We start from the raw sequence: 122,399 nt of genomic DNA on the forward strand, positions 1-122,399 counted from the left end.
ACATGCTATAAAACCTTTCCCAAAGACAAATGGAGTATGTTCCTTTTTTTGAGACAATGTCCAGTTTGTGTTGATGACAAAGACAAGAACAAACAGCCTCAGGAGCTTAGCTCGCCCATGGTTTGTTTACCTAGCACCAACTGAATGCCTTTATGTATACTGTATGGCACTGTGTATGGTTTATTGGAAAGACAATGACAGTAAGTCTTTTTCCTCCAGCGCCCTAAATTCACAGCCCCTGGGATGATTATTAATGTAATAATTAAACATTTATTGCCAACAGCACCTGCTGTCTCTCTCTCTCCTCTGGACCCCCGGGGACCCCATCACAGAGAGGGAGAGCAGGAGGGGGAGGGAGGGAGGGACACAGGAGGAGCCAGAGGGAGGGGTTGGAGAGCGGAGAGCAGCAAATCCGAAGGGGTCACCGTCACATCGCTGGATTCTTTCACACCAGCGAGAGGCTGTTCAGTGCGAAGCGGCAGACAGGGTGTGAAGTTATGTGATCCCACAACAAAAGGAACAAGGAGGACGGAACAATCCGATGCTGGGAAGGAAGCAGAGAGCATCACAGTGAGGGGGGGCCCAAACCCACTCTGACATCCGCAGTCAGCCAATCAGCTGAACTTTGACGTCCTTTTCATCTACTTTTTTTTATCGAAATAGATCATCTTTATCGTCAAAATGCATATTATTTTTAGTTTGTATTAGTCATTTTGAATCAACTCGGGATCAAGAGGACATCTGTTTGACTCTTAGTGAGGAGTATATATGCATTTGACAGACTGCGATCTTTAAAAGGACAGACAGACAGAGAGGCACGCTGAGACCCTCAGGGGACCGTGAGGGTCCCTCTGTGCGGCAAAGATGTTGCGCTACCTGATCAAGACCCTGCTGCAGATGAACCTGTTCACCGACACCATGCGGAACCCGTCCAACGGCACCGATGCGTTTTATAACAGCACCATGCCCTCCTTCAACGGCTCACTGCTCGACTGGGGCAACTTCAGCGGCTTCAACGGTAAGCGCAGGGACTCCACTCTCACACCCCCCACCCATCACTTAACCTCCCTTTGGTTTGCCTCTGCTCCCTCTTCCCCAAAGCAGAGCACTTAAAGGGTTTCTTGAGAAAACACCTTTGTTTGAGGTGTGTTTTTGCGATGGTGATGTGGAGTGTGAGATGAATAGATAAATCTTTGAAAATCAGACGAGGGAAAGCTGAGATCTGCTGCTCTCACACCAGATATCACATGTATAACGAGTGTGTAAGAACTCCTAGAAACAGCTCATAACCATAAGGTTAATAGAGTAAAACAATTGCTGATTTCACTATAAGGATAATTGATGTTTTTGTTCAAGGTAATCCATCCATTTATTTGGATACAGCAATCTACAGCATGACTTGTGTCCTTGTGCAAGGGGAATAAATAATCGCCTCATTATAAGTCTTCCTGTCAAAAACCTGTCCATTAGATGTTAGAAGCACGCTGGGATCAGACGCAGGCACAGTTTTTTGTGGGCTGTGAGAGAAAGGGACAGAGACGCCGTCATCCAATAACACGCTCAGTTGTGCCCGCTCGCTATGCTGCTAAATGAAGCCGTCTGCTGTGAGGCACGACGCACCGGAGCTGTCACATCTCCTCAACTTTTGGCACGGGCTCTTTGTCACTGATGGAGCTCACAGCAGCTCGTCCCTGCTGTTCTCCATGAGAAATTCCAGAAAGTTTTCCCGGTTTTATATGGTGTTTGTACTCCGTGCTTATTAACGCTGTAACGAGCAGTTCTGCTCGTGCGTGTGTGTGTGTGTGTGTGTGTGTGTGTGTATGTGTGCGGGTGCAGGAGAGTTAAGTCAACACATCACCTTGATGTCTGCTTTAATGAGCACCAGAGCTTTGTCTTCATGTCAGTGCATACCATTGTGCATTTAGCGACACACACACACACACACACACATTCACATGCACGTACACACGCACACACACACACACACACACACACACACACACATGTGCACATGCGTGCATGCACACACACTTGTGCTCATGCACGCACACATGACACACACACAGAATTGTCAGGTGTATCTGCTTTTGCTTATTTTCTTCCCTCCCTCCTTCTCTCCTTCCTTTTCTCTCTCTCTCTCTGCCTTGCTGTCTTCCTACTCCGCTTTCCTCACTCTCCTTCTCTTTATTTCTTTCCTTCCCCTTCCCAACTTCATTTCCTCTGTTATTTTTCTAGTTATTTCTCTCTCTGTCTTTTCCTCCTCTCCCTTCCTCCGTCTCTTCTTTCCTTCCTCTTCATCCTTACTCTTTTCTATTTGAATTCTGAGCCATTTTCTAAAATATCCAGCTGCTTCCCAGCTTGTGTGCATCGACTGGTTGGAGCCAGTGGCAGGGTCATTGAGTGTGTGCGTGCATGTAGGGAGTCAGTGTGCATTTGTCTTTTGATGAGTGGTCATGGGTGTGAAGGGTAGATGTGCTGATAACCAGCCTGCAGCAGCAGTGGTGCTGTGTGAGTTTATAGCTTATTTCAGTGTTCTCACTCTTGTATTTCTTTCTCCTTGCATCCCTCCTCTCATCCACAAGCTCTAATAGAGTGTAGATTGAGCGTGGTGTCGACTGTGAGGATCTATAGCGGCCGGATGATGAACTAAGCATGAGAGGCGAGGAGGAACAATGAATCTATCTGGTTTCAAATGGTCTCTCACGTGAGCTGCCCACAAACTGTATCTCCTCCCTATCTTAAAGCGCCATTTGCACATTCTGGGAGTGTAAACTAAGACGGGGTGGACGTAATAGTTCTACTAATCAGTGATCAATGAGACAAAGTATCTGTTGTTAACCAGTGTGAAGGAAATGGATTGATCGCATGGAGAGAATACACTGATATCTAACTTTCCAGATGCTGCAGAAATCAATACCAGTTTCTTTATATAGTATCTGACTATTTCACATCTTTGTTATTTTTTCTCAGATTTGAATTGATGCACCGCTTTTTTTCTCATAATTGAGATGTATTTCACCAACCATTATGTGCTGATTCATCAGTGTGTATATTTAAGTTTGTATGTGGGGGGTGCCGGTCAAGCCGTGGGCATCCAGGCGAGAAGCTCAATAGCAGGGCAGTGGGTGGACAGCTTGTGTGGGTCGACCTGGAGCTCAGAGGGAGGCTCAATGGGAAAATCAATGTGGCCCGATAACCAATTTGTGAAATAATGGACAATTTACTCAAACAAAGCACTATAGTGGACTGCTGGGCCACGGCAGGTTTATCTATTAGTTCTCTTACACCTTCTCTCTTCCTGTATCGAACCCTCTCTGTTCTCTCTGTTTTATCTAGTGATAAGGGGGTGTGGAGGTATTGCGTTTAGGGATAAGAGAGGTATGGATGCATTGCATTCAGGGCAGAGGGGGTTATATAGTTATCACATTAGGGATAAGGGGGGGTACGGGGGGGTTGCGTTTAGGGATCAGAGCGGTATGGGAGTATTGTGTTTAGGATTAAGGGTGCAGTGGCGGCTGGTCCATAGAGGGCAATGGGGCATGGCCCCACCTTGAGCCCCCCAAAAATAAAAACATTATAATGATTTTTAATTATATTAAAAATACTTTTTAGAAGTAGTCAATATGTCTCTTTGTGTTTTTTGAAACATGAAATATACCCAGTATTATTTGTAAATTAAGATATCTGCACAAAATATGTGCTTTTCTTGCACGTCCTCTCCGCATGTCTCAGCTAGGCTCGGGTCGTGACCCGATGAGGCGGGTCTAAAAAGCAGTTTAGCCAATCACTGATTAAAGTTAATGAGTGATATATCATTTCAGAGTCCTAAAATACATTCAGTTTTGGGCTCTATGTTGAGATGCTACACCGGTAGGTTTAGCTAGCTAGTTAGCTACGTGCTAATGCCGTGTTTGGAAGTAAAGGCTGGTTGACCGCAGTGATAACTCTGTCACGTCGCCGTGTTAAAGTTAACTCTGCTATCCAGCTGCGACGCACACGGGACTATGGCGAGCACACACAACCAGGACGTGAAAACAATTCATTGTGTGTCGTTTTGTGGGGCTTTTATAATCCATGTCTTTTTTCCCATTGAATTATACTGGGATGTTTACTGAAACTGATTGGGTGGCCCTACCAAAAAAAAATCCACCAGCCACCACTGTAAGATCCATTGCATTTAGGGATGGGGTGGATAATGATCCCATTTAGGTTTAAGGGGGGTACTGAGGTATTGCCCCAGTGGAGTCTAAGCTGAAGGAGGCTGCGTCTAAGGGAGTCAAACCCGATGACGATGGTCTTAAATACTTATGAAAGTCATATAGAAACCATTCATGCAGTTAAAAGAACAAAGATCTCTTCTCTCACACATCCAATTGTGGATGCAACATCTGACTGCATAATCAATATGTGGACCTGGGGGAACAGGTGCACTTGTCAGAAAAAGAGATATTTGGCTCGTCAACAGATTTTAATGGGAGCGCACATGCGTCATGCAAAAAGAGGAGCATGGACAACTTTTCTCTCTGCTGTGTAAACGCCCGGATTAGACTGGCTACTGTAAATTAATGAAATTGTTTACAATAATCAGGCCGGACATATAATTGGTATCATATCATTTCATATTGCTGTTAATGTAGGGGGAATATTTCGATAAATTAGATGCCAAAAGCCCAAATTTGAAGTGTATATAAGTGCATTTAGATACATCGTCTTTGCATTGAAGCAGCTGGAGATGTTGATTTGTGCTACTTTTCTGTGTTGTTGTGTGTGTATGTAGTGTAAATGATGGCCTCTAATGCAGCCATTTGTCCCATCGCAGGGGTCAAGTAGTCTCCCCTTTGCTCTCTTCACCATAGATCTGCCAGGAAATCATTAACGGTGAATATGTGTGTTCAATTATATTTTCCTGCTAATTACTACTAAATATTAATATATGCAAATCCCATAAAAGCAGCCTATACCCCCCTTGACGGATTTGTATTTGCGCAGAAGAAAGCAGAGCTGCCCGTAGAATCGGAATCGGTGCAAATCAGTATTTTATCATGCAGTCAAGCCTGCTCTACAGAAGGAAGGCTAGCACCAGGGTGCCCCGAAGCCCACCAGAAGCTCTGAGAGGAAGGTTTAGCTTTCATTACTTCCCCGTGTAGGGTGCGTGGTGCCGACTGTCAATTTGGAGCTGTGTGAATCCAGCCAGTACCTGCATAAAGCATGATGTAAACCTGGAGAAGTGGGTGCCTAGAGCAGGAGACGGAACAATAATGGTTACTACGGTTCAGACTGCTTCCCACTAGATCTACTCCATCCCTGCTGCTGTATTGCTTATTTATTCACTGAATTACCAGCTAGTAGAGATGCATTATTAATGTAGATTTCCAGGGAGCACTTGCAAAGCCAAACATCTTTGTTCATAGCAGAAGCCAAGAGATGGGAACCACTGGTTGTCTCCTCTCGTCCTCACTTTAGTCTGATTTCGCTAACACCAAAAGCCAGCCACGTGCACGGCCTTAACCCTGTACAGTGAGGTGGTGAATGCTCAAACCCAACCGAAATGCACACTAATTCAGAGTCACCAGGTACTCAGGCACAAACGCCGCCTCCTGTGAAAGTGTGACCTTGAGGCGGCGATCCGTCCGGATCATTAGATGTGGCCACTGGATTCATGTGTGAATCAATGGTGAGGAGTTCAAATTTATGCCATTGATCAAAGACGTGTTAACGTGTGAATCCATAAACATACTACAAAAGGTTATTCTTCATTGATTGTTGTGATGGCGGCGACTGTGGCGTCGCAACTGTCAGTCAGCGGATTGGCGTCTCTAGCGTCCATGTCAAAGTGTCCTGGGGCAATAAGACACTTGCTGTCCCAACATTGCTTCCATAGCTGTGACTACACTGTGTGAATGGTGTCAATGTTGGTGGCTGATGGGCAGGTGGCGCTGTGTGTCGTAGCTCCTGTTATCAGTGTGTGAATGGGTGAATCAAAGTACCTGTGTGCAGGTATGATAGCAGTGTTAAAGAGCTTTGAGTGGTATGTAGAATAGAAAAGAGAAATTCAAGTACAGTCTATTTAACATGGTGGAGGATTTCTCAGAAGATTAACTTTTTATTTAGTAATTTTTGTAAATGTCTACAAAGGGGAGCACTTCAAGTTCAACAATCAGACAATCAATGGCGTTCATCCTCATAACGTTTTTGAAGTGTTCACCAGATGTGTTATTCAGAATAAAGCTTGACTGATGTTGCACAGCTGTTATTTTACCACAGTATAAAACACTTTATTTGTTTGTTTGTGGTTTTCCGCTAAATAAATAACTGTCTTACCCACTTCACCGACTTCTTGTCTTTCTCCTCCCATTCTTTGCCCCTTTACCTCCTCCCCCCTTCAAGTAGCCTCCTTGGTTTCTTTCAGTTGAGGATGAATAACGTCAGGCGGTCCACGAGCGGCACAGTGAAGACAGTAATCCAATGATCCTTGGATCATCTCCACGTAGCTGCTATCATCTGGAGCCGCTCCATCACCGTTTCCACCAGACATCTCTGATGGGTTTATCAACCACAATTAAAATATGAAGCCCTGATTTGTAGCTCTAGCATGTTCCTCAGTTGAACCATTGTCCCCCATGTACCGTCATTGACCCATTTGAAATTCTGTTTCTGGAGATTGTAAAAGTTCCCGCATGCTGTGTGCACTTGGATTTTCTCCAAAACTATATTTTATTGCCACTTTATCATGGAAATAAAGGTACAGCACTAGAAATAAACTTTATTCTACTTTAGTTCCAAGCAACAAGAAGAAAAGAGAGACCTATTATGTGTGTACCTTTTCCTACAGTGCATTGCACACTTGCTCCCCCCCCCCCATTATCCATACTATGCAGAGTTATGTACATAACAGAGTAGGGATGGAAATTAGGCAGCATCTGTGATGGAATCGATTACCGGGGGGAGAAGGAGGGGGGAGAGAGACGCACGCGAGATGCTGCTTCCTAAGTAGCAGATAGTTGTATAACAGCTTCTTTGGGCTACTTCCCCCCCACACAACAACCTTTGCTGCTAAGCGCAGACAGATTGCATTGTGATGAAGCTGTAAGATTGGAGCTTACATTTAGCCATACGGTGCGGTACGGGGTCAGGGATTTCTGTCATGGATTTGCAAAAATAAAAAAAGTAATGTTTGGATCAGGGGGGACGGCAACTCCCTAGAATTCTAAGTCAGAGGGGCCCACTGTTTGTGGGAGGGAGAGCTGTGCTAAGCCTGTGGAGATGGGAGTGTGATAATGCAGCTTTGTTCCTGAATGACAGATGGTACGCAGAGAAGCTGACGGGACCTCTGAGCTTTAAAGGTTGGAAAATCAACATTCCGTTTATTTCCTCGTTCTCCTACAGCATCTTTTATTACCACTGCAGGTCCGATCTACAAATGACCTGTCAGGAGCTCCATATTATGAGATTTAATAAAGTTCTCAAGTGTGGGAAAATATATTGAAAAAGTTTCTGGTGGGCTGGATGTGAATATAAAATACAAATACTATTATATTACCAATGCAATAATTTCATTTTAAGTCCAATTTGCAAAAATCAGTGCTTTAAAAAAATGCAAAAGAACATCCACATCCACATTACAGAGGCAGGGAGGATAGAGGCCTGGTCCCACCAGTAATTTGAATGGAGAAATAAATGCATTTGGGTGAACAAATAGTTGTGTTGAGTTCACATTTTATTGACCAATTCACATCGTTAACATTTGAAGAAACAGAGACCTGGAGAGTAGAAAACATCTTTGTTGTCTCCTCCATATGAATGTTACTGCACCCCTTAAAGTAAAGGTCTGCAGGAAGCACCGAAAGTTTTCTCAATGTATTTCAATGATGAAAATATTAACAATGAATATTGATTATTATTGTCCTTTCTAACACTAGAACCAGTGGTTGCTGTATTCGGTCCTATAAATAAAAACAATGGGATGCTACTAGTACACACTGCATTAGACTCTTCACTCTAAAGCCGCACGTCCTTCCACAAACTTATTTCCCCTCTCCATAGTGACAGTAAGCCTCTGTCTTATGATGCAGCTCTTATCACAGTAGTAGACAAAATGTGTTACCATAACAACATAAAGAGTTTAAATTAAATGAAAACTACTGCATTCTCTAAAGGGGTCAAATTAACAAACGTCACTTTTTCAAACATAGTACTGTTGTCTCACACTGGGTGACTTGAATGTTCTTTGGAAATGAATGCCTTGGTGCAGGGGGTCATTCAATTACTTCAAATGGAAAATTCCCATGAATTCTGCTTTTTTTTCTAGCACAAAGAGGATTTTTTTGGTGTAGCCAATACATTTCCTAACGTCTTAAAGACATTAACATGCACAACACTTTAATCAATTCCATCAATGGAATCACACTATGCACGCTTGCACACTGCAAACACACAAGCTTTTCCCCTCAATCAGCGGCTCCCATAAAGCCCCCCGCACCTTCTACTCTCAACAACTCCGGCTTGAGTCTATTAACGAGGCCGGCTGCTCACGCACAAGGAGGAGGTCAGGCCAAATGAGGGGTTAAGTGTGCTCATGACTCGCGGGTCACCGAGAGAGGTCGTGACCCTTGATCCATCTACAACCCGCCCCCGTAACCCATCTTCATCTTCACTGAGTACGATGAGTTATTCCAATCAGTGCCATTAGTGATGAGGTGGTGTCACAGGTGTTGCATCACAATTATAGACTACTAGTAGGAAATGTTTAAGGTGGGAAATGTTTTTTTTATTATGTAAATTGATATTAGCATCTCATGGCATCTGTTCTTGTGCTTGTTTTGTTGGTGCAGTAAAATGATACTTGAGTGAACTGATTGTTATAATCTCCTCGATACACACACACAAACAAATTGCATAGGCCTACCTAAACATGTCAATGTCAATATAGAACATACACACAAGTGAAATCACAAAAGCCATATGTGTAAGCATGACAAATCTCTTCCTCAGTGTTGTTCTCTCTCTGAGGCACACACACACACACACACACACACACACACACACACACACAGCGACAGTAATACAGCAATCTCCAGAATCCATTTCACATCACAATCCCACTTCCAATTATTTTCTGAATCCATTGGTAGAAAAGAAACATACAATGACAACCCAGCAGTGTTCACACAATTGGCCATGCATGCCTATGAATACTAAAGCATAAAAGCACTGGGATACTGTGCACTATACCATATGTTCTCCCTCTCACTTGGAAAATAATGTTTCTCTGCATGCTAATTTATGGCTGATCATGCATCGGCGTGAGTGTTATGCAGTATTTTAGTATATGATCAAAATGAGTCATACCGTTTGCTTTCAATTGGCAAGCCCAACAGCTGGTACTTGGCAAAGTTCTAGAAAGCACTAACGAATGTAGTCCATCTTTTGACCAGCTGTGCTGAATGAACCAGGAGCACTTTGTCTGTTTTATTCTAATGCACACTTAAAAAAAACATACCTGCACACAAACTCATCATTGTAAACTAAAGTCTCGTGCTGCGTTGAAAAAATAAACTTCGTTATTGGTTAACCAGGATGCACCTGTGAAAAAAAAAAATGGAACCAATTAGATCATCTCAGCAATCAAAAGTTGAACTCTATCAACGCAATTCCGTTATTCTCTCCGGTGTAAACAGAAACAGAAAGGCATTGTTTAAAAAAACTGTTGAAGCAAGCAAGCAACTGCCAAATTTGAATTTGAATCCTCTATTTTTGGTTTACATTAGAATGGACCTCAGTGGTCCAACAGAGGGAGCCATGAAGTCATGCCCCTCTGCAGGAGTCGTGTTTTTCATTTGTGAAGTCACATGACACCATTGAATATGAAAGTACTTGAAAGTGTTTCATTAATGAGATTTTCTTTGCAGACTTGATCACAGTTTTCATTTCCCATTTCCCTTTATTCCCCTTGTTTCCTCCTGCCCCCCCTTTGCATCTAATTGTAGACGCCCTGGCTGACTCTCCTTGGAAATGAGACCATTGATTTCAGCGGCACTACAGTGAACAAATGAGGGCTAAATCACCAGCATAAAAATACTGCTCTTCTAATAGCAGTGTTAAAAAAGATCCATAAATGGACTCGCTCCATACCAGACGAATGCAGAAATTATACCCAGCATGCCGCAGCAATAAACCCATCCATGGTGTGATTTGTTCATTATTATTTGATGCATGATCTCAATTTATGCCTCAGTGTATCTTTCATGCAATGTGCCAATAATGATTCATTAGCTAGATTGTGTGTGTGTGTGTGTGTGTGTGTAGCTGACCAGGAAATGACTGAAAAAACACTAATTAATCAAGTCAACCTGTGACCCACATGACCCCCCTACGACGGTCATACACACGCGCACACACACACACACACACTGACTGACTCACACTAGGCAAACTAAAGTGTAAGTGAATTTACTTGAGAAATATTCTTGTCTTTGTCTGTTTCTCCTCATCTGTCTCCGAATGACAAGCATGGAGTGATCAGTACTGAAGTTCACTTTTAATTGCTGTGGTATAAATGTAATTATGTACTAAGAGTAATATCTGCAGGATATTGTAATTTTGACATTTATGAAAACGTTGCCTGCATTGGCCAAGGCCACATTCAGTCAAATTGGAAAGGCTAACTTTTGCCTAATTAAAGTGACTGTAGCCTCACAGTCACTTTAATTAGCTTCAGGAACGTCCACAAACATGTGTGAAGAAACTCCATCGCATGCACGCTACAGACGGCATCATGTAGATAAACCTGGAGCACTTCTATACTATCTTCCATGTGATTTGAATGCACCACTGACTCAGATACATCCGTTTCCCTGGTAAAGGCTTGGGCTGTATATTAGAAGAGACACACAGTGAGTGGTGTGAGTGGATCTTTATTTACAGCAGCACGAAGGGATCAACCGTGTCTCCCCGTGGAATGCCACTGTGGACTGTCCACACTCACAACCGGGGGACTGCAGAACCAGGGTTTAAATACTGACGTGGATCTGGTGTGTCAGTCAGCAGGGTAATCTGCTGGATTTTGTGCAGCTGTGGCCTCCATCACGGGCGTGGCCATGGGAGGCATCTGGGGGCCGGCAGGGGAGAACGCTGCACGTGGAATATCAAATCAGGGGATTGACACACACACACGAGGGGAGGGGATCAGGGGAAACAGAGGTGAATCGGACAGGCATCCTGACAAAGATATTGTAAAATATTCAGTGGCTGAAATGTTTGTTCCCCCTGCAGATGCTTTGTCCTGGCTCCCTAAAACAAAACAGAATGTGTAGTTACTTTGTCCTAGAACCAAACAAAAGGGCAGCATGACAGACGTATATCTGAGAGCAGTTTGTTTGCATGTTGCATGTCGTATCCAACTCATGGCCCAGCTCATTGACTTATCCAAATCCAATCTGGCAAGAGTTGCTGACTTTGCCGACAGAGTCATCCCACTCTGAGGAGTCAATGGCATAGAGGTCTACCTTCCTTCAGCTCCAGCAGACACTGTGACCAGGAGAGCCGATGGGAAGCTTTGACACATTGCTTCAAAGCCTCCAAATCTATTTTGAATGCTAGATGGCTGTGGAGGAGACGCTGAGGGGGGGAGGGGGGGGGGACAGTGGGTGATGACATTTGAAGACTATGTCAAACATGAACAGATGAAGAGTGAACAGAGTGATTTTGCGGCGCAGGGTTGTATTTCACAGAGTGGGGGGTGGGGGGTAAACACAGCATCATATGGGAGCAGGTGAGGGTGGAGGAGCAGAGGAGGACCAGCTGCACCGTCAGGCTACATTGTAGATTGGAGCTACGTAGCCAATTCTCTGAAGGGGCGAAAGCCCCGATGACTCCAATTTCAACCCGCAAGATTACTTCTCAGAAGGAGGGGGGGATCTTTAGAGGAAACACAGGGTTTCTCTTTGGCTTTATGAAGGTACCTGAGTAGTTTCAATGGAGGCAGGGACACGTAAAACCATCAGGGGAAATATTTAATTTGATACCTAGTTAAAAATATAAATAAAGGGTAGATGTTGCTATTTTTTAAATGACATACTCCCCAGAATCAGCATTCTTACAGCAAGTTTGATTTACACATTGCTATCTGCATTACATGGAGAAAAAAAAGGGATTCATTATCAATAACAAATGATTCTTTCAATCTGAGCAAGACATCATTATAAAAACAATTGATTCATGCACTTGCAGACTTTTGTGGATTGTAATCCAAATGTCACATTACAATATATTCTGAATAATAATTGCAATCAACTCCACAGATGATGCTCTTTTTTAAGTTAAGTTTTAAAGGCAAATAGAGAAAGCAGGTAGCAGAATCAATAGGAAGATGCACCGGACTTCATCAGTCGGAGATGTTTATGAAGATATTTCTTAAGCCACCCCCCCCCCGGTCAGGCTGTGGTGTCGATCACAAGAGATATTTAACTTGGAGCCTGACCATGACAGTTCTGAAATGTTATCAGTAAAATCAAACCCAAACAACTCCTCACAGATTATGGTTTACATAGAAAAGTAAACTTTGTTTAACCTTTTAGTCCTTTTCGGTAAAGTGGCGTGCTCTTTCTACTTGAAATTGGACGCAATGTAATATATCTGGCTGTATTCAATCTGTATCACAGCCCCCGTGCTGTGACTCCGATAGTGAGTGCACACTCTGGGCCGTGCATCCAGTAACCCGTACATGAAGAGAACCTCTGAAGGACGGCTACACACATCATCATCACAGAGAGGGAACCACACAGCCAGGATATGGATCGCGACAGCAGAACACAGCGACGACTCGCAGTGAGTGAAAAAGTGAGGAGGGGGGGGTCGGCAACAGGGCAACACGGGAGACTGACATTTTCGGGTACTTTAATAAGTGTATTGAGATTGGCAGCTCTGCACACCGCTCAGCAGCCTGATTACCATAAAGCTATTTATTAGGCTGATTTCCCAGGCTGAGAGCAACAGAGACCGGGGAGAGGAGTGGAAGAGGGGGGGGGGGGGGGACGCCATGAGGGAAGGCTGGCGGAAGGTTAAGGGCAAGTCGCCATGGAAACAAAGCGGGAACGTAGCGGGAAGTGGTTGAGAGTAGAAGACGTCCATTTTACAGGTGGAGGGGGGATGGAACAAGGGGTTAGAGGTCAAACCATCAGTTCCACTGGGCAGACTACCAAATCAGTGCAGGGACTCTGCGTTATAAAAGCAGATTAACAGTGCTCCATGAAAGGTAAATCAGCAGCGACAGGTGGAGCTCACAACGCCGCAGTCGAGCTCACGTTTCACATGCAATTAGCCTCATTAGCGCAGCTTCACTTACACAAACATGACTGTAATCCATGAGCACCCTGTTAAACGCATCAACACTTCATTAGCACTAATCAGGGTCTCGCTGCTGCCCACAGCCAGCGGGGGCCACTGACACATCGCCTGTCCACGCTGCTCTAAATACTGCTCACATAATGCAGAGGCACAGTGCTAAATGTGTGTGTGTGTGTGTGTGTGACAGCTCTTCTTTGCAGTGCAGCTATCATACTCCCCCAGAATTCTGTATGCACTGACATAAATGTAAATAAGTTGTTGCTGAGCAAAATTGTACACAGTCACAGAGTGAGCGGGGTGGAACTCACAGGAAGCCTCTGACTACTGCAGTCCGTGCATATGTTAACACGTGCACTTGCTGCATGCTGTTTCTATCCCTCATTACAGCTGGATCACTCCCTCCGGGACCACCAACATGTCACTCACTCATTGAGGAAGCAGCCTACAGGAATAGAGTTTGAGATAGATGGTTGATTTTTTCACTTAAGTCCATTAAATCAGCTCGTAGCGTTCAAGGTTAGACGGATGAGGACACTTACAGATATATCTTCATAGACAGCTCATTAGATTCTCTTATTAGAGCATTATTACACCCTCACATAGCAACGGTGCACCATAATCCCTACGTTGCATAATAATCATTATTATCATTACACTCATTCATTGTGCTCAGCCCAGGAAGCGATGATGAGGCTCACATTGGGCGTGCAGGTATGACGAGTACAGAAAAATAAGATATAAGTAATAATTAAAGTTGTTTTTCACTTATAATGATCAATCACATATTGTTTTGTGTGTGCTACTGCATCATTGTTAAATGTAATTATCATGCTATTATACCTCTACCACTTCATTCATACATTCCTGTGGGTTATTTTGAATATAAAAAAGATGAAAGAGCTGTGACTGAGTGATGGGTCAGAAAGCGGCCGACTAAAGAGCAGCTCACTGTTTACAGTTCTGCGGCCCTCGAGTCCTTTTTAGGCTTATAACTTATTTATAATAATCTGTGCCTCTGGACCTTTGAGGGAAGCGCGTTGCTGAAGCAGCTGCCCTCCTGGCCGGGGTTCGCAGCAGGTCACCATTAGTGTGCCAGGAGGTCAAGTTTGTTAGAATTATTCCTGGAGTACAGACAAAGGTTTTTGAAGACTGTGATTTTTGACAACATGGTATGATTTGGAGTCAAACCTGACAAGTTGCATTGGACAAAACCATCCAACAATACAGATAAAAACAGAGTCCTTTTTTTAATACATAATAAAATATATTTCAAGGATGCTATGAGACCACTATGTATCCGTACCAGTAATTAAAAAGCAGACTCCTGGCTACGATTCACTCATGTGTTGGTGTGATGTCATACTGTCTCTTACCTTTTAACATCGATGTCTGTTGTTCAGACCTCTGCTAAAGCCTTGCATTATCTCACTATGTTAATAAAGGGAAAATATTATATCAATATAACATATCCTGTCATAGTCAATGTTACGGCCAGTTTATCAGAAACAAACGGAACAGACCACATGACCTCGTGATGAAGTGGATGCAACAGGTGACGGTGGCAGAATGAGACAAACAGCCGGGGGAGGCTCACCTCACCCTCCTGAGGTCGTGACAGCAGTGATGTCACCGTCTGATGTCACGACTCGACCTTGAGCTGCGGCTGTGGTCACCCTGACGGGACGGGGCTGCTACACAAAGCCTGTGAGGTGGGTGTGAAGCGCGAGTCACCTCCAATCTACATAAGCACAACCGATGGCCGGCGGCCTGCTTCGTTCGCAGCAAACTGCAGATTGACTGACTTTGAGAATTATATGCAAAAAAGTTATTAGCAAACAGCGCTGTGGTTTTTAGGCACGACATTGTTCAAACAGATAGAAATGTTGTTGCTCTGAAAACAGAAGCATCCAGGTGGTAGCATGAAGGCTGCGCTCATTACAATTTTGGATGTAATTATATTCAAATAGAATTTATTAATTTGCTCATTATTTGATAAACTGCCTCCCTTCTGTCCCAATCTGCAGTTTCAAATAAGCAAGTGATAACATAATTTAATAAGAATGATCCTTATGCCTCTGTCAAGGTTAACTTACTTCAACCCAGCTCATTTGTTGCTTCTTAATAATAATAAAATAAAGATCAGGCTTAGCTCTCTATTAAACGTGTTGAGAGAGCAACACAGAGCTTTGATTTGCTCACATGATGCGTACATCGTGGTAGTGTGAGAACACAGAAAGAAGGAAGAGAAGATCATGCATAAGGAGAGAGGAGAGGAGAAGGAGTCTCCTTCGATTAGTAACTGCCCCCCTAGGCCCATTGACAGAGAGAGTGTGAGGGAGGCAGCAGAGGAGGGGAGGTTGTGCCCCCCCCTCCCACCGCTCACTTCTGCCCTCCCTTTATACCTGGAGCTTTGTGTTTGAAAGCGCTTTGGCAGTCCAAAAAGCCCACGCACATGAAAGCAAATGTCAGGGGGCAGAGGTGTGACGGAGCTCAACCGAAGCCGTCTGACTGTGAGACAACAAATCCACCTGGAGAACAGAGGTACATCCACACCACTGCCTTTCCATTTGAACACACCTATGTGTTTTCATATAGCAGCCATGCTACCTCTGGGTTTGGAGACCATGTTGGTTTGATGACTCTGAGATGGAGCTGGCTTCTTTGGAGAAATACCTGCTGTTGAGAACCTCTGGGAAAGAAAGTCCATTTAGTGGTGAGCAATACCAGTATAATATATTTTAACCCTCAAGACAAACAGACCAGTGATATGTACTCACACAAAGTCACACAGCGTGACTCATAGTTGTATGGCTCCCTCTAGTGGCATCAGAGGAAAACTCAGCCTCCTCACACCAGCAGCTAAACGGTCCCCCAAGTAATGAAGTGCTCATATTTCTACTTTACTTATTGATTTTCAGTAATACATTGTTCACTCAAAGAAAAATCAATCAAACCTGTATGGAGAATGACCTTTTTCCGTTTCTGCAAATGACCTCTGCTTCTTAGCTCAAACGCATTCATCCCTTCGTCGACAGCTTCTTACTTGTTTGACCATTTAATAGTTGAATATCCATCTGTTTAAGTCAGCGCTGATGAGGTACCTCCTGAATGTAAAGTCAGCAGAGGGGAAGAGGTGCATTGAGACTTTTACCCAGCCCGACCATCCTGTCTCTGCAGTACCTGCATTCGGCAGCAGATGTCAGCAGAGAGCTGCTGCACCGCAGCGGGATGCTGCTGCCTCGGGCTCCACTTCAACGATAAGAGATGGAGGATGGGACACAGTCATGATGCAGTTTTACTTCCAATGTTACAAATACAATAAAAAGTGATGTACTGTTCCAGACTGACACAGACACTCATCTGGAGTCTACAGGGTTTTCACAGCTGTCAGAATTCTCACGTGAGGGAAGTAGTCATTTTAAAAGGCGACCAGTGGTTGGGTGTAGGATGCAGGATGCAGGATGCAGGAAGGAAGGATCCAATCCTTCCTTCCATCTCCTTCTTCAACATCCTCACCTATCGTCGGTCTCCACTTCAACACAGAGCAGCTTAACGGAAGTCCTCCCCTTCTGCTATTGTCTGTTTGAGCTTCCACTAATGCAACTCATTCTATAGCAGCCCCCATCTATATATGGTTGGGAGGAATCTTATCACTAGACACTTCCTGTTTGTTACTTGGAGGTTAACACAAAATGAATGACTCGCCGATTCAGTGTGGAACATACTGTAGTCTGTACTTCTCAAGAAAAAAGGAAAAAATGAGAATCTAAAAATTCTTGGCCTTTCATTTTCTAAAGCCATATATGACCAATCAACTTGTTAATACATCTGTGTTCATAACACAGTATTAATGGCGCACCACATAAAGGTGAACATTCAGCAGCTACTTCCCTACAACCTTAGTTTTTGGCTGCATATGTTGAGCAAATACTAAATGAAAAAAAAAATATGAATCCATATAAATAACTTGCACGTGGGTAGTGTTAAATCTTGGTGTTAGAGATGATTTTTATTACCAACCAAACAGATTGTGTGGCGCAACGAAGAATGTTGTGTTCATGTTTGACCACCAGAGGGGGACAGAGACCTGTAATGCACATGTCATCGGCACACAGTCTGTATGGCTCCAATTGATCTGCTTCAAGTGGCTGAAATCTTTTAAAGCTCCTGGAATTTGAATGTTTTACACCTTCACAGTTTCCTCATGAACGTGTGGATTGTTGTGTTTTGTTTGGGTCATTGCTCCCCTACAGGCTAGTCCCACCCTCATATACGGACCTTCATCCATCACTCTCCCTGGCTCTCTGACGCGCCCACTACTCATCACTCATGGATATGTGTGTTTTGGGGCACTCAACACTGCGTACATGAAGCATAATGGCAGCAGATTGAGCGTAGCCTTGACTGGGAGACTCCTGGTTTCTCTGCTTCTTTGAGTCCTCTTTGTATTTCATAGATGTGTGTTCCTTCTGGCAATGTGGCTGTGATTGAAAAACAAAGCCAAACAAAGAGACTTAACAATTTAGACACGTAACATTCTGAGTTCCAGTTCCCAAAGGGTGGAGGAAAATGTTCCTGAACCTCTCAGGGCTGTTTCCAGGGATCCGTCGTTAGACCAAACCAAGTTCTCTCACTCTTCAGCCCGGAGAGCTCCTGGAGAGCTTAGAAACACTCGTAAAGTTTGGGTTCAATCACTTTTCCTGCTGCATCCTGACAGATGAAGAGCACATGTTCATACAGCAGCAGAAACACCGCTGAGCCCAAACGAGTCCTTTTAAACACTCGACCAGACAGTTCCTCGGTGGGAGGATTAAAGGAGAAAACCAACAGCTGGGGGGGGGGGGGGGGGGTTTCACCATGTAGACTCTCCAGGAGACAGGAAGTGTGGCAGACCTGAGACAAGTGACATGTTGTTGGCTCCGTACATTGCTCTGTAACGAGGGACGCTGGTATCCGATGTGCTGGTAATTTGCTTCGGGCGAGCAACATCTGGCATCCATGAGCAGCTGGGGGGGCATCCCCCTTCCTCAACCTCAGTCAATCAATTAGCTCCACAGAATCTGCCCCCACCCCACAGCCGTCCCACTTGCAGGTCTTTTACCTTTCTAAGTATAGAATCTGGGCCCTGAGCGGTTTGGCCCCCACCATGCATTGATTCTCCTCTGCCATTGATCTGTGTGCGATTGTGTGGGCTTGTGTTTTAGACTATGTGTGTGTGTGTGTGTGTGTGTTTGTTCAGTAAATGCATTGTGTGCTTCCGGGCCATCAGTCTTTAAAAGGTTCTTATTCTGGCAATGTTTTAAATGTGAACCTCTCAACAATCACTGCCTACTCTGCCTAAAACATGCAGTAGCGAGCTCGTATCTCCTCCTGTTTATTTATTATTTATGACATTTAGGAGCATAGGTTCAGTAGCACCATGTGCAGGTCAGGGTACCTTAATGAAATAGTAACGCAGCATGGGAGAAAGGGAGCGGTTCCTCGTGGCAGGTCGTGGCTATCGAGTAGGATAAGCTTGACACTTTTTTCCCTTCCCACAATCCTCATCACAATCATGTCAAGAAGGCGATCGATGCCGAGGCGATATAGTTCTCATCACGTATGCTGCTGATTTATGGCTGCTGTTCCTCTGCAGAACCCCCCCTCCCCAGTGAACAGCAGCTCATGCTTATAGGGGGCCAGGGTTCATGTGTTGCTGCTTGGTGTCAATCAAATGGTAAGAATAGTAACTTATATTCATACATATTACAGAGTTTACCAATGATATGACAGACAGAGCAAAGTGAACCTGAAGGCAACATAACGGGACAAAGTCCAACATCAGCAAGTCTAATCCATTCATTACTAAATGAATGATTAGATTAAATAAGAGCCGTAAACAGGAAGTAACACTATGAAGACAAAGGGCAGCATGCGTACGTACATCACAGCACCCATGGATTGATTAACAATAGAAAGATGGAACAAAAGCCTAAATAGCAGCAGTACTATGCAGTGACATTGTTCACTTTGACCCAATGAAAATAAAATAGAAGTCATGTGGATTGTTCTGCCTACCTTTATGGTCATTAAGCTTTGACAGTGGAGCTAAATGGAAATAATGAAGTTGATTGTTAAGTAAGATATGAATTGGTCCCACACCGACCTGTAAGCCCTAGCGGCTCACTAATGGAATGAAGCAGACCTTTTCATCGTGGTCAGCAGGTCTGATAAAGCACTGGGGGAAATGTTTGTTTGGACATTGCTCTTGGCATTTGATAAGGGATGGTAGGTTTAAACTGGGCGCTTCATAACCTGATTACCTGGAGTTTGTCTTCAGAATCCTTACAGCACAGACTTAAAGTGTAAATTTCAGATCACGATTATCACTTACAACCATCATCAAGCATTGTGTCGAGACGAGGAGAATCATCTCCAGCTCCCTGATTCGTCAATTGAATGTTGCTAATTGCAAATGAATTTGTCATTGTCTCTTCGGTAGTGATAGCCAGTTTTCTCTATAATTTGATTAGTGTTTTTGCAGTAATTGAGACAAATTGGACCTTCCCTTTGGACAATTAGATTATTCCAATCTGTCAAACCAGTAGGGGATCCTTTGATTGTTGACTCTCTTCCCAAGACGTAGTCTTCCCCATGAGCTGCCATGGCTCCTGGTAATATGGATGAAGAGAGGTTGTTAATAAGATATCACCTCATGATCAGCTGCTTTCCCAGCTCTTTATTATAAGAGAAAGTCAGATTAACCGACTTTATTTGATCATAGAGCCGATTAATCAGAGAATGTCCCAAAAAAAGACATTTCACCAGCACAAATGAAGAAATCTAGGCCTGAAAACAGTAGACTGCAAAACCAATGGGGGACATCATTATGCTATGGTCCACTTGTTATATACAGCCTCTGTGCTGCGCTGGCTCTGAGTTTCTGTAAATCGTCAGACTACAGCTCAAAGGCACTCGGGTTTGGGTCAGAAGGCATTGAGTAGACAGCAGACCGAGGACAGCCTCAGAGTCCACATTGGTGGACCCTGTCCCTGGGTCTCTCTGCAGGAAGCAGCCTGACCTCTGAGGAAATGCTGCTCTCAGCTTCAGATGAGCAGCTAAAGTGTAACATGGTTGCAGTGCTCATGTAGCTGCTAGCAGACATATGACGGACAGGCGACTGACTGACAGGGACGTTGATGCTCAATCCACATAAACAGCATCATTTCTGAACTACTGAGCTTTTCCCCTTCAAACCAGTTAAGCTCTCATTGTCCTAGCAGTGTGTATCTTTGTTCTGGCAGAACACACAATGCACAATCTGAAGACAATGTTATCTACAGTATGATGATCATTATCAAGTCATTATGATCATCTTTTCATGCTGCATTAAGTACAAGTTACTCTCAGTCTTAGAGTAACCCATAATCACATTACAATTATTTACAGCAGTATTTACGATGCATTATTGCAGTCATGCAGTTGGACAATTATACAAAAAACTATAATTATAATGTACAGTAGTCTGAGCAAAAAAATGTAGAGCCAGCAATTATGAAATATTTTGATACCTGACCTTACAAAGCAATACAAAATTTCCAGGAACTAGAATTATACAGCGCTATCAGCAGTTTATATGTTGATGATGAATTAAAGATATGGCTGTGATATATATTGACTACATGAACACTGTGTAATAATATCACCAGTTTTACTGAATCACCAAGTGAAACGAGTCCAAACATTTCTCCAGACTCATGATCTGTCTGCATCTGTCCAACAAGTCATCAGCTTGCTGCTCTGACTTCAGCCTACAGTACAGATCGGGGCCTTAAGAGCACTTAAGGCACTTAAGGTATATAAACTTTTCCAGCTGTTTATTCTTCCCACTGGTTTCAACTGCACCCTGCATTTCAAATCCCGTCCCCTCATCTGGAGTCTACAGGGTTTTCACAGCTGTCAGAATTCTCACGTGAGGGAAGTAGTCATTTTAAAAGGCGACCAGTGGTTGGGTGTAGGATGCAGGATGCAGGATGCAGGAAGGACAGGATGCAATCCTTCCTTCCATCTCCTTCTTCAACATCCTCACCTATCGTCGGTCTCCACTTCAACACAGAGCAGGGTAACGGAAGTCCTCCCCTTCTGCTTTTGTCTGTTTGAGCTTCCACTAATGCAACTCATTCTATAGCAGCCCCCATCTATATATGGTTGGGAGGAATCTCATCACAAGACACTTCCTGTTTGTTACTTGGAGGTTAACACAAAATGAATGACTCGCCGATTCAGTGTGGGACATACTGTAGTCTGTACTTCTCAAGAAAAAAGGAAAAAATGAGAATCTAGAAATGTTTGTCCTGCAAACACAGAGGTGGTATATACTATATACTACTGTATATCGGGTGTGGGTGCACAAATAAATCTGGGCTGATCACAGAAGAGAGACAGCGCGCTGAAATATTAACCAAGCGCCATCGGAACACCAGCCAAAGCCTATAAAATGGAGAATCTATTACGGGGAAGGCCGGAGTTGTCTGTGGAATTGGATTCAGTAACGGGGGGGGGGGCGTGATACTCGCTCACCGGATTTATTGAGAACTCATCGCATGGCAAAATTGAGAAGCCGTTCGATCAGTGGCTGCGAGAACGCAACCTTCCTAAGAAGCTGCATTTGATCAACTTCTTTTCCCCTGTTCCTGATGGCAGACACACTTCCTCAATTACATTTCTCACAATGCCTCTCTACTATTACTATAATTAGTATTATCGTGATGATTCATAAGAGCTTTTTGCTTTCTTTTACCACCACGGCTCGTTCATCCAGTGTTTTCTGGTAAATTAATAAATTAATCCAAAAAGTCTTTATAGTAAAAGCTATGAGAGTGCCTCAAAGTTGTGTAATGTGGGTTTGATAGCTATAGGACTGGGGGATGTGTGACCACAGCGGTGCATCGATCACAATGCTGAGGCAGATGTGATTCTAATCTTCTTTATTGAGTATTGTTGTGGGTTCGGTTGTGTAGTAATTCTGTCTTTGTGTGAGCCCACACATAAATTTACTCTAAAGCTCTGGTGATATCCTGCCTACCGGCTCTCTCTGACCCACCGGCTGAAGCAGCAAAAACCGGCACATGCATTACAGGCAGTGTTGGGAAAGTTCACTTTCCACATGAACTAGTTCAAAGTTCAGTTCACAAATTTTAAAATGAACTAGTTCAGTTCATAGTTCAAACTTTAATATTTCAACTAAGTTCACAGTTTCAACTAGTTCAGTTCTTTTTTTCCATATTTTGCTTCAAGCTATTATTTTTCAACATTATTGCCACAGCCCAGAACCACAGACAGCAATTATTTGATCAGTTTTAACACTGAAGCTATGCATCAGATTTTATCTTCATATCCAATTTTGAATCCTTATCCAACCAGGGTTACATTAGCATTGAGGGGACATTGTTGCTTTAATGTTGCTGTCCATTCACTCCACACTAGCAGCAGCTGCAGCGTTCACCCCTACAGTACATTCTCAAACACATGCTGCTTCAATGGTCTTTTTTAAATAAGGAATTATTATTATTAAAAACACGACAGTTATCATTAAGGTGCAAATGTTTGCAAAGAAAGGTCAGATTCCTCCTTCATAAAACTCATTTAAATTATTATACGCCGCCTCTTTGCTACACGCAGCTGTCCTCCATGCATTTCTTTTTGTTGATGACGCATGCGCGGTGCGACGCTGGAGGCTGGTGTTGCCAGATTTGGTGTTTTTTCCGCTACTTATTAAGACGCGTTCACCGTGTGTTTTCTATAGAAATCTGGCAACCTATTTGAACGATGTTAACCTGAAAGAACGCGCCGTTCAGACACCAGAATGAACGAGTTCACAGTGACGTTCATCGGGCATTAATACAGTACGTTCAGTTCACATTCACCCCAAAATATGAACGAGTTCATGAACTATCGTTCAATGAACGCGTTCAGGCACAACACTGATTACAGGCGCACCCACAACGAGGGCTCAGATTCTTTCAGTCCCAATAACACCTAGTACGCATGTCAACAAAAGATGTTAACTTCTTCTAAATGTAAATGAAGCCTCTCCAACACCACACAGGAAGTGTCCTTTAATGTCTTGATTTCTAAGACCCTTCCAGTAAATGGCAGCACCTTCAGCTCCTTCCCCCACACAGAGATAAGGTATCCTCTTCTCATCTCTTCAACCACAGCCAGCAACCCCCTCCCCCCCCTGCCCCCTGCCCCCAATGCCTGTAGAAGTCCCCACCCACAGGTACTGGCGACGCAGCTCTCGCGAGAGCACACCCCGGGTGCTGAAGTCGGTCTTGTAAAGTTAGATTGGATGGAGAGATGGAAGCTGAAGGAGAGAGGCTGAGAGGGGCTACTGTACAGCACAATTTTGGGCCACACGGCTGGAATCCATTTTCTCCTTCAGCGACTGCAAGCTGGCACATGGACACGGCCCCCGGTGGGATGTGGAAGGATTCATAGATCCCCACAACGTTACAAGTCCCCCCCCCCGTACTGGTGTTCATACCGTCGGCTGATGGTGGATTCGGGAATCCTACCTTCTCACCACATCATTACCTTTTCTGTGTAATAAAATACAGATGAACATTTAGAGAAGGGTCAGCAAGTAAATTGGTGGGGCAACACTTACTATGCAATAACACATATAGAATTATATTACATTTCTAAATGACTCAGTCCACTAAGAGTTTACTCTGACTGTTGAACCCGTTGCCTCTATCTACATAGACATACATATGTTAATCATCATCATCATCATCATCATATCTACTTTTTGGCATTTATTATACAGTATATAGCTGTATGAAGTAGGACATCCTTTGGTGTCTCAATACACTACAAAAAAGAAAGAAAATAATTACAATAAAATCATTTTTGTCAATCAATAAACACTGTAACAAGGCAGCAGGTGTCACGTAGATCGGAAGATGCAAAATAAGTCTTAAGTAAGTTGGTTTTAGAAAGAATGTTTTAATGCTGCATATGCATGAACACAAGAATATGAATATAAGAATATGATTGAGAAGTTTTGCATCCCAATGAGCAGCTGGATTCTTTTGCTGCTGGAATCAGCATCTTTGGTAGAAGTTAACATCTGTGGTCTCACAGTAGTGAAACAAGGATGCAGCATGAACGCTTACTTTGTGTCAGGATATAAACCAGTTCATTTGTCTGCCCTTTGAGTAAATGTTTTAATGGCTTGATGCCAGCTGAAAGAACCACTGCAGCCCATCAAATCATTTTGCTTGATTGTGAAACAGAAAGGTTTATGTGGGTTTGTCTGTTATTTTGTAGACAACAAGAAAATGCAGGCAAACCAATGGCAGGAAGGAGATCAAACACAATCCCAGTTCAGATGTGATTTACAATGGCTCCCATCGCTTGGACCACACCCGTCCTCTAACTGTGGCTTCATTCTGGTCTCAGCAACCCACCTGTAAGGTTTGTTGCTTTTACGGCTGGAACAGACAGTCAAACGTCCTCAGCAGGTGTCTCCATGGTCACGTGCTGATTCACAGTGTGAGAACAGGACCAGTGGCCAACCAACTGTTCTCCTGCGAGGATGAAACGCTGTTGGAGAGATGAGAGGCTGCTCGTATCCTGGCGGCAAACTCAGATAAATGAGTCCGAAAATCGTATCGATCCAAAGAACAAACAATTTATTTGTTCATCTGCTGCTCAACCAGCTGATACATTTGTTCATACATTTGCACAGTGGTTTCTCTCAGCATGGAAACATATGGACATAAATACATGTTTTAACGTACTTATCTTGCTTGTTTATTTTGATCTTATTTTACTTGATCTTATTTTATATGAGGCAGCAGATCAACAAAACCCATTTAGTTTGGTTCATCTTCTGTGTATCTAACATCCATATTGTTGATTGTCTGCTTCAGTTCATTTAATGAATACAAAAATAGACCAAAATCAATTATCTGTCTGCACACACCGCATTGGAATAGCCATTAAAAAGGCTTGTTATTAAATAAGTAAAACGTCCTTAACAATGTCAGTCAGATAAAGATAGAAAATTAAACTGCCCATTCTGAGACAGTATGTATAATGTATTCTTCTACATGGACCACAATGACTTATTCTAAATGATCACTGCTCTTGCAAGTGGAGCATGTTGAATATGCAACAAGAGGGATGTAGGTACCAGCACCAGGTCCAGTTGCTTGTGTGGATGCATACTGCCCCTGGCCAATAGGATTTGGAGGAAATGACAGTCATGTAAATGGCGAGTAGGACTCAAATGTAGAGTGTGAACAAAACAAAAAAACGACTTTATTAAAGACATACAGACTCCTCATTCAATGACACAACAAAGAACAAAAGACAAAAGACACACAGGGCTTAAATACACTGGGAAGGTGCAGGTGATTGGACACAGGTGGAAATGACAGACAATCGCAGGGGATGACAGGACAAGGCAGGAAGTGAAGCTGACCCAGGGACACAAGAGGCAGGAAGCTACAGATAAAACAGGAAACAAAGCCAAATTGTGACAGAAAAATTGTGAATTCCGTCCTAAACCACGATCAGTTATATTTCATTCCAAAAGGGCTCTGATGCCTAAATGTAACCACACAGTCTTTAGAATGTCCCAGTTCTGTGCTCCCTACAGCAACCTTCCAGCAGGACCACCTGATACCTTTGGTTGAGGTCAAATGAGGAGCCCTTACTTTACTGAGTACAAAGCAACTATACTGGACTTCTTCTATTAGTTTTCCAAAAAAAGGTGCTTGGAAATAGAAAATTCCCTGAGCACAGTGTTTATGACTATAAGTGTAAACATGGAACAAAGTTGAGCAAACACATGTTCAAATCACGCAGTGACAAGTTATATAAATTTGCATATTGGCCCTTTAAAGCCTTTGAGTTTTTGCACTTATGCATTATTAAGAGTGACGCGGCACACGCTGCATCTGAATGACAATGGTCAGGCCATGTGTTGGGCCATCTGGCCGGGCGGCGTGATGCTTTGACTTCTTTAAATCAAATGATAGGCCTCGTCTGCGAGGCCTGACATGTATTATATTCAGCACGGACCAGTGCAAACAGGGGTCACCCTCTGTCATCCCTCCCCACTCTGAACCGTCCCTTTCACTAGCACTGCTCTTATTTCGGCCTTGCTGTCTGGGTCTCGGTTGTGGCTTGGCAGGGGCCACTTTGCCTTTATTTCCATTTACGTCAGCAAATGGATTGGAAGTGCATTGGACCTAACAGACCTTAACAACTTTCATTTTCACTAAGCAGATGACAAATGGACAAATTGGGTCAGATTGTTTCAGTTGTGTCAAAAGCAACCCCGTTTGTTCAAAAAATATCTGTTTAGGTGGGAGTTTTCTCCATTTTGTTTCCACTGTAAACTTACTGGGACATGTGACTGAATAAATTTCGTATTTAAATACGATCAATGTACACAGTTACAGTATTGGACCCTAAGGGATATGATAATTGATGTAATTCAATATCATTTCTAAGCCTCAATGAGGCATGCATTCAACATTTAATTACAACACCAATGTGGAGTTTGAAACTCCTTTTAATTGCACCGTTTTATGCTTCATGGTCATGTTGGACCTGGTCACACTGGAAATGTACTGGTAACATAGTATTTAAGCAAAGAGAAGGTCTGAATTTGGTTGCTGCACATGTGAGATATAATAAAAGGGAATAGAGCCATAGAAAATACACTGTCTCATTGATGTTTAAAACGGCTGTTTTTTGGCCTTCACCAAAAATGGCAAATCATGATAAAAAGTGTAATAACTACCTACTTATCTAGACAATTCTTTCTGTGGTGATAACGGGGAGCACCTGAGAGTGATTGTTCTGTTCTGATGTTTACTGGGTAAATAACTAGAGATACCAGGCTAAAACCCCAGCTAAGTGATGGCCCAGTTTGTGGACAGTAGTCCTACAAGGTTTCATGTTGATGGAGTGTGGATTACTACTCTAGGACAGGCTTTTGAAAAGGCCTCACAGCGCAGAAACTAGTAGTCAGAATCTGGATTCTGTCTGTGGTTGACTGATCTGCCCCTTTCAACCACTTTTCTGAATCTTCTAATGCCATTGGATACGTCTAAACCCACGTGGAAAAGATCGACAGCTTCCTTAGCCACTCAGAAGCCAAACCCCTACCCAGACCCCTAAAGCCTGCGTGGAAAGCGTTGGCATACAATGGGGAATGTTCATTCAAAACGACAAAGGTGCACATTAAAAGGAGTGAATGAAAAATATGATTGATTGACTGATGAATTGGATCACCTGTTTTCAGCGGCTTCATTCCCCTTCACGCACCTCTCGATCTTGTAGTATGGAAACAAATTGTTAGATGGTAACACATGCAAAGTTATGACTTGTTGCTTGTTTATTTATGCAGCCGGACATTTAGGTATGGTGTGCCACTATACCGTAATGTCATTACAATTAGCCTCCCATGTGACATGTGGTCTCCAAGCATAAGAGTCATGCTGCTGCACAGTCAAGGCGGCTTGACCAACAGATAATCCTGATCTATGTGTTTAGAGGAGGGGAGCAGATGTGAAATGGAAATGAGATAATCACAGCACAGTGACACATTTCATCCTGACAAGGGTTTGAAGATTGACTTCATTTTCTCTGGCGCTGTGCCATCCGGGTTTGCCTGGATGGATTCTGTTGTTCATACATTACTTCTGATTGGCTGTAATCTCAACTCGAGCATTACAGCAGTGTGTGATCAATGGAGCTCCTAACAGTCTCTTTGAGGTTTGTGCACAGGAAATGCAAACATAGAGGGGGGCGAAGGTGTCTCGGAGAACAACAGAGAGCAGCAGACCATGGACGCTGCTGTTGGTTAGTAGTTGATTGGAGCATTAGAAGAAGTTAAATGCTGCTCCTGTTTTTTGGGGGGAAGGTTCCACCTTTACACTTTAAATAGAGAAGAAGGAATATATGCAAAGTAGCAGCTTTGGCCAACACACAAATGCGGTCCAAAAAAGGGGAGGGACAGAATTGAATAAATCACACCGAACCCATTCATTTTTAATGTATTCTCTTTTAGAGCACAATCCTCCAAACATTCATCTGTTGTAATTAGTTTGTGTAAGTTAGAGGTTCTGTTACTACTGTTATCTTCCCTCCATCTGCTGCTTGAAGAAAATGGCGGAGAATGGCTGTTACTTGGCTACCAGGCACACTGAATTGAAATGAACCACAGCGCCTCAGCCATAAAGGCACAGAGCTCCCCTGTAGGCTCTGATTGGGGCTTGTTGGAAGGACCCTGAGGGGTTAATGCCTTTTGCATAGGATGGTCACAGGAAAAGTGAGGGAAGGTGGAGGCTTTTTGAGAGGACTGCTCATCAGCTGGCCCTGCAGAAACACACACACACACACAGGTCCCACACAAACATGAAGTGCACCTAAAGCGGACTGAAGCTAAATGAATGTGTTAGATGTATCATATATGGGCGAGTTTTGGGTCTTTAAAGAGTATGAGGTTGAATTCCTACATTCCTACAATTCTTTATTTTTTACTAAAGCAATAAGGTACGAGAGGCTGTACTTCATGGTCCAATAATGTAACAGTTGGAGGGTGTAGTTAGGCCCTCCGTGCACGGACCACTCTGCATCTACGTTTGCAGTCGTTCTTCTGCCGCGTGGACACCTGCGACTTATAGACCGGTTCGGCTTATATATGTACATATATTTTATATGTATTCTAAATTTAGGTGGTGCGGCTTATATTCAGATGCGCTATATAGTCCAAAATGTACGGTAATTCATATTCACAAACAACCCAAGTGTGCACATCAGTCTTAAAAGAAATAACAAATATCTTACATTTAATAATGTATGGTGAATGTGAATTATTGAAGGAAGGCAACAAGCACATTCTCTCGAAGGTGGTTGGAACTTCACATTGATGCAGTTACATCAAGAATACTTACAGATGAGGAATTTTCTTGAAAATAAAAAGGTCCTCCATACGTTGCCACAAAGGCGAACACAATGTACAGTAGACATGCTACATGAGCACTCATCTATGCACATTTTGGCAAAGTTAACAGAACATTTCTATTTAAATGAAATTGTTGACGAGAGCTATTATCTTCCTGCAATAGTCAGATCCAATAGTTGGACCTGCAGTCAGGTAACGGCTAATTTGTTATTCATGAAAAACCACTCGTATAAAGCCGCCCTGATGCTGCAGCAGCGGCTAAATTGCCCAATTACACTAATGGAAGACCATCCCTTTGTTCACAGCAGCCATATTGGCGCTGGTACGGGTGAGGGCGGTTGGAGATGTGTGGGAGGCGAAAAAGTAAAGAAAACAAACGTCCATGACAGAGACGCACACGGCAATTTTATTGATGTCTGTGCTGAAAGAAGGCCTCCATTAAGCCTCAGAAGGGTGTTTTAGATTGGACTCAATTACTGTTTGTGTTTGAAGTGCTGGCAGAGACGGTGGTTCCGGGGTTTGAATGAAGTGCAGAATGTCACCAACGCGGCTGGAGAGGGCTAATGAAGCTAGCAGGGGTTAGAATCTCCATCAGCAAGCCCCTGGGCTGAGTCAGGTGAAAGTGGAGGAAATCATGTGGAATAGGCAGCAGCGCTCTCTGGGTCAACCGCACAGTTCTTTTTCACTTCCAAATGTGTTCCCCCCTTTTTGCTGTGGGTTTAAAGAAGACCTCTGCTGCATGCTGTCTGGTGTTCCCCTCTTGCAGATGACAAAGAGCATTTTGCAGATATTAGCATGGTAATGGCTGGAGAGGGGCTCCACAGGCGGATGACCACTGGCTTTTAGTCGCTGTCGGGGGAGAAGCAAATGAAAAGCTCCCTGCTGGGCCTTGAAGTGAAGAACGGTGTATGTGAGCCTCTGCTGTGAGGTCTACAGAGAGAGAAAAATCCCTTTATTATCGTTACATTTAAAGAAAGGTATATTGTTAGAGAAGGTATCCATATTAGAAAATGTTTGATTGTACCTCTTTTCATTTATAATTGATTGTTTTAAAATGCATGTGGATCTTATTTAGGTCTTGATTTCAAAAGTGGAACATTTGAATTAAATTGAACTAATTCTTTTCCGGCTCGCAGCCCTTTGATGGATGAGCCTACAGCTTAAGCTAATGGTGGTTACAGCGCTGATAGACATAATAGATACATTCTCTCTAATGGCCACCAGCAGGAAACTCCTCTGGTTGATAGAAGCCGATGAGAAAAATACTTCTCTGTCAACATATTCCCTCAGCAAATATTCTAAACATGAGTTTATGGTAGCAATATCTAGTTTTGAGTCTTCTTCAATACAGAACGAAGTCAATTCAGTAAATGATGGTGCATTTCGAGCCCCTCAGACGAGCAGGTGTTGATTTACGCCGTGACTGCGTTTTCATTTTGAACTGTAAAACTTGTCGCTTGTTGACGACGACTAAAATGTCAACCTCAAGGCTTCCGAACAACACTCCACCAGCTAATGGGGAAGTACGTGACTACAGCTTAAATACAGTCAATGGTCCTGATGGCATTTTCAACTGGATAATAGTTGTATGCCGATCAAATAATCCAATGAATATCACATAGAACTACATCAAAACCTGCAGCAAAGTGCCACAGTTCTCTAGGCAGTGTCTACTTCAACCCTCATTCCCGTATTCACAGTGCACTGCATGTGTGCACCGTTTGACCTATACATGCGCTCTGACATTCTGATTCCGTTTGCCATGTGAGAGCTACAGCCGACAGAGGCGTGCGAAACAAAGGGACGAGTCATCAAGCAGGCTGTGAATCAGTTGACAGAAATGTTTCATGAATGCGAAAAAACACACACACACACACACACACACAGACACAGACACGCCACTTAAAGTTTCCTCACAAGCTGCCACCAATCCTCTGGTATCTAAATAAAGAAATCACAATTCCACACACTTGCCACGATGCCTAATTGGCAAGCGTAGCGACGAGGCTTGTGTGACAACTGTTCAGGTCATTAACATTCCCTGCTCGTATTGGCTTGGTATCGTCCCAGAGCCGTGGTGGCCATCCACAGCAGGCGCTGTGCAGTCCAGGCTTCTGCCTTTATGACTATTGCCGCACACCACGCATGAAATCCAATTAAGGCAATGAAATCCAATCAAGGCGGCTACATCTGGATATGCTAATTTCAAACCGTTTTGCAGCTCGATCTAATTCATTCCCAATGGTCATTTCTTGACATGCCGCTGGCATGTTACCTTAGTCTCCCCCCTCCCCCGAGGACATCTTTGTGGAAAGTAATTTGGCTTGGCTTTGGGTTTATTTTCAATTACATACAATTAAAACCTGTTTTTGTTTATTGAGTAACATAAATGTAATGGCGTGCAGTCTGACATATGGCAGCTTTGTTGCATGTGCTGACATGCATGACGACAATGACAAGAAGAAAATAATTTGCATATATCACGCAGAAAAATCTAATACCATGAGATTACTTTTAGCGCTACTCTTTTTGTTAAGCAGGTGGATTTTTCTGCATGTGCATAGTTAGTGTGGTGTGTGATCCTTTCATCATACACATGATGATGAAAATAGATTCTGTCAACATGTGGACACATACCGCACACAACCCATAAAGAATACAGCTGGTCCATATCCAAAAATGTATTTATTTTTTCTAGTCCAAAATCACAAACTATAAATTTGCCTCAGAGGGCATCACACAGTCGGCACACATGAAACATCCTCTGTCCCAAAACCCTCACATCTGCACAGGAACAACTCTACGGAAAAAGAAAAAACCCTTTGATGGGGAGAAAAAGGGGAGAAAACCTCTCTAGATGTAATGTGTACTGAATGATTATGATGTGCAATACGTTCAATGCATATGATTTTTTTTCATTCAAAAGAAATATTTTAAAAACTTTGGCGTGTTGAAGAGAAATTTCTCAGCCAAATTACAGCAAGGCTTTTCAAACAGATGTTTTAGGATCACACAGCCACACTTTTTAAAAAGTCCTCTTGAAATACAGTGTCACACACTGACTCACGGAATGTGGCAGGTAGAGAGTGAATGTAAGGTTTTACCTTTAAAACCAAGGTTATCAAACGTTGGAGCGTGAGCCTCAGCAAAGTCAGCGGTCAAAGCAGAATGGCTGTGTGTGTGTGTGTGTGTGTGGCAGGGTACAACTAAAAGAAGGGGATTTAGTTGGGATGTCAGGTGTAGAAAAAGGACAGACAAGCAGCATGTGGAGCAGCTTCCTTGGCCTGGGAGGACCAGGTGAGCTCAGCTAAGTCAACGCCCCTCCTCAGTCGGCTGAGAGGCTGCTGCCTTTAATCCGCCTTCAGGGATGTGGGGGGGGGGTTGTCACAGCTGGAATCAATTAGCTTTGTGGTTGCTTTTACTGATGTAGATGTTACATCAACTTTTCACTTTCATTGGCGTATGCTGCTGTTGATATTTTATTGGTGCCTTAGGAGACCTGCAGGAGACAGACAGACAGACAGACAGCAAAAGAATGAATGCATTAATTCCTTCTCCCATGGCTGCTGACCCACAAGGTCATCTGCTCGCTTTTCATCAACAGCAAAGCGGCTCAACGAGCTGAGGCTCATTGAAACTGAAGAGATTTCCACCGTGTCCTCACACAAATTCAACCGGGGAAGCCATGACTCTTTGTCGCGTGACCTCGGTGCACATTGTTACCTGCGGGAATGGAGGCAGACAGGTTTGGCTTGGCAGACAAACAAGAGCTTTGCATTCATTTATCTGCTCCCGTGTGCCTGCGACAAGGCTGACACATGAGGGTGTTATGAGCTGTGTGTGTGTGTGTGTGTGTTTTATGTGAGCCGTCTCTCACTCGCGCTGAAGGACAGACACAATCAATAGCACCAATCAATGTAGCATGAAGGCTGGAGGGAGGACAGTTCCTGAGGTATTTCTGTCGGCTGCGCCTCACACACACTGACACACACTTACAGTAACGTATCCCAGGGTTCATAGCGACTCAGCTGGGGGGGTCTGCGCTCACAAGCGGCTGTTCTTCACGCGTCTATGTGTCTTTCATGTGTCTACCTGTGTGCGCTCAGAGGGATGTGCTCGCTCCCTCCCCCAGGCGGCTGTGACCCGTGCCGCACACAGGACTAATTAACAACTGGGCTAGACCGCAACGTTTGATTTCATTTCTGCAAAAAGTCATTGAAGATGACAACAGTTGGAAGGGAAAACAACATTTTGTCACTGCGGACATGCTGTGTACTGTGTCCATCTAGTGGGTCTCATCTCTCCACATTGCAATGGGCTTTTTGGTGGCTTTGAGTCCCAAAAGTTTACATTTTAGTGGCTTTGGTAACTTTTTTAACATCTCCCTTTTGGTGGATCAACACATTGATTGCTATTATATTTCTGAACTATATTACATAGCCTCTGTGCAGAGGAGTGTTGCTGTGGCTTCATAGTGGCAGTCGGACAGCCTCTCTTCATGTTTAGCACCAACATGAGACTTTTCCACATCATCGGACTAAAAATCTCTGACATCATTAGCTGACATGGGGGTCACTGTTAAAAGTAATATCGCTCTGAATCAAGACAGCTGATGTTTTTAACCACAGCTGATGAGGGACGTTACAGAGGAGTGATCTGGCTTGCTTCCTTCTCATCTCTGTTGCATGTATGCTTTTTAGAGATCGACCTGTAATGCTTTCTAGACTCCAGTCAATAAACACACCGACTTCACTCGCTATCATTGTAAAACCATCAAATCTTGTTATGTAGCTGACATGCAAACACACAACAATAATAACCAGCACCAGCATTGAGATGGGCTGTAAAGGGGTCATGAGGAGACGGACGTGTCATAGCACCACGAGGGTTTCTACTAAAGGTCTGAAAACGGAAAAAACTCTCCATGTAATGATAGTGCACCTTTGCCCACCAGCTTTCAGAACACACAAAGCGCTAGACGTCTCTCTTTGAGCTACATTGCACTCGGCGCATGTTTTTGATGAAATAATAAATGACTTCCCCAATTGGCGTCTCTGAATACGGTGTCTTGAGTGCCGCACTGCTGTGCATGGCTCAATTGCGTAAATATGTTTCTGCATGCTGTAATTGAAGTGCAGATTGAGTTTGTTTTGTCAAAATGAGTCATTTGAAGACAGCAGCAGAGCAATTAAAGCTCCAAGCTCCGATGGGTTGCCTAAAAATCACATGCTTGGCTTTCCACACCACTGGAGCTCTTCAGTTTTCCACAGTCCCACATAAATGATACTCAAAAGCTCACTTCCACTCACTACACGTAATTAACACATTTTCCCCGCACTGGTATGCATCACTCACAAAGCCCTTCAGGCAACGTGTCTATCATGTTAGAGGCGGTGAAGTGGAAGAAGAGCTTTGTGAGACAGCTCTCTGATACTCCTTGTACTGCGTGTGGAGTGAGTATGTTGAAAAGGGTCACGTTGGTGCCGCCTCCACAACGTGCATGACATCCATGTCCCCCGCCCCCCTTTTACTTGTCCGATGTTCAATTTGGCCGCGCTAGTTAATGAACTTTTTTTTGTTATTCGTTGTGAAGGAGTAGATTCTTGGTGACAGTAACTGAAATGATGCATATCAGAGCATGAAGTGAGTCCACTGCGGGCTGGCTCAGGTGTTCCCAAATGGGATCACAAGAAAAAGCCTTTCATGTTGCTTGCATAAAGAATCCCTTTGTAGGATGTGGTTTCATTTAGGAACTATCCAGGCTGAGGATTTGGCTTGAAGGCCTCAAGGACGTTTAGAAAAGCTGGACCACTACAATGCTACGATGTAAAGTGTTTGGAAATGGAAATTGCAAAGTAAATGCCTGGTTAAGTGGCTCATACAATTAAAGGGATGCTTGTGTAACTGAACTATTTATCCAATTAACATCTCTTTTTTATATATATATATTTATATGATTCCCTCATTTTGTACCATAAAGCTATCAAATATAACTTTTGACTTTTTATGACTGTAATGTAAGTTGATGCCTCAAAATCAGGGGTGCCCAATAGGTCGATCGCCGAGGTAGTGAAAATCACGTCATGTCAGGCATGCGTAAAAATAATGCTAATCGTAATTGTGCAATTTTATGTCAGCCTAATAATGAAAATAAAAAAATATAAGCTATATTTAGTTTAACAAACAGCAATAGTAGGGCACCATTTTTCCACCAAATATCCACCTCATACGCTTCCAGCCAGTCGTGCCCGTTCTTTTGCTCTCTCCTTTCATCATTTCATCTTTAGAAAATGATCACCAGTGTGTTTGATTCTACTTGTGCCCACTCACACACTGTGTTGCCACTTTTGCTGTTGGTTGTCTGTTGTGTGTATTTTTTTTTTCAAACGTGGTTGCTAAAGGCAAAAGAACGGTTGGAAAACTTCTTAAAACGGTTGCCATGGGTAACACTTTCCCTCAAGCCCTGTAGTGTTTTAGTCAGCTGATATGACTACTGACACATTCATCGTGTTTTTGTCTGCTAATTTCTGATAGCAACACTTGAGGAACTGCACATTTTATATTTCTTTTAAGATAAACTTAACAAAAAAATGTGGCATTCACCCTAAGGTTTGCTTCCTTTTTCACCATCCAAAGTTTTTTTTTTTTTGGGAGAGCTTTTTCTGTGCCGATGCCAAGGTTTTGAGAGGATGTTGCATTGTGTACAAAGCCCTCAGAGGCAAATTCATAATTTGCGATTTTGAGATATGCAAGATCAAATGAATTGAAATGATGTTTCCACTTAAAACAACCTATATATATTGGACAGATTTCAATTCCATCAAAAGCTTTCAAACCTCTAATTGTCAACGACTGAAAAGGATTTGAGGAAAACAGGTTAAAAGATGGAATCTTTTAGTGTTGCTTTTATTTGCCACTTGAACATTTATTTTTCCATTATTTTAGAAGGACAGGTGCAACTATTCAACAAAGAAACAATCTTATAAGTCCTGCTCTTGGCATATATTATATTCATGCTTCAACCTCCAGCTGGTCAAGTCAGAGGTGCAGGTACACTTGTAGGGGGGAAACAAAGGGAATAAGGGTGTGTTTGGTGAAGAGACTTCTCTTAATTGAATCCCTGGAGCATTGGAAGAATCGAAGGATGATTGGAATCCAACCAGCTTCAGTCCTTGTTACTCCTCTCTTTCTTCCACAAACTAGAGAAAAACATTCTTGGATTTGATCATCTGAGAGCTTGTATAGTAAATTCAGATCCATAAACCTTAACGTACTTCTGTCGCTACACTTCACCCTCGGTTCTATGATCTTCTGACATCTGAGTGTGTGTGTGTGTGTGTGTGTGAGTGTCTCCAATGGTTGTTTTCACGTCTGTGTTGTCATCATCTCCCAATCGGCCGTCAAACTGCATTCCATTCTCCTTCCACGATGTGTTTCCCTCCCCCATAGCCTCACTCTCTCTCCTCCCTTCTCAGTTTGGTCCAATTAGAGAGATTCATCCTTGATCAATAGATCCTCCTCATGGGAGCACAGGAGGCCGCAGCCCGGAGTGACGACACATGTGTTTTTGTGTGTCTCTGTGCACATGCATGCAGAGTGGGGTGTCAAATGGTAATGTGCAGAACCAGCTTAGCAGACAGATACCGTGTGCATGCTCTCTCTAATTTGTCCTCTGCTAACATCGTGCTTTAAAATCCAAACACAACTTTATTTATGCAAACAGGACACAGATTACAGAAACCTCAAATCAAATCTAAACTAGTCATTGACATGCACATTTTTTTTTTCATTTAATGAAAACGCTCTGTGAAATGGTTTAAGTCATAAGATGAACTCAGTAAGACTAAACAAACGTGGAAGATCACCTGTAGATCTCAAGGTGGCCCCACTCTAAAGCATATGTTGCCAACCTTTTTGATTTTAAAATGCCATTTTTATCATTTTTTTTAGCAGCTATAACAATATTGAAGGACACATATCAACCTCATTTTAGGACTCATACTCATATTTAGGGTTTCCACCCTAACATGTTCACATGCTTTGATGTTAGTAAAGCATATCATTTTTCTCGTACTGCCTGTGTGAATATCCTTTTGTCTGAAAGGTTCCGTTTCAGCGCCTGTCTCTCATTTGTAAGCAATACACATCTGCCAAGAGGGCACAAACTATGATGAGGTGAAGCAGGATTGGAGTGGAATATGATCATGGGAAATAGTCACTAAAACTAGAGAAAATATAGCATTACTGCCAATGGCTATGAAAGAGGTGTTTTAGCATGAGAGGGCACTTCAAAATTTACAAAAGAACTCTGGTGCACACTTATTGTTAGGGTGCCATTGGTTAAGCCGATAATTGCACACCCCGGCTCTAAAGCATATTGTGCTTTATGGCCTATTTGACTGTTCTGCAGAAGACTTGAAGACCATAAACTCAACTTTATAATGTTTAATGAGGGAATAAATCATGAGAGAACTAGACTTTCTTTCCCATTGACTTCTACAGTATATAACCAGAGGAGTCTCTCCTGGTGGTCATTAAAGGGAGTGCGGCTTAAAACAAAGAAGCATTGGCTCCACCTTTCAGACGTGTAGGGTTCTATTCTGTCACAAAACAATATACGTTTGATTGTGTTTGTAGTGCAATATGCCCATTGAACGTGATAGAACAACTATAGAATAATGATGATGCTGTGAAGATGAAAGGTGATGATGATAAATTTGGTCTGTAAGAAGCTAGGTAGTCACAATCATAAAGCTTATTAATTATTGCTATAACATCCTAACAAAGCCTTCCACTCTCTCTACTCATCAATAATTAAAACTACACTTCTGCTAATTTCCCTTTTTAAAGCTGATTGGGGACGGATTCTACCTCAAGGTCACAGAAGAGGCATTGTATAAAAATGTAATGACAGTCATATACAGATGTAAAGCTAGCGGTGAAGGGAATTAAGAAGCCAAGGAAAATCCAAGGGAGTCTTGTATCTACAGTAATGAGTCAGGAGTGAATGCCACTGAAGTGAAACCAGAGGGCCCAGGGGAGCCCAGGGCCATCTGTTTCAGATGGGCCTCAGAATTTGACAATTACACAGAGCCCCATAGCCACAGGCAAGTCCACTTTTGCTCTGTTAAATATTGTGTGGGTTCGAGTGTGCAGATGTGTCTCTCTATTCATAGAAGTCCTTGAAAACATTTTTGGAAAACAGAAGCCTATCCACACAATTTCAATTTGTATGCACAGGTCTCAGCCAAATGTATCCAGAGAGCCTCACTAGTGGACACAGCTTATACGCTGATAAGGCTGTGAGTAAGCATTAGCTATGCACCAAGCTGGGAAACCACAGAGAGCTACAAGAACCCACAGAACTCCAACCCCAAATCACTTTTCTGTTACATATCGGATCACCTTCACATGTTTCCAGTAATAGTCACACACTCACTTGCATGTGTTCAACACTAATTTGATCATGTTTTAGTCACTTTTACCGCAATCGCAGGACTCACATGTGTCATTTGTGTGTGTGTGTGTGTGTGTGTGTTCTATTGCCTCAGTGCCCTGGTGTCTTTAGGCTGATTACTGCAACGCCTGAAGGGAGTGCTTCATTGTTTATGTTATTTATGAGCTTCATGTAATTGGGCTCCTGTTGTTAAGCACTGCGCTTACTCAGTCAGGCCTGAGGGCCATGTGGAAGGTGAGGGTGCAATTAATGGAATTAACTTGGAAGATGCGTGATGCAGAGGGTTACGAGGACTATCACACATGGATTCAGACCTCCCATGCGAAGCAGAGTAGTCGAGCTTGTTATACTGTAGTTGATGATTGCATGGGCTGATGTCTATGTTGAAGAAAGACCTTGCCTTGGCTACATGCGTGCCTTGAATCAATACCAATGAATGAATAAACACCAGTATCCCAGTTAATTCAGACATTTTGGAGATCTCGGGCTCATTCTGCATTCTTGCCGCCTCCTGGCAGGGACACAGGGGAAATTACTATTATAAAGCCTTCGAAGTAAAGAGCATGCCGGCAATTTCTAAAACAAGTCAAAGAACTCCAGGGAATTCATTTTTTCTTCTCTCCATCTCGTTTACGGATGCCATAAGGGAGGAAAAAACAAGTTGATTTACATTTTGATAACCATTTAACAATCATTCTATACCTCCAGCTTCTCTATTGTGAACACTTTCTGCTTTCATTGCTTCATATTAATGTTAACTGGACTTCTTTGGGTTTTTTGAACTGTAGAAGAACCAGACATTTGAAAATGCTTTAGCGAACCCTGATTACGTTTCTGACCATTTTTTCTGAAGATGAGACGACAAAAGTTGTTCATAGTTACATTATTTAGTATTAAACGGATGATTTGTTTCATGAGAATATGAGCTGTTCTTTGTTTGCCATGTTGGTTCACGAGTAACTTTCACATAATATGCACTCAGATCTGTTGGCTGAGAAGAATGATTACTTGATCATTGTACATTTCTTAGCTCATTACTTATAATGCTTAACGGCCTGTGAAAATTCATTATTTTCATATAACAATGATTAAACATGTATGAAGTGATGAACCAAGTCCTTCGGAAGTGCAGCGACCCAATCGTAAGAATGAAAACTTCTGGGTTCAATTGATTCTTTTCTCTTGACCCTTTAGATCAGGGTTGTCAAACTCCTTTCAGGTTCGGGCCAGATACTGCCCAATTCGATTGAACTCGGGTCACACCATTAAAATCATAGGGAGGGGTGGCGCTGACGATCCGACCGGGTGGCCGTGGTAATGTGAGAGCTGAAAGATGCCACAAAGCTCCATAGTCGAGTCGAGTAAGCAGACCTTCTCACTCTTCATAGCATGGTCTACATTGAGTTAGTCGGGTGCATCTCAAGGCCGCCTCCTGCATGAGTATCAGACCAGTTTGAAACAAGAACTGGATCTGAGTGACTTTACATAAAACTATACCCAATATTAACTGAATGTTGTAAAGAGATTTTTTATTTGTCTTTTTTTGACTTTGTCGATCTTTTTGTGACCTTGTGATTTATTTCACTGGCAATCTAGCCAGAGACCACACAGCACTGTAATTTGAGTTTTCTCACCCAGCCATGTTTTGGACAGCCAGTCATATCCTATGGAGTTGTTGGCAGGCCAGCCCTGCTTTGCCTGTCCAGAATAAAACCACTTATAAACACAAAACATTAACCAATAATTGACCAATTTCCTAACTGGGATGTGTTCTCTGGCTTGAGACAGCAAGTTAATAAGAGCACATTATCATGGCTCATTTCCGATAAAGAAAGTAGGCTGATTATGTTTTAGCATTGGGTAGCTCTTGAATAGCCTGACAGCAGCTGCATCACACCTCACCTGGGTTAGTCAAGTGAGAGGCTGTTATTATGTCTCAGAGCTTTTTATTACAAATATTATATGAGGAGTCAGACAAGGCTTCATGTCTTACTATTCTTGACTAAAAGGGGAAAAGGGATTCATTTCTTGTGAATTAACAGTCTTCCTGAGTGGGTTTTAGATACACATATAATATCTGTGGCGGCCTTGCAGTGTGGACTTATAGTCCCTAGCTAACAAAGTGTTTCAAAGTGAAATGGTGGCTCTCACATGAATCACCAACCCAGTCAAGCCTCATTCCCAGGTGGTCAAAAATCTATTCTTTATTGCACACCTTGTGTCTCAAACATACTTTGTATTTCAACCCAAACCACAACTAAGCAGTTTTTCTGCCTTGAACTACTTCAATTTCAGTTTTTTTTCTCTCTCTAGACAACACATTAGGTTCCATCCTCTCTAATTGCCACAAGACTGCAGAATGTTTCTGTCAAGGTGTCGGGCTGGGGCAGGTTGCAGGCAGGACTCAAACGCAGAGGTTTCCACACAAAGTGCTCTTTATTCTTAAACTAATAGAAGACGTGCTCCAACGACGACTGACGTAATACAATGACGCGACAAAGGACAACTGGCACACAGGGCTTAAATACACAAGGGAGGTGCAGGTGATTGGACACAGGTGGAAGCAATCAGGCAATCACAGGACAGGAAGTGAAGTTACCCAGAGACACGAGACACAAGAAAGCTACAAAATAAGACAAGCAGACCCAAACCATGACAGTTTCACAGCTGTTCTTCAATGCCACCGGTGTGAATAGGCAGTTTATTTGCAGGTATGAGACGGACAGTGATGAGCAAAGGGCAGCTAATGCCTTGTATTCACTGACTAAGTGGACTTAAAGTTTCATGAATGACCCAAGGTCAGAGAGATTAGCCAGCTAGGCTGCCATCCTGCAGCCCAAGGATGCCACATTCTCTTTAGCACATTCAACCACTTTCTCTCAAGCCCCTCCCCCGTCTAGTCAGCAGAACTACTTGAAAAACACACGTCCAAGGTTCATTACACTTCTTTGCACCCACTCAACTTGGCCTCAGTGCAACTAATGCTCTCGTTACTGATCCAAAGTTCATCTTGCCGCTGTTATTCCATCTTTACATCCTTTATCCACAGTGAAATGTAGCAACAATAAGGATGGGAATCCCTGCACGCTGTCAGTCAAACCTTCTCTTTCTTTTGCTCCATGCTTGAACCAATTTAACTTTTTCATATTAACGTATATTATCTTTGTGTGCATCCACTTGTCTAATGATAAACCGCTTATGATGTTGTTGTGTTCCTAGCCGGCGAGGATGATGCACACCAAATGTTTCTTGTCCTTCCATTAGTATCTTACAGTATCTAACAGTGCTTACCAGCCTTGATCATAGTAAGGTTTTATTCTCATAAGTGTCAGTGATAAGTGTCATAATCAACATTGTATTTTCAACAATGAAAATTGGGCACAGCCCATGGCACACAAGTGGATAAAAGTCATGAAGTAAGTTTAGAGGATGCAGATTTTCAAACTCAGCATGCGTTCTGCCTTATAAATGTTAACCAGACTTGATGAGGAACTAAATAAATAGATGGGCACATGCGCTTTCTATTGGAAGCTCTTTACCACCATTGGTGTTTAGAACACAGAGAATGGTTTTACATTTAACAGTGTCCAAATGATGCTTTGAATCATAAAATTGCTTTAAATATTGATGTGGAGCCGAAATTCTCTCTGCTGCTCTGATGAACCCTGTTTGCCCTCACGAACACAGACTGAATGTGTAAACAGTGTTGTGACCACCGCCACAGGACTCGGGAAGAGGTAATGGACTGTAAGAAATGTGCAACACCAGTGGCCCCAACAGCTGTAGGGTTGATTCATATCGGGTGTTGTGTTTATTGAGGGTGCTTTTTCTAAGCTACTTCCTATGTGGCACGCAGCACCTGGTTCACCTCTACAAACTGCTTCCTGACCGACGTTAGCCTTTTTTTGCTCTTTGGCCTGTCCACCTGCTCTAAAAGTCAGTCAAACAGGTGTTCATGCTCTTCCAGCCTATAACACAGTCTGTTTAACAGCGGCAAGTAGGTCATTACCTGCATTAGCTGTTTTTGGCACCGTGTCTTGACATGAGTTGCTGAGTCAGAGCTGCTGTGCTGCATAGACATACCTTTTAATAGCAGCTGTTCAGGACATGTGTTTTTACTAAAAAGGAACAGCAAGGCTGGTCTGTAGATGGGTCCAAACTGCAATGCCTCAACATCTCCTGGATGAATTGGCATTCTGTACAGACACGCACGACCCACATAACAATTTGACTAAAGGCTTTTCCTAATAAGCCCCAGAATGTTTATAATTTTAGTTTGAGCAAAACGTCTAGATCATTTTCAATGGATTGCGATGTGATATTTGGTCCATTAATGCATGCATCTCACCAGGATGTACAGTGAAGATCCACTGCCTTATTATCTATGCCAGGGTATCAAACTCATTTTAGGTTTGGGCCAGATGGTAAAATCATAGGCGCCGGTGTGGTCGGCGGAGAGGGGGGGCGCCGATGGTAACCAATTATGGTCCATGTGGCAAATGCAAAACACAGCACACGCTGCTACAGGCGACTCCACCACCACCACTTTCCCCTTTACGCCTGTTTTTCACTGACTGTTGGTCCTGGAGAGCAGCCCAAACCTGTCCAGATATTTGGCATGCCTTTGATGCATTGATTTGCACATTTAGATGGTTCGCTGGCTTGTACGCACAGATCGAATACCGATTTGACCTTTATCTGTTTGGCCTGTGGAATGTCAACTAGTCATTAGTTACCTCTTGTGAACTCCATTTTTACCGTATTTCTTATACAAAAACAGATCAGCACAATACATCCCACACATATGGAACAAACAGATGGTAAAGAGAAGCGGTCACAGTAATCCCTTCTCTGTCCTTCAAATTGTCCGGTCTGCATTATCGAGGCATCCGGGTGGCTGTTTTCCATCAGCAATATTGGAGAACAATAAAAAACATGTGCAGCTCCCTGAGTGACAATGTCAGATGACGGTGTCAACACTCATTGTTACACTCTAATGCGGCAAACCTGCCACTCCCCGTTTTCGACTCCCAAATACATCCATTATTCACCCCTCCTGGTCTGACCTTGGGTGCAATCCTGTGATAGCTCTCATTCAACAAAACTTCAACCCAGCTGACTCCCCCACAGTGATGGGCAGGGGGGACTATTGTCTTGTGATCTACCAGAGACTCACATCACTCTGCCGGGTCTTGCCTCGGGAGCCCCCGTCACCAGGGTACTAGCGTGCTGCACGTTCTCCCTGGGGTCGTGCCATGTCCCCGGTCAGGCGGGAGGTGCTATAAACAAAAAGAGACAGCGGAGAGAGAAGGAGAACAATGAATCCCCCTCTTTTTCTTCTTCCAGCCTTGTCTCCCCCCCCCCTCGTCAGCCACCAGGGACATTGTAAATCAGAGGGCAGGGCTGGGGAGAAACCTGAGCCGAGAGCAAGGGAGTAAGGCAAGGAGACATTAAAGTGGGAACCTGGCTCTCTGGGAGCCCGGCCATTCCTGTCATCATTAGGAAGCGTGGTAGACAAAGGCAGGAATAGATGATGATGAGGCGTGGGATGAAGGGAGAGGAGGTGGTGGGATAGGATACACACTCTCAGATGGACATTTATAATGAAAACAGAACTACGCATGGTGTCTCTCTCTTGTTTTTCTGTGACACTCGCACAGGTCATTAATCCAGATTGGCTAGGGGTAGCTCTGACAGCTCGGCCGCTGTAATCCAGCAGTGATTTTCAGGGAACAAGGGATTTTGATTTCTACCCTGCCAAGGAAGAGAAAACCAAAATCATCTATGCAGGGCTTTGCAGCGCTACCTAGCCTACATACAAGTAATGTCCTTGCATTTACAGGGATAAAGCCATCTCTGACAATGGGGGGGGGGGGCGGGGGGTGATGGGGAGGGAAAGGCTGAAGTGAGGAACTGATGAAAGGGATAAGACAGTGTGTGTGTGGGTGCGTGTGTGTGTGTGTGTGTGTATGTGTGTGTTTATGGTCTGCTCAATTAACTAAGATCTAGTTTTTCCTGCCAGGATTTTAACCCTGGGCCTGAATGCATCATGGGTTTAGAGCATATGAGACACTGGTTTAATGCTGCAGTGGGAAGCATGAACAGAAACCAGTCCATCCATTGTGGATCTTACTTTTCTTCCTACCGCATTTTTATTTGTAATTTGCCGCTATCTTTCGTGTCTGTCCACAGTATTGAGACGATAACATCATCCGGCCTGGAATGCAAAGACTCGATTGGTTGAGTAGTATCACATGGGATGGTTTAACTCAAATGCAAATGGTAGCTTTGTGTCCTCAGTTTCAGGTCGATAGATTGCTGCCAGAGCAGGTCCTTAAACTTGAAAATACCTCAGTGCATTCCATGTTAATGAAAAGTTAATGAATTTTTGTTGTTGATTGGATGCCTGAAATAAGGTCTTTTAGCACAAGCTGAAATTTTAAAGAATTGTTCGGAGGTTAGCAAAAGTCACAAAATACCGCTCTGGTCATTAAAAAGGGGGTTGCTATAACGAGTCTCAATGAGATGACTAAACTAACTTACTAGAACACTAGTCCTTTAGTTTGGTGGAAGTGCCATGAAGTCATGAGACTCTAATATGGCTCCTTTATACCCCTGTTACGTTCCCACCTAGGTTGGAACTCGTTTTACAGGTGGGGAACGTAAAAACCTGTGCTGGCGCCCCCTGTATAATCAGCAGTGGACATTGAAGTAGTGTGGAGGGGGGGTGCAGCTGAAACAAATGAGTCCTTACACGTAAAACTTTGTGTTTGGTCCCCGTGGGACATTTAGTAGGTGACACAAACAAACAACAACAAAACAAAATGTACACACATAACCAAATCAGGGAGGAGAAGGGGATTGTGGGGATTGGGGTCAAAGCAAGGAAATAAACAAAAGGTCCCTTTTGCTCTACACCCCTTTCCCTGCCTAACACAATCTATCCCTAACCAGCTCACCTCTCTATTGCAAAAAGTACAGGGGTGACCCCACCCAGCTAACTTAGTGTGTGTAACAAAGGTTTACCTACGTGATGGAAAATGTACACCCATGGGCTGAACTACCTACCCCTTCTCCAGAACTGAGGTAGAGTACCATTGGGTCTCACTCGACCAGATCCCACACAAAACAATGTCAGCCAGGCCATACAACAAAACACAGCCTCTCCTTTCTCGTTCTCTTTCTCTGTTCCTCAACGAGGCTGGTTATATGGGCCACCAGCTCGTTAGCTGATTGCTCCCCAGGTTTTATACAGCCACGCCTCCTCGCCAACAGCCAACCAGCACTGCACACCTGTAAACCATGACAAAAAACAAAACACTACCCCCACTCACAGTTAAAGGCAGAGACACAAAACATGGGGACATGTAACATGTGCGTTTTCCTTTTCATTTAACGGAGCAAAATCTGTAAGAATCAACATTTCTTTGCCCCTAAGATTGTCTCACAAAAATCCTGATTCCACTTGAGCTTTTGTTGAAGCAACCAGCATGAGGCTACCTTCCTGGTTGGCTTACAAAAATGCATCATCCCTGCAGCGCTCTGTCCAAGCACCTGATACGGCTCCAAATCGGTCATGGTTGAAGAATGTTCTCACTATTCTTACTGTTTACCAAGGCTGTCAAGGTGGGTTTAGTTCTCTTACTCTCAATGACATGACACAGTAACTTTGGCCGCAGGTATCTCCCCCCTCCCTCTCCCTCTTAGAGGTAACTAAGCCCAGTGGAATGTTTCACACTGCTCTCCACGACCTCTGCAAGTGTTTGGACATGGCTTCCACCCATCATCTCACATTTTCCCCTTCGAGGTGGTGAGGCTTGACCCTGACAGTTCATGAAGAGGGTCGAGGAGGAAAGCCAGTGCCTCTTTTGACTGGACTCTTTACACGGCAGACCAAGGGAGGGCTGTTATGATGGAGAGAGCCGAAAGGCATGGAATGGAGCTCCATCTAAACAGAGACAGCTCCTTGGGGCACCTTGAAGGCTTATCCAGTCCAGAGCTGTAGAAGAGCTTCTATAGGCACAAAGCTCAAGGTTTTTTCACAGGTTTCATTTCAGCTAATTAGGTCATAAAGTTGTCTCTCTTCATTAAAGTGTAGCTTTATCCGGTCTATCCATAATTGGTGTGTCGTTTGTTGACTGGACTGTAAGAATCATCTAAAGGAAAAGAAGCAAGGCTCAAACAACACCTTCAATCTCACTCGAATATTACAGCAAGCAAGTAACAACTATGTGAATTCATTACCCATTACGATATGAGAAGGATTTTCATTGCTTCTTAAGGTGAAACTCTCATGAGACATGTTTTCTGATGGCAGGGTGTATTCTACACATTTATTATTGCTTCCAAAAACCTGTTTTAGAATTGTTATCATTATGGCATCATATAGACTGTGTATAAAAACTGGACGTCACCCAATACCCGTGTCACAGGCCAATAGCTTACATTCACACAGATGATCAGTTTGAAAAATATCTGATTAAATATGATATTTAATATTAATAGCAGGTAATATTAGGCAGGCATTTGAACGAGGGCTAGACAGATCTTACACAAAAGGTAAAAGGACTTTACTTGTATCTAGCTCTTCTGTTTTTCCGACCGATCGAAGCACTTCACCCATTACTGGCCATACTGACAGCAGGACCATGTCCATTAAACTGGTAGATGAGGAGTGCCTGGTCGGATTGGCTGAGATGTACCATTGTGCAGAGCTCCTGAAAAGCTCCTGAGCCGTAAAGGTGTTAAAAAGCCTAATAATAAGGACCTCGTTGTCAACGTGGTTTGTCCAATAAAATACATCGACGTGCAAATGGACCACATGCTGGAGTGGGCTGGAACCATGAGGGGTGGGCCAGAGTCTGGTACCTTAAAGAGGCTTCTATCAATCTTTCGATCAAACACAGAGAAAAAAGTCATGGAGTTTGACTGTAATGAGAAAATAAAGGCTTTTAATAAAAGCTTTTTTTTTCTTTTATTTGTCACATTTTCTTAATGCATCTAAGTGGAAATACTGATTGGAGAGAAACCTACAAAAGCTCAAGATCTTCACTGACCTTCACACTACATTCACAGTGCATAATGCATGAGCTTTTTAAAACAAGAAAAACGGTGTTGCCTTGAAATTCTAACCACAATTACTATGAGAACAAATCAACAAAGATCATCTTTGACATGGCAATAACAGTTGGTGGGCTTAAACAAATGTAAAGGTAAAAACCAGACATGCTTTCCTGAATGTGAATTTTGTAGCTGGTTAAATGTAAAGGTCATATTTATATAAACAAACAATTGCTGGTATATCAGAAGGTAAATTCTGGAAGATCAGAATTTCACCATTTACTGTTATCTCCAATTAAAATCTATTATTTTCCTTTCTTAGATCCATTTTCAGTAAAACAAAGTAGTTTGCTTTGTATATTCATGGTGATGTCACTGTCCTTATTGGCAAGGCATAGCAGCTCTGTCCTGGAAAATACATTGGGCTATGTTGCACATAACAGCGCTAAAGTAATAACGGAATATTAGCTTACCGCTCAGCAGGTGATGAGATGGGGTCGAATGTACGAGACAAAAGCTTCTGGCGTTTGCAATGGTGGAATACATGGCATTGTCTGATTGGCATGTCTGTGTGTGTGTGTGTGTGTGTGATAATTGCCTCCTGGAAGTAGATATGAGGAAACGGGTATGCAATATCGCTCTGCTATCTCTCTTCCAATCCCACAGATGCTCTCCTTTTCTTTGGATTTCATAAGCCTTCACCATGCCTTTCCACATGCGGCGAAATTCTGCTGCAGATCCAAACAGAATGATCATAATGGCTTCATCAGCTGGAGAATGCGTCAACTAGTCATGTCTTTTCTTTCCACTTTTGCCAGTAGCATTTTTCTTACAGAAAATTAGGCATCTCAGGGAGGCCAACTAACCGCTAGGCTTGAATGGCTCCTGTCACACACTGTAATAACCTGTGTGAAAGGCCAGGGCTGCCTCTTAATGCCAGGTGAGAGAGAGGCGAGAAACAATTTTGTTCTGGTTCCCCGGCAGCTTTGTCAGCGAGAGTGTGTGTGTATGTGTGCCTGTGTGAGTGTGTGTGTGTGTGTGTGTGTGAGACGTAATTACCGCCGCCGCCCCTCCTCCCCAGAGCAGACTGGGAGAATTGGGAGAGTCATTTCATCTTTGAGGAAAGGAACGTATGGGAACTCTGCGGGGCGGGGAAGCAGAGGAAGCTAAATTACAGAGCAGCCGGTGGGGTACTCTGACCCTCTGTCCTGACACCACTTGGAGCCCGAGAAGAAGGCTATTTCTGCCAGAGGGGCAGGACACAGTAACATGACATGCTTGCAATCCAACAGGCATTCACCAAACACTGCCTCAGTGAAGACTATATTCTCCAAGGATGAGACAGAGACAATTTAGACCTGTCGCTCTGTCGTTGATTCAACGCCTCGCTATCATAGTTTCAACAAAACCTGAGCTTTAACAATCTGGTATTTGTTAGAGCTGCTGTCACTGCACTCACCTGCACTGCTTGGTTTACAATTCGACAGTGACATTTGTTTTTCTTTGGAGGAATTATCCTTAGTGAGGCAAACGTGAAAATAGGTTGTTATAAAAGACGGGCCCATTGGAGGTTTTCAAATACCAAATACCAGCAGGCTAATCGTTCACTTGATAGCTAACACTAGCTGAGTCAAGTCAAAGTTTAAAAGGGTGAAACTGAAAAGGTTAGCCCTGATTATTTGAAGTGGGGTCATGCGTAGATTCCGGTGTTCTGCAAGGTTGAAAATACATATTTTATAAATGCAGTTTGGTGGCTCTGATAAGAGCAACATTGCAGCTTTGGATCCTTGTCAGTAGGACCGTTCTTTATTTCTGCTCCACAGCTCCATCCATCAGTTAGTTTGCTGTGTCATTTTGTTACTTTGGGATTTAAAACGTGGTGACAGCGCTACATTGCTTAGCTTCCAAACCTTTATGCTCGTCAACCACCATCTAAGTTATTGACTCAGCAGCGGCATTATGCAGAGACCTCTGTCGGAATATGTGAAAATATGTCTTTGGAATGGCTTGAGGAAGCAGAAATTTGATGCTAAAATGTTTACCAAAAGTCACATGACAACATGCGGAAAACACCGGACAGCCACAGGATGATATAACAAGTCAAGAAAAATGACATAATGAGACTTTTAAGAGTAACAAACAATGCAGTTGTTTGTTGAGGAGAATTTCTGTCCTCATCAGAGCTGTTTGTCTTTGTTTGGTGGCGTCATCAACACACAGAGATGACAGATTTAAAACGTCTTACTAACGAAACACAAATGAACTAATAAGTCAGATTGTAGAGTGACACCATTGCTGTAATGTATTCCAAAGGTGCCCTTAAGCTCTTCGGACCCAGGACCATTGAAAACACATTCAGGATCCCTCCAAGCCCTTCTTTTGCAAGGAAGTCAAAAGACAGCCAAGATATAAAATGTTAAATTGTGGTAAGACATTGAAAATAACCATTTTCCTCACCCAACTCAGCCCCCTTACATTTCTATTATTGGCAACCCACTCAACTGCTGTGTTCAGAGAGAAATCCATGGAGCTTACAGTGTGCCTGCCAAATGTAATTGCTGCTCATTACAAAATACAATCAGTGTATGAAACCAGTTGAATAGTTAAAACCCTGGAAGATAGACAAGGGGTTAATGTTTCCTTTGACACTCCCATCTGCCCTCCTCACCATGGCGCCCTACCCACTCGGTCTTCATAAGCCCGTATCAATTTTGCAGATTTGCAGAAAGCGTAGTGGAGGTGGAGGTGGCGGGTGCAAGGGGACAGAGGGTGAGTCTTGCTTCAGAGCCCCGGAATGAATAGAGGGCCCCTCATTATGGAGCAAAGGAAAAGACAAAGAGTTCTCGGTAAGGAAGGGGGGAGCTAGAGAGGTAGATCCTTATATAATTAGACCAGAGGAGAGAGTGTGAGGAAACATGGGGAGAAACAAGATGATGAGAACTGCAGCCTGAATGCAGCCTGTTCATGTTTCATATTGTGGGACTGGGTCCAAACTGAGGGAAGCCAGAAACAGGAAATTATTTCCTCCTCAAAAAGATCTGCTTTACCTTCTCCTTGGCCCCTCTGGCTCTTACTTCCCCCCCGTCCCTTCTCCTCTCTTCATCCCTCAGGGAGGATGGGTAACAGCCAATCCCATTGAAAGACAGATCAATAAAGAGATATATTGTCATCACGCAGCGCCACCCGCTTAATCAATTAATCTATAATAGAATCCATTCACTGGAGCCTCTTAGAGGGCCTGTCCTCCTATTACTAGCTATGGGTCAAAAAAAGGTGCAGACATATGGGGGTCTCATTACTAGTAATGATGGCTGGGGTGGGGGAGTAGATTCTGGTGATATGCATTCAATGGCCTTCCTAGGTAATAGTGGTCATGTTTTATATTATATCGCTTTCATCATCATATATATATAAATATATATATATATATATATATATATATATATATATATATATATATATATATATATATATATATATATATATATAGATAGATAACAGTAATAGTTCAGCCAACCAAGATTATAAGCAGCAGTCCTAATGAGTTATTATCTATCCACTAAGGCATCATCAGATATAGGGACATACGTTATGCTCAATGCACAGTATGCTGTTGATGCTATCTTGATATTTTCTGCCTCAAGCCAATGTTGCAATGGTTATAACCTCGGTATAAACACTCCATCACTGTCTGCCATTTGGAGATTGCAAAGGTACCTTAAAGACAAGCATTCACTGTTGAACACAGATGGGCTTCAGGTGAAAATAAGAGTTCATGGTTCGTGCTAAAAGGAAGTATTTGCCAAGTTAATCGTGCACATTTACTCCATCAAATTCACAGAAAGCTAATCTTTGTCATCAACAGCCATGGGCGCACACATAGCAGGGGGACTTTTATTCCCCTGACTCAACTTTATCAGTTGTAATTGTAAGCCAGCAAAATTACCTCTTGAATTCTCTTGAAATCACTCTAGATCATACAAGGTAAACTAGATTAATGCAAGTGTTTCCATATAGGCTTTAGGCTTCTGTATAGCAACATACCTTTTTGGAAACCTTTGGTTGCCTGAACATGTTGAATTTAACATTTATTTTTAGTAAGCTCCACCCTCTTGCGTCAAAAAATATGATGACGAAGAAGCCAATCATATAGCACCGAAGTCCCTATGCAGTAAAAGAATATAACCCTTAAAATGAATAACACCTCTGTGATCACTCAGTTTTCTTTCAGCTTTTTGGGAGCTGCCATGCAAATGGAGGTGTTCATGAGCAGCCCACTTTAGCTCCTTGGCTTTTATATTTGATTTGTAAGGAAAAGGTGGACTCTTGATAGAAGCATTTAATCAACCGTTCACGGCGTGGAATAATGCAATCGCTGGTAGTGGCAGCACACCTGCCAAAACAAAGACCCAATCTAGAGGTCAGGCATACATCATGGTCTCAATTCCATTATGGTCATTAGTTTATTCACCCACTGTGTTATGCAAAGAACACAAGGATTGATCTTCCAACTCCTACAATTTACTGTTTGTAAATTCTAGCATTTTTACTTTTTTTTTTACACATCAATTTAACATTGATGTGTAAAAGATGAGCTACGTAAAATGAAAAGTCACTGACCGCCCAAGCCTTTCAGACTAATTAGACTCCATAGATCAAAGAGGAGGTTGTCTTTTCATAGCGCTGCCAGGAAATGCTGTAATACTGCATTTCCTGAAAGCTGAAGGCCTTTGCAATACGTTTAAATGAATAGCAAAAAAATCACCTCTTGAAAAAAAAGCCTTTGTGTGTGGAGAAAGCATAATTCTATGATCTATGGCTCAGCTGCAGTGTGGCACCAAACCCCTATGATGGGCTGTCGCTGTAATTCAGCACCTAATGTGGATAATTAGTCTAAATTCATGGAGTGCTTGATTCCACTGACAGCTTCACCAAACGTTTGACGAAGACACCGTGGTAGCGGCATCAGTCACAGGCGAACGAAAATGCGGTTAGTGGAGGGCCTCTTCATGTTTTATTCAATCACAGAGCGATGCGCAATTAATCAGTTTCTACAATTAAATTAAACATGTACATGCATAAAACATGAGAGAAATATCAGGGGTGTGTAAACCCTGCACGGTGAACCCCGAAAGCAGTGTTTGTACAACAGGCTTTGAGGCTTTGGTGAATCATTCCTTTTGAGCCCAATGTCAGGAGCCGTGTGAGACCGAATGTGCCAAATCTCAGCTCAGTATGCACCCCTTGATGCAGACCACCATCCAAAGCATTTCTATAAATGTCAAGAGCTGTTTACTAGGTCTGTCTGACCCCTAATATTTATTCAGCTTAACAGTACTCTACCCAATCACTCTGTATGCCTTCATAGCAGAAGCGTGGCCCTTTATATGTCAAGTCTCATTGGCTGCAGTTTGCTCTATCTCCTGGCACAAATAATATTGTTTTTCGCTTTCCATTAAGTGCAGGCAAAGCCCGGGCTGAGATAAATACTGACATTTCGCAACGGTGTGCAGGGTTTGTCTGTGTCTCCCGGTGCCTGAGTGATTTCCGTTGGCTGATTTGTAAACATAGCACCACAGTTGGCATGGTCAAAGGTCTTTCAAGTGTAAGGAGTCATTTGCATTTGGATTCATATTGCTGCCAACATAACTTATGCCTCTGCGGTTAGATTATTGCTCTGAGATAAATGTTTTTATCTTCTCTCTTTGCACCACATTAAATAGTGTGACTTCAACTCAATTAGGCTGTTCCTAAACAGATTTAATCTAAGTGGAATTAAAAAAGGACTTTGGGAACATTTACCGGAAAGTATTAGTATTCTTACTCCAAATTATTCATATATGCAGGATGCTGCTATAGCCTATGATGGTAGATATAGTGGTCCTTCTCTTTAATGTCATTGAACCATTTTACAGCATTTAAAAGAAGTAAACATAAAATTCATTATAACCAAGATGGCATTCAACCAAGTTAACCATAAGGGGCTGTAGACATGTAGCCAAATTGAAATAAAGAAGTAAATTATATCATACGGCAACATGTTTTTGGAAAACATGTATATTATTCTGGAAATAAATAATAATTCTGGAATAAAAAACAATGTGATAGTGATTGCCTTGGGATTCAAACGATCGTGTTTAAGTTTTGTATAAATAGTAGGACGTTGTTTACGCATGGAAACGCGTTATTTGATCGCACTTTTATTTTGAAAGCGGTACCGGAAACCACCACTCCTGCTCCATGCGTCTTTACCACAGTATGTGTGGGCTCCTGCAGCGCGCTGTGTTGGATGAGGCCGGGGGAGTTCATTCCTAGTAGCGGAGCAGGAGGAGTGGAGCGGGGGCGCGCAGCGGGCACGCAGCGGACACGCACGGAAAGAAGAAGTGGAGCTTCGTGTTTAACAAAGTTCACAGTGGCTCTCAGCGGCAGCACCTCGCGCACCTGCAGACCTGTCCACTCAGCGGGGCTGCTCGTGAGTGTTTCTCCTGAGTGACGTTAGCGTGGGGACGGGACGGGAGGGGGAACGCAGACCGACCGACAGACTGACCCACCGAGCGAGCGCCGCCTGCCACTCACAGCCGCCTCTCCTCTCATCACCGGCGGCTTACTTTCCACGGACCATCCGCCCACTTTTCGCAGCGGTCCAAACAAGTTCCCCGGCTTGAAGCGGCGCTTTCTTTGTGCAGCGGCAGAGATGCTGCGCGTGGAGCTTGATGCCGTTTCCATCCCGTAGGCTGGAAGTCATCCATCAGCGCGTCTCTTTGGATATATCATCACCGCTGCTGGACAGCCAGTCCGGGATCCACCGTAGCTGCCTATGACACATCTGAGTGGATAATGGAGTATCGCCACACTTCGGTTCCCCTACTGGTTTTATGCGTACTCACAACTTTGGCATATGGTGAGTGGAAATTGGCATGGCTGGTTGTTTTTGGGTTATGTTTGCACAGATGGAGCTTACGCTCCATATCCTCGGCTCCCACCAAGTCGCTCTGACTCCCCAGGGATCCGAAGCCCAGTCAAATATATAAACATACAACAAGAAATCGATTTCACGTCATTTTACCTATGGCACTATTTTGTGCCCACCTTTGTTTGCATTTCTGCATGGAACCCATGTAAGTGTCAGTGAGTTATAATCCCCCTGGATGATGTCATTTTAAAGGCCACTTAAGGCAGTGGACACATGAGTGGCCCATGTGCAGCTTTACTCTGCGTCCAGCCCAAGGGACCGTGGATTCACACCAGCATCTGGTCCCCACAGAAACGCAACGCTGCTCTGTTGTCTAGCCGCTCGTTTGTCTCTATTATCAGGCCCATTAAGGGAAGACCTGTCCTCAGCACAGTGCATTTGTGGGAGAGAAATGGGGCGATGGAGCCTGTGTCCCCTCTTCCTGCTGCATACTGTAAATGAGCAAGGCAGGGTTGGGAGGGTTGAGTTCCCCTCTGTGGATGGTGATGCTGACAAATTAATGATTTCCTTTTTTCTTTTCTTTCTACTATGATGGATAAAAGGCTTTGCCAGATGCTACGTTTTAAATGTTAAACAACAAGGTATAGGTATAAACACCAGCATGGTGTTGTGTAGATCTGGATAACACACAAAGTGATGCTGGATAAAGGGGCCGTTTCCTTGAGTACAGCCTCCTCTAAATCCCAATTTACACGAGTCCTACACCAAGCAGCATATGGGCCTTGTTTAATTGCTCATTTTTTAAATAAAAAGATCTGCTTTCAGCTCCCCTCAAACTAAACTATGGGCAGAAAGCTAGAACTGCACCCTCAGGGAGACTACTTGTAGGCCGACTCCACATCAATCAATGAGGCACGACTGGCAGTTGGTGACCAGCAGGCCCTTCGTCCCACGCACCTACACAGAAACACCACCCGCCTGTGACGCACAAAGCATCACTCTCCTACACAAGTGGGCTGTTCTAGTTTGTGACAGCATGGTGTCGTCGGGCCTGGACCCAATGCTGAAGATCCCCTTTCTCTTTTACAATGCTGTAAACATTGGCCATGGACCCAGAGCATAACAACTCACAGCATCTGTGAGAGTGCTCCTTCACTGACTCCAGACGCTCCTCTGGGACAACACAGGCTGGATTGAAGCGTCTTACTTTCACTTGAGCAAAAACCGTGCACTGACTGTTTTTCTTCTTTTACTTTTTGAAAATGCATTAGTGTCACGTTGATATCCAGAGCTACAACGATTAAAAGACGGGAGGGAACTTTATTTCAGTGAGAGATGTACACAACGAAATTGCGATGCTTTGTTTAGGATTGGCTGCCCAACTATCTCATAACAGGGTCCCCCCCCCCCCCCCCCCCCCCTGAAATAGTGTACCTTGTTTGCCTTAAACATATTAAACCCCCTTCCGCCTGGTCAGCTGTACCGTTGAAGGACCTAGGCTCAGAGGCCCATATTTGGAGGGCCTGGAGCCAGGTACCCGTACATTTAGGGCCTGGACCCAGAGACTTGTATTTGGAGGACCTGGACCCAGAGACCCGTATATTTAGGGCCTGGACCCAGAGACTTGTATTTGGAGGACCTGGACCCAGAGACCCGTATGTTTAGGGCCTGGACCCAGAGACCCGTATCTGAAGGGTCTGGACCCAGAGACCCGTATTTGGAGGACCTGGACCCAGAGACCTGGTCTTTTATTTTTCTGACGTGCAGTCCAATGTCAGAAAATATAATTTGGCATTTCTTGCTATAAATATTGCTTAAAGGATGAGTCAAAACATGGACAGCTTGAAGTATCTGCATAGTTAGATATCCCAAAGAAAATTGTCTGTGATTCATTTCTGGTTGGTTCAGTTACTTATTGCACATTTCACATTACTGCTTAAGGCTTGCTTCTGCGTCTTTACGCACAGTTGTATTGTTTATTTACATGTCAGAGACTTTTTTTGCGCCCTGCGTCGCCACTGCTGCTTTTCATCGCCAGCGTTGGCGGAGATCTCCCTCCAATGACGGGTTGCATAAGGGCTCATATTTAAGGATTTCTTCCTTCTCTTCCATCTGATCCTTTCTCTCGTAAAAAATCTTTGTTTCAATAATAGCGGGATTGTGTTATGAAACCAGAAAGGATGTAGTTAGCAGACCAATCACAGCCTTGCAGACTGCGTGAGGCTTGCGTAGCTTTTTATGCTGTTTTTTCAATATTGTATGAATGAAGGTGAATATTTAGTTGATCATTTTTATTTGAGTAGATTTACCCTGGATGGTAACTTCAGTACACAATAATAAACAGATTGGATCAAGTTAAAGGTAAGAAAACCTTTTAATTTCTCTGCACAGTCCGTGCTATAAAGTGCAAGTGGCATCAACACTTTCATTTGGTGTACATTGACTGAGGGGATTGACCCTGTAGCGACATCTCTATTAGGAACGTTGGTAAAAGATAGCAAAGCTACCTTGTACTGGTCTCAGCATTGTGGTGATTAGCGCAGTTTAACAAGTATTGAGCTCAGCCTATTGCAAACTGACGACATGTGAGCTTTTTTCAATACTTTGTCAGTGGAAAGAATCACACAGGAAAAACTCTGTGGTCTGTGTGTCTGAGGGCTAGCACCCACTCCCCCCCCCCCCCCCACCGGCCCGCCCATCTGTTCCTTACGGATCAATTAGCCCGTCAATGGCTCAGCAGGTTTGGCTGCGATGAACGACGAGCGCGCTGCCTCTCCTGGAAGGTAGAGGCACGAGTCGGCCTCGGTTTGCTCCGAATCAATGATGCCTCTCCAAACCGCCTCCTCCTGTCTCCACAGAATCAGCAGCGCTAATCATGCGCTGCAATTGACGTTTGAAGCTTAGTCTCCCCCACCAATTTGCTAAATTTCGAGCTGACTGATCAAAACGCTTGTGCCTTTAGTTGTCACTGAGCAGTCACTCATTATGTATCCCCTTGATAATAGAGTTTCACGTGCCCAAATGTTCATTACACAGCAGCTGGATGACGTAGTGCATTATTTGTTATTGGTGTACTGGGCCGAAGCAAAATGCAAAAGAGCATGTCACTTTCTATCTGTAAAGTGATTGAAGTGCTCTGATACGTACTGTGCACATTCCCGCCACCCAGGGCCATTACTCCTCACCGATCCCTCCATCGCTCATCAGAGGAAGACTTTATTTAGCAGCTAGCGTTGACAGGTCAAGTCAGCTAGTCCCTCTCCGTAAATGTCTGCGGTGGTACCGCCCATGGGGCCTGACACAATGCTACCTGAGGGGCCCACCTCAGACTGCAGATGGTGGGGGAAAATACCAACTTAAATAAATAAAACCTTCTGCCCGGGCAAAGTCATCGGAGTAGTGTAAAAAAAAAGTATTTCAATCTGCTCAGGCGCCAAAAGAAAGCTCCAAAATCTGCATTGTGTTTCGGTCCTGTGGGGTTTTTCAATCAAATAGCTGAATTTTTGGTTTACCACAGAAATGCAAGTGATGAAAAATGGGATCTCCTCCCCACTCGTCATATGCTGCTGCATGGGAAGAGCCTTTGGTGTAGTACATGGCTCAACATTGTTGTTGACATCAGGGAATGAATCAAACAAGAGCATAGGATTTTGAAGAGAATGGGGGCCATGTCCCCCTTCAATCCCTGGGGGAAACTAGTCCTTTTTTGTTGTCATTTCTTTAAATTGGTGAGTGATTAGTACAATAATCCCAATAACTCTGCTCCTGTAGTGCGAGTGATTCTTCAGGACTTCACACACACGGACCTCTTCAGTCAATCTTTAGAGTTGGACCACCTCTAACTGAAGCACATGCTCTTTATCTAGCATGACCGGACATGGAATCTTGCGCCATTTTTTTATCACCCATAGATGTTTCTGGCGTGTAGTTGGAAGCACAACAGAGCTGTTGTGTCAGAACGCATAGCTGCCGCTGTCAGTCATCACGTATATAGGGTATATAGGTGAGAGCCTGGTACTCCACAGCTGGATGTGAGGATAGAGCCTTCAGATAAGGGAAGGCTTTTCAACGACGGTGCATTGAGGTGATGTGCAGAGGAGCAACTCTGACAGGTGGCGAGGATTCTTTCACTTTAAAACTTCTCTCTGAGAAGTGATTTCCGCTGGAGACTTGTCATTTGGTGATGCAGTGTTGATACAGTAGAAGGGAGTCGACCACAGTTTGGTAGTCAATGTGCAGTCTTGTGTGATGTCCTGAAGGTTAAAGGCTCATTAAAGAAATCTGACTGGGCCGACGAGGCAATTAGAGTCCTCTGGTTGTGCAGCTCAGTGATTTGGCAGCTGGGTTTGAATCCTTGAACCCTCTTATACATCACTTTCGCCACTTCCCAACTCAAGTAGACTTTTAAAGCTATATTCCTCCAAATGCCTTCCGTTGGTTCTCTTTTTTTGTCACTGTAATGCTATCAAACTTTTAAATAGGTGATTCCTATCATGCTGTCTTCAGGTACAGTGCCAGAGTGGACCATCTTCACCTGTTGGCTTTAAAAAGGGCAACAACTTTGGGTCTCCCAAATATCGTTGGCTTGGTATGAAAAGTAAAGGCACACTATGCAGTTGTATGTCAGATTGGTAATGAAAACACAGACAGGTCGTACAAGCTTTGCGGCATAATTTTCAGTTCAGCTCAAAGACTCAAAGACCTCACATCACTTCCCCGCTCATTTTTTGTTCTGGTCCATCTAGTTCTTTTTCAGTTTAATCAGTGTCTGCACTTGTGTGTGATGTTGATCGGTGAGAAGAACTTCACACCTCACCGTCTAACGACTTAGTGCATATGAGTAACTTGTGGCCTTTCAATACTATTAAGGAAACATTCATTTAAGGCTACATACTACATTTTGTTATCACTATTTCTTCACACGTCAAAAATGAGTTGCTACTGATGGCAACCAAAGGAAAAACAGCTGGTTGCTAATGGCAACCCTCATTGGCAGACCCTATATGAGAGCACTGTAGTAATTCATCCAACTAAAAAGAGCACAGAGAAGTTGTCTCCATCTCAGAACTGATTAGTTGCTGTCAATTTAATAATAATAATAATAATAATAAAGTAGATTGTTTCAGCATTCATCAATGAGCTCACTTACAACCCCCTTCTTCATTTCTTAAACGTACCTTGATTGTTTTTCTTCTGAGTTTTGGACTTGGGTTGTCCCTGACTCGAGCCCTTCCTCCCCGCTGAGATGGATTAGAACAGATAGCAGCCAGCCAGTGTGTGTGTGTGTTTGTGTGTGTGTGTGTGTGTGTGTGTGTGTGACTAGGCGGTCACAGCTGTACTTGAAATACGCTGCTGTGGGACAAGAAGCCAATGGCCTTCTCCAACAACTGTGGAGCCAGTCCTCCCTGAAGCAGGAGAGAGAGAGAGCACACACTGCTCAACCGTAATGGACTGATGAGAACAAATGACGTCATCAGCATCCAGGAGATACTATTTATGAGTTCAAACGTGTCCTCCGACATGTTTGCTCCCTTGTGAAGGAACACTACTGCCACATTTCTCCTCTACGTCCTCTTGTCTCTTCTCATCACAGAGAACAACATTGAGAGTCCAGTCACTACATGCAGTTGCTGCTCTGCTGTTCCAAGCCATGTCCGAAAGAAAATGAACGCTTGTTACTGGAGGCGACTGGAACTCAGACTAACGACTCTGGGCAGGCTGTGCGATGACTTGAAGGATGCTGGACTGCTTGTATTCATGTCCTCAGGACTACTTTTTGTAAAAAGTTGCATTCAAAGTTCTCGGAATGGTTGGAATACTTTAGCTACCCATCCTCTCCATCATACACATTGACATATGATGCGAGTATTCATGCAGAAATGTGCTACTTGACAGTTGAAACATTAATACAAGGAAGTTAATCCCTAAATCAATCAAGTCTCAAATCTAGAAGCCCCTTTTTTTCCAGAAAAGACGGCCCTGTTTTCTCTCTCTAAACAGCGAGCGGGTTCTGCTCTGTCAACCCGACCACACACTCAGCCACAACTCATGGCAGCATGAAGCAGGAGGCAATTCTTTAAGTCGATGTGGAAGTTTGGGTCTCTCAATTTCCATGAACCCCCCCCCCCCCCCCCTTCTAATGCTGCATTCACACTAAAAGCGAAATGTAGCAAATTGTTCCGGCAAGTAGATTCCATGCAAAGTCGGTGCACAGATGCATTTTGGTTGCAAACGACTCCGATTTTAAACCGGCAGCGTGAATGATGCACATGTTGAAATATTTCCAATATGGCTATTCATTTTTCCCCACGCGGTCTTGCGAAAGCCAATCAGCATTGTGATGCTCCGCCTGTATTGCTGCGGATGTCGAATCACAAACAATGGAAGGAAGCGATGCAAATTAACCACGAATAGCAGGCGATTAAACCCACGCAAGTAAAGAGTTACAAAAATTGGTTGGCTTTTGCTTTTGGTGTGAACGTACCTTAACATGGCAGCAACAAAAAAGAAGCACCAGCCCTTACTCGTGAATCCGTTCACGGCCCAAAGAAAGACACAATGAAAACGCCCAATTTCCTTTCACACAGTCGACCCCGGCGACTTAGATGCTTAGCATCAACACAGCCTCAATTAAGGAGATCGACTCTTTATGGCCGGCACTGTGCATTCTCATGCGAGGGCCTCATTTTGTTTTCCCCACAGGGTCAAAGAGTGGGAGGCTGTGGAGAAAGCCGCTCCAGCCTGCCTCCCTTGCTGCTGCCAATTTAACTATGAATGCACATTTGCAAATCAATTCCTGTGGCTATGGTGGCAATCGAGAGGAGGAAGAGGAGGCGGAGGAGGAGGAGGAGGAGGACTGCAACAAAGCTGTAAAAACAACATATTCTTGAGAGGGAATCCAGCCTGTTAAAAAGAATTGCAGATGAGGAGGAGATGGGGATGGGAAGGTTGTTGGATGGTCTTTGATCTTCATCTAACCCGTCCCTTCTCTAAAGATGATAATCTCAGTCTGCTCACTGGGTTTATTGTACTGAAAGTTCGGCTTAAAAGACTTTTACTTGCCGTTAACAGCTATGTCTGTCTTTTTCAGAGTAGAATTGGGTGGGAGGGTGGATATCTTGAATGCAGTGTGAGGGTTAGCTCAGCTTAGCCTTAATATGAGTTGCAAAGCCAGAGCAGGGCTTAATCTTTCTTTTCTCACTGTAACTCACCACAGAGTGATGAGTTTTGAGGCCCTGCTCAAAGCCTCACCCAGACTAACCGACTGGTGCACAAACCGTTCGGTTGGTGTTACATGTCCCCATGTTTTGTGTCTCTGCCTTTAACTGTGAGTGGGGGAAGTGTTTTGTTTTTTGTCATGGCTTACAGGTGTGCAGTGCTGGTTGGCTGTTGGCGAGGAGGCGTGGCCGTATAAAACCTGGGGAGCAATCAGCTAACGAGCTGGTGGCCCATATAACCAGCCTGGTTGAGGAAGAGAGGGGGAGAGAAAGAGAAAGGAGAGGCTGTGTTTTGTTGTATGGCCTGGCTGAGATTGTTTTGTTTGGGATCTGGTCGAGTGAGACCCAATGGTACTCTACCTCAGTTCTGGAGAAGGGGTAGGTAGTTCTGCCCATGGGTGTACATTTTCCATCACGTAGGTAAACCTTTGTTACACACACTAAGTTAGCTGGGTGGGGTCACCCCTGTAGTTTTTGCAATAGAGAGGTGAGCTGGTTAGGGATAGATTGTGTTAGGCAGTGAAAGGGGTGTAGAACAAAAGGGACCTTTTGTTTGATTCCTTACTTTGACCCCAATCCCCACAATCCCCTTCTCCTCCCTGATTTGGTTATGTGTGTACATTTTGTTTTGTTGTTGTTTGTTTGTGTCACCTACTAAATGTCCCACGGTGACCAAACACAAATTTTACGTGTCAGGACTCATTTGTTTCAGCTGCACCCCCCTCCACACTACTTCACTGTCCACTGCTGATTATACAGGGGGCGCCAGCACAGGTGTTTACGTTCCCCACCTGTAAAACGAGTTCCAACCTAGGTGGGAACGTAACAGTTGGTCATGTTTCGTTGACCTCGTTGACCTCAAGATCAAGACATTTTCAACTGCTCAAAGGCCTGACAATTTCATCGCAAGTTTATTTAAGCTTATTCATATAATGAGTTGAGTTGCAGAGTAAAATTACTTCAGGGTGAACTTTTCAAAGCTCCATCCTCAAAACTCCCGCCCAACTTGCAAGTTGTTCACTTCTCCATCTTTGTTTTGAGCCTCATTCTTTCCTTTTTTATTGCTTAACTGTTGGGGGTTCTTGTGCCGACAGCAGCTCTCTAATCACACGCTGCAGGCAAGTTGACAGTCTCTCTTTTGACCCCTGACTTCTTAGCAAGGGATTATTTCTGCATAATTGGAGCAGAATTGTTGCCAGGAGAGGCTGCATGCTCATCACTCTGTCAATCACGGGAACTTTGGATGCATGCAAATGGAAGAAAAAAAGATCTTTCTATTTTAGGACTTTGAGTTTTAAACTTTCCAGTTCCAGTGATGTATGTGATCTGCTTGCTGATTTTCTCGTGTTTCTGCATTTTCAGACAAAGTAAATCTGCTTAGGAATGAAAGCCCATTTGTCTGTGCTGGTCAAATAGAGCTGAGGAGTTGGCAGAGTAGGGGTGGGGGGGGGGTTGGGGTGGCGTAATCCACTGTAGATCTCTAGTCGTGGTCCTTAGATTTATTTCAGCATAAGTCAACTGAGCGGCTTGTTCTCCCCCCCCCCCCCCCCCCCCCTGCACTCTGCCATCCTCCAAACAAGAAAGGACATTGCAGCAGGAGTTTGGACAACTTTATAGTTGCATTTTTCAGCTTGGTATTTTTCTCCGTCACCCTCTCTCCTCTCCAAATAAAATAAGGCTGGAATAGTTTTTTGAGGTTGGAAAAGTCAGTAATCCACTGTGTGTATGCTTTGGTCTCCACATGTTCATGGAATCTATAGACAGTGGACCACACGAGCCTCTCTGAGTCCGTTTGGACACAGCATCCCTGCTGGGTTCATTTTTTCTCTGCTGGTTTAATCATCCATATATTTACTCTACAGGTGAAAGTCACGTTTTTTTGTTTTTTTGTCACTACAGATACTTCACATTCCCCTCTGGAAACAAGGCCCCCCTTTTTTCCATTGCTGGCATTATGTCTCCTATCGGCATTCATTTGGGCTTGGATGTGAGAACTATAAAGGCTGTAATTTGTCTTTGTCTCCAGACGGTATGAGACATGGACAAATCGAGCAATAGACACAACTTCTCTCCTTCTTCTTCTCTGTTTCCTGTCAGAACGCAGTCATGTGCAGCCTATAGAAACGCCTTCAGAAGAAACTACACTGTAGCAAAAGTCCTGCTAAAAAACAGTTAATGGAAACACGCTTATTCATTTTTTTTCACTTTGGTGCAATTGTGATTGCTAATTGAATGGAAACAACTATTTTTGACTGACCGGCTGTTATCGGATACAAGGCCACCAGGCACATCACACATCTCTTTGGCAAAGTTAACCATCTTATATCACTCTCCATACCTGTCAAACCCACTGACTGCGTCCCTGTGGTTTCGTTAGCTCCCATATAGCTTTAAGAGCTGCTGCCATCCTGCTGTAGTACACCACCTCCAGGAGCTAACAGGTCCTTAGAGGGTCCAGACCTCCCTATTAGGGAGGGAGACACTCTGCTCCAGTCGAGCTCTTTAAAATCCAGCTGTCCATTTTTTCTGATGCGAGTTCCTTATTTCCGGCCCCGGCCTAATGCGATAGATCCGTCTACACATTCACTGGGAGCTCTGTAGCTGGTAAATATGATGCAGCTTAGGAAGTCCAATGTCCTTAAGTTGTGTGGCAGCGCAGTTGGTTTCTATCAACATGCAGAGCTGTACCATAGCACTCACACTAATGTGCAGCCTGCAGTTTCCCACAAGAACATCCTCATCAAGACGATAATATGAGTGTCAATTTAGAAGGTGTCTCATCGTCTTTGGAAATTAGCAAAGCGATCATTTCATTAAGTGTAAGTTAATGTGAACGATCTAAGAGCTGGTGTGTTTCCTCTTGATGGCATTTAGCTCCGTTAACATGCTGCATGGTCTTTTTTTCTTTTAAAGCCTTCGGTTTACATTTCCACATGGCTTGTTCCAACCAGGAACCTTGGCCTGTAAAATTTACGAGTCAGCTCTTAAAAGCTCTGCCCCCCCCCCATTACCCTGCGACCACACACTCAGTTCGGCCTTAATAAAAGATTGTATTGTTAAAGCTATTGAATAGAATGTTCTGACTCTTTCATTGTCGTTTTTATAAATGTATCACATCGAATGTTTAATCGAGTAGCCTTACATTATAGAATTCTAGAAACTGACCTTTATTGAATATAGATAGCATTAGACTTTCTAAATATAGCCCAGTGGGAGGGTGCCAGGTGTCTGTTATTGTTCATCCTTGAGGACTTAGTCACTATTAACATTCAACACTATGAGCTCCAACCACTTAGTACAGAGAGCCAGCTGCTTTAATGTACTGTAACTCAAAATGTCAATACATGCTTTACATGTCTTGACATATAAAAGCATGTACTGTATATGCTTACTACAAAAATAAGTTTGTGAATCTATTTCAGTTTCAGTTTTGAAGATTTTGATGAGATGAAAATCCCAGTTTCAAAAAGAAAGCACAAAGAGAGAAAATGTACTATGTTTCCCATTAATGGCAGTGAAAAATGTACACGGTGTATGTAATCCCATTGGGCAGCTTGGTTTATGTCTGGTATCCAAGCCTCAGACATGAACAAAGCTGCAGACTGCAACTAGATGCAAATTTAAAGCCTCAACCTCAGGTCCTCCTTTTTTAGTGTTCCAAGTCTCTGTCTTGGTGAATGTAATTGCATCGAGAGCAGGGCCATCAGATGGTACTCTACATTCCCTTAAGCCACAAGAACCTCCGTTTTTGACCCCCGCAAAGTGACAAATCACTGGGGAATTGTCACTTTGAAGCAGGTATTTTTACTGCTTTAAAGACTAAACCTTTTGAACCCCCTCCTCATTCGTGCACCTGTGGCAAGACCCATTACGCCCCTCTCTCTTGATGTTGTACCTGATTACACTTTTATACTTATGCTCTTGGCACATTGTCAGCTACCTTTTCATAGGAGAGGAAGAACACAGGAAACATCTCGCTATTTTGGTGACCTTCTGGATGTTTGAGGGTTACAGCCTCCTCCTTCTTTCTCTTCCTCTGCCTGAGCAGTTGTGGCACCATATTCCTTTCATATGTATATAGTGTCAGATAAAACCCAATACCAAATATAAAGTGTATTTAATGGCGCAAAAGTATGGGGATACCTGCCCATCTAAAACATGGGCATTATTATGGAGTCCCCCTTTACTACAAGATTTAGCCAAAATAATTGTTAGGGAGGTTGGGACAAGATGAACTGGGCTGGTTGTAAAGGTGTAACATTATGTTACCAAACTAGATGTCTTTATTGACTTTGTTTTTTGCACAGGTGCAGCATGACTCTGCAGTCAAAGGACCTTCCCTAACTAATTCCATGAAGTTACAAGCCACAATTAGCCAAACTTCTTTGGAATGCTGCAGCATTAAGACGTCCCAAACACCTTAGGTCCAATGTTGAAAACAAGCACCACACCTTACGGAAGGCACTATACATTTAGGCAGTTTGCTTCGTCTTCCGACAAACACATTTGTTTAATATGCGGTGCTATGTGGCACAAAATATTACAAGCAACGCTGACTGTGAAAAATATCTTAAGCTTAAAATCTGTATAAAAATTCACTGCTGCAAATTCAACAGTCGTCACTGGAACAAAACTATTAAAGCAACAAAAAAAAAGACACCACTCAAGTTGCCATTCTTTCATATGCTCTCCAGGGGGGAGGTCCACTTGTGCCTGACGGTGCATCAGTTTGTGTCATTGCTTTTCATGCATAATGGTTCTGCCAAAATGTCATTCAAATTGGAGGAGAAAAGGAAAGGCGGTGGAAAAAAGCAATTTCAAAGCTTGCAAAAGAACCCTCTGGGAATTGCCATGTCTCTGTTTGCTTTGGTGCCTGTCTTCATTTTTTTGCATCCATCAGACTTTGAAATCATTGCTAGAGAGTCTGCAGACTCTACTGAGTTGTTGCATTACATGCTGATTTCGTGCAGCGGGGCAGTCTGTGATTTACTTGTGTTGATTCTCTGTGACTGTTTTACACACCGAGTGGTTGAGTTCCACCCCAATGCGCGCGCACACACAAAGGAGAGCACACATCTACCAGCGGAGAGGGCTCGTCGGGAAATGCGTCATTGTTTGTCCATCCGCTCCCGCACCCTCATTTTGTAGCTTTCTACTAAATCTGTAGTCCGTTTCATGAGCTTTAAAATACCTCTCTGGCTTCGGGATACGTCTGAAAGTTCCTTTCCTGTTGTCCTGTTGCTGACATATGCATAATCCAGCATGCACCATCAGGACACGAGACCATACCCTATGGTGGACTCCAACTCAATCATTTCCCTCTGTTTTATCTGCAGGATCTCGACCCAGGTTGGAGGATGCGGCCCCCCGGATCGTGGAGCACCCCTCTGATCTGATTGTGTCCAAGGGCGAGCCGGCCACCCTCAACTGCAAGGCCGAGGGACGGCCGACTCCAATAGTGGAATGGTACAAAGACGGCGAGCACGTGGAGACGGATCGAGATGACCCTCGGTCCCACCGGATGCTGTTACCCAGCGGCTCCCTCTTCTTCCTGCGAATCGTACACGGCAGACGAAGCAAACCCGACGAAGGGGTCTACGTGTGCGTGGCGCGCAACTACTTGGGCGAGGCGGTCAGCCGCAACGCATCGCTGGAGGTGGCAAGTAGGTCCTTCATTTTTGGTGCACAGTACCTGGTGAGGGCTTAGACTTGTATGTGAGCAGGGACATTGTCTCTGTAAGGAGCAGTTTGAGGTATATATATATATATATATGTACCTCTCCTACAGAGTGAGGACGTTTGGCCAATCTTCACTTCTTCAAAGGCCTGCCTTAGGGTATTGACCTGGTTTTAAGTGTAGATTAGGTTGGGTTAGATTGAGAGGCATTTAAGGCCAACCCTGTTTCTTATTTTTAGACAACCTGGTATCATATTTCTGGAAAGACTCCAGCTCCAACTCCAATTTAATAATGAGGCAAAATTTTGCCTTGTAAAAAAAAAATTATTACAAAAATCCACCATAATGACCAATATGATCATTAATAACAGTTATTCTGGTCAATATCAAGATCACGATTATTCATCAGGATTACTTACTGACGTTCACTGCTTTCACTTCCATGTTACGCTACCTTCGTGCTAGGAAGTACAAACATCTGCAGTAATTAGACTCATTCAGAGCACATTTCCCAAATGCAAAATGCGATTATACCAAAAGGTTTAATTAAAAAACATGCATGACATGCATAATCACTGTTTTCTCACAGCTGCATGAGTGAAGATAAAACATCTCGATTGCCAGCTGGTGACTGACTGTTAACTAAGGAATCAATGAGTTTTGATATATTATAAACGTCAATATTGTAGATTGTGTTCATTTAAATGTGGGAAGAAACCAAATTGTGATGGCAAACGCTATTTGTGCAGCCCTCACTAACGCTACAAAGTCCTTCTATGACTAACCCCGATGTAGATTTGCACTTTGGGCCGACATGGACTGGACCTCAGCCCATGTGGGTTTGTTGTGCATCTTTCAGTCTGCAAGGCCTTGCAGCTGTCTATCTGTTTCCCTGTGTTCCTGATGCATCGTTCCTTTGGGGAGTCACTTTCAGACACATGCACAAGGACACAACTTGGTGCTAAGGGCAGTTGTTCTGACAGATTGCTCCCTAAATGATGTCAGTAGAGGAACAACTGCAAACTGTGTGTTCGCCTTGTCCTCCCCAGTGGGAGTCTGCCTGCACAACCACACAAACCTACACATAGCACTTTGGGAGCATTTGCCTCCAGAGCTAGAGAAGGGGAGGGGGTGAAAAGGTCCCCCTGAACCAACAGTGGCCAATGCCAGAAAAGATCGAGTGCCAACTCGCATCCCCCACCCCCTCCGCATCGCACCAATGGGGCCAGAGATAAGGCACAAGATGGCACTCTGTGGAACCTGGGGCAAACGGAGAGGGAGACGCGCTGTGTATTGGTGTGTATATTTGGTATCGGGTTGGAGCCAGCACAGCGGGAAGGGTGGAAGGTTTTGGGAGGTTTAACCCTCACAGGCCATCTGCTGCAGGATGGAGGAACTGGCTGGAGAGCCGACAAACAAACGTGTCTGGAAGTGGTTTATTTCACAATGTGTGTCCATCTCTTTGTGTGTGTACCAATGCGGCCAAGCACTCCTTTAAAGTAGAGCTCTTACTGCAGACAGGCGATACCTTAGAAGTAAAACAAGCGCAACACGACGCGCTCCATCGGCTTAGCTGCAGTTCAGAAAGTGCACCAAGTTGTGCATTCTCCCCTTTGGGTGCTTTAAGTGTTTAGGTTAATGATTATTAACTCAGTGGATTGTTTCATAAGGATGGCAGCCTGCTTATGATGAAAAAGAGGTTTGTTAGAATGGTGCTATGCATGTTGCCTGTACGGGTGCAATGAAATCACAGTCTGATTTACATTTTGATGTAGTAATTCCACTTAATGATAACTCTCATGTTGATAAGGCACACCGATTACGATTATTTAAAGATGTTCCCTCAGAATGCCCCCTTTCTTCATGAACACAGCTACTTATGTGAGCTGATTGTCCTTTCAGCTAGTAACACATTCATCAGCGTTCGTTATCTTAAAACGTATAGATTTAGGAACAGGGGGGGTTTGTTTAGTGGTCTTGTGTTATTCTTAAGACATCAAAGAGAGCATAAAGATGGCACTGATGGTGCCTCCACCTTCTCCAGTCCTCTTTGTAGACCACAGGTTCCAGTCCCACTCGGCTGGTGGAGGTGGTGGGTGGAGCTTAACTTAACATACAATGGAGCGGGCAGGACTCAGCCGTTTTGCGCTGCCTTTAAAAAAACGTTGAAGATGAAGAGTCATAGCCAATGTGCAGGTTCAAAAGAAAACCGTGTTAACCAAAGTTGCACACGTGCTTTCATGTTCTATTATCTTGCACTAACAACAGATTGTGCGTGTTTTCTGCAGTCCAATCCTCTCCCATTTCACGCATTAAAAGAGATTCTTTGATCCTGAAAATGCGGGCCTGTAAAGTTCTGTGCCAGGAGCAGAGTTCATGTCAAAGGCATTCAACTCTGTGAGCCACAATAGAAGTAACGGGCTAGACACCCCCGTGTGGAGAGTGAGATTTTCCTTCAAGTCTTTTATTCTTCTTTTTATTCCTGCTACTTCTCTGCTGCCTTGGTTTACGGCTCATGAATATTCACGCCAGCAGGGGACGTGAAAGGGTGATGCTTTTTCTAAGGTGCGGGGGGCAGAGAAAGAGGCATTTCAATTAAGGCTGACTGGAAGGAAATGCCCCCCCCTGTCCCCCAAACCCCCCTCCCCACCTGCTTTTTTTTTGCAACGGTTGTCTGGAGATTGAGGGTTTGACTGTGGAGGTTGCAGCTGCCTCGTGGAATCAGGGGAGTAACCTCTTGGTTTTTGCTCACACCTCTTGCGGGGGTGCACGTGCTTAAGTCCTTGGGGCGGTAGTGTGGCCGACTCTCTCAGCCATCGTAATCCTAGTGGGGCAAACAGCCGAGCAGCTCGGATCCACCTTTCCCTTTCGGTGTCCTCGACACACACACACCTGTCACACTGAGCCCCCTGCCGCAAAAAATGGATTTCAAGCTTTTCTGGGTTCGGAAATGGGGAAAGGATTTTTGTGGGTTCGGGGGGCAGTTTGGTGTGTGGGAAGAGTGGGAGAAAAGTGTCGGCTGGTTGACTCTGATAAAAGAGATGAAGTAAACCCCCACCAGTTCCACCCTGCCCCCCTCCCCACTTCCTCTGTCTTGTGCCCTCTGTCCCTGTTATTAACCCTGGTGGTGTGGAGCCATATGGGCTGTGATGGAGCTCATGCGCTCAGACACAGCGTAGGCAGTACCTGCAGGCTGTGAGCCCTAACACCTGTTACCAGGGTGAACACTGAAATATGTCAGTGCTCCTCTAACCAGCAGGTACATGCTTTAAAAAAAAAGATAAAGTGCCCAAATCCCATGTCATGTTTAAAAGATGCTGTCTCCTTGTCTCCTTGTGATAGGATTTGAATAAAGCTTCTTTTCCTATAAACCTTAACTATATACCCGTTATTTTAATCCTCCAACCTGCTCTCAACAGCTCGTACCTGTTGGCCTGCTTTCAATGAGTTGATTTGATCTTCTCAGCTGTTACAAGACGCACCATTTTATCTGATTTGCCCTTTCACCTGTTTTTGAATCAACGTTAACCTGTGCTTCAACCCAACTCTTATTAATAAGTCTGGGTCATTGCTGCTAATATTGATTCAAAGATATCTTTAGATCAGTGCTGGTGTATGATGCACGTCCACCCCCCCCCCCACCCCCCCCTTCATCTACAGGAACATAGGCCATGTTTCCCCAGCTGTCCGAAGCACTTTGCCCACTAAGACCTGTTTGTCTTGACAGCCACTGTCGAGTCTTGTCTCCCAGCTACCTCCTGCACTCCTCCGCCTGTAAGCAGCTGAGACGTCCTGTGGATGCTCCGTCATGTCCACACGTGAATTGGTTAGTATGGATTTGCGTTGGGCACACTGGGTGAAGACGGCGCAGTAACACCATCACCTCTCGGGTGCCCGATGATGCGTCCCTTTGTCTGTGTGAAGCTCCGAGGTGTGTTCATGCTTCACTAATGGGATTGCAGGTCCCGGGCCTCGTGCAGGACAGAGTCTGCTCTTAAACCAAGGGGATCAGATGGCCGGAGTGAGGCCTCAGTTCCCTGGATTAACCCCCACCTCCACACCCCCATATCCCATATGATCCGGCCGTCTGCCGGTCATTGAGCCAGACCCACCAGCCAAACCCTCCTCCAGAGGATAGCCATGAATTAATTAGAACATACTAAAGGCCTGTGAAACCTGTGTGTGTGTGTGTGTTGGGGTCGGGGGGGGGGGGGGGGGGGCATCGATAGTCAGTAGGACAAAAGCAGGAGGTTGAGGGGATATTTTGGGAGCAGGGGTGTAGGGGGAGGCGGTAACAACAGGTGGTGTGAGGAAGAGCTTTAACCCCCTCCCCCTTTTAACGACAGTGCAGGACGGGGGCCAAAGGGGCCGTGGACAATGATAAAGACCCCTTTGCTCCGACCGTTAAGTCCGTTCACCCTCCCCCCCCCCCCGTTATGTGAGCTGCTGATCAGGGGCGCTGCCTGCCTGACTACCAGTACATCGGCGTAACACGACTCCAGTCATTGGTCGGTTGTTACCGTTCTTCTCAGCCGGCCTGCGTGAATATGTCAATAATGCTCAAATAAGTACGTACAGCAAAATTGTAAGTCTAGTGAGCTATGGATGCACCATGGAATTTAAATGTCATTACCTCTAATTGTTTGAATTTATTATTCACCATCAACTTTCATCTTCTATGGATTGAAAGAATGGAAACAATGAATATTTTTTACATTAACTCCATGAATATTTCATGTATTTTTTAATGCTGTGTTTCCTGAGGTATCTTGACTATAATTAATTGTAATTAATGGCGAGTATTTAGTCACGGTCTAACAGAATGCAAATGACCCCCTGTTTAGGCTCACTGAGGCCAACCATAGCCCTGTGGTAGAACTACACAAGGCTGAGCGTTGCCTCAGGGTACAGATTAAGGGAAGAAATGCAAAGCAGGAAGTCCAGTGTGAAGCCTCATCCCACGCACGACAATGGACAGCTCGTCATTCTGCTTCTCGGCTGCATTGGAAGTGAAAAGTTTTCACATCAGCACTTATTTTTGCCGGGGGAAAAAGTGGAGCCAGGATAAACCTTTCTCCTAAACTGCTTTGCATTTTTTCCGCCAGGGCCCTCCTCAGCGCCCCCCCCCCCCCCCCCCCCCGCTGAACCAATGTAGCGGCCTCATTGAAATGTATGAGGAGCCTGTGTTTTTTAATGTATTGCTAATGTCAGCCTGAATGCGCCCATGGGGGGCATCGTGATGAGAGGCAGGGAGGAAGGCATTGCTAGAGAAAGCAGGGGTGGGACGGGATGCACCCAAGCAATAGACTGAACACAAGTAGGAGATACTGCAGTGACGGTGGGGCATGAGCAGCGCAGACGGGCTACATCTGGGGAGTTTCAGATGCTATTAATGACGGACAGCCCAACGCGATCAATACACGGCTCAAACCAATCAGTCGAAGGCAATCAGAGCGTCAATACAGAGTGGATACAGCAGTGAGGACATGAAGGGAACTGAGGGGGGGGGCAACTAGAAGTTGGTTGTCACCTAGTAGGACAATCAGTAAAATAGAGCATGCTAGACTAACAACCAATATGCTGTGTTGGGATTGCAAGTTGTAGGTATTCAACCGATGAATTAGTTAATTGTTCAGTTTATTGCTTGCAGACTGTGATCTATAAATCGATTGATCGAACCAGAAATGAGAAATGTCTGTGAATTCATAAGGCTTCACTGTGATTCTCAACAGATTACTGTTTGTTCCTTATGCACCAAGTTTTCCACTACACAAAACACAATGATTTTTTTTCTTGCTAATTTAAAAACGCTGCATATATGTAATGATTCATAATGAAAACGGATGAAGTCACTTCCATAATCTAGTATTTAACTGGAGGGTCACATTTATTGGTGCTTTGGAGAGAACCTGTAGCAGCATCTTGTAGTAAAAACACAGAATACAGTGTGTTCTGACTCATGTCACCTAATGGCTCTAATTCAAATCCTCTTGTTGTATGTAATGAGCATTGAGCTTTCACAGCTTTCTGGAACATGTGGTACAACCCCAGTGAAGTGCCGGGGTATGGTGACACTAGTTTCTGTGGTACTCCTCCTCTTCCCTCAGTGACTCCGTCCCTGTAGCTTCAGTGTGGCCGTAGGGTACCGCATTGTCCTTTAGGAAGTTACGATCAAGGCATTTTAAGCAATATTTTAAACTCACCTCAACTTTGATGCAGCATCTTGTATGCACTCAGTGGACAATTAATATTTGAGTGGCAGAAAAATCTCTTTGAAGTCTCCCTACTTCGTAGTCATCTCTGACTGATAAAGATGATTAAAATAGTCTTTTAACTGAAATATCCTTTGGAACTTTCCTATTGAGAGGTGCATTCCCGCTAGATTATTGGGACTGGCCAAAGTCATTCAGGCTGCCGGCTCTTTGTGTTGTGAAACTTACTCCAGGGGGATTATGGTATATATGACCTGTCTGCAAATGGTAAACACGAGGGCAAACAGCTATGGAAAATGTGTATTGATTTCCACTCATGTGTATTTGTACAAGATTCATTTCTCCTTAAGCCGCGCCCCCTCGGATTCACAAAAGGTCAGCGAATGCGGCTTAAGTCATTCAAGTGGCGCTAAATGGATTTCTGCTTCAAGATCCATCTGTTTTTGGAGTTTGTTGACATGGTAGAAAATTTGAATTGTTGCCCCCCCCCCCACCACCATTTTCAGTGCAGGGGTATGACCAGGCACAGCACCATAGCAGGGTAAAAAGTGTGTTGGGCACGAGACAGGATACAAGGGGCGGCCATCTGCTGCATCTATGTGAACACGTCCACCATCACTTCACAGGGAAAAGTGCCCCATTGGTCGGGCTTGGTTAGCAGACAGGGACAGCTGAAGGATATATGGGGGGGGGGGTGCACGAGCAGACTGGCTCTCCTCCAACAGGAAGACGCTGATGTCAGACATTTGACTCACCTTCTTCACCTCTCGGGCACCTCACTGCCAGGGAAAGTGGGATCAGAGGGTCAGATTCTGCAAACGATTGTGTGTGTGTGTGTGTGTGTGTGTGTGTCTGCGTGTGTGTGTGTAAACCACCAGAGACGCCACTCAGAAAATTGACAGGACTAACAAATTGGTGAGACAGCTGAGAACTGCTCACATAGTTGAAAACAACCGTCAGGGTTCTCGCGCTCTATTCGGCTTTCACCCTTCCGTCTCCCAGCACATGCTTGAGAACTAACTGATACCAGTCATTTACTTTCTCTCTGCTGCACATGTAAAAATATTCCAGACTATCGTTGGGTTGTGCTTAGTGGTATGGGGGGGGCTTCCCCCTTTACCCTCCTTTATTTCTGTAGTGAGGACAAAAATGGAGGACCAAAGCGTTTAATGTACTGAACTTGTATTTCTCTTTTCTGTTCTTCCGACTCCTCAAAGCTCTTTAAAACTACATGTTATCATTAATCTATTCACACCCGGTCATCCACTGATGACAGGAGAAACCGTATACAGTATTACCTGCACCTCATACAATAAGACCTCATACGAAGACACAGCAACATGGACTACAGTAGCTAAAGTTCATGTGTTTGTAAAGCTTATCTTGCAGAGCAAAACATGTAAACACCATCCACCACCATTTATATGCCACTGAGATTATTTAGGCCATCGAGATTTTTAAAGGCCAATAACCCATTGGCCTTTTTTGCGGGAACCAATTACCTGCTATCGTCCAAGGTAAGCTGACTAGAATACATCAGCCCTACTGCACTCTATCAGCCAGCATTCAGACGGGCTTTACAGACAACATGCTAGTGGGGGTGTGGTTCCAGGTACAGGTGAGAAGGTTGCGTGCACCACCGTGTATTGTAGATGAAATGGCCCCTACTCGTCATGGGACCAGAATGTCGTTCTGAATGCAGCCCAAATTACCCTCATGATGTTGGAGCGGAGTTCTCGAAGGAGCGGGGGGGGGGGTGGACCAATAGCTTTTAGATGCCTCAGTCCGACCTTCTCCTGGAGCTCAGGTTAAGGAGTGTTCCTTGTTTTCCACATGGGTGAACTACAGTAGCTTTGATTTGGCCGGGGGGGGTTGGACCAAGGGCACATCAGGGCCGGCTGCTTGGGGGGTTGAAGGAGTAAAGGAGGAGGGGATGGGGGCATATTTGCCTGACAATGGGCTCAGCAGTTCTCACTGACCCTCTTAGCCTGCTCCTATAGGCTGCACGACATTGGCCATTACTAGATTAAAGTAATCCTCTTTTCGGGGCCAGACAAATGCTTTATTAGCTGACCACACACAGGAGCCCGACCACCTCGGTAATGGTATTGTTGTCGGTGGGCCCTCGGGGTCCCGGGGTGGAGGGTGAGCAGAGGGGGGAGTGGAGGTTTGTTGCGGCTCTACTTAGCAATGCAATGCATGTGTCACTGCTCCTTGTTTAACTCTACTCACGAGCCATTCTTTGTCTCTGAGGGTTATATGAGGGTTACACATACACGGCCACCTCCACACCCCATATTCACATTTTTATATTATTATTATATTGGACATTTTGCCTGAATTACAATCAGACTAAGTGTGGGTATGGGTATGCATGTTTGCAAATCTCCCTCTTGCCTACATAGCAATCCAGCTTTATATTTATACATCTCCACTGCCAAAAAAAAAGAATATTCCATCAAAATGCTGTTACATCTACTATTTTGCTCAGTTTCTAAAAGGCATGGTGCATTTACAACTGAGCGAGATAAAACCCCTCCTAAAATCCATTCCAAAATGTGTGTTTTTCTGCCAGAATGTTCTTTGTCTGAAGGGCATAAGCTGTTTTTTACAAGGCCTGTCAATCAAGCGCATATGGCCTCACCTGATGATTTATTCAACTTTACAAGGAGCAGGCAGCCACTTGAATAAAGCTGAATGAAGTAGAGTTAAATAGTGTGAATATTTCATGAATAGCCATGATCATTTGAAGCAATGTGTTTTGGTTCCGTCCTTACATGGCAGTGTGCATGAGAGCTGTACATTCTCCCTTAAAACAGGGCGTTTGCTGAGCTTCTCTGGACCCTGCATGTTCACCACATCTGCGTCTGGGAATTTCTGATATCCATCCAGGAATAAGCTGTTGGGACTGAAACCCTCCATGTTGCAAAATGTTGAGCCAGTGAACACACAGCTTCATTAAGTTGATAGATTGGATATGGACTAAACGCGGCTCAACCCATTCACCTTGGCTGTACTCCGTCTCACACATCTCCCCTGTTAGAAGTTGAGGCAGAAATAAATCTTAAACACAGCTTTTTGAAAATATAATATTGATCCATGCCAGGTAATTGTTTTTTTTTCCTCTTTCTCCTCTGCAGGAGGTCAGAAGGAATAGGGAACAAATAATTGTATTGTCCAAGGACTGTTGCGCAATGAGGATTTGAGTGGCATTAACCTGGTCCCCCTGGCTACCACCAGTCTGCCCTAGGAGATCTTTTTACTTTCTTGGAGGACAACCCCAAGACACAGCGTTACTTTAATGCCCAAAGAAGTCCATCCTCTGCTGACTTTGGTCTGCAGCTTGTCAGCGGTCGAGGGGAGTCATGTGTATGCCATCACGAATGCAGAGATTAAAAAAAATGGCAGAAAAACACGTGAACATATGAAAACACATGACGGATGTCGGATGCCACAGGAGGTTTGCCGTGGATTAACCTCGAGGTTGCTGGGTGGGTGAGCACAGAACCGGCGTGATGGGAACCTGCTGCTGAGCCCCACCAGAGTGAACATTCCCCACGTCGCCACACTGGAGGGATTTACATGCAAATTGTTTGTGTGGGAGTACATGTGTTTGACAGTGAATTCTGTAGTAGGTTGTAAGGGCGGGGTGGGGGGCTTCAGGTGAGAAGGTTTTTTTTATATTGCTGTTTCAATCTTATGGGCTTGGCATGCGTCTGGCCCGTTGTGCTGTGTGAGAGTGCACGTGTGACGGTGGTGAACATCCAGCAGAATGCATCACAGGTCAGCCAAGGCCTTTAATACCTTACCCCAAGGTGTGTGAGGCTTAATCATTTCAAAAAGTACCAATAATATTTCATTTCTAATTACCTTGTACTTTATCAGTGTCAAGACCGTACTACCTGGACAAAGCAGATTAACCTGGACACAGTGCTTATTAGGACCAAAGCTGTGTAAGGGGGAACGCAACTAGGAAAGGCACATTTATTTGAATAGCACATTTTAGCATGAAGAAATTCGAAGGGTTCAAAATAAAACGATTGAAACACCAGGCGATGGAAGGGAAGAAATCAAAGTTGCTTCATCAAAACACTTCATCCTTTAAGGTATTTTGAGTTTCCCACAGCTCAAGACAGTGTCCTTTAATGTCTTATATTGTAGACAATTCGATAACAATACCGTCTTAGGATAGTAAAGCAAACATAAAAAGGTTTCTTTAAAGAAGCTGGAATCAGAGAATTTTGACTTGATAATTAGTGATTCATTCATAGCAATCAATTGTAAAACTAATCAATTCAGTTTCCTTTTTTTTTGCTAAAGCAATCAAATATTTTCACCCAAAGAACATCTGCGGTGCAGCCCAGAATTGGGAAGAACTCTCCAGAAGGAGATGTTCAGCTGGAGCCAAATATTCAGCCTTATGTATACAGTATATGCTAGAGCAATGGGAGTGCAGCTGTTTGCGGTTAATGTCTGTAAGCATTGAAGGTGTCTTTGATTTTACTTGAGTTTTTAGGGCAAAGGGAAGTCATAAAAGGGAAGGTCTGTCCACTCATCTTCATCAGTTAGTCGCATTCTCCCCTCCGAGGCGGCACAGCACCGCGTCTACCTTGCATGTCTTTTCTATCGGACCCCCATCACCGTGTGAAGCGTGAGCCGGCTTATCGTCACATGACTGCTGCTCTGTGCAATGAGCTTCTCAAGCTCATGTTGGGAGCACATGTGCTTTACGATAATTAAAACACACACACACACACACACACACACACACACACAGAACAGCCCCCCCCCCCCAATCACCCCTCCTCTGTCTGTGTGGCTGATAATGAGAGCCTCCTGTGCTCCCCAACACTGCATATTGGCCGGAGACTAAGTATTAGCCCCCCCACCACCCCACGCTCTTCATTACCCCCCCCTCACCAGCATGTCTGTAGTGTGACGAGGTAGTGTGCAGGGGCCAGGCCTGAGCATCTATGAGCGCTTAAAAAGCTATGAAACGTTGATTCATAAGTTCATTTATTTTTTTGTAAAGTGGGGGGGGGGGGCTGGACTAATGGTTGTGGTGTGAGGTTTGTATATGCAAATAAGAGGTTTATGATCTGCTTCTAATGCAGCGATGTGACATGTGTTTTACTGGGGCTGGTAATTGCTTAAACGGACTCAGCTGTGGAGCCTAAGCAGCCGGCGCGGGGGCCTAAATGGCCACGCCTGCGGACACGCTGAGGGACAATGGAGGACCGAATATGTTGGGGAAAAATGAATCAGACATTAATTGTGTGCGTGCGCTCCTGACGGCGGTGGAGGTGACCCTCCTGGACTCGTGGTAGGACTAATTGAAATGTCGTGTCGCCGTAATTCCCATTCAATTTGGCTTCAGCGCCAGCCGCATTTCCAGAGGGCCAAGGCCCATCAGGTCATTGGCTCAAGGCCATGCGACCCTCTCCTTAAGTCATTCTCTGAGCACCAACTTTAAACCAAGCTTGGTCAGAACATGTTTAAAGTCAGATGAAAGGTTTCTTGAGAGTGAGTGAGTGTCCACTGTGGGGGGTGAGGGGGGGGGCTCTTGTCCTCCAGTCAGCCTGTATATTGGACTGAGCTGAGATGGTATTGGATGCTACAGACCGTGCTTTGCTGCCTGTGGTGCCATGCAGCACAGTTCCGTGTTTGTATTGGGACAGGCGGGCCCCACGAGGTGGGTGCTTAAAGGCAGCATGGACATCTGTCTCCAACTGGGAACACCCTGCCCCTTCCTCCACCCTTTCTACACACACACACACCAAATATCCCATGCTGGGCCGTTTCATCATGGTACAATGGTGGATTGGGATTCGGAGGGGGTCCACTATGGATAATGAGGGTGTGTGATGGAAGATGGCTTCTGAGGGAGGGGGCCCTGTTGCCTTGGGGACCGTGGTTCACTTGCAGAGAGAACCGAGAAACGCTCCATCCTTATCGAAAGGATAAAAATGATGCAAGTAGTCGGGCGGTGCGTGTTTGGCGGTGCGTCCACGGCGAAGCAGATAGCTCCGTGTCCGGGACAAGATGGGAGCTGGCAGGTAGACGGAAGACGACCTCAGCGCCTTTCTGCCATCTGAATATTAATGCTTGCGGGGGACCGGTCACAGACCCAAAATCATAGTCACACGGACATTAACGACAGCAACCCAAGCCATTTAATTAAAAGTGAGCCTGAGCTTGCCCGAACGGTGTTTTTTATGTCCAATTAAATGCTTAAATGGTGTCCTGATATACATCCGGGTGCTGCTACTTTTTTCTTGTGACCACAAAGTCTAGTGGTCACATGTCACGTTGAGGTGGCGAAAGTAGGACCCAATAGCAGACATCCAGGACAAAAACGACTCTATTGAACAGAATCAAAATGCCTAGAGGCAGACCAGGACCAGAAGCACCAAAACTCACCGCCATAGACCACTCACTGAACCGATAGGGGACACACCTGGTTTAAACCCACTTGGAAGGTGTAGGTGATTGGACACAGCAGGAAATGATCAGGGACACAGGAGAAAACACCAGGGCAGGAAGTAAAGTCAACCCAGGGACACGGGAGGCAGGAAACTACAAAATAGAACAGGACCAACCAACACAAAAATTGAAAAAAACGATAAACTTCCATGTTTTAGTTATTGTTTTCTTTTGTAATGTTTTAGTATGATTTTAACATTCACATACTTCACTGTGCATCACAAGCTGATAAATGCTCCGTGCCGATGGGTGTCATTTGTTTTCTTGTGAGTAATACGCTCGTCATCGTGTGAAGATGCAGTCTGACAGCGATCTGGACGGACCGTGAGGCTAAAAGGTTCACAATCCAGATTTGGACCATTAGACGGGTCGTGTTCAGTACCGGCTGATGGTACACCCAACTTGATATCGGCACATTTGCAGAAATTACATCAAGAAACAATTAGACCTGCGGCTAGCAATCATTTTCTTAATTTATCGCCACAACGGGGGGGGGCGGAAGCAGACTCGCAAACAAAAAGTACTTTTGTTGAAGTTTATATGGAAATGCCTTGGGGAATCATGACACATTCAATGAACCGACAAAAGACGCACATAGTTTAAATACATTGGGAAGGTGCAGGTGATTGGACGCAGATAGAAACAATCGGGAGGGCAATGACTAACCCAGGTACAACGAAGCAGGAAACTACAAAATAAAACCAAAAACAGTTCTGCTATAAAAGGTCATTTTTCACAGTTCAAACTCAAAGCTTTCAGTTGACTCTCATACACGACAAAGAAAAACATCACATCCTTGAATAGGAGAAGCTAGAACCAAATTCATGATCAATAGCAACAACTATTAATCCATCAAAATAGTATCCTATGAATTTTCTTTTTTATTGACTAATCTTTTCCATTGATCTGGTACAAGGTACCAGCCTGTCCATCCCGGGACAGGGATCCTCCTCTGACCTTCTCCCTAAGGTTTCTTCCCTTTTTTCCCCATTGAAGGGTTTTTTCATATTTTGGGGAGTTTTTCCTGTGCCGATGTGAGGGTTTTCGGGACAGAGGACATGTGTACAGACTGTAAAGCCCTCTGAGGCAAATTTGTAATTTGCGATTTGGGGCTATGCAGAATAAAATGAATTGAATTGAATTGAATCTGTTGTTGCAGCTTCTGAAACAATAAATACATAACGGGATCAAATGATGCTATGAGTTGAGGCTAAAACTTAATCCATGCCTGACAAATATACCCCGTTCAGGGCGTGGGGGGTGTCTATGGTCTGATTAAAGCGCCCCATTCAGGTCCAACGGTGGGGATTATTTTGGCTTTGTTGAAGAGCTTTAAAGACGGGTCAAAGAGCAGCCACTTAATATGGGCCCCAAAGGGCCTCGTGGGTAATTGCCAGAGCCTAATACACTTCTAGACATCCTCTTTTTGCTCCGATGTGGAGGGTGCAGAGGCCAGGACGGGAAAATGATCAGGGTCCCGGGAGCCACAGTCTCCGAGCGTTGTGTGACAGGTCATCGTGGCGGTCCTTTAACCCTGCCGCATGGTAATTCAGACCTGGGGTGCAATGGGGCCCCTCTATTTCCCTCCCCGCTTTGCGTGATGAGGCAGGTTCGTGAACAATTCAGTGAGGATTTGGTAATCCGCCGTGAATAGTAATCAAGAGAAAGGTCATCGGCAGGTACGGAGAAGGTCAGTGGTGTTGTTCAGAATATCATTCCAGGATCGGAAGGGCCAATGGGATTTGGAGGGCATCGAATGCTCTGTGGCTAAGTAATTGGCCATCACGATATGGGTCGGACTAAAGCCATAAGTGGCAATAAGAGATAGACAGCAACATAGTGGTTCAGAAGACCACAATAAATTGCTCAAGCATGTATTTTATCAGGGCTAAGGCTAGAACAAGCTCCTTCCTCTGCTTGAGGAACTGAAAAATACCCCCCCTTAAACACTGACATGACCTTGATTACAAACGGAACAGGCTGATTTATCTCTGCACATTCACAACCACGCTCGCCCTCTTTCCGAGAGGACGCCACGCTATCTTGACAAGAAGAGAGATGAGTCTTTGTGCCGTACGGTCTGACATTGAGATACAATGCATTTTACACACACACACACACACACACACACACACACACACACACAGACAGACAACTGTCAGAAGTATGGTACGGTTATATGGAGAGATTTATGGACACATGAATAAATGGACGGTGATGATAATGGCAATGTCCTTTAATGTCATCGTGGGTCTTGTGTCATTATTTAGATGAGGCGGTGACCCCCCCTGCTCGCCTGTGGCATTACAGTGGTGTTGTGTCTCTCATGTGATTACGCCCCCTTTGTGAATACGTACATAAATACAGTATAGCATAGGTGTGCTGCTCCACACATCCAGTGGTGTATCAGGAATGAATGGTGCTGAGGAAAAAGGGCCTGGGGGAGACGTGTACTGACAAACAACAACACATGAACGGTTCCTGCTTTATATTAACTTTAGCCACTGGTACCAGCAAATTATGACTTGGAGCAGCCAGTTTTACTTTTGCTTTTCACTGTAATAGCACAATATATATTTTCTCCTCTGATTGCTTAGTTTGGTCCTCAAGGCCTCATCAAGTGAACATGAACATATATTCTACTAATTCTCAGGGCAAGAGAACACTTGCTACTAAGACATTTCCAAAGGAAAGTCTTTCAAAAAATGCACAATAATGAATCCGGTTTTACAGGGATTTAAAGGGGTATTCGTATTTGGTTGAATGAGGTTGGATCGAATAATCTTACTTAATTGAAAGTACATATTGCCCATGTAAACATGTAATAACGTACTGTAAGCGGAAGCACAGACTACTTGACATACTTATATATTGTTTCAATGAAAAGGCCAACATGTATCCAATCCCCATCCATCAATCATCTGACATCCCAGTGATGCTCCTAAATGTCGTGACCAGCTTTGATAGCTCTCTCATTCCCCAAAGAGGACAGTCTCAAATGTTAACAGGATGGGGACGGCTCACCTACACCCTACAAGCCCATTTGTTCTTCACACCATCATCCTAAAGGTCCATTCCTGTGAAAGCCCATTGCTCCGATCATACACAAGCAGATGGATAATCATTCATCAAAGGCAGCATTGACAGGATGTTTGTATTTAAATCTTTAAATATATCTCAAATCTTCAAATATCTCAGTCTAATACATTGTAGGTTTTTCTCAAAAGTATTTTCAAACGAGTTGCAAAAGCAATGGCATTAGACAAATGGAATGGCCTCATGATGGGGCTGTAACAATGTCAATGGTAATTTCTACTTATTTCTACTCATCTACTTTGACAAGCTACTCATTCAACGTCAAAATTAACCAATTATGTCATTTTTACCTCTGGTCTTGAAATTCTGAATATTTCAAATTGGGGTTATTTCTAAATGTCTTGCACTTTTTCAGGTAAAGTAATCGATTTCTTCATGTCAGCCTCAGCCCTGCACATCTCAGAACATGGGAGGAATATCATTACCTTGATATAACTTATTAATACCTCAATGAGACATATCAGTTTAATGTACGGGAGTATGCAAATCCGCCGTGCTCTGCCCTGGCATCAATTAATCATCCACCAACTCCTTGATGTCCCAACCCCTCCCATAGCTTCAAAGAGAACTTTGTGGAATATTTGAGGGTTGACATTGTGTGCCCTCCACATGTCCTTTGATAATCTTAATAAATGCAAAGGAATTGGGCGTCGTTTTATGGAGGGGAGGGGATGGTCAGGCTAGGTAGGAATGCCATGATAATCCATCTCATGGGTTTATCCCCTTTGTAAGTCCCTGGACTGGCTGAGGCCAGACTACCCCTGCAGGCCTTCTTGGCTTTGGTCCCTCAAGAGTAGAATAGTGTTGTCAGAACATCATTGTAGAGTACCAAGCCAAGGCTCCACAGCTGTAATCTGAGAGGTCACAAAGCCTTAGAGAGCTAAATGAGAGAGAATAAGTCCAATGCCTCCAGGGGACAGGCAAGGTGTTGGAAGGAAAGAAGAAGAATCTCTAATATTTTATCCACGGATTGCAGGGAAGCAAAGGAAAGGAGGTTATTGTCTGGATCATAGTTGCATCCTGCTACAGCACAGATTTACCTTGTTTCAGTCCTGACTTGTTTTCCTCACTGTGTATCCAGTTGTATTTATATATGTGTGTGGGTCAGTTTGAATAATGCATGTTGTGTGTGTCAGCTAGAAGAGCCTTCATTATTGATGTGCTCACATCACACAGACTCGATGAAGACCACAGGGACGCCACGTTAGATCCACAGTCATACATCATACTATGTGTTTCTCCGCTCAGCTCAGTCAGAGAGGGATGATCCCAACTGGTGATTCGCGCCTGTTTGGCATTTTTGTATTTTTAAAGGCCGCATGTTGGTACAAATTCAACAGGACTGTGTGGTGTATGCACCGACCGAGAACGAAAAGTATCATTGGCCGTGTAAATGACATGAAAAAGTTGTCATCCATTATAAGGAATTATCTTAATTAGTATTATCTAAATATTGAAGCTTGATAATATCATCTACTATGAAGTCGCACATTCTCTAAGCAGGTGTCTTCTCTTCTCTTTTTTTCAGTCCTGAGAGATGACTTCCGTCAAACGCCCAGTGATGTAGTGGTAGCAGCAGGGGAACCGGCTGTCATGGAGTGTATCCCCCCCAGAGGCCATCCCGAGCCCACCATCTCCTGGAAAAGAAACAACATCCGGGTCAATGACCGAGACGAGAGGATCACAGTATGTTTCTTTCTGTAGAGTTAATATCACAAAGTCAATGGAACCAGCTGAACCACCCATGGTAGAGTTCCTAATTGATGATCATTCCAGTTCAATTGTTTTAGTTCAATAATTATAATTGAAAAGCAGCATCAGTGTGCAACTGCATTGATTGTTGTTTAGTTGAACCCTTTATGGTCGTTCATCGGGAGAAAAAACCTCAAACCTAGAAATCAAGAAGGTGGAATGTGGAACACATGTAGAGCAGCTAGTTGGGAGGACGTGTGTTGGTGTGCACATTATGTGCCGGAGCTAGACCGATCATCACACAGTGTAAATAAGGAGCAGAGGAGCCATCTGGCACAAGACACTGAAAGTGACGGAGTAGCTTCCCTCTTGACTAACATGCCTCAATATCCTGTTCCCAACCTCTCTCCATTTATCTTCCTTATTTCCCCTTGCTCCAACCCAACCTCTCTTTCACTTCCTTGCAATCTACCTTGCCCTCCCCCCTCCTTCTTCACCTCCTCTTCCTATGCTTACCTTCTTATCCATTTCCTTTATTTCCGTTCTTTTTGCTCCTTAATTTTCAAGATGCGAGGAGGCAAATTGATGATTTCCAACACCAGGAAAGGCGATGCTGGCATGTATGTGTGCGTCGGGACCAACATGGTCGGAGAGAAAGACAGTGATCCTGCTGAGCTGGTGGTGTTTGGTGAGTCATTACGTTGTGGTCAACTCGTTAACATTGCATGGGAGGAAATTGAATATATTGTCACATGACGACTTCCTTTGCTTTATTTTAGTGAAGGACCTTTACTGATTTTGAGGGAAACTTACTCTAATAAAAGATTTCTAATGGTTACAGTAATGGTCTGGTTTCCTTCTCTGCCGGGCTGTACTTTCCTCAGTTGAGATTGATGTAGCAGAAGATGGATCGCTCCCCCCCCCCACATGCCTTTTGCTTTGCTCCCCTGACCTCTCCGCTCCGCGCCCTCCTTTTGATTCTCCGCTCACAGCAGAGCAGCAGCATTAGCGCTCCCAAAGTGTGTATTGATCCGGGGAAACGGATAGAAGATTGATATTTTTCTTTTCAGGCCCACCAAACCCTCTCCCCCTCCCCACCATAACCCAAATGCTGCTCCTTTTCATCAACAGGAAAGCCAACGTGTACACTAATGCACTTCTCTCAGCTGTCAACATTTTAAAATGAATAATAAGAATGATCATTAATAACGATGCACAATAGTCCTTCCTGTTGCCGTGTTTAGTTGTTTTTTGGTTTTCATTATTTATTCTCACTTGCATCACGGTCACAGCTGATGCAACAGTCTAATTACCCCGGAGGGGGGTCATGTAAGTTTCCTACCACAAACATGTGTAATCCTCGCTGAGTCCTCTGTCTCGGTGTGATTTCAGAGAGGCCGGTGTTCACCAGGCAGCCAGTGAACCAGGTGGTGTTGGCCGACGACACAGTGGACTTCTTCTGCGAGGTGCACGGAGACCCGATCCCGACGGTCCGCTGGCGGAGGGAGGAGGGGGAGTTAGCTCGGGGCAGGTACGGAGGAAGGGACACCCCTGTGTTGAGCCTGGTGTCATCAAACCGAGAATACGGTGGTGCTCAGGGTGTTACTTAGCAACAGCATAATAGAAAAGCTTCTAATCTTCTCTACTCAGCTAGGGAACATGATGAAAATATTCAATGATTGATTGAAAAAATATTTTTAACCAGCAAAGGTACATTGGATTTAGAAAAGTATCCAACTATGAAAACTGCTGACAGCTATCTTCCAATAAAAGATTTGAACAAATATGTTAAAAAATGAATACTTAACAAATAAGATGTTTAGTTAGTACAGCACCTTGTGATGGCCAGTAAAGGAACTGAACAGAAAATTCTATGAAGAAAAACTATGAACACAGTGATATTAGTAGTAATGCATTGCATGGTGACAAAGTGACTGAGGAACTGTTAGAGCCTTCATAGATTTAGCTGAATGAAGCTTGGATGATCCCTCGGGGGAAATGGGGGAAAATCTTGCCTAGTTGTCAGCAGGTTCAGATCTCCATGGGGGGCCAAAAGCTGTAAGACACTAATCTGAGATTTACTAAACCCAGTCACATACTGCAAAAGGCATTACCTTAACTTTTCAGATAGTTAGAACATCAGCCTCATCCTTAGCCCGACAGCTCTGCATTTTGTTGCATTTTAAAAGTTTTAAGGACCCAGAAACTCTGCAATTTGAATTTGAAAAAAGTAATCAGAGTGTCTTTCTGTGTGTGTGTGTGGACTTCCAGGTTCGAGATCCGCAGCGACAACAGTCTGCGTCTGACCCAGGTGCGAGGTGAGGACGAGGGCACGTACACCTGCGTGTCAGAGAACAGCGTGGGCAAAGCCGAGTCTTCTGGGACACTGCAAGTGCACGGTGAGACTCGGGCATTCAGTACTGAGCGCCAAGGCCAGCTGGCTGCACAGTTGTGTAATTCAAATCATTGACTTGTCACTTCTCTTTGAAATAAAGCATTGTTTTATTAATTATAATAAGGAAATTACAATGACGGAACATTACATTTCAACACTGAACCTACAGTGAATAGTTTGCAGAGATGGACGGTTCCTCTTCAGGAACATGTTGAATTGCATTATTAATATTCAAAATGGGGAAATGAGATAAGCCATAAGAAGTCCAAAACAAAGATTATGGATGGTTTTTCACACTCCCTGTTTTATGCCACTGGTAACAGGCAGTGAGAAAATGGATTCTGAGTTGCTTTTGAGTGCGTGGAGTTCAAAAAGCAGTGAGATTGCATTAAATTAAAGTCAGCCCTTGAACAGAGGCACTGGGAAGAAGAATACGTCATTTGTAATGATAACGGGGAATATTTCGAGTTTTGCTCTGCAGCATTTAATGCTGTTAGCAGGCACTCCACTTCTGACATCTGTGAACACACATACAGTATATTCATATACTTCATCCACATGCATGCACAAGCAATATGCATCATCTTTTTCATCCAAAATGTCCCTTTGGAAAAACCTTTGAAAAAATGTATGATAAGAGGCAATATCCAAAAAGAAAATGCCTCATCTGCATCCATGAACATTTACAGAACAAATGTAATGCAAAACATAATTGTCTCATGTAATTGTCAACTGGGGACATGGTGATACATTTTAGTAAAATATCATTTTGAATGTGAATAATAACGCCTTTATGCAAGAATTATAACACAAGACCCTAATCATTGTTCTTATCACTATGTTCATAATACATTATAGATATGGTCCTGTTGAAGTTCGACTGATTTTAGACAAACAGATCATTTGCAGTTCATATAGCTGCAGTATTGTGGATAATAGGATCCACCCCCCCTTAAAAATCACAACACAACATCTAATCCTCACCTGTCTGTCCACATCTAGTTCATCCCACCCTCTACCCGTCCCGTTCTCCTTTTGTTTGGTACCGGTTCATTTGAATTTCCCCCTTTTCACAGCAGCCACAGATGGTACTGCTAATATTAATTATGGTCCTGCTCTATTTAGTGTGACACAGCACTAAATATACCAGGACCATAATTAATTTCAGTGAGACAGCACACTATACCCTGGCCAACCTAAACAGAACGAGGCCATAATTACCGTTCTAAATTAGCCCTGCGATGTGGATCAGCCTCACTCCAACTTGTTGAAATGTGTCTTTCATTGTGACTTATCATCTCATTCATCTCCTTCTTTTTTACCCTTTGTGCATCACTCCATTGCAGTCGGCCCATCCAGTAAGTATTCCATTTCATCCCATCTTGTGTGTATGTGTGTGTGTGTTTCTAAGAGCGAGAAAGAGAATTGATTCAATTAATCAATTACAAATAGTCATTTTTTGTTTAAGTTCTTCTAGAAACCCTGGGATGATGCTCCACACCTGCCCTCTGCCGTGCTTTAACTTTACCTCTAGCTTCCACAGAGAAAAGATATCCCGATAAGCATGCATCCCGATTTATGAGCACCAACAGAAAGGATGAAACGCAAAGGCCTGTAGACTTTTTTTAACACCACTAAGCAAATGGAAATACTCTAGTATCAGAGTGCTGCTGTACTATACTGATTCATCACACCTGTGACAATGTAATTTCCTGGCTGGGCAAATGGTGGCTCTAAGCTTTGAAACACTTTGCAGCTAACAGAGCGGTTTGGATTGGAATTATTTAACAACAGGCTGCTCAAGCACCATATCATTTCTAAGTGTGTTCTTTTACTTCTGTTGATTCAATGCCACGAGGCTGCGAGCCGACAGGAAGCAAAGGATACTCCTTTTGCCAAATCAGAAAATACCAAAGTAGAGAAAAGGTTGTTGGGTACTTTCCGTTGACGATGCTGGAAAACAAACATGTAGCCGAGGAAATTAGTTTTGCAGGTATCTGAGGAATTGAGTGTCGGAGCAGACACGTTCCTCTCTTTCCTCTGTCACAACAAGAACAATATTTAGGAGAGGAGCTCCTGTTTAGGAGGGATGGCCTTTGTGCTGAGTATTTCTGGGGCTCTGACTTTTCACTGTCGACATCTCCTTTTTAGTCCAAAGGTGCGTTGATGCTTCACAGGGCCGTGTGCGTGAGCAGAGTAGAAGTAATCCTGGTAGCTATGGCACGCATCGGCACAGGGCATTAACGCATTAGAGGGCTGTTCTCTGATGGTGAATGATGGGGCCACACTACATGAATTCAACGTGTGTTAACACTTGTTCAGCTAATCTCTCATCTGTTACCAACAACACATCAGTCAAAGAGACTTTTCACTTTGGTATCATGGAAATGCCATTTTAAGACTAAGTAAGTATGTACAGGCAGGAGGCAAGGTCACCTTCCCTCTGAATTCTATCCAGTTAAATTTGGATGTATTTTACCCTGTGGGGCCGGTTCATTTCTCTGTCTTGCCTGTGGGTTCCTAGATATTATGATAGCATATAATATAAGAATATAAGAATTACAGTGCTGCTGCTCTGACTTATACACAGTATATTTAAAGCTGCACCATTACTCCAATTCATGTATTAAAGTTGTATAAATAGGTAGGAGTCCTGGCGGCAAAGGTCCCTCTCCAAATTAAATAAAAGTAGGGTGAGGCGAAGTATAGTCCAGCTATGATTAAATTCATTTTTTTTGTATAGCCGAAAAACACAAGTTTGCAGTCTGTACACATGCAACATTATTTGTTCCAAAACCCTCATATCGGCACAGAAGCAACTCCCCAAAAACAATAAAAGAGCTTCAACGGGGGGGGGGGGAAAGCAAAAACCTGCATATGACCAAAATGTTTCTAATATTAAAATAGTAGTAGTAGTTGGTGAGGAATAGTACCATCATTTCTATTCTTGATGTAACCGGGAGCCTGTGCAGAGAAGCTAATACAGGAGTAATATGATCTCTTTAATTATTGTTAATAGACGTGCTGCAGCATCCTGAATCAACTGGAGAGGCTTGAATTGGAGTAATCTCGTCTAGAAGTAACACATGCATGAACTCATTTGTACGCATCGGTTTGAGACAGGAATTCTTATTGGTGAAGGCGGTCCTTGAGGTCTGCTTCATCTAAGACACATCCTGGTCAAAGAGAACTCCAAGATGCTTTACAGCGCTGCTAGATAGGCTAGGGTGAGGGTAAGGGGAGTGTGTCTGAATAGAGAGGGGGTGATATGGGAGGATGAAGAACTCTTGTGTACTCAGGCGTGTGTGCTGTCTGCATCAGCGTGGGACTGTGGGACTGTGACAGCTGCCTGTCACATCCAGTTTCCTGAGGAACTCCTGCCGGGAGCCAGAGTGTGTGGGTGTGTGTATTTGTTTCCCCCCTCCCCTACCCCCCCGGTGTGTGATAGCTCCAGTACGTTAGCGCAAATCACACGTCAAGTGCATTTAGGGTGAGGGGGGGGGTAAGGTTTTGGTTGTAAACACTTTGTCTCCGTTTGCCATGCGACTGAGCAACACAGCATGCTCACGCAGCACATCGCACTGTGATCCGTCCAGGTGGGGGCACGGTGAGTTGTGTGAGCCCGTTGGGAACCTGTGGATGCTGTGTGGGTTAACACTGTCCTCCATTGATTACGTCTCTTCTATGAACCCGAATAAATCTGAGACCGACAAACCTGTCACTAGACAAGATTGGCGATATCGGGGGAATCTGCAAAAGCCTCGCAACATAAAACATCTCCAGCGTCCTACATCAAAGTCCAACATGCTACACACAGCAAAGGGAACACTACTTCCTGCGTGTGACAGACAGGAGGAACTCCAGAGTGTCAGATTAAGAAAACTAAACAAAGCAAGTGTCTCTGTCATTTAATTCAGAGAAGCAAAGCTATATACAACTTGAAACAGTCACCCAGCAGAATGCTGCAGTCTGAGATGAAATCATTCATGTACCTACTGTGAAGAAAGGCAGGAAACAGGAAATCGGGGGTATCAGGTTTTGGACTGGGCAGCTAACTGGACTATGCCAGTTTGTGTGATTTGAAAAAGTTTTGTTTATGGTTCACAGTGTGACTGCACTGGGTTTTGTTTTAGTTTTTATCATAGAATAAACATGTCCGTTTTAATTGAACCATCTATTTGGCTTCATTTTAACGACGGACCTCCAGAGAAGGGCCTGCCTCACAAAGCAGACCGGACACCAATCCTTTACACTACCTTCCATCATTCTACTTCCATAGCAATGAACTAAACCAATCCTGAAGTATACGGAGGAAGAAGATCTAACTCCCAACAATAAATACCGAGGTGTGACAGAGGTGATGTGGCATGGGTGGCCTCCCATCAGTGCAAGTCCTCCGTGTAAAGTAATGACCATGTATGGACTGTGTTTTATGTTGATTTGTTTTGCTCTGATGGTTAGAGGGATGTTGTTCCATTCATTAATATTATTAATGGGGCGAACGGACGGGGACTAGCCGACGGGGGGGCAACCCATGCCCACTGCATGAGGCCTTAAATAGCCTCGTGCAGCAGGCATGGGTTGCCCAAATAGTGAAGAGTGTTAATAGAAGCCACATCGTTACAATTCCTTTAACCCTCACCACCCACTCTAAGCTCTGCTTTAAAGCATGAACCTTAAATGGCTGTTTACAAAGGGCCGGCCATGTGTCTTTTTTCTCCTCCTCCTTTTTTCTCCTCATCACACAGTAAAGCACAACCTGCGCTGTCTGACGCTGTCATTGTACAAGCTGTAGGACTTTTAGCGTGTTCGCCTCGTTTTGTGTTCTCTGCTTGTATATTAAAGAAGGCCCCAGGCTACTTCAGATTACTACGTGTTTCATTCTTTATAAACTTCAACCAATTTACCTCCCTCCCTCTTCCTCCCGCAGTGATCTGTTCATGTGCCATCATGTCTGCACACCCGGTTTTATATGTCATATCATTGTAAAATGAAGGTGTCATGTGATTTGACAAACAGTCGCAGCTTTTCCATTTTACAACAAACAGGAATGCAAAAAAAGCCGTGATATCTAAGAGCCAGAAGCCCAGAATACTAGATGACTGTACCACAACGAGCTGTGCGACATGAATCCACTGTTTCTCACATTCCTGTCATGTATATTTCAGCCCCTCTGCGACGATCCATTTCCCGGTTCCATCTCATGTATGGGTGCTGTTTCCGCCTGCCCTAAATCTAAAGCTCAGCCTCGCACACATTATTGCTAATTATTTATTTCAGCCTCAGGCGGTGTGCCGGCTTGCCTGCTCAAATCAAACATTGTTATTGCGCAGACAGGGCTGTGTAGCGCACCAAAAACAGCATTTTGATAGCATAAATATATTCTAAGCTGTCGCCGTATTTGGGTCAAAGTTGCGCTGTTGAGTCGGGCGCGGGGGGAAGGTGGGGGGGGGGGGGGTGTTCAGGTTTTGACACATCGTTTCAGGTCCAATGACCTGCTTTGGCACCGAACAGGTGTCTTCTCTCCCCTGTGTTCATCATATCTGCGTTACATAAGAAGTGGGTGTTACACTGCGTTTCTTTAATATTTCAGGCCTTGCATCAGTCCTGTCAGGAAGCCCGTCCTCAAGGTAACTGGGGAGTGGAAGCAGCGCTTAAGTGCCAGCGCAGTGGGGGTCTCTATGGACTCTGACCTCTATGGTTACTGGGTGGGGGGCACATCTTTGATCTAAGGACGTGACCCCTGCCCATTTTTGCAATGGCCCCCTTAGCATTAATCCATCCTGATACTGACACACGGATCTCCTCCTGCTGTGCAAAGGGGCCTGTGATGGGAGCAGTCTGTAGGATGACGAAGGGGGGGGGGGGGGGCAGTTACCGTAGATGGGATGAAGTGTCGGCGCAGGGCACGTTCTGGTAGGGTGTAAACTGATCCAAACACAACATAAATCACCTTTAGCCTTTTATTTTCTCTTGATGTATAAATATCGTTCCATCACTGGATGTATCATTCATATAATTTTAACTTTTGATATATTATTTACATATTTACATCATATTGAGAGCACACAAGAACCTTGCATACCATTTGAGAATCCCCAAAGCCCCACAGATAATGCAAAATGTTAAGGTGCATTATGACTTTCGGGCCTTTCATCCTTTGTTGATCCAACCTTTGAAAGTGGCGCTGGGAGAACAGAGAGCCCAGATGCAGAGGTGCAGCCAAATGTCTTTTATTTCTTCAAACTAGAACTAAGGGGGACTGCCGTCAGCAGACGCAGTCCGGAACCAAGCTTAGAAAGAAGATCTCGAAAAGACAACGCTGGGCTGGTAACTCAGGGACAAAGCGAGAACTCAGCGTTCAACAATAGTCTGACAGGGAGGGAGAGAAAACAGTGGTTAGAAGTAGTCAAACAAATTAAGCAGTAAGCAGAAACAGGTGAGTGAAGAATCAGTGTTGATTGCTATGGGAAGCGGCTGTGGGCGTTTAGGGCGAGAGGCGAAAGCATAAATGGGAATGAGATGGTGTGTTAATGAGTCTCAGCTAGGTGTGTGTGTGGGGGTGGGTGTGTGTGGGAAGAAAACAAAACAAAAAAGGAGGAATCCGGATCATGACAGGCGCACTGAATCTCTGGTTAGTGTTCTTTGTATCCTTTAGGGCGGTTCTCCACCCCCCCCCCCGTCTCTCGGTTCCTCTTGCGTGTTCAGAATGAAAGAGGAGCGAGACATCAGGTGGGAAGATGAGAAATCAATTAGCACCAGTGGATGGCGTCATTAGGCATTCGCCCCCCCCCCCCCCCCCCCCCCCCCTCCTCTGTGGAGGACCTGTCAATTACTTAAAGACCAGAGTTGGTATCAAGTTCTGGAGACATGTAACCCCCATTTCTCTTTGCTCGATAACATTAAAAACAAAGTTTCAAAACTCATTTTGAAAAAGCGTAGGGATGAGGGAGCTGTGAGAGACTCTCTCCGTTTCTTGTTTCATCATTAGTAAACACGAGGCAACAGTAGATGTCAAAATTTGCGATTTTGGGCTATACAAAATAAAATGAATTGAATTGAAAACCGAAGCGTTGCTTTTCTTTTACGCAAAGGACGGGCAACGTGATCTTCTTTGGGCTGGAAGAACCTTTCAGCTGATTCAAAACTAGAATTCACAGAACTTCTAGGTTGAAAAGTGTTTTGTTATCCATGATCCTCCTGGTTGAATTCCATGAACAATGTTTAAGTGGAAAAACCTTGAGGGGGGAGCAAAAAGCCACAAACGCTGAAGCTTGGTGCACCACCACATTGAAAGGAAAAGCTTAAACCGTTAGAGCTTCAGAGCAGAAGGGCTCCGTCTGTTCTTGTTTGACTTCACTTGATTTGAATCTTCTTCATTCCTTCATCCATCTTTTTCACTTTCACAGCCATGACCACCCCACTATGTGCACCAAGTGTGTGACAAATACTGCCTCGATGTTAGCTTTCCTCCTCAAAGCCAATGTTGCTTAGGGGATTATTTCTTCTTTCTAGCTACAAAATCATCCAATGTTGAATCAAGAATTATTGAACTTATGGACATAATGAATATTTAATCTGAGGGTGTAAGTGAGTAGCAGCTGATAATGTAATAATGGTTGACACAGACCTGTGTGTGTGTGTGTGTGTGTGTGTGTGTGTGTGTGTGTGTGTGTGTGTGTGTGTGTGTGTGTGTGTGTGTGTGTGTGTGTGTGTGTGTGTGTGTGTGTGTGTGTGTGTGTGAGATAAAGAGACAGACAGAACTTGAGTGGTCAGTGGAGGCCCGTCCCGGTTCAATGCACTCAATAAAGACTGTGCTCCCCCAATAACTATCCCCCCCCCCCCCCCCCCGCTCTCTGTGTGCAGTGCCCCCCCAGATAGTGATTCGGCCGCGGGACCAGATCACAGCCCCAGGTCGCACCGTAACCTTCCTCTGTGGCACCAAAGGAAACCCTCCGCCGGCCGTCTTCTGGCAGAAAGAAGGCAGCCAGGTAAGAGACTCCTTGAGCCTTTTATGAACCTGACGTCTGAGGCATCCATCAGGATCTGGTGGTCCCTTTGGGTCTGAAAACCAGTCAGATTTCAAAGAATTTGATATATCTAAATTAATATTATATACCTTTTTATGAATTAGATTTAGTCTGATTTAAATGTTGTCTAAACCAGACTAATAAATGATATATGAACAAAACTAAAGAATAAAGACAGCAGATATTTGCATTAATCTTGAGTTAATTCCAACCAGATAAAAGTATTATGAGTATGAAAACAATATTGTCGTGATGTTAGTCAAAGCTGCTTTGTCTCAAATGCCTCTCTGGTACACATGCTAGAAGCCCTGCATCACTGCTTCTTACTGACGTGTTCCTAACTCATGCTTCGATTCTATCACTGTGTAGTGTAGTGCCAAGGTGACTCACACACACACACACCACCGCACATTTACACACACCTCATTTTCCCATCATCCCCACAAGTGTGTTTGCTCAGCCCTGTGTGTGTGTGCATGCATAAGTGTGAGTGTGTGAAAGGCGAGTGTGTGATAAGCACTGCAGCCGGTTGGAATGCGCTGAAAGGCCAGCTGAGAGTGCCTGTAGCATGGCTCCCAGGTACAGATTAGTGAAGGGGCCTATTGGAGGAGGCCTGGAGAATGTGTGTGGAACAGGGAGAGAACATGAGGAGAGAGATAAAGTGAGTGGGTGGGGTAATGTGGGTAGCATGTTGGGACGGTTATCTGTCCCAACAACGTTATTATTATTTATTAGATGTGGATGATAGAAAAGAAATGAGTTTCAAGACGGCAAGTTTGTTATAATTCCTCCTGCGCGCTTGATGGTCTATTCATCCCTTAACACCACGTCTCTTTTCTTTTTCTCCATGTACTGAATACTGTTTTGCAGTTGGAGGACACAAACTCTAAGAAATAAGGTTCTCAGGTTTGCAGTTTGATGAAAGGTCTTAGTTTATCTCTTCACTCTCTCACTTTGCATTTACTGTCCTCAACGCCTTCACCGCTTTGTTTTGTTCTTCCTTAAGCATTCGAGAGAGTCGCATTTATGAATTCATATTATGTAAATGTTAAATGTTTATAAAGCTGCCAATGGAAAAGCTAGTTTCTGGCATTGAGGTCTGTGTTGTAGCAGACTCTTCTTTCAATATCACTTCCTCGAATAGAAGCACAAAAAATAATGCCTATATGTGAAGCTAATTATAAAAAAATGCCCAAAAGTTTAATCAGTGAACAATAAAGAAAGATGGATGTTCCCGATCTCTTCCCCAGATCCTGCTGTTCCCCATCCAGGAGCCGTCCCAGTCGGGCCGCTTCTCTGTGTCGCTAAGCGGTGAGCTCACCATCACCAGCGCCCAGGTGGAAGACTCCGGCTATTACATCTGTCAGGCCATCAGTGTGGCCGGCAGCATCCTCACCAAAGCGCTGCTGGAGGTGGAGAGTGGTGAGTGTGAACACAACAACAACATGTGTAGAGTCACATGACTACAGTAATGTGATTTCACTGTGCAATGAACAGTCACATTCAGGTTGCTATGATTATTGTCTACACTATTTGCAACTGCTGTCCATATCTAGTGTTGTTGCTTTTTGGCTTTTGACTGAAATGCATCTGTGCAGAGGTGCATTGTCTAGCTGAGACGACCCACTCCAGGTGTACAATCTCCACTCAGAGAGTTCTATTTGTACTATCTGCCAAAAAATACCTCTAAATTCTACCCTGGCCGTTTAAACTTAATTAAATGGAGAAATAGAATAGCCAGTGTGTGTCCTCAGCTCACAGCTTGAAATATGAAAATGAATGTTTTTAAACCAATGAAAAAAAGATGAAACTCTCCCCTGCAAATGAATGAAAAAAAATGTCTTAACTTATCTTTCAATTAAACATTTTGCTTCATATTTTCCCCTCATCCAATGTAGCAGTAAAAGCCATCCCTCAAATCCTTCTCAAATGAAATATCCTCTCCAGCATGAGTAAACAGCAGGAGTCCTTATCTGATGTAATCAAAAGGGACAACTGGTGATAGCTCAATGCAAATGACCTCGCTGAAGCATATGCTGCCCTCCCTTTACACACACACACACACACACTTACTTGAGGAGTAATCAGGGATTTTGTTCAGCTCGTTCCTTGCTAACTCCTGTATTGACTCTTTACAATTTTGGTTGAGCTTCAGCTAGCTGATGATATCAGATCCTTCTACAGAGCAGAATACCAATGAAGGCGTGCTACGGCTTCTGAAGGCAAATGTCACATGGCAGGCTGAGTGAAGTTTTCTATTTTCTTTAATGCCGGTAGCAGGGAGACCTGCCAGGAGAGAGTTACAATAGTCAAGGCGGGAGATGACAAGAGCCTCAATCAGTAGCTGCTCCGCCCTCTGAGTGAGAAAGGGTCGTATTCTCCTGATGTTGTAGAGCGTGCACCTACAGGATCGTATTGTTGCTGTGATTTTCTGAGTTGGTTGTCAAGTGTCACACTGAGTTTCCTGGCAGTCAAAGTGGGAGAAACACAGAGATGCCAAAGTTAACAGGTCCTGGGTCAGAGAATCTTTTCTGGGAAAGAGAAGTAGTTCAGTCTTGTCGGGGTGGATTTTCAGACGGTGAGCGGACATCCACTGAGAGATGACAATCAGACAAGCAGAGATCCGTGCGTCAACTCGAGTGTCCGAGTGAGGAAAGACAGAATTAGTTAGGCGTCATCGGCATAGCTGTGGTAGGAGAAACCATGCGAGCAAATGACAGAGCTGAGAGAGTTGGTGTAGAGAGAGAAGAGGAGGGGACCCAGGACGGAGCCCTGAGGAACTCCAGTAGTAAGAGCACAAGGTCGCCACAGCTCACATCTCAGTGCAGGCTGGGATGCTAAAGACTGACCGAAAAAGCATCTGTTGGCTTTTTTGTGTCTGCCAATATGAAATCATCACCAAAAAAACACATGAATCATATCATACAGCCCTGATAGTCAATCAGGTAATGAATTTGAAGCACCAGATGAAAAGTAATGTTCCATTTGCCCTTTTTCTTTGGATAAAATGTAGTTCATGCAGTGTTGGGCAGACCGCTGCTCCAAATATTTGAGCTTGATGATGATTGAAGGACAAGAGGGGCTCCCAGTTAGGGACATTTTTCCATAAACTTGATATAAGTAGTGCACATTTTACCTGTGACACCTATTTGCGTCATGGGCTAAATTGTCATTTGGGGTTTTTGTCTTCATAGTCTTTCAATTTTGATTCCCAAAGTGATTTACATTACATTACATGTCATTTAGCTGATGCTTTTTATCCAAAGCGACTTACATTGCATTATGACCCATGCGTTACATTTTGCCTGGGGAGCAATTAGGGGTAAGGTGTCTTGGTCAGGGACACTTGGACAGGGCACATGGAGCAGCTGGCATTTAAACCACCAACCTTGCGGTTTACAGTGCATCACACTACTCCATGCGCCACCATCACCCCGATTTGAGAGGGGGGAGGGAAGTACGACCGAATGCTGAGTAAAATATTTTAGGCATTCAAATGTTTCACTTCACGTATGGACGCGCTGTGAAAGGGTTAAAGATTTAAGCGGAAATCCCATGCGACTTCTAGAGCGGACAATGCTGTAGAGACCTGTCAATCTCACGGTAGCCCCTCCCTAAAGCATACCCTATTTATGTTCTAAATTGCTTTAATTGGAACATCATTAACTTGATCAACATCATGTTGAAGACAACTTGAAAGTAGAGAATAGAGTAATTTTCTCATAGACTTCTATTGGAACAGAGGAGGACACTAATGCATTTCTACATCGGCTTCACTTTCAATTCCAGAGTTCAAACCCTCTAATTCGAGTCTCTGTCCCGGCAGCACCCTCGGACCGCCTGCCGCCCATTATCCGACAGGGCCCAGCTAATCACACTTTAGCTCCTGGCTCCACCGCTCAGCTTCACTGCCACATCATGGGCAACCCCATCCCCAGCATCCAATGGGAGAAAGACGGCCAAAGGATCTTGGGAAACGATGGCCGAATCAGCTTGATGGAGAACGGTACCTTCCAAATCACCAACCTCCAGGTATCTGAATGAAATACACACTTGAAATGTAAACAATAAATAAATTCAAACTAATAAATTCAAAAAACTTTAAATTATCAGGTCTTCTGTATATAAATAATAATAAATCTAATGCTTCTCAATTAACTATATCTCAATTTCCACAAAACTGATTTTAGAGTTTCACATCAAACATGAGTTGAGAAGAAGGGGTGAAAGTAGTAAAACCACCACCATGATGCGCTCGGCCATTAGCAGTTGGTAGCATCATCTTACTCCACGCTAATGATATCTATTCCGCCCAGATTTCCCCCCGGATACAAAGCAGCACCTGAGGTCACCGCAGCCACCGCGATGCTCGGGGAAGGCTCGCACATTAATTGATTGTGGGTTCTCAATGATTAACGATCGTTGAGACTTGTAATTAAATCCTCAATACATCACTGTAAGTGAGAAGAGGATGAATGAGTGGGGGCAGGAGGAAGAGGAAGAGAGATCATTTTCTGCTGCATTCATGTCATGTGGGAATAATTATAAATACTAAGAATAGTAAAAGTGAGAAGAAAGAAAGTGACTTCACAACTAATACTCAGGCTTTTGAAGCATGTTGAAGTTTTGTGTGGACTATGGCTGCGTTTGATCAGAGTCTTGCAGTGAGCAGACATGTCCTCAAGGATGTGGTTTTATTGTTCTACAGCAGAGCCAACAACACTAGGTATTTATGACTCTGGATTTCACAGATGAGATCACAAAATGACGTGAAAAAACAGCTGTTTGTTTCATTTGAGATGTTGTTGCTCACTCTCTGGTTTAGGTCCTGTTGTCGATGTCAGATGTTCCATGAAACCAGAGTCCATCAAAAAAATCTGCTTTAACAACGGCAGGAGACACAACTTTGAGCTACAGAAGTTCTGTGAGCTAACGTGCTAATGTTAAGCATTTGTAATATCTACATCTCATTTTACGTTTCATTTCATTTATCTGACGCTTTAATCCAAAGCGATTTACATTGGATCTTTAACCCATGGTTTACATTTTACCTGGGGAGCCATTAGGGTTTGGGTGTCCTGATCAGGGACACTTCGACGTGGCACATGAGGCACCCGGGACTCGAACCTTCACCCTTGCAGTCCCCAGAGCGTCACGCTACTCCATGCGCCACCATCGCCCCCATACCCGCCAGGTTGAAAACCTGAAAACCATTTCAGTATGCTAATGAGCACTAAAAGGCAGCTAGAGATTATTGGAAATGTCAAAAAATCACGAGTATTAATAAACAAATGATTTATGGCAAATTCAAAGTGTCACCTGAGGATAGACCGTCCTTAGAGAGAGCTGCTGCTACAAAGGGTTAAGAAGCTGTTTCGGTTTTCCGCAGTCACGACTACAAACTTACTTTTGCAATTTTGTCATTACAGTATTATAGGTTAGCGTGTACATTATTATAACCGGGCATTTTTCTAAATAAATACATAGTTCAGCCAGACTGTGGAATACGGAACAAAGATGGCTGCTTTGTTCCCATCCACCCAGTTTGCCGTAAGAGATGGCAGGTGTTAACTTGCTGTAATAAAGCGAATTAACAGTTTTTCTATTTAAAACTCTTGACATCTGTCCGTGCGACATAACACTTATCATTGAGTACAATACTAGAAAATCCAAATAAATCAGCCCTCACAAACCCAACTGAACCTTAAATAAGCAGTGTAATGAAGTCAATTTGGTGGGGGCCCCTGGAGGGGGACAGATGGTGTGTTTGTTCCTCGTACCCTGGCAGTGAGGAGATGCCATTACCCTCGGATCTCTGCCAGGCTCACACTAGCACGGCCCCTCTCCTGGACCCAAAAGGAAGCGTGTCTGTGTGTGTGTGTGTCGTACTAGTGCTGGAGGGGCAGTTAAAGAGCTTTCTGCTGCCATTTCTGCAAAACGGTTGACGTGGGCGTAAGGTACAAGGGGGGGCCGTATGGCAGAAGAAAAAAGAAGCAAACAGACGATGCAAAACAAAGCCCGAAGTGCGTGACCAGGACTACGTGGACAAAAGGAAACAGATTAGTGAGAGTAATCGTGTTAAAGTAGGAAATTGAGTCCATGTGTTGACTTTAAATCCCAGTGTACTCGTGTCATAGCCTGTAATCACATTTCCCTTCTGCACCCGCCTAAAGAAGCATCTGACATCATTATCAACCTTCTGTGCGCTGAAGCCGTGGTGAGGGGGCAGTTAGCAGGTGGTGGACGACGAAGATCTCTCTGTTTGAGTGAGCAGAAACATCCCAACGATGTAGTTAAACTACAACAATTAATATTCTATATTCAAAATTACCTCCTCCCTCCTGTTCTCCCTCTTCCGCTCCCCTCATCTATTTTTCAGGAATCTGTTTTTCGTGCAGTGCCCACAGCTGCCAGGCTTGATTAATTGTCAGGTGTCCCGGGTGTTTACCCCCCCCCCCCACCCCCCCATCCTCCTGAATCAAACGCCACCATCTGGGAACCCGCTTTGTAACCCCCCTGACTCAGAAGGCCCAAACGGGTCAACTCAAGGTCAGGGACTATAGGGAGAGGAGGAGCGAGCAGCGAGGGATGCTGGGTAGGATAGAGAGTCACCTGTCCCGCGTCCTTTTGGGCGCTCTGACAGGCCACTTAGGCTTGAGTAATTCCTCTGTCAGCGGTTAGCGATGAGCCCCCCGGACGGGGGCGCACATGTGCACAGCGCTCAGCGAGGCATTAGTCATGATAGGCGCTGTCTCGCACATCCTCTGCATAATGTATAAGGTTTTCAATAGGAGTAATACGCAGACTAAGTGAATAAGGGGGGGTGATTGTGTTTGCACTGGACCAGGTCCTGCGTGTAAATGAACTATAGAGGACTGAAAACCTCTTGCAGCAATACGGATAAAAAAACAAGTGAAAATCCTGTGTAACCCTCCGTCCCAGAGTGCAACAGGAGAGCGAGTTAAAGAGCCAGCGGTGCTCACAGGTGCAGTTAACATTATACTAGCGTCAGCCCCCCCGCGCCATGTGCAGTGAATGTGTCCAATTCATAATTGATCTAGTTTTACAGTTCCTCTCTTTTTCTCTGGAACAAACATGGTTTTGTTTTCTCCCCACATTGTCTGAATCCATTCATACCTCAGGAAAAAGACAATTTGTGAATGTTTGGAAGTTTCTTCTTCTCTGCTTGTTTTCTCCACGCAGCTCTGGCTTTAATGGGGCACTACGGCCCCCAAGACATCTACACACCCGACTGTCCTTTGCCATATGCAAAATGATTTCTTTCTTTTATTATGTATTATTTATTACGCACTGGTGGGATGATTGCGATCCCTCGAGAACTAGTCAGTGCCACGAGGGCATACCCATCAAGCTCTGAAACCCTGCTGGTCCACAATACGTTCAGTCCTTTATATTTGCAGTTATTGGGGGTTTTCTGTGTAAATGAAAACATTAAAGTACACATTCAGTCTCTCACCCAAACACAACACAAAAAAGGGATGGGGTGGCGCCCTAGTGTGGGTGGATGAAATATGAATCTGGTTGGAATAACGGTTTGAAGTCTTATCAAACACCATATCTAGATCATGCAAAGTAATTACCCAGCAAAGCGCATCCTTTGTTTGCGTTGCACCAAAAGTTGATCCCGGAACAACTTATTTTCCGCGGGAGTCAGCAAGTGCACCCATTTAAATGGTGATGGGTTACTTTCTCCAAACAATGATGTTCTGACTTAGCGTCGATAGCAAGTAGCAAACTGAAAGGGAATGGAAGACCTGGAGCAGTGATGCCATCAGAAACATGTCGAGAGGCTCCTCAGAGTCACATTCCCCAACAAGTCCCTCTGTTGTAAGCAATTTCACAGCCCGTCTGGCTTCTGGCTTGCCTCCCCAAATACTTGATCGCCAGCATCCACACACACACACACACACGTACACCTCTTAATTACATCTGCCCATAGCATGTCCAGAATGCTAAGTAGCTGTTGAGTATAAAGACTGGCTCCTCACACATTTCTCCACCACTAGCTGCTCATTAAAATTCCGTCCTTTGATCCCTGTGTTAACTCTCCTCCTCTACCGTGTAGGCATCAGAGGATGAACATAAAAGCCACCAGCTAGACTCTCGCTTCAAATAGGTCCACTGAGAATATTTCATTTATAAAAAAATAACTTTGAATGACAGAATGGCCGTACTGAAAGTAACCAATGTAAGTAGTTTGTTGGAAAACTTGAAGTGTTTAATAATTTAGCGGACAGTCATACACACATTGATGTGAGGAGGGGGCTTCGCCTCTCTGTATGTAGTTATTGTCCATGTTGGCTATGTATATGAATGGGATTTCAGGGCCGGCCAAGGTCAGAGGTGTGTTCTTTGACCTCATCATGGCGCTAGAAGCTGTTGACAGTGCTAAGGAGGACCTTTGTAAACATGTCGGCAGCTCCTAATGGATTCTAAAAAAGCCAAACTGATGTGAAAGTGTAAAGTCACCTGGTCAGCTCCGTGATCACAGCTCTCTGCTCCACCAGCTTTCCTTCTGCTCAGTAATCTGAGTGGAAACATTCTGGCTGAGAGATATGACATTTATAATGGGTTCATTAACGTAGCATCCAATGTTCACTCTCACATTAAACTGATGGCACACGTGTTGCTGTTGCCAGGAAACGGACTCCGGGGTCTACACCTGCCTGGCGTCCAGCTCCAGTGGAGAGACCAGTTGGAGTGGAGTGCTCACAGTCAAAGGTAAATTGTCTGTGTGTGTGATTTAAATGCATGCAAATGGATCGCAGCAATATATGCCAAATGATGTCTGTACAATTTATTCTAGCAAAACATCTGCACAGTTGAAAACCCAAAATAAATCTCATTGCCACTCTATTTCTACCCTACTAATAGTGGCTCACTTTGGAACAGTCTGTGTAGCAATTTCAGTGAAATTATTGGTTGTAGATTCAAGTGGGGCTGCAGTTTAGAGAATAATTGTTAATAGGATTTTCTGGGAAACCTGAGTAACAAGGCTCCTTGTGACTTTAGAATTATCGAGTGAAGCAACTTACCAGGTCTAATGAAGCCCTGTGGGTCCTGGCGCTCGTCGCTGGGCAGACCGCAAAACATAGGTGTTGGGTGGATGGATGGGACTCATAATGTTGACAAAGAGCTGTCTGATTTTTGGGATGAATGAAGGTTAAAACAGCCTTATTGGCCTCCGTCAGGACAGGGAGGAGAGACTAATTCTGCAGCTCAATGCACACGCTCTGTGTCTTCTTCACAACCCATCATGCATTACAGAGTACTTCATGCTGGGGAGATCTAATTAGTGGCACCGAATACTGTACTTGCATAGCAGCTTTCATACAAGAAATGTACCACAATGGGCTTTAGAATGAACAGAAATGCACGCAATTGAACAGAGTAACAGGCTGCTGTCATGACACAGAGGCCCTGTGATGGTTCCTTAAACCCCAATAGTAGTCTTTTAGTAGTGAGGGAGTCGGCCATGATGCAAATGTTCAGTCAACATTAGATTCCACCGAGCACATGATGAGACGCTCATAACGCCCCCCCCCCTCCCTCCTCCAGAGAGTGCAGACCCGTCGGTCGCCCAGGCCGCAGAGCCCTTCCAGCTGCCAGGCCCGCCGCACAAACCCATCGTCACGGACGTGTCCAAGAACAGTGTCTCTCTGACTTGGCAACCCAACGCCCACGAGGGGGGAGCCGCTGTCACCGCCTACATCATCGAGGCCTTCAGGTGAGACGCCCGCCCATCGCCGTGTACCTTCGCGCTTCACTGCTCTACCCGTCTGCTGTTGAGAGAATATTTTGTTCTCTAATCAGGCCGCTTCTTTATTCAACACTCCAGGCTGTATTTTTCTTGTGTTGAATATTTTTAAATGCAACAATTGGAACGTAAAATCATCACTATGGCACACTAAAACATTTCAAGACTAATGCAAAGCCTTGCAGCTCTTTAAAGAGCGCCGTGCTGCCACATTTATGATCAGAGTATCCGACTTTGATAAACCAGCAGGAGGGGTGCACTTTAGCTTGGCGGAATGACTCAAAACATGTTGAACTAGCACGAGAGAGGCCTAATTGCACCACTCAGGAACCAGAATTCACCACAGCAGAATCTCCACCTTGGATTAATTAGGGGAGGAGGTAGATTTACGGATGGATGGAGGCCTGCAGATGAAGATAGACGGTGCTATGGGGGAAACGTGTCCCTCCCACTCGATAGCGAGGAGGACACCAGCAGGCCCTGATCAGATCCGGAGCGTTTCCAAGTAACGCACGCCGATCCTTTGTGAAGCAGCCGGAGGCACCGCTGGGATGTCTGCAATAACATTTCTCTGCCTCAGGTGCTGAGGCTTGTTTGCGGGAGCACAGAAAAGAGCGAATGGTCCCGGCTTGTGCGTGGTTGTGTGTCTGTGTGTGTGTGTGTGTGTATATGAGAGATTTAATCGTTTTTATTTAATGCAGACGCTGCTTTCGGCCTCTTTTTTTCTGGGGCCAGAGCCTTGTGTGTGAACTCCTCCACAAATCCACACACACACAATAAATTAGTATTCACAAAACGTTTTCCTATTTGGTGCTGTTGTGCAGTTGAGCACAACCGAATCTCCTCCCCAGCCCCCCTCACCCCCACCACCCCCCAGGTACCTTTGAGGGAATTCTAAGAGTGGTTGGGGAGGCCTTTGTGACTGTCGCTGTGCCAAGGTGACAGTGGATTCACAGAGGGAGAGAAAGAGATGGGATGATAATGCATCTGGGGGAGTGCCACAAGGCTAAGAGGATGCCCTCCTTTTTCCTTTTTCTTGCAGACACCATTACATTATTCATGGGGAGGGTAAATTGCATCACTTGGAGATCTTCCAGCGGGCACAAACTTCTCTGAGTGACTTTGCTCACATCTGTTATTGTTCAGCAGAATATGAGATGGAGCCAAAAATAGCTCCTGCTATTGCCTGGAGATCCTCTCACGCTTTGTTAAATTGTGCGGCTGCACAACGAATCAGCTTCACAGAGCAGCACGACACCAGTTCAGTGGTGCAATGAAACCGAAGGAGCCGTCCTTTTCTCAACTATCGTACGCCAGTACACGTGTGCCTTCAATAATGTGGACGAGTATGGAACTGTACTTTTTAGGACCAGTCATGAAGTTATTGTTTATTTTGAAACTATTACAATTCATTAAATGTTGGGATTCATCTCTTTATCTTGCTCAAGATCAATTTCACACACGCAAATCTAAAAATGAGAGTATTTTTAATAGTTTTAATGCAACTGTGTAATAAAGTCTCTACCGTACTTTATTATCACCAAAAAGCTTCTTTTCTCCTTTCCTTTTACAGCCAATCGGCGGGCAGCACGTGGCAGACTGTAGCTGACATGATCAAGATGGAAACACACACCATCACGGGCCTCCTCCCCAACACCGTTTACCTGTTCATTGTGCGAGCCGTCAACGCCTACGGCCTAAGCGACCCGAGCCCCATCTCTGAGCCCGTCAGAACCCAAGGTCAGTCTGCCACGCACGTGCGGAGCCGAGTGAGCAGCACCACTCCGTTCTTGTGCGGCCCTCTGAGGAGAATGTGTGTTTACCCCTCAGATGTGAGTCCTACGGGTCAGGGAGTGGACCACAGGCAAGTGCAGAGGGAGCTGGGAGAAGTAGCGGTCCAGCTGCAAGAGCCAGTCACGCTAACAACAGCCTCCATCCGAGTGGCCTGGACTGTGAGTGGCTCTCTGCGGGTGTATGTGTTCCGTAGGGTTGCTTGAGGGTTCCCTTTTTTCTAATTTTGCCCCTTGAATCATGCAGGTGGACCGTCAGTCTCAGTACGTCCAGGGCTACCGCCTGTTCTACCGACCGAGCGGAGGGACCTGGCTCCTCCAGGACATCAACTCCCCCTCCGAACGCATCACCGTCCTCAGCAGCCTGCTCAAAGGAACCGAGTACGAGATCAAGATCCGTCCCTACTTTGACGAATTCCAGGGAAAGGACAGCAGAACATTACTGGTCCGAACCCCAGAAGAAGGTAATGACTTCTGAAAAAGGTGTTTGTACAAGGAAGACATTCAAAGAAAAACATAGCTAGGGAACTAGGCCTTTTCCACTTTGGCATTGCAGGGCCGTGGATATAGCTGTTCATTAGCCTTTCTGGCACCGCATGAATCTCACTAACGTTATCTCATTCCAGGGTTAATTTTATATCCTCCGCAATTTTGGGTTCATTTATATTGATCCCAGTTTTATTAAATTCTGCTACCGCACACGGTGATTCTTCACCCCCCAAGGTTTTCGGCAGTTAGACATGATCTAAAGTCATGATTGAAAACAAGAGAGATTTGTTTTCTTTTGCCAGCAGCACGTATAGACTTTGGATTGATCGGCCTCAGTAGTTTAGTCTGGCAAAAAGAAGCTGATTAAATGTTTAAAGACAAGATGGAACGTGATTCTCTCTCCTGCTTTTATTGCCTTTTTCGAGTGTAGTTTTGTACTTCTTGTGCTCACCATAAGTATGTTGCTGTAATGACATGAATGCTCTCTCAGTCCCAAGTGCCCCACCCAGAGCTGTCACGGTGGTAACAGTGAAGCTAAGCAACAGCTCCAGCATCAGCGTCTCCTGGGAGCCTCCACCCAGCGAGATGCAGAACGGCGTCATCCAGGAGTACAAGGTGAACACGCCTCAGCAGTGTGACGGCCCAGCACTTCGACACAAGATATCATAGTTTGTTTATTTAGGTTACATACAGAGTTCAAATCAAATTTCAAAAGGAATGAAACGTCCTCAGACTGTGTTTTTTAGGTCTTCAGTGTCTCCTGTACATTTGCACAGAGAATATCTGGCTGATCAAAGTGTTGCAGCTGTGGATCAAAACGCACACTCTGCTGAAACCCTTTGGACTGATAAGAGACGGATTCACAAAACCAAACCAGAGCTGGCCAATGAATTCAGTCGCATCTCTTTGATCCCGCCAGGTTTGGTGTTTTGGCGGCGGCGGCGACAACCAGACACGCTCCCACATCAACAGGACGGTGGACGGGAACACGCTGTCCGCTGCGCTGAAGGGCCTGGTGCCCGGCTTGCTCTACCAGGTGGAGGTGGCGGCGGTGACCAGCGCCGGGATCGGCACCCGCAGTCAGCCGGTCTCTGTCCTCATCAGTGAGTCCACGGGGACACAAACCGATGTAGAAATGAGTGCTGGGAAACACTCAACACAATTCTTTTATTTGCGAATCTCATTTCAATAATGAATTGAAAAGTAGTGTATTGCCCACTTTTAAAATTTTTCAGCAGTATTCCCTTTACACAGTAGCAGTTATTTTAGTCCTCCTAAATCTCAACTTGATGTCAGGTGGCGAGGGTGCAGGTTGAAGGCAGGCAGCCAGGGAGGACTCAAACGCAGGATTCAGATTTCCGGAATGTGCACTTTATTTTGCACAAAAAGGAACACTAGCCAAAAGACCGTGCACCAACAATGACCGACATTAGACAATGACGCGACAAGGGACAACAGGCACACGGGGCTTAAATACACAAGGGAGGTGCAGGTGATTGGACACAGGTGGAAACAATCAGGCAATCACAGAACAGGAAGTGAAGCTCACCCAGAGACACAAGAAAACTACAAAATAAGACGGGAAGAGGACCCAAACCCTGACACTTGATAATGCAATCAAATTAAATATAAAACAATATTTGCCAGTGCATTCACATTTATCTCATTCGGGTTGCCTTATTCAGCGTCGGTTTCAATGAGCTCCACCCTGACATGTCCATTCTGGTTACCAAAACACCAGAATGTGACAACCAAAATGTTGAACCCGAGGCATCATGCCCGTCGTCCACAAACTGACTGAGATACAAAAACAATCTCAACTGCGGCTGAATGGATTGCCTTCCAGTTAAAAAAACACTTAATACCCCCACAGGATGAATGCTGATGATTTGAGTGATTCATTAAGTATTAATCTGTGGAGTGTAAACCAGTCACTGAAATGGTATCGTCAGGTAAATATCTAATCAGTCCAATACTTTGGTTTCAACCTTTGCCATGGAAATACGCTATTTAAGATCAGTTTATAGACAGATGGTTTACATGCTGAAACGTCTCATGCTTATGTTACCATTCAGTTGCTCTCATATAGATATTGCTATATCTATCATTTTAATGTGTTTTTATGCTCTGGCTTAAAATTAAGATAACAAACACGGTTCTGAAAATGTCTAATTCAGTCCTTCACCCTCCCATCCCCCCCCCCCAGAGCTGCCAGCCGAACAGCCGTCGGTGGCAGGCGGCGGCGGCCCCAGTGACGGCGGCGAGGAGAGCAGTGTGAGTCTGGCCGAGCAGATCACCGACGTGGTGAAGCAGCCGGCGTTCATCGCGGGCATCGGCGGAGCCTGCTGGGTCATCCTCATGGGCTTCAGCGTCTGGATCTACTGCCGACGCAAGAAGCGGAAGGAGCTGAGCCATTACGCCGCCTCCTTCGCCTACACACCAGCAGGTCAGGGGGAGGGATTCACATGTAGAACAGCTCATTGCGGGTGGTGGTTGCTGCCGCCTGGTTCTATTGCACTTACTATGTGGGTCGGTCAGGAGGAAGGTGGCATTTGGATTGTAGTCCAAGGCATATTGTTTTATACATTTAAAGGTACATTCATTAAAAGTTGCATATTTTTGTAGTAATACGAACAGCTCCTCTTTGTTATTATGGGCCCAACTGCAACATCCACAAGACCGTTTACCACCTCTCATCCCTTTCTCTTTGTGTTCTGCAGTTGGTTTCCCTCACGGAGAGGGAACAGTACTCAACGGAAGGTAATTCAATCATATCCTGCTATGTATCTGTAATCTGTTTCGATTCGCCGTAATCAATAGAAAAAAAGGAATGAATGTTTCCATCCAGCCTGTTACTTGCTGTTCCTGCTGTATTTCCATCTGGAAGCTCCCTGCTGTATCACTCTGCTTCACCACGTCTTAAATTAAAGCCAGAATGTCTCCGTAGGCCGGGCGTGCTGGGAGGCAGCATCGGCAACTACCCGTGGCTGGCAGACTCTTGGCCCACCACCAACCTGGTCCACAGCGGCAAGGAGCCAGTCAACTGCTGCACCAGCAACCACGACACGGCTGAGAGATACTACAACGGTAGGAGGCTGCACCCCCCGAGCGCTTTGGTAGAGGCCCGCCTGTTTGGCTGTGTAAAGCATGTGATGAGAGTGTGATGTCAAAGCAAAGACAGAAGGGCTGGTAGTGACGTCCGTCCTTGTGAAGATGCAGGAATCTCCAACTACCTGAATCAGACAGAGAAGTACAGCATGGGCGGCTCCACCGAAGGGCCCATCTACAGCACCATCGACGCCACCAACGAGGACTTTGCCTACGCACAGCACGCCTCCACCGCTCCCTACGCCTCCACCTCCATCATGCCTTTCACCAACCAGATGCAGGCGCCGGCCCACAGCGGCGAGCAGCCGGCGGATGGACACTGGATCGCCCAGTCGGGGCTGTCCGGAGCTCAGTACGCCCAGCCGGACCGCTGCAATGGTGAGGAGGGCGCCGCGGACCGGGTGCTGTGTTGGTTTGATGTTCTTTCCGCCACGTGTTGCTCAAAGTGAATCAGAGCAGAGAATCACCGCCGTTCACTGCGTGTTTCTCAGGTAGTAAACCCAAGCAGAAGGCGATGGGTAAGGCCGTTAAGACCCCGTCTCTGACCTGGATGGAGGCGCTGCCCCCTCCTCCCCCCATTGAGAATTTGGAACAGTTTGTGGCGGACGACGAGCCCCCCGAGCATGAGCACATGGACATAGGGTGAGTCAGACACACATCTCACTGGTACACAATCATTTTGACTTAGTCACCTCTAACAGGGCACATTGCCAATCAAAGCCATCGCGGCTCTATTGCCTCAGGCTTTAACAAATCAATTATCTCACCTTTGGCCAATTGCTTTTAGTGATTAAGCGCTTTTCTCAACACAATTTACTGTGTTTTTCCTCGCGGTCGCTGTCTGGAGCGCAGAGCAAACTATCATTGTGTCTGACGTGAGTAGGAGCCTTGTCTCCCGTAGGGCTGCCAATGGAAAGGCCCTCTGACGCGCCCGAGAGAACAGCATTAATATTAAAGTAGCCTCGTAGCTAGTTGGAACCAAAAGTCCCTGTGAGACCAGAGGACCCCCAACAGCATTGTTTAAGAACACACACACACACACACACAGCATCTTCTAAATGTGACACGGCTCTTTGTCTGTGTAGCTCGGATGAGGAGTGGTGTCCCCCTCTCCCGGAGAGGACCTACCTGATGGAGGGCTGCGAGGATGGACCCTGCCCCCCTCAGAGGAACAACGCCTCCTCCCCGGCCACCTCCTACAGCCACCAGTCCACCGCCACGCTCACGCCATCGCCCCACGAGGAGGGCCGAGCGCCCCATGACCTCCCCCGCCTCAACCCCGCGGATGGCCAGCCACTCTCACGGTATGTGAAACGGCACGCCAGGGGCTGGGGGGTAGCGTTCATATTGGCTCGTGACCCTGAACTCACACAATCACCTGCTTTACTGAACGCAAAGCGCTGCTGCTGCGAGCGACGCGGCACGCGGACATATTCACGTCAGTTTTTTTGAACAGACAGTTTATACACTAATAAAAGAAACTTCTTCCTGCCAGTTCAGAAAGAAAAAGATTTATAAATATGATCTTGTTGTTGCTTGGAAGGTGCCTGTTATAATATACACTCGTTTTGCTGTAAAAAATGAATGTTGTTAAATGAATAGATAAATGTTATTTCCCTGGCAGTGGAAAATAGCTTTGGTTTTGTTGTATTTTATTAAATGTCTTTTTAAGTTTGACTGCTACTGTGTAGTGTGTAAATTAACTTGACAATCCTATGTTTCAGCCGCTCAGATATAGATTTTTCCAGGAGTCATTTTTATTGAAAAAATAGACTGAAAAAGCATCTTTTGCCTGAAAGAAAAGTGTGCAATACGCTACTTTTGAATTCATTATTTGCAATCAATCACATGCATTGGTGCTAAGCACTAGCTTTTAAATAGACAATGACAAAAAAAATCTTCTTGACCTAAATGCAAAGTGCACCGTGGCTGAATTTAATTTGTGTCTCCATTCTTCCATGGTCTGGTATGACCTGCAGCTTAAAGGCTTAATGACTATATTAGCCAAATTCAGTTACTAAGAGAAAAGGATAACCTTTAACAATGCATTTGGACACAGTTGCCCCAATTCTTTACTCATTTCTTAATATTCAGGAAAAAGAACCGCCTGCAATAATGCACATTGAGCATTGTTAGCCCGATGGCTACACTCATGACCAGATGTTAAATTAACTATTCAAATAAAAATGATGAGGAGAAGGGAGAAATAGGCCAACCTGAAAGACAATAGTTCACTTTATTCTGTTTGTGTAAACAGAAATTTAGCCTCGATTTGTTCTCTCCAGTCTCATGGTGCCCTTTCCTCCCATAGCAGAAGGTTACCCTGCGGTCCAGTGCCAGTTCCCCAGGCGCTGAGCCCGCTGCTCACCCATTCCAACCCAAACCTCTCCGGCCAACAGCATCACGGCTCACCAGAGGTTGGCACGCGGCAGTGCCAGAGTCCTGGCCATCGCTGCCTCCCCAGCCAGGGGCCGGGTCTGAATGAAGACACCGTCAGCGCCACTACACCCGGTAAAGAGACTGATTGGCGCACACAAACATGGCAAACCAGATCATTAGAGCTGAACATTCACCAACACATTCACCCTGGAACTGTGTTGATTCACTAATCCGTATGCATTGGATACCTCAAATGCTGTGTGTGCTGGACAAACTCCTGATTGTTTCTCACTTCTTCACACAGTGCACGGTCGCTCATCTCCAGCAGATTTGTGCACTCCTCCCAACCAAAAAGCACGCGTGAAAAAGAAGGTGTCAAAGAGTTCAGCCTACAGAAGGGATGTGCAAGGAGGTCAGTGGGTTCGGATCCTTCGGGATGTGGGGAACAAAAACACCTCCATTGTTGACATTTCCTCATATTCAGTATGTGTAATTGAACCTAAAAAAAGGTAATATTTGCTGTGGGTCTAATGTTCCCAGTGGCTGAATCTACCTCTCTGCTGCAAAGGAGAACAACCTCCCTGTGCTTCTTTTTCTTTTACTATCCATTGCTCTGTCAGTGAGCGAATAAATGCACTGCATGATCACCCAGCACGTAAACGCAGGTATCCTTCCACACTGAGTGAATACCAGCAGCTCTGCTGAGCTGAGCTGGGAGGCGAGTATTCATGTTTATAGGCATGATCTTAGCCTACAGACACTTGACCCACCAGAACTGGACATGAGAATTATCTAAAGAGGTATTACCAGGTGAATCCAGTAACCACAGAACCCTCGTTTTAAAAAGCAGATTATCAGTGGTAATTTAAATGTGCCCCTGGTTACTGAAGGCTCCTCTCTCCAGTTCTTAGTTATGAGCGGGACTAAAAACAACGAGATGCCATGAAACAAAAACCTGACCTAACCTGTCAAATATGCATCAGTACAATACAGACTAAAAAGGCAACAACAACACTACATGTTTTAATATCACTCCCTCTCTCCTTAGACCTGCCCCCACCCCCCGAGCCGCCCCCAGGGGAGGACCGGTTGCAGGGCCCCCAGGGCTGCGTGGAGGCGGGCAGCGCGGTGAATGGCGCTCTGTCCTCCCTGGAGAGGAGCGAATACAGCAGCAGTCACCAACGGAAGGGCTCGGGACAAAGACACACCGACAGTAAGTCACAGAATGATTCATGTTCCCCCTGAAATGTGTCGGCCCTGGTACAAATCAGAGGTGGCATGAAAATGACAAAAAAAAGAGGGTCCGGTGTTACCACGTATCCGCGCTCAGATGTTCAGGGTGTACCACGTCCCTGCTGCTGCACTGCAGTACCATGTCCCACAATGCTGTGCAGCAGAGCGGTGGCTTCCGAAATGGGGAGAGAGACGCAATGTGCCAAGATGGACAGATGTGGTGTAAAGCATACACCAGATGATAGTCTGTTCCAGCTGTAACAGGCAACGCGACCACCACAACAACGCAGTATGAAAATATAACAAGGCATGTCTGTCGCAGGACTTTACGGACAATTTGGTTGACTAGTTCAAATACTATCAGATATATATTAACTATAATTAATGATCATTTCCCCACTGTTTCTCTCACCCCAGCGTTGATGGATTGCTACATTAACGTATCTCGAATGTGTTAACATGCCCAGCTCTGCTATCTATGCATATTTATTAACTATGTGGTGTCCTTGGCCAACACCTGCTCAGATGAGGAGACGGTGCCGTACAGCAGTAAGGCCGCTTACCTCTCCAGGAGTCAGATGTCCAGTAACTGCTCGACCACAGGAAGCTCCTCCTCCAGAGGCTCCACGGGCTCCCGGGGGCTCCACTCGGGCCGGAAACACAACGAGGTAGTAGCAATGCTAATCCTCATTTGACTGCAGTTACCTTTTAATGCAAGAGAATCAAATATTTTCTTTCTACCTCAAACGTTTTTGGATAATTGATGCTTTCAGATATTCATGAGCGCAGGAACAGTCTCTTCCTGCCAGGGAGAGGTTAATGCCTTTTAGTTTTGTCTACACGTCCATAAAACACACATATTCTCATACGTGCAGGCGCATGCAAAGAGCTTCCACACGCCCTTGTTGCCCACGCACTCACGCTCATGCATAAAGATCTGCCATTATGCCGAGGCTTTGCAGTAAGAAAGGCAGCTCTCTCTGGAGTGCACTTCACTCCGGGAGCGCTCCTTTAAAGGCAAACCCCTGCAGGCTCCCTGGTGCCTTTCATGGCAGAACAAGCTGTGCATCCTCATGGTCGGCTCAGAGGGAGGCGAGCTGGTGTTTGACGCGTCCCTCTATATTACCTTAGGTAGGCCCAGGAAGTGGCTAATACAAAGTGTGTGAATCAGCAGAACCCTGGCTCCCCCTGTCCACACGTAAAGTGCCCTTGGTGAGATACTGGACTAAATGGCAGCTTTGTCTCCATCCACGTCTGTGTGGAGGAGACTGGACAGCCCTTTGTGTGTTAAAGTTGAAAAGGCCATTTTCCAAATGTAATCTATAAAGTGTTTCCTGTATCGATCTAGTGCAGACAAAATGTCTTTTACTTGAGATTACCCTGCTTCCAAGGAGTATCAGACTATTACATCTTTCCGAAAAGGATGCTGGACATTGAAATGACAAATCATTACAGTCATTTTCAATTTTTTCTAATTGTCGAATATCTAATTGCGGATAATTGTTTTCCAATATTTTTGTTTTTAAATGTTTCCTGCAGCTTCACTATCTGTCTTAACATGTCATTTATCAGACGCTTTTATCTATAGCGACTTACAATAAGTGCATTTCAACCATAGAGATACAAAGTCAGAAGAACAAGAAAGAAGAATCTGCAATTTCATTAAATAAGCCAATTTACAACTTGTTATAGATAAGAGCCATTGTAAGTACAATTTAAGTGGTACAGTCTGTTAGTGTGTTTAGTCACAGTAAAGTCTTTTCATTTATTAGTTTAAACAAATACTGCGTTAGATGTTAAAGGTCATCAAAGATTAATAAACTGTATTTAGCTAAGTGGGACATTTCTTTCAACCCACAACGAACAAAAGAATAGAACAAAATCCAATTCAATTGCCAAATTTGGACATACATGATTTGAGAAATGGAATGTTATTAGTCCTAGTCATTATAGCAATAATCAAACAGTTAAACCATTAAAATTGACTTAGGAAATAGGAAATGATATTGGGTTGATGAGGAATGAGCAGCGTGGCAGCGGATGCCCCCCTTTAGTGTGCTAGCTGTTAGCTTTAATGCTGCAACCCGAGCTTCTCCAAACGGAGACGTCCCGTCCGGGGTCAGTCCCAACTGCTGACCTCAGCTCAAATCCGACATGGGAATGTTGCAAAGTAACTTGTAAAAGTGACACGCTCCCATATGCATTAACTCCTTTCCCTTGCCCTGGACACATACACACATAGGGCCCTTGTATCTTGAGCCTCTCAGGTCACCCCTCTTCCTTTTCCCACTGACCCTTACTGGCTTTTTCACACCTTCCCGGGACATGAAAGCTTTGCAATAAAGTTTGGGGTGTTTCTACAGGAAGCCTGGGTTAGGGCGCCCCATCCTCCTGTGGAGCTGCTGCTGACTGCTATCTCTGACCTTTGACCCTTGCAGACAACCAGACTGTTGTTGCTGTTCTCACGTCTGTTACATCAGCTCCGAGGCGGGGGACACAATAGGCATGTGTATAGAGAAAGGGAGGACAAATATGGAGTTACCAGTGATGACACTTGAACAAACTCTCAGATATTCTGTCCTGCTGTCATAAAGAGGACCTGCCACTATACCGGCTTTGTCTTCTTTTCACTGAAACAAACAACAAGTGTGATTACAGATAATATAACAGGAATTATCGCAAGGCATTCTTGCCTTGATTACTTTTAAGGTGCTGTGCTGTTAACCAGGACTGCTGTGGGTTGCACTGCACCACATCTGCCCCAGCCCTTAAAGGGGTCTAGATCTAATCCCAATAACTAGGTAAATCCCCTCTGTGCAATTGGCAAAACTGCTTCATATTGCCTTCTCGTGTTTCTCTGTGGCCCCAGAACGGCTGATAAAAGCAGAGAAGACTTGCAGGAAAAGCTTATATTATGCGCTGATATCCTATATACTATTGTTATATTGTTATATCCAGATGAGTCATCTATTGCAGTCTGCTTACTGCTTATTGCTTAATGATGTGTTAAAATCTAAGCATGAGTACATGAGCAGACATCTGCCTCGATTTATCAAAATCATCCTGTGTTGTCTGTGGTAGTTTGTTTGTATTTTGTATTGATGCTGAAATACATTTGTCTTCCTAGGAAATGAGATAAAGACACCAGTAAGTGTGTCGAAGCCTCCATCTCCCACCATCTTCCCACTGTGGACACAAAGGATGCACGAGAAGAAGAGGGCTTTGTTTGAGACGCTACACTGTGTCTTCAAAGGGAAAGAACGCAACAACAGACTCTACATCATGTTTTTTTGGGTATTACTACAGTTATTTATGGGCAAACAACGTTATTCCTCTGATTTGTAAATATCTGTGTCTGTACTGTTATTTTGTGGGCTCTCAATACAGGGAAAGAGACGTATATTGTATTTATGAGGATAGAACAAAAAAAAAGAAAAGAGTCTGTTAAAACAAAACAAAAAAAAAGCTCACGTCTTCTTGAATGTGCCAACCTTTTTTTGTCAAAATGTATACTTTTTGGAAAAAGCATTAACTGCTGTTGCACTCTCTCGTTGTCATGGCAAAAACAACAGAAAATATGAAGCACAAAGGGTGACGCTGGTCAGAAAAGCCAAAATGAATGGGCTGTTGCTGCTGGGGAACGACCCCCCCCCCCCCCCCCCCCCCCAGCGCCCACCGGGGTCCCTGCACCCATCTAGTCCGCAAAGAATGTCGTACTTTTCTATGTTCCTCCTCGGTTCCTCTGCAGCCAAAAGGTCCAGTGTGCCAGCAGACAGGCAAGCTTTGTCAAAGTCTGATTGTACCCCCCCCCCCCCCCCCCCGTGCTCCTCCTGCCCCCCCCCCCTTAGTCGTCCAACTGACTGTGCGCTGCAGCGGTGAGATCACATTTGCATATACTTCTTGCAAAACAAACTGTCTGTTGGCTGACTTTTTTGTACTCTTGTCGTTTTGTAAATGTACAATAAAAAGACATTTGCTGATCTGAGCCTGGAGTTGTTTGTCGTGGGCAGATTTCTGGGCCTCCTTCATGTGGACATTGCAACAGGTTTTGATCGGTGTAGAACCTTGTTCTGTCCAATCTATTCCCATGTAAGGGTTAGTGAACCAAGTCTTCATCGTTCAATGTTCAGTTGAAGCTGTCTGGCATCAAAACACATCTCTCTCTCTCTCTCTCTTGTAATCGTGGAATTTCTTCTTTAATGAGCTCCAGTAAAGACAAACGCGTACAAACAGGAAAGGAAATGTTCCAAATACCTCACACTGCCTCCTATTTGCTTCAGCTTAACTTAAGACCTGGAGTGTGGCTTTGTCTGCCATCTATTCGAGTAAAACATGTAGGGGATCTCCTTTCAGTCTGGACGGAGAAAAATGTGATCCAAAAATGGCATTTTGTCAAGTAGGACACATACAAAACAAAATGTGACAAATGTATATGAAGATACAGTACCAGTCAATTCTCATTCGATTGTTTTGACTGGTACATGTTTCTGTGTGAGTGCTGATGAGTCACACTGTGTATTGGAAAGTCATCCAACCTTTAAAAGTCACACGCACCTTAATGTCAATGAAAGTCATGGAGGTCTCCAGTGTCTTACACGACACCCCAGAGTTGTCAGTCCTATGAACTAAGCTGTCTCCTGAAATTGACCTTCCTCTAAAAACAACTGCTCCACTGCTGAAGCCAATCCCAAACGTTCAACACATAAATCCCTTATAGCTTTTAAGCCGCTGACCATACTTTCCAGTCACACCTAAATAAATAAAAAATGAAAACTGCCTTATGGCCAGAGCTCCTTGTGTCCTCCAGCTTCATAGTGCATTGCACCTGGGCTGAGGCTGTAGGCCCAAGGAGCAAGACATGCTGTCTGAGAGCTGCCATGCTTTTACATAAATGCCCTGGTTTCTTGGACCTGACCTCAAATAACAGCACATGTGATCCAATGTCATGGCTGGTAAAGTGGATTTCAAAGTATTAGTTTCTGAAAGGTCTTCTAATGGGTTTCTTTACAAATAGAAATATATTGAATATATCGAGCCTTATCTTTGAATTGATCTGTCCTAACACGTAGTGCATACTCCACTGGACCCACAGACTGCAATCACATACAATCCTGAATAAACAAATACCTTTCATTTATTACAGAATTTCCAATTATCTTCTGGATTATCCAATTATCCAGTCTGGATTGGTTGAATTGTTTAAATTCTATGGAGTTAATTGATGAGGAATGAGCATCCAGAAGCAAAGCCAACTACAGTAATGTAGAGGGTCTAATCTTTCTTGTGACCCCAAGAAAGAAACCCACATAGGAAATTACAATTCAATAGAACTTAAATACTGCTAATGTGCTGATATGTAATAACATCATCTTTGATATTAAGTTACTCACCAGGCACGTTAAGTCTTGACAACCGCTTCATTTACTTCATGTCAATTTAGCTGGAAACATCTATTATCCATTGAAGAAAAAAAGAACAGCAACTTTTGCTATTCACTGGCTGTATAATTGTACATTATGTTTTCCTTTTTGATATTTGCTTTGAGAAATAGTCAATAACTGTTATATACTGTAATTTGTACATTTTATGATCCACTTAATTATTGTTTTGCTTTCTTTTTATCAATGTTACTCGAAAGTCTCAAAGGTTTTTTAAACTCTTCATTGTAATAGTTTCTGTTTTGGAGATAAGTCACACACAGGTTCTATGTCCTTACACCGAATTAAAAACCAAACAAGAGCAAAGGACAGCAGACGAGAAGGACGAGAGGATTCATGTGACTGACCTTCTACAGCGTGAACCCACACCCCTTACCCTGTCCATGCCCCCCTTCACCCCCGCCCCCCCCCCCCCCCCACGCCTCCCTTCTTCTCCCTTTTTCACGGCCATAAATCACAGCGCTCATTCATTAGGCCAGTGTCGGGGCCAGACCGCCCAGCGGGCCTGAAGGAGGAGAAAAGAGACGGAGGGAAGGCAGGTTGAAAAGGAGGGGAGGCCATGGGGGCCCTGCACTCTCGTTCCAAAATGCAACACGCCAATTTCCATGTAAATTCTCCCTCTGACAGAAGAGATGGATGTTTGTGACTTTTTGGCTGACGTGGTGCACACATAGACGTTAAAATGACGCCATTATGTAGGTCAAAGCCTGTGATGATTTAGAGGCTTACAAGGTTACAAAACACTCGACACTTTTAAGTGATGTTACAAAATGATCAATAGATTTCCATTTATTTAGGAATTGTTCAACAGACAAACACACTCCACAACAAGGTCATCCTGCTGCATGTCAACTGGCTGAAAGCCAATGTTTCCATGAGGAAAGAAAACTTTTTAGTGATATAATTTGTTTGTTTATCATTATTTCAATAGGTTAGATTAAATAGGGAGAAGAAAACAATGCTCTTTATTTCAACATCATTCTATTGTTATCTATTATACTTAAATTGCATGTTAGAGCAGTGACAAAAGGCCCTCTCGAGGAAAAGCAAACATGTGGGTAAATCTTAGGTCCATAGTATGTGGGTGCATGCGGTTAGGTCCCAGTTAGGTCCCAGTTGGGCAGCCACCTCCCGTTCTGAGTAATCACGCTTAAGTGATTCTCACTATTGACCACCAGGGGGCGACTCTTCTGGTACTATAGAAGTCTGTGAGAAAAGTACTATACGCTCTTGGTTTATTCCCTCAGTAAATATGAGTTTATGATCTCAATCTCTAGTTTCAAGTATTTTTCAATACAGCATGATGTTCCTTTAGGAAACTGGTCCATTTAGATTCAAACACCATAAGGCGGGGGATGCTATGAGGCGGGGCTAGCCCTATATGCAGTGTTTCTAGGTCAATCCACATCCTAAATATGCCCCGTTCCATGTCAACAACATGGTCCACAAACCAACAACAGACCCATTCATCATGTAGAGTTTTTTTGTTGCACTCCATTGTGCTATTGGAGTGGAAGGGGTCGCCTTGACGACAGCTATTGTCTGTAGACTATTAGTTTGACTACTTGATTTTGGCGTAAGCCAAATCATTGTGGACCAGAGTTTCCAAGCAGCCCAATGTCCCAGTGAACATGCTACTGTGCAGTCAACTGACCATGTGTGACTGACAGGGCAATATTGAAACAGATTAGCCGTATGGCCGCCATTGATTTCCAGTTAATTGAATGATTACCAATTTAGAATGCAGGAGCACGGTTAGATACTGCTGACGATCAATGTGAGCATGTCACTGCCACCTGAGCTGCATGATGGCACCATTTGGTTTACATGGACAGAGAGCAGCTTCAGTCGTTTCTCTGGAGAGGATCTATTTTTATCATGTTACTTTCTATTTCTTTCCTTATACTCTATTTGCGTTGATTCTTTGTAGAATACAGAATTACTTTTTGGCATAAAACCGACAGATAAATAGTTGTGTACATTGGTTTGTGTAAATAGTGAATCCTATTGATTGAAACTAATAATTGGAGTTTGTACATTAATTGTATGTAAACATAATATTATAAACTGCCAAAATAGGGTCTTTCTTCAGGACTATGGTGATATTTGATAATGTTGGACTGGCATTAAAGCTAGAAGCCCAATAAATTACACACACACGCTGCTGCCCATGTGTTTATGTCTGAGAATGTAATAATCATGGATTTGGTTAAATAACAGACATGTAGTCTATATGTGTGCCCCTGGTTTCAGACCATCTCTGATATGGGTCATTGGTTTGCCGAGTTGCTATATGAACCTGCCATTTTGGCATGCATCAAAATCTGTGATGCACAAATCCCATGGGCCGTGTGTGTGCATGTATCTGTGGGTATCTGTAAATGTGTGTGCGTGTGTGTGGAAAAGCCACGCAGACAGAGCAGTGCTTGATTCATTGCTATGTGAGCCATGGGGCTCTCAGTGAGCGTGTGTGCTGCTCACAGTAGCTGGGGGGCTTCATGTCGAAACATATGGCCTTTAGTGAAGGAGACAGATGAAGGATAATCTCTTTGGCAGTCCACTACACACTCACGCACACAAATAATCCAATACTTTGTGATCTGCATAGACTGAATACATTTGCCAGGATGTGAGAGTT

The 122,399-nt window shown here is 44.3% G+C and overlaps 1 protein-coding gene across 4 annotated transcripts; it reads left to right on the top strand.

Moving 5' to 3' along the window:
* The first annotated feature begins 559 nt into the window (after positions 1-559).
* robo3 (roundabout, axon guidance receptor, homolog 3 (Drosophila)) lies at positions 560-117,984 on the top strand. Of its 4 annotated transcripts, none has more exons than XM_037467296.2 (27): positions 560-1,018; positions 67,298-67,624; positions 84,958-85,115; positions 85,689-85,809; positions 86,514-86,652; positions 87,393-87,520; positions 95,383-95,507; positions 96,797-96,968; positions 99,373-99,578; positions 104,207-104,288; positions 105,126-105,294; positions 106,898-107,064; positions 107,155-107,276; positions 107,362-107,578; positions 108,094-108,218; positions 108,523-108,706; positions 109,810-110,049; positions 110,324-110,363; positions 110,551-110,690; positions 110,823-111,089; positions 111,203-111,353; positions 111,797-112,015; positions 113,023-113,222; positions 113,395-113,502; positions 114,139-114,303; positions 114,849-114,991; positions 117,451-117,984. In XM_037467296.2, the coding sequence occupies exons 1-27, from the start codon at positions 865-867 to the stop codon at positions 117,460-117,462; spliced, it is 4,281 nt and encodes a 1,426-aa protein (XP_037323193.2). In that variant the 5' UTR covers positions 560-864; the 3' UTR covers positions 117,463-117,984. The 4 variants fall into 4 exon arrangements, with proteins under 4 accessions (XP_037323193.2, XP_037323192.2, XP_037323191.2 ...); XM_037467295.2 differs by having other exon boundaries at positions 561-1,018; positions 110,817-111,089; positions 113,026-113,222; XM_037467294.2 differs by having other exon boundaries at positions 562-1,018; positions 110,817-111,089.
* The last annotated feature ends 4,415 nt before the right edge of the window (positions 117,985-122,399 follow it).

This window comes from Pungitius pungitius, chromosome 16 (genome assembly GCF_949316345.1).
Source record: "Pungitius pungitius chromosome 16, fPunPun2.1, whole genome shotgun sequence".
Classification (NCBI taxonomy): Eukaryota; Metazoa; Chordata; class Actinopteri; order Perciformes; family Gasterosteidae; genus Pungitius; species Pungitius pungitius.

Bases quoted from the DNA above. Each gene is read 5' to 3' on its own strand.
- robo3 (XM_037467294.2), top strand. From the start codon at position 865: ATGTTGCGCTACCTGATCAAGACCCTGCTGCAGATGAACCTGTTCACC. The intron at 85,810-86,513 runs GTGAGTCATTAC...GTGTGATTTCAG, and splicing joins TGCTGAGCTGGTGGTGTTTG to AGAGGCCGGTGTTCACCAGG. The intron at 114,304-114,848 runs GTAAGTCACAGA...ACACCTGCTCAG, and splicing joins GGGACAAAGACACACCGACA to ATGAGGAGACGGTGCCGTAC.